Source organism: Ornithorhynchus anatinus, chromosome 5, assembly GCF_004115215.2.
Source record: "Ornithorhynchus anatinus isolate Pmale09 chromosome 5, mOrnAna1.pri.v4, whole genome shotgun sequence".
NCBI classification, from domain to species: domain Eukaryota; kingdom Metazoa; phylum Chordata; class Mammalia; order Monotremata; family Ornithorhynchidae; genus Ornithorhynchus; species Ornithorhynchus anatinus.
This window is the reverse complement of record NC_041732.1, coordinates 42,580,765-42,724,943: the sequence shown is the minus strand read 5'-3', so window position 1 is coordinate 42,724,943 and position 144,179 is coordinate 42,580,765. Positions and strand designations below refer to the sequence as shown.

At 42.3% G+C, this 144,179-nt stretch overlaps 1 protein-coding gene and 1 non-coding gene across 2 annotated transcripts; one reads left to right on the top strand and one right to left on the bottom strand.

Moving 5' to 3' along the window:
* Window positions 1-45,416: 45,416 nt before the first annotated feature.
* FUT10 (fucosyltransferase 10) lies at window positions 45,417-103,614 on the bottom strand. The gene is made up of 5 exons (XM_029066146.2): window positions 103,387-103,614; window positions 95,564-95,915; window positions 92,089-92,375; window positions 56,590-57,442; window positions 45,417-47,532 (listed from the first exon to the last, which is right to left on the bottom strand). Exons 2-5 carry the CDS (start codon window positions 95,642-95,644, stop codon window positions 47,308-47,310), a joined length of 1,446 nt encoding a protein of 481 aa, XP_028921979.1. The 5' UTR covers window positions 95,645-95,915; window positions 103,387-103,614; the 3' UTR covers window positions 45,417-47,307.
* LOC114812376 lies at window positions 82,671-82,808 on the top strand. Its single transcript, XR_003760031.1, has one exon. It is a non-coding gene; the product is annotated as a small nucleolar RNA SNORA7 (small nucleolar RNA).
* Window positions 103,615-144,179: the final 40,565 nt, after the last annotated feature.

Here is a 144,179-nt window from a genome sequence, read left to right as displayed (position 1 = left end):
GACTGTGAGCTCATTATCAACAGGAAACATGTCTCCCAAATCTGTGGTACTGTGTTCTCCCAAGCACATAGTAGAGTGTTCTGCACACAGTAAGTGCTCAATAAAGACTACTGATTGATCAGGAACTATGGATGAGCCTCAGTCCTGAAACTTCAGGATTCAGAACATGCGCAGAGGAATTGATTGTAGTGTTAGTAGTTGTACTTCATCACTCTCACTCTCTTGTTCCTGCTAGGGCAAAAGTGCAGCAAGCAAGAATAAGGGGCAGGGGGTTAAAAGGGCAGCGTACCACAAAGTCCATAAGCAATCTTTGGCTATGTTGTCCATCTGCAGGCAGAAGCAGAGTGGTCTGGTGGAAAGCACATGGGCCTGGGGGGAAGAAGGCTTGGATTCTAATTCTTGCTCTATTTATCACTTCCCTGCTGTGTGACCATGGACAAATTGCTCAGTTTCTTTATCTGTAAAATGGGTGTTGAATGCTTGTTTTCCCTCCCCTTTACACTCTGAGCCCCATTTTGGAGTGATGCCATTTTCTACCTGAGTATCTTGTGTCTATCCTAGCGCTGGCACAAAGTTAAGCACTTAAAATACCATTAATGTTATGAATAATAATAATAAAAATTTTAGACCATCTCCTGATTCCCAGAGCAGTGCTTTTCCCGTGGATCAAGAGCTAGGCTCAATAAATACTGCTGACTAAATAAATATATTCTGCCACTAAATATAGATCTTGCCCAAAGGAAAGTATAATGCTATCTTCACCTCAGAGTTCACAAATATTGTTGTTTTTGTTAGAAGGATCCCAGCAAAGATAGTTTGAAAAGTGGCTTTTTTAACAGGACTCCACTGTGGTGTCAGGTGGGAGAGATTCTTCTGTTAGTATTGGAAAAGAGAAAATGTATCAGGCTTCAGGCAACAGCCACACACTGACCTCTGTATACATCCTTATGCAGCATTTCCCAACTTGGACTGTTTCGTGGCCCAGATTTTAACACAATCCCAATGATTGCTTTAGAGTGCTGATTTATCTGTCTATTTCCCCCCACCTCTAATGTTAAAAAAAATCGATTGATGGCAGCTCCTGTTTCTGCCCTTCCTTTGTCTTGCCAGAGGAGAGCCCCTGCTGTTCTAATCAGGGCACGAGTGTCTTGTGTTTTCCTTTCTGTCAAAGGACTGAAACACTATTTTTGATTGCAGGGAAACTTATTTTGCTCCTACTGGAATTTTATTTAAAAAATAATGGCCATGGGTTGAAGTTTTATTTATTTATGGTATTTGTTAAGCACTATGTACCAGGCACTGGGGAAGATAGAAGATAAGTTGGACACGACGCTTGTCCCACATAGAGCTCACAGTCTTAATCCCCATTTTACAAATAATAATAATTATGGTATTTGTTAAATGTTTACTATGTGCCAGGCACCATATTAATTGCTGGGGTGGTTACAAGCAAATCAGGTTGGTTCAGTCCCTGTCCTGCATAGGGCTCACTGTCTTAATCCCATTTTACAGATGAGGCAATTAAGGTCTAGAAAAGTGAAGTGACTTGCCCAAAGCCACACAGAAGACATAACTGAGACACAGAGAAGTGAAGTGACTTGCCCACACAGGTCACATAGACAATCAATCAATCAATGATGTTTATTGAGTGCTCACTATATGCAGACACTATACTAAGTGTTTGAGAGAATACAGCACAACAGAATTAGCAGACACATTCCCTGCCTATAACGAGTTTATATTCTAGAGGGGGCAAGCATCAGAGCTGGGATTAGAACCCTGGTCCTTTGACTCTGAGGTCCATGCTTTTTCTACTAGACAACACTGCTTTTTTGTGCTTTCTCGCTCTCTCTCTCATTTGCTTTCTCTCTCTCTCTCTCTCTCTATATATATATATATATGTGTGTGTATATGTGTGTATATATATGTATATATATATATATATATATATAGGATATATAATAAAACATGCATACCCATCTATTGTCTTAGTTATATCACTGGAGTCCCAAAACCATGGAGTCAGTATTTAGTAGTAGTATTTGACTAGCTACTGACTGCAGTGCAATACAGAACAAGCAAGTGGAATTTCTTGCTCACTGGGAGCTTGAAGTCCAATGTGAGGAAAACAGACCTGAAGATGTAGAGAATCAGTATGGCCTAGTTAAAAGCATACTGGATTGGGAATCAGGAGAACCTGTGTTCTCATTCCTGCTCTACTACTTGTTTGCTGTTTAATCCTGGGCAAGTAACTTCACTTTAGTATGCCTCAGTTTCCTCTTCTGCAAAAAAGGGATTAAATACCTGTTCTCTCTCCCCCTTAGACTGTGAGCACCCTGTGCAACAGGGACTGTGTCTGACCTGATTATCTTTTATGATTACCAGTGGTTAGGATAATGTTTAACACCTAATAAGCACTTAACATATACCACAGTTTGTTAAATTTTTATGGCATTTGTTAAGTGGTTACTATATGCCAGGCACTATACTATTCATTCATTCATTCAATAGTATTTATTGAGCGCTTACTATGTGCAGAGCACTGTACTAAGCGCTTGGGATGAACAAGTCGGCAACAGATAGAGACAGTCCCTGCCGTTTGACGGGCTTACAGTCTAATCAGGGGAGACGGACAGACAAGAACAATGGCAATAAACAGCGTCAAGGGGAAGAACATCTCGTAAAAACAATGACAACTAAATAGAATCAAGGCGATGTACAATTCATTAACAAAATAAATAGGGTAACGAAAATATATACAGTTGAGCGGATGAGTACAGTGCTGTGGGGATGGGAAGGGAGAGGTGGAGGAGCAGAGGGAAAAGGGGAAAATGAGGCTTAAGCTGCGGAGAGGTAAAGGGGGGATGGCAGAGGGAGTAGAGGGGGAAGGGGAGCTCAGTCTGGGAACGCCTCTTGGAGGAGGTGATTTTTAAGTAAGGTTTTGAAGAGGGAAAGAGAATCAGTTTGGCGGAGGTGAGGAGGGAGGGCGTTCCAGGACCGCGGGAGGACGTGACCCAGGGGTCGACGGCGGGATAGGCGAGACCGAGGGACGGTGAGGAGGTGGGCGGCAGAGGAGCGGAGCGTGCGGGGTGGGCGGTAGAAAGAGAGAAGGGAGGAGAGGTAGGAAGGGGCAAGGTGATGGAGAGCCTTGAAGCCTAGAGTGAGGAGTTTTTGTTTGGAGCGGAGGTCGATAGGCAACCACTGGAGTTGTTTAAGAAGGGGAGTGACATGCCCAGATCGTTTCTGCAGGAAGATGAGCCGGGCAGCGGAGTGAAGAATAGACTGGAGCGGGGCGAGAGAGGAGGAAGGGAGGTCAGAGAGAAGGCTGACACAGTAGTCTAGCCAGGATATAACGAGAGCCCGTAATAGTAAGGTAGCCGTTTGGGTGGAGAGGAAAGGGCGGATCTTGGCGATATTGTAGAGTATTGGTGTATTGTAGATACTAAACACCGGGGTAGGTAGAAGTTAATCAGTTTTTATGCAGTCTCTGTCCCACATGGGGTTCACAGTCTTAATCCCCATTTTACAGATGAGGTAATGGAGGCACACAAGTGAAGTGACTGGACCAAGGTCACAAAGCAGACAAGTGGGGGGGCTCAGATTAGAACCCAGGTCCTTCTGACTCCCAGGCCCATGCTAAACCAGGCTGCTTCCCATTCTTCTTATCATTATTGTTATCATTTACAAGTGAAGGAAGCGACTGAATGTACGGTTGAAGAGAATATATACAAAAGTGATTAGGATGGGTATAAGTAAGAGCAAAAGTGCTACTAAATTTACTGGTCTAGTATAAACGAATATTGGGTCAGGAACCAAACCTAAGTTGAACAGTATTATTTCCAGATAGCATTTAAAAAAATGCAATGAACTTTTCAGATAATCAGTGCTATTTGAATACAGTATATTCTGATTTTAGGATTGTTCTCATAGTTTATATTATGCACTGGAACTAGTTCAAGCTATCACTAAGGGCATGCAAGGCAGAGTATCCAGTGACCTATGAGAAAGCAGCTCCTTAGAAGTATCTTAAGAAAGGAGTGTTTTTTTTGGGTTTTTGTTTTTTTTAGCTAACCTACCATTTAGGGCAAATAATGTAGTTAGTAGTATGGATCCTACAGTGGCCCTTTTCAGTCATGCATTCACTCAGAATTGAATTTTCCTGTTTCCTGTCAGTGGTGGCATCTTCAAAGGTGGACAAGTGAGTGTGTGTGTGTGTGTGTGAGAGAGAGAGAGAGAGAGTATTTCTTAGAGTCTCCTAGTACTACCACTCAAGGTGACACTACAGTTCTCAGAAATCTAGCCTCTAGAAGCTCTGTCCAAATTCCCAACATGCAAAAAAAATCCATGTCTGCTAAATGGAGGTAATCTAACCCTGTTTGGGAGTGAATAATGGAGGTGCTTTGGGCATGGTGCATTTATTATACCTCCCCATGAAGACTAGGGAGGCATGGCACAATAATAACAATATGGTATTTGTTCAGCACTTATGTGTCAAGTACTGTTCTTAACACTGGGGTGGATACGCATTAATCAAGTTGTACATAGTACCTCTCCCACATGGGGCTCACGGTCTTAATCCCCATTTTAGAGATAAGTTAACTGAAGCATGGAGAAGTGAAGTGACTTGTCCAAGGTCACACAGCAGACGGGGTGGAGATGAGATTAGAACCCAGGTCCTTCTCACTCCCTGGCCCATGATCTATCCACTTAGCCAAGCTGCTTCCCCTGCCTAGTGGAAGGATCACCGAACTGGGAGGCAGAGGATCTAGGTCTAATTCTAGCTCTGCCATATCCCTTCTGTGTGACCTTAGAAAAGACCCCTAACTTCTCTGTGCCTTAATTTCCTCATCTGTAAAATGGAGATTAAAGACTTGTTTTCCCTCCTATTTAGACTGTGAGCTCTTTGTGGGCAGGGGCTGTGACCAAACTGATTACCTTGTATCTACTCCAGAACTTAGTACAGTGCGAGGTGAAATTCAACTTTGTGTGCCTTCATTCAGTTGTATTTATTGCATGCTTACTATGTGCAGATCACTGTACTAAGCACTTGGGAGAGTACAATATGAAAATAAGCAGAAACATTAACTGCCCACAACAAACTTACAGTCTAGAGCTGGGGAAGTAAACATCAATACAAATAAATTACAGACATGTACAAAAGTGCTGTGGGGCTGGAAAGGAGGGGACAACAAAGAGAGGAATCAGGGTGACACAGAAGAGTGCGAGAAGAGGAAGGTGGGGCTTAGTCTGGGAAGACTTCTTGGAAGAGATGTGCCTTCAGTAGGCTTTGAAGGGGAGAGTGGTCTTCTGTGAGATTAGAGTGGGAAGGGCATTCCAGGCCAGAGGTAGGATGTGGGCGAGGGTCTGCAATAAGATAGGTGAGAATGAGTCACAGTGAGAAGGTTAGCACTAGAGGAGTGAAGAGTTGCAGGCTGGGTTGCAGAAGGCTAGTTAGGTGAGGTAAAAGGGGGCAAGGTGGGGGTGTCTTTTATGCAATCCAGGTGTTGTCTTTTCATTATTTTCATTCTATGTCATAGTTTAGTAATACTATTGTCAGGATGATCCAAATTGCCTAAAGGAACTATTTATCAATCAATTGTAATTATTGAGTGCTTACTGAGTGCAGAACACTGTACTAAGCACTTGGGAGAGTGCGGTATAACAGTTGGTAGTCATGTTTCCTAACTAGAACAAGCTTACAGTCAAGTGGGGGAGACAGATATTAAACTAAATTTAGGGACTGAGGATATAGAGAAGACCTTTTGGAGGTGATGTGCCTTCAGTAAGGCTTTGAAGGTGGGGAGAGTGATCACCTAACAGATATGAAGTGGGAGGATGTTCTGGGCAAGAGGCAGCATATGGGAGAGAGGTAAATTGTGAGACAGGTTAGATTGAGACACAGTCTCAATCTAGCCTGGAACTAGAGGAGCCAAGTGTGGGGGCTGGGCTGTAGTAGGAAAGCAGTGAGGTAAGATAGGAAGGGGGCGGGTAATTGAGTGCTACTTACTGAATTCTATTTATATTAGAATTAGAAAAAAACCCCTCCATGTTCCAGAAGAATTAATAACTTCAATGAACAAATTTGTGCACCTGTTAGCTTCCATTCTCAGACAATAATATCATCTATCACCTGGATACAGGTCATTTCCAGCTGAGGAATGGCTAGCTCCAGGTTGGGGCCCTCAGCCCTTTCCCAGCCAGTCATTTATCCTGTCGGGAACTTGCTAATTACTCCAATAAATGGTTTTCATGGGTCATTAAATGCCACAGAAAATCTGACACCTTTGATAACAGCAAAGCTGCTTCTTTCAACTCTACTCCAATAACTTTATTCATTATTCCTGGTGAGTCCTAAGTGAAAATTAAAAGATGGCATCATTACCTTAAACAAAACAAGGATGTTTTGTTTCAAGAAGCTTTGAAAATGCCATGCTTGCTTGCACCTTCCCATGTCATTTTGAGGGCAGGTAGAACTACAAGGTGATTGCTTGTTAGAAGAATAATGTATGTGGTAAGAGAGACAAAGGGTGATATGTGAAAGATTTCAGTTTGCTGTTAGGATGATGAGCTGAATCTAAATATTGTTACTTGGTTGAAAATCAAAGTCATGGAACTACATTAGATTTAAGAAAATCTCTACTTTAAGATGTCTTTCACCTGGGAATCTGAAAGTAACAGCAGTAACCAAAAAAAGGGGTATCTGCCTTTTTTTTTTGAGACGCAAGTTCAGACAAAAAATAAGAACCTCTAAAGAATAACCCTAAATGGGTTTCTCCCATCTTCAGTAAATGAATAGTAATAAATATAATTTTGTCCACTTAGTAGAGAGCATAATTTCAGGTCTATGAGACTGATTTGGGAAGGAATACATTTGCAGATCTTCACTGTGCAACCCCATTAACCTCAACCTTCACACCCTATAAATAAGGAAGAATGAGTTCAGTGGTTTTCCTCATTTAAGAGAGAAACGTAGTACAAGTGTTCATAAGACCCTTTATTGTGTTTTTAGATAAATAGTCCACAAATGGATCCTGGGTAGAGTGGGGACTTGAAAGAGGGAGCCCATGGAAAAGCCTATTTGAGAAAATGGCCACACCCCTGTGGGAAGCTGAATTGAAAAAAGGCACTTGATGATAGTGATAATAATAATAATTGTGGTATTTAAGTGCTTACTATGTTCCAAGCACTGTTCTAGGCACTGCAGTAGAGACAGGGTGATCAGGTTGTCTCACGTGGGGCTCCCAGTCTTAATCCCCATTTTCCAGATGAGGTAACTGAGACCCAGAGAAGTTTAAGTGACCTACCCAAAGTCACACAGCTGAGAAGTGGCAGAGGTGGGATCAGAACCTACAACTTCTGACTCCCAAGCCCACACTCTTGCCACTAAGCCATGCTGCACTTGTTGCCTAGAAACTTTTTCTCAAAAGAAGCATGATTCTCTACTGCAAAAAGCTCTATCTACATCCACATTCCTACCCAACCATAGAGGAGATTGGTCTAACTGTTGGGTTCAATGCTATTACAGGGCCTACAAATACAGTTGTCCCTCTGTGCTGGAACTCCTTCTTTTTCATATACAATGGACCACCACTCTTCTCACCTTCAGAATCTTACTAAAATCACATCTCCAAGAGCCCTTCACTGACTAATTCCTCATTTTCCCTACTTACTCTCTCTTCTGTGTCACCTATGTAGTTGGATTTGTTGGATTTTTAAACATTTGGTAGTCACTCCACCTTCTTATTCCCTCAGCTCTTATACATATTTGTAGTTTATATAAATGTCTGTTCCCACATCTAGGCTGTAAGCTCCTCTTTCTACCTGTTTCTCCTGTTGTATTCTCCCAAACACTTAGTAAATCCTTAAATACTATTGATGAATTGGTTTTTTTAATGGTATTTGTTAAGCTCATACTATGTAGCAGGCACTGTACTAAGCACTGAGTAGATACAAGCTAAACAGGTTGGATATAGTCCCTGTCCCACAAGAGGCTCCCAGTCTTAGTCCCCATTTAACAGATGAGGTAACTGAGGCACAAAGAAGTTAAGTGACTTGTTTGAGGTCACACAGCAGGCATGTGGCTAAGCCAGAATTAGATTCCAGGTCCTTCTTACTCCTAATACCTCTATCGACTAGGCCATGCTGCTTATCTTAAATTCTTGCATTTACCTTCTATCTTCTTAGTAATGGTTCAAAACTTCTTTCAGTTGACTTGCAGTTTTGAAATTGAAGAGATGAGGAAGAGAGAGAATTCTCATCAGGAAAACAGATAAGATGTAAGAGGAAAAAAAAAAACTGGGTACTCTCCCTGCCACCCCTTTCTGTACTCTGTCTTTTCTGTTTGTCTCTAAGGTGATACTGCCGTGCATATAGCTGCATCACCTCAAAGAGGCCTTCCTCGACCAAGCCCTCATTTTCCCTATTCCCTCTCTCTTTGTGTGACCCTTGCTCTTGGCTTTGAACCCTTTACTCATTCCACTCTCAGCCCCACAACAGTTATGTACATACCTGTAATGTATTTAATATCTGTCTCCCCCTCTAGACTGTAAGTTTCTTATGGGCAAGGAATGTGTCTACCCATTCTGTATTGTACTCCCCCAAGTATTTAATAATAATAATAATGATAATAATAATTTGGTATTTGTTAAGTGCTTACTATGTGCCAAGAACTGTTCTAAGCGCTGGGGTAGATACAAGGTAAACAGTTGTTCCATGTAGGGCTCACAGTCTTCATTTGCATTTTATAGATGAGGTAACTGAGGCACAGAGAAGTGAAGTGACTTGCCCAAGGTCACACAGCTGACAAGTGGTGGAGCAGAGATTAGAACCCAAGACCTCTGACTCTTAAAGAGCCTGGTCTCTTTCCACTGAGCCACGCTGCTTAGTGAAATAATAATAATAATAATAATAATGTTGGTATTTGTTAAGCGCTTACTATGTGCAGAGCACTGTTCTAAGTGCTGGGGTAGATACAGGGTAATCAGGTTGTCCCACGTGAGGCTCACAGTTAATCCCCATTTTACAGATGAGGTAACTGAGGCACAGAGAAGTTAAGTGACTTGCCCACAGTCACACAGCTGACAAGCGGCAGAGCCGGGAGTCGAACTCATGACCTCTGACTCCGAAGCCCAGGCTCTTTCCTCTGAGCCACGCTGCTTCCCTATGCCCTGCACTCTGTAAGCATTCAGTAAATTCAATTGATGGTTTCTGGAACAGGTATTTTATTAATGATATATTATCTTTAAATTTCAGTCTAAATTGCTCCAAATGTCTAATTTTGTGGGTGAGAGGTGTAGGTGAGATTTTACCAATATAACCAATATTTCTCTTAGATTGAAAATAAGACTAGAACTTTGATGGGCACTAAACCGTAGAGGGTTATCTTCTCAGATTCCATTTAGTTATCCTAAACTGCTGTGTTATTCACTTATGTTAGACACAATACATGAGTCACAGAATAGTTGGCATTACAAAATGTAGGAATTATGAATTGGCAGCCAGAGCTTCAATTTGCTAAAGGAGTGACTTGTAGCCTTGTCAAAGGATTAGCACTGTGCCGTTCCTGATACACGAAAAATAGATTTCATGCTCACTCCTACTTAGACTCCTTTACAATAGGCAGCCAGAGAGGTCTTGGCTCTGAATAAAACTACCCTCTTTCAAATCAGATTAAGGTCAGGTGAACACTGTTGTTCCTTGAAACAAGGGGTTCAAGTGTGAAATGCTGAAGCTTTTCTCCAATTCTCCCCAAATAGATTGAAACTTTTGCCAATGTGTGCTTATGTGTCAAAAGGGAGGAATTCTCAGACTTGGGAAATGCAAGGAGACCAGTCTGGAAGGAGGTACTGTCAGTTGGCAAGGGGAGAGGGAGTGGGTATAATTTTTGCTCCTGGCAAAAGAGAGATTGGTGAGGGAAAGTGCTGAACTAAAGAAACTGTGAAGATGCGTTCCCTCAGGCTTAGCCATAAAGGAGCTTTCTCTGAAAACTTCCTCCCCTGCTACATCTTAGTCATGAGTCAGCAAAAGATCCTTCCATAGACCTATTTCATGCATTAAAAAAGGCTTTACACCTGGATACAAGAATCAATCAGTATTTATTGAGTACTAGTTGTGTGCAGGGCACTCTAGAGACTATCTCCCAGGCAAACAGTCCCACATTGGCCATATCCCCTTATGAAATTAAGGGTCAGCACTCTCTAACTGAATGCAAAGCCACAGGGCCTTTGGGTAATGGGGAGAAGCACTCTCCCTTCATGCATTAATGTATATGTTTTTAGTCTCAAACATTCTAGGCACTGTACTGTCTGGGGAAGAATAAATAAAACAAATAAACATGCCTTTGCGCCTTATCAAAACACTTGCACGCTCCCTTCTTTGCTCTCTGACTGCCATTTCAACTGTTCACTCTTCAGGGGCTTTTTTTCCCCATTGCTTTCAAACATGCTTGTGTTTCTTCTATCTTAAAAAAAACCTCCCTTAGCCCCATGGTTCCCTCCAATTATCTCCCTATCTCCCTCCTACCATTCCTCTCCAAATTTATTGAGTGAGATGTCTACATCTGTGTCTCAAGTTTTCCTCTCCTCCAGTTTTCTCCTTGATCCCCTCCAATCTGGCTTCCATCCATTTGACTCCACAGAAACCACCCTCTCAAAGGTAATCAGTGACCTTCTTGTTAAATCCAATGATCTCTACTCCATTCTAACCTCTTCAAACTTTCAGCTGCCTATGACAGTAAACCATCCTCTTCTCTAGGAAACATTATCCAACCTTGGCTTCAGTGACACTATCATCTCCTGGTTCTCCTTCTATCTCTGGCTGCACATTCTCTGGCTCTTTCAAGGTTTCCTCCTCTGCCTCCCAGTCCCTAACTCTGGGTGTCCCCCAAGGTTCTGTTATGGGTCCCCTTCCATTCTTCATCTACACCCACTCCCTCGGAGAATTCATTTGCTCCCAAGGCTTCAACTATCACACCTGCATGGCTGATTCCCAAATGTACATCTCCAGCCTGATCTCTCTCTCCCTCCCCCCAGTCTCAAATTTCTTCCTTCCTTCAAGACATCTCTACTTAGATGTACTGCCACCATTTCAAATTCAACATGCCCAGAACAGAACTCCTTATCTTCCCACTCAAGCCCTGTCCTCCCCCGTGACTTTCCTGTACCTGTAGATAGCACTACCATCCTTCCTGTCTCACAAGAGCATAACTTCGGCATTATCCTTGACTCTTCTCTCTTATTCAACCCATATATTCGATCTATCACTAAATTCTGTTATTTCTAACTTTACAATATCACTAAAATCTTCCCTTTCCTCTCCATCCAAACTGCTACCATATTAATCCAAAAACTTATCCTGACTTGAGAAGCAGCGTGGCTCAGTGGAAAGAGCCCGGGCTTGGGAGTCAGAGGTCATGGGTTCGAATCCCAGCTCTGACACTTGGTAGCTGTGTTACTGTGGGCAAGTCACTTAACTTCTCTGTGCCTCAGTTACCTCATCTGTAAAATGGGGATGAAGACTGTGAGCCTCACGTGGGACAACCTGATTACCCTATAACTACTCCAGTGCTTAGAACAGTGCTCTGCACATAGTAAGCGCTTAACAAATACCAACATTATTATTATAATTATTGATTACTGTTTCAGCCTCCTTGCTGACCTGCCTCCTGTCTCTCCCAATTCCAGGCCATATATCACTCTGCTGCCCAGATCATTTTTCTGTAAAAACATTCAGTCTGGGTTTACCCCCTCCTCAAGAACCTCCAGTGGTTGCCCATCCAGTTCTGCATCATACAGAAACTCCTGACAATCGGCTTTGAAGCCCTCAATCAACCTTTCCCCCTCCTACCTTAGCTCCCTGATTTCCTACTATAACTCAGCCAGCACACTTAACTCCTCTAATGCCAATCTACTCATTCTACCTCAATCTCATCTTTCTTCCTACTGACTTCTCACCCATGTCCTAATTCTGGTCTGGAATGTCTGGAATGTCCTCAATCTTCATATCCAACATACTCTCTATATTTTCAAAGCCTTATTGAAGACATATCTCCTCCAAGAGCCCTTACCTAAGTCTCATTTCCTTTTCTCCCACTCTTTTCTGTATTGCCCTGATAAGCTTCCTTTATTTACTCTTCCTTCAGTCCCGCAGGACTTATTTACATATCCATAATTTCTATTAATGACTGCCTCTACCTCTGGACTGTAAACCTGTTGTGGGCAGGGAATAGGTCTACCAACTCTGTTATTTTTTTTTTTGTATTGTACTCTCCTAAGTGTTTTGTACAGTGCTCTGCATACAGTAAATGCTCAATATGATTGATTGAACAAATACCATTGAAAGAAAATGAGCAAAGGATACAATCCTCACCTTTAGAGTTTATAATCAAAGGGCAATAAATCAATGATATTTATTGAACATTTACTGTGTTGGAGTGTGCTGTACTAAGCATTTGGGAGAGTAAAATAAATTAGACAATTCCTGCCCTCAAGGAGTCTACAATCCAGTGGGGGTAGATGGGCATTAAAAGACATTAATTTACCTGTTATGCAGCTTGCTACAGATATTGATCAAGCTTTGGATGTAATTCATTTACATCTGGAGCAGACTGTGACACACCACAGAGAGGATTAGCAGTTGAAGTACAAGTAAGGCAAAATCCTTCCCCTTTCCCTCTCCATGGTGTTTAAAAAAATGACTGGGCTCTTTTAGCTGAGACAGAAATATTTTTATTAAGTATGTATGTGTGTATATATAACTTTAAAAAAAAAGCACAATTGGGAAGCTGAAACATTTTCGGACAAAAAAATCAAAGGGATGCTGGCAGCAGGCAACCTAATCCACTTAAAAGGGCAAGGAGCTTGAAGCTGCTCCGCAAATGCATCATTTGATAACAGTAATGAAAAAGACAGCAATCTATATCTGCAAATAGCATTACTGCAGAGTTGGTTTGGAGACCAAACAAAGTTGATGTGAAATTTATGAGACTGGCTGTCTCTCAGGTAGTCTGATTAGAATGGGTTTCTTTCTCCTCCCTTTGTTTGGCTTCTAGATTATTGGAGATGGGTCTTTTGTGTCCTGAGTAATTTAGATTTGCTGTGTTTTATTCTTATTTCTTTTGTACTCCTTAAATGGTATTAATGCTTGCCTTCAGTTTATCTTTTTTAGCAGTGCGGATGCAAATTGGGGGTCCATGCTGGAAGGTTTCTTTGGACACTTTCCTTTCCTCTCCAAACTTTGGCAGTCTCCTTCCAGCTACATAAAAGGACTGGAATTTACAGCCCAACTGATGTCAAAGCCCTCTGTCTGCCTACACCAGGTCACAGCTATGTGCAAAATGAACACCATTCCCTCTCTGAATGGAAATTAGTTCCTTGTTCTATCTACAAATGAGGTTAAAAAGATACTTCAGTCCCTAGCAAATCCCCCACATATAATGACCTATAATCACTGAACATGACACTGCAAAACCTACCTCTTATCTCTGTTTGAGTATTTCAGCCAATACAAGGTAAAGCACCCAAGAGGTAATGAAGTCTGTTCTCAACACAGTCATATTTCCGCAACTGTGTGCTGATTGACCTTCCCTTCTGCTGAGCCTGCAAAGAAAGGAACCCTATCTATTTGGCTCAGCCAAGCCTGTCCAAGTTAGGTAGCTCAAGGCTGGCTGTGTCAGGAAGTTTATTCTGGATTTGCTCTTGTACAGGGGAACTGGGGGCCTGCATACAGATCAGGTGCTGAAAGAGGGAAGGGGATGAAAAATTGCCTGACATTCACAGCTCTGTGGTATCGGTCATATGGAGAGGGTCTTATTAGCAGTAGCAAATAGGCCAGAATCCAAGTGAATCAATCAGTGGTATCCACTGAGGATTTTTAAGTGAGGGTTTGTAACTTTATAACCCTTCAGAAGCACTTGGTCTACCAACTCTATTTTACTTTCTCAAATGACTAGTACAGTGCTTTGCGCAGAGTAAGTGCTCAATGAATACCATTAGGGAAGCAGAGTGGTCAGAAGAATTTGGGTCCTGGCTCTGCCACTTTTCTGTTGTGTGACCTTGGACAAGTCATTTAACTTCTCTGAATCTCAGGTAACTGATCTGTAAAATGGGTATTAGGACTGTGAGCCCCCATGTGGGACATGGACTGTGTCCAACCTGATTACCTCATGTCTACCCCAGCATTTAGCACAGTACCTGGAACATAGTAAATGCTTAACAAGTGCTATGAAAAATGATTGCCATAGTACATGTAGTGTATTTTCAGTAGATGTTTTGGCTATCTTGATAGGAAGCATTTGATCCACAAAGCAAGCTTGCTGTCTACAGAAAAGGCTTGTGGGTAGCAGGTGCTGTGTCAGAACAAAAGCTGCAGGGAAAGTATTCCTTAAAGAGTGGTTCTGTGTGAACTCCACCTCCATGATGGAGGGCAATTGGGTGCACTTTGGGTTAAACATGGACTGGTCTCTATTTCTCCATTTTGGCTTTGTAGGTCCAGGCTAAACCAGTTTTTCTGGAGGAAATTTCTACCCACTACTGTCACTCTGTCAGTTATTTTGTGCAACTGATTTTTATAGTAAGCCCTCAAATATAACTTATTAAAGGAGAGGTGGGGACTCCTCTATGGAGAGAAAGAGGTGGCAGTTGCTTCCCTGGGACTGTACTACTAAATGGCTCTATCAACCAGTAGCATTTATTGAGGGCTTACTGCATGCAGAGCGCTGTACTAAGCACTTGGGAGAGTACAAAATGAAAAGGTTGGTAGACATAATTCCCTTCCTCAAGAAGTTTGCAGTCGATGTGGGCAGGGAATGTGTCTATTTATTGTTGTATTCTCCAAAGTGCTTAGTACAGTGCTCTGCGTGCAGTAAGCACTCAACAGATATGATTGAATAGAGGGGAAAATAGAAAATGAATAGATTTTTGGATAAGAGAAATGGAAAAGTAAAAGGATACATACATAAGTGCTGTGGGGGTGGAGTGAAAATCAAGTGCTTAAAGGGTACAGAGCCAAGTGGAGAGGCAACACAGAAGGGAGAGCGAATAGGGGAAATGAGGGCTTAGTCAGGGAAGGCCTCTCGGAGGAGATGGGATTTTAATATGGCTTTGAAGATGGGCAGAGTGGTGATCTGTTAACTATGAAGGGGGAGGAAATTTCAGGCCAGGAGGAAGGTATAGGCAAAGGGTTGGTGGTGAGATAAGATCAAGGTAGAGTGAGTAGGTTGGCATTAGAGAAAAGTGAGGTGTGAGGGCTGGGTTGTAAAAGGAGTTCCAAAGGGAAGGGGGTTTCCTGTTACTCTGCTCATGTCAGTCAATCGTATTTATGAGAGCTTACTGTGTGCAGAGCACTGTACTAAAGCTTTGGGAGAGTAGAATATAACAGACACTCCCTACCCACAATGAGCTATACAGTCTAGAGTCTACAATCCCCTGGCCTCTCATACCATGCCCCTCCTCCAGGGAAAAATCTCCTCTCCAATTAACATGATAGATGGAAATCCAAGCTTTACGAGGAATAGGATGCAAAGCCTTAATTCCCCTCATCTCCTGTAAAGAGTGTGGCACTGGCTCTGATTTGAATGTCCATTTTGACCATGGATTCAAGTAACATCAGGTTGGATGGTGGTCACCAGAGACAACTTCCAAAGTGAATGCTTCCAGTGGACACCACTCCAAAATGCCAGCTTGGGTGTCCTGCTCTCCACTTCTGGCCTTGAAGGGCTCTCAGCTGGGCTCTTAGAAGAGCTTAATCATTAGGGAAACATTGATAACAGCCAGCAGACACCAGTTGACCATCAATTCTAAGCCTGGAGTGTTCATGTTGGCATGAAAACTCCCAGGAGACTGAGACACTTTAGAAAATTGTGAATTAATTGATAGCTAAGGTCCAAGACAAGAAATTCCTTAGAGCTGAAGTCCCTTGAGAAAGTGGTTCATCTCAAATGAAAATTACTACAATTTTGCAGTGCACAAGAGAGCCAACAGTATTTGATGACTAGACTACTGAATGAAGTCTAGTGGGTAATAGAAAATGCTGCAAGAATTCCAATCACTCATTTTTGCCACAAGAGCACAATTTTCAATCCCAATTTTTTCCATTTTGCCAGGGTGTATTGTGACTACTTCATACTGGCAAGGTAATGACTTCCTGGCTCAAACTGGAAGGATGGATTTGTTGGTATAATTTGGTCTTACTTCATTTCAGTCCCATCATGTAAGTACTGAGCTCTGCCATGTTTTCATTGCCTGATTAACCTCATATTTCCTCACAGCATTATTAACTGGCATTCATCACAGCAATATTAACTGTCAACTAAAGGTGACATTCTAGAATGTAGCTACCTCTTTTCATTTGGACTCTTATTCTCTTCAGAAAAATGAGGGCTTTGTTCTCTTTCTATGTACAGAAAGAGGCCCATAACAATAAACCCAATGCAATCTAAGTTAAATATCTTAAATATAAGGCTGTAGGATGGGGTGAATATTATGTGCTTAAAGGGTACAGGTGCAAGTGCATAGGATGGGAGAGGCAGTAGGTGAAATAAGGGCTTAGTTGAGGAAATTCTCTTGGAGATGTAAATTTTAAAAAAAGCTTTGAAGGTGGGGAGAATGATCATCTGTTAGAGATGGAGGGAGGGAGTTCCAGGCCAGAGGGAGGACATGGGCAGGCTGGTATTGGATTAGTAAAGTGTTCCAGCTGGGACAGAGTTTGGGGAGAAAAATGAGAAGGTACTGTTTTGGATATGTTAATTGTGAGGGGCTGAGGAGACATCCAAGTAGAGATGTTCTGAAGGCAGGAGTAAATACATGATTACAAAGAAGGAAAGTGGTCAGGGCTGGAGAGGTAGATTTTGGAATCATCCTTTCTTAATTTTTTTTTAAGTTCTCACTATGTGGCAGACACAGTATTAACCACTGGGGTAGATACAAGTTAATCAGGTTGGACTCAGTCCATGTCCCAAATGAAACTCACAATCTTAATCCCCTTTTCACAGATAAGGTAATTTAGACAAAGAGTAGTTAAGTGACTTGCCCAAGGTCACACCGAAGACAAGAGACAAAGCTGGAATTAGAACTCAGGTCCTTCTGACTTCCCAGAGCTTACACTATCCACCAGGCCATGCCACGTAGAGATGGTAGTTGACCCTGGGAAGTGATGATTAGTATGTTCTATACACAGTAAGGGGTCAATAAATATCATTGGTTGATGTGCCCTCCATTTTCCTCTTTCTCAGTACCTTCCACATGGAATTGTGAGCCCATGAGTGAAGTCTCCAGGAAAACCCTGGATTTGAGAGGAATTTTAAGTGGAAAAAGTCCCAAGAAAAGCTTCTTCCCATGAAAGCTCCACTGCCCTGGAGGACCAGAGGACAACTGTCTGCTCCAAGAGACAGACCCAATTCTTCCTGCCTATCTGGGCCAAAACTGTAGAAGGCTTCTGAACCCCTTTGGGACAAAATTTAAAAAACAATCTCAAGTGTTTTTACTCTTTTGTATCTGACTACATAGGTACATAGGTCACCCTCTTTAAAAACAGTGTAGCAAAGGATATTTTTCATAAACACATTGAGAACAAGCTGTTCAGTAAAAGTATATAAAGGGAAAATATTTTTGATCCAAGTTTGCTTAAAATTTGAAGATACTAAAAGGTAAAAAGAAATGGGATACAGGATAAACATATCACTAGCAACCCAGTCAATCAAGGGTGGCCCTCAGTAAAGCCTAGTATGGCCTAACTAGACTGAAAGTTCCTTGAAAGCAGGAGTCATATCTATCATCTCTATGGGATTATACTCACTCTAATGCTTAGTGCAGTGCCCTACACTTGGATGTTAATACCACTGTTTGATTTATTTAGTAAACTTTGACCTACTATTTGTGTGTATAGATACAGAGTTCACTTTTTTCAAGTAGCAGGTTCTGTAAGCTCCTCTGCTAGACTGTAAGCTGCTTGTGGGTAGGGAATGTGCTTACCAACTCTGTTATATCATACTTTACCATTATTACAGTGCTCAGCACATAGTAAGTGCTCAATAAATATGATTGATTCTGTATATTCACTCCCTTGTCTGTTCCATCCAAATAAAATATACAAAATCCGGTTCCTAGGTATGATCATGTAGATTTATGGAAGGCAGGAAGATGAACAGCTACAAATAGAAGCACAGACAAGAAGTAGATGTAGGAATATATATATAAAAGAAACCAACTGAGCCAATAGAAACCTTTCTTCTAGAGAATTAAAGCACATAGATATATTCCCCTTATTTTTAAAGAACCATCTGAAGATATTTGCATCTCCAATACAGGAAGAACTGAAAGCAGCTTAGTGGAAGAGAGAAGAATTAGCAGTAATGATGTACAGAGCTGGTATAGAATTGTCCTAAGCAACATCTGATTCATTATAAGGTCTATTAAGATGAAAGGACTTGCCTTTTAGTAAGAGCTGAGAAGCTCCCAAGAATGTTTCCTTTTTAATGATTATGCTCATTCTACTTGGTTAATATTTCAGTCACACCCTCTTCTTCCCTGATAGTGCAAGTGAAAAACTAGGTTGATTATCCATATTAATCAAATGAAGTAAGTCATGGTCCCATGTGGCTAAACATGTCATGTGGATTGAGGAGTTGGCTGTACTCATTTTCATTTTACTTTCAAATGAACCTGGGCAGCCATGAATTGTGTCTATTAGGGTCTGAGGCAAAGTTGATTGAGTTAAAACCATTTCTGATCCTCCACAAGTGTTTCACAAACAGTACGTGGGAAGAACCTCCTCTGTTTCTGCTGCTTTCTGGTCTGAAGCAAGAGGGTAAAAGCTAAGGAACAAACATCTTTTACAGTTTTCCATGTCACTAATCATTATTGATGCTTTTATTAGAGCTAAGCTTGAGGGGTTTCTGATACTGACTCAAGTCTCTGTAGGAGGGTCCCAAGGGAAAAACACAAACAGCAGGCCTTACTCTTCTTTTTTTTTTTTTTCCCCTCATCCTGCCATGCTGGAGAAGGGGCTTGAATGGAGTGAACCTAGGTTGTCTTGCTGTCTTGCTCCTCTGCGCTTTGGAGTTAAATGAGCACCCTGGCCTCATGCTACTGCTTCATCCTCTCTCCTTTTTCAGGGCAAAAAATCAGGATCATGATATCTTAGTGCCAGGCAGTAAGGGTAATTTGTTGAACGCAGAATTGATATTTAGGGATAATGTAACTGGAATTACAGTGAAATCGTGAGATAGGGCACTTTCCTTTAATTGTTAAATCAATCTATTGGCCTGGTGAGGCCAAACATTAGAGCCTGCATCCAGAAAGTCTGAGGCTGTCAGCAATGACCATTTTTACATTTATTGCTAGCATGGTATTTAGGAATTTTTGCAAGATGGACAAAGAAATAAGTAAAATTTAGTGCATAAGCAATAGGGTTATGTAAGATAGATACCGAAGGGCTCTGCATCCAAAAATGGGAATTAAATACTTGTTCATCTCACACTTAGATGATGAGCCTATGTGGTCCAGGGACTGTGTCTGATAATAATAATAATGTTGGCATTTGTTAAGCGCTTACTATGTGCAGAGCACTGTTTTAAGTGCTGGGGTAATACAGGGTAATCAGGTTGTCCCACATGAGGCTCACAGTCTTAATCCCCATTTTACAGATAAGGTAACTGAGGGGCAGAGAAGTTAAGTGACTTTCCTACAGTCACACAGCTTGTCTACCCCAACTCTTAATACAATGTGTGGTGCATAGTAAGTGCTTAAAATTGTCATTATTTATTATGGGAAGTTGTAAGTACATAATTGCTCAAATCGTTCCAAAGTGGTAGCTGGATATTCATTCAATAGTATCTATTGAGTGCTTACTATATGCAGAGCACTGCACTATAATGTTGGTATTTGTTAAGCGCTTACTATGTGCCGAGCACTGTTCTAAGCGCTGGGGTAACATGGGGAATCAGGTTGTCCCACGTGGGGCTCACAGTCCTAATCCCCATTTTACAGATGAGGGAACTGAGGCACAGAGAAGTTAAGTGACTTGCCCACAGTCACACAGCCGACAAGTGGCAGAGCTGGGATTCAAACTCATGAGCCCTGACTCCAAAGCCCATGCTCTTTCCATTGAGCCATGCTGCTACTAAGCACTTGGAATGTACAATTCAGCAACAGAGACAATCCCTGCCCAATGATGGGTTTATAGTCTAAGCGATGGGGAAATTATTACCTGGAGAGATTATAAATTAATCCAGGAAGACTATCTGGAGGAGATGTGATTTCAGTGGGGTTTTGAAGTTATGACCTGTTGGATTTGTTGGGGAGAAAGTTCCAGGTAGGAAGAATAGAGTACAAAAAGAAGCCAGAGAGGGGAGATGTGAGATCAAGGCAGGTTGAGAGAGTGATCTTGGAAGAAATTTATGAACTAGGATTTAGTGAAAGAAGAGTATGAATATGTAGAAGTGAGAGAACTGATTGAGTGCCTTGGATCAATGGAAAGGAGTGTCTGTTTGATTTGAAGAGGAATGTGTAGCCATTAGAGGTTTCTGAGGAGTGGGGTGATGTGGGTAGAACAACTTCTAAGGGAAATGATCCAGCAAGCAGAATGAAGTATGCACTGGAAAGGGGAGAGGCTGGAGGCAGGGAGTCCAGTGAAGAAACTCCATGCAGTAGTAACAGAGTATATGATAAGTGCCTGGACTGATGTGGCTGTAATTTGGATGGAGAGGGAGGGCAGATCCATAAAATGTCAAGGAGGAAAAACCAACAGCCTTATACTAAACGTAAGGAATGAAAGAAAGGAAGGCGTTCAGCATAACTCCTTACCATCAACTTTAAAGTATTCAATTACCTTGCCCCCTCCTACCTTACCTCCCTGATTTCCTACTTCAACTCAGCCCATACACTTGGTACCTCTAATAATAATAACCGTATTTGTTAAGTGCTTACTATTTGCCAAGCACAGTTCTAGGCACTGGGGTAGAGGCAAGGTAATCAGGTTGTCTCACTTGGGGTTCACAGTCTTAATCCCCAGTTTACAGATGGAGTAACTGAGGAACAGAGAAGTTACTTGGCTTGCCTAAGGCCACACAGCAGACAAGTAGCAGAGCTGGGATTTGAACCCACAGCCTCTGACTCCCAAACCCGTGTTCTAGCCAGTAGGCCATGCTACTTCCCTCAGTGCCAACCTAGTCACTGTACCTCAATCTCTTGTACTCCTGCCACCTTCCTCCCTCTGATCTAGAACTCCGTCCACCTCCTTACCTGATAGACCACCATTCTCCCCACCAATAAAGTATTATTAAATCACATCTCATTCAGGAGGACTTCCCTAATCAATCCCTCATTTCCTCTTTACACACTCCCAATTGTCCAACTCAATTTGCTTGAATCTACCCCAGTACTGAATATAGTGCCTGACACATAGTGCTTAACAAATACCATAATTTTTTATTATTATTATTATTGTTAATGTCTGTTCTGCTCCTCTAGATTGTAAATTTGTTGTGGGCAATGTCTACCAACTGTGTCATATTGTACTCTCCCAAGTGCTTAGTACAATGCTCTACACACAGTAAGGCCTTAATAAATTATATTGATACTGCCAAAATTGTGGGCTTCAGATCTGGGGGGACAGTGGTGTTTCAACTGTGATGAGAAAGTTAAGGGAAGAAAAGAATTTGGGAGGGAAAATGAGAAATTCAATTTGAACATATTGAGTTTGAGGGGCAGGTAGGGTATCTACATTGAGATGTTCTAGAGGAAGGAATACAAGATTATGGAAGTTATAGGTGAGGATTAATAAGATTCATTCATTCAATCATTTACTGTGTGTAGAGCACTGTGTACTAAGTGCTTGGAGAGTACAATTTAGCAACAGATAGAGACAATCCCTACCCAACTACAGGTTCATGGTCTAGAAGTCTAGAACAAGATAAATTTGGAATCATCCACCTAGAGGTAGTTATTGAATCAATGGGAGTGGGTGAGTTCCCAAGGGAGAGAGTGTGAGAAGAGAAGGATCACTAGAGCTTTGATAAACACCCTAGTTAGGAAGTGAAAAGCAAAAGAGCCAGCTAAGGAAACTGAGAAGCCGCCAGACAGGTTAGAGGAGAACCAAGAGACAACTCCCCCAGTTAAACCAAGTTTAGATAGTGTTTCCAGAAGACAGGAGATGTCTACAGTATCGAGCTGCTGCGAGGTTGACCAGGATGAAAATAGACCAGAGTCCATTAAATTTTCCAGGCGAGGGGTTATTGATGACCTAAAAGCGAGAAGGCTCAGTGGAGTGAAAGGGTAGTAATCAGATTCTAATGGGTTAAAAAAGGAATTGGAGGGAAGGAAGTCGAGGAAGTGAGTGTATACCCCCATTCCCAGTACTGGGGCTGGAAAAGGGGCAGGGAAGTAGGGTGATAGCTGAAACATTCCATGGCATCTAGAGTATTTTCTTCATGCAGATTTATCCAGTATCCATCCCTAGCTTAGAATGATTTAGATCTCAAAGAAGGAGCCATTGTATTAAATCTCTTTCATTACACTTTTACTGACACAAAAACCTGTCTGAGATAGGTTTTCTCACGAGGAATCTTCTGCATTGTGCAGTTGTAATTGGCGTTAATTCAATAGTTCCAGAGGTAACGGCGGTGCACTGCGCCATTCCGACATCTGGTGGCCATTCCTCAGACTACAGCCTAAGGCAACTCCAAAGAGGCCGGTACTGTTTTCTTTACATCAAAATATAATAATTAATAATTATGGTATTTGTTAAGCGCGTACTATGTTCCAAGCATTGTTCTAATATTCGTAATCGAGATGGTGTTTTCTCTGATTCTCAAACCTGGGTCTGTTATTGTCTACATTCCAACCTCTAAAATGCTGGAATTCTGAGCATTAAGCTCCCATTCTATCTCCAGGGTTGTCAAGCACCGAACTGGCTATGTAATAGTGAATGTATAAACCCACTAGTACTTGTAAAATAATTCATTCTCTGTTACATTGCATCGTATTTATTGAGCATTTACTGTAAGCAGAGCACTGTACTAAGTACTTGGGAGAGCATTCATTCAATAGTATTTATTGAGCGCTTTACTATGTGCAGAGCACTGTACTAAGCACTTGGAATGTACAAATCGGTAACAGATAGACAGTCCCTGCCCTTTGACGGACTTACAGTCTAATCAGGGGAGACAGACAGACAATAACGGTAGCAATAAATAGAATCAAGGGGATGAACATTTCATTAAAACAATAGCAAATAAATAGAATCAAGGTGATGTACATCTCATTAACAAAATAAATAGGGTAATGAAGATATATACAGTTGAGCGGATGAGTACAGTGCTGAGGGGAGGGGAAGGGAGAGGGGGAGGAGCAGAGGGAAAGGGGGGAAAAGAGGCCTTAGATGAGGGGAGGCGAAAGGGCGGGTAGAGGGGGAGCAGAGGGAAAAGGGGGAGCTCAGTCTGGGAAGACCTCTTGGAGGAGGTGAGATCTAAATAGGGTTTTGAAGAGGGGAAGAGAATTAGTTTGGCGGAGGTTCGGAGGGAGGGCATTCCAGGATCGCGGGAGGACGTGGCCCAGGGTTCTATGGCGGGATAGGCGAGAACGGGGATGGTGAGGAGGTGGGCGGCAGAGGAGGAGAGCGTGCGGGGTGGGCTGTAGAAAGAGAGAAGGGAGGAGAGGTAGGAGGGGGCAAGGTGATGGAGAGCCTTGAAGCCTAGAGTACAATGCAACAGTAAACAGGTACATTCCCTGACCACAAGGAGCTTGCAATCTAGAGGGGAGGAAATAGACATTAATATAAGTCATTAAATTCCAGACTTGTACATAAGTGCTGTAAGGCTGGGAGCAGGGAAGAACAAAAAGAACAACTCAGCCCAACACAGAAGGTAGTGGAAGAAGAGGAAAGGGGAGGCTTAGTTAAGGAAGGTCTCTTGGAAGAGATGTGCCTTCAATAACGCTTTGAAAGCTGGTAGAGTAATTGTCTGTTGCATATGAGAAAGGAGGGCGTTGCAGTTCAGAGGCAGGATGTGTGCAAGGAATCAATGGTGAGATAGGCGAGACTGAGGCACAAGGAGATGGTTAGCTTTAGAGAAGCTAATTGTGCAGGCTGGGTTGTAGTAGGAGAGTAGCGAGATAAGATAGGAGAGGGTAAGCTGATTAAGTGCTTTAAAAACTAATGGTGAGGAGTCTTTGGCTGAGAATCATGAAGTCCTTTACATGCATATATCTGGATCTGGCTCTCTGGAGTCTCCATGACTCTTCTTCAATTTGCAGAGCAGAGGATTTTAAGTACAAGGACTACTAAGATTTGTTAAATCAGTAGCATTTGCAAAGCACTGTACTAAGTGCTAAGGAGAGTTCAGTGGAGTATAAGTCACAATGGTATGCTTGTGATGTCATACTGTGCTTCAGATGATAATTGTAGGATATTCATTTGTTGATTTCCCTTGTAAATGATATGATAGTGATGGAATTTAAGAGCATACTATGTGTAAAAGCACTATACTAAGTGTTGAGGTAGATACAAGATAATCAGGTTGGACACAGTCCCTATCCCAATGGCACTCACAGTCTAAGCAGTAGAACAGGTATTGAATCTCCATTTTACAGATGAGGAAGCTGAGACATAGAGACATAGAGAAGTTAAGTTAAGTGACTGCCCAAGGTCAGTCAGTCAGTCATATTTATTGAGCACTTAATTCACTGGCAAGTGGCAGGCAAGGATTAGAACCCAGGTCCTCTGATTTTCAGGCCTGTTCTATTTCCACTAGGCGATGCTGCTTCCCAGATTGTTTTTCTCTTCATATTTTGATACCTAAACATAGCAGTGATACATAGCAGTGAAACTAAGGGCTCCAGGACAAATGAACAAGAATCAGAACAGTTCACAGAGAACCTAATTAGGTCATCCATAAGTGTTCATGAACAAAAAGCAAGCACACTTGTTGGGAGGAAGACAACAAACCTTTCAGTTTAGCCTCTCTGTCACTGAAATCTCAATTTTTCTTTCTAATGGCATTTATTAAGCACTTACTATATGCCAGGCACTGTACTAAGCACTGGGGTAGATTTAAGCCAATCAGGTTGGACTCAGTCCCTGTCCCACGAGGGGCTCCATCCTAATCCCCATTTTACTGATGAGGTAACTGAGGCACAGATAAGTGAAGTGACTTGCCTAAAGTCGTACAGCAGGCAAGTGGCTGAGCCAGGATTATTACCCAGCTCCTTCTGACTCAGCCCCGTGCTCTATCCACTATACCATGCTGCTTCAAAAATGGGGATTAAGACTATGAACCCCATGTGGAACATAGACTCTGTCTAACCTGACTGGCTTATATCTATCCCAGTGCTAAGTACAGTGCCTGGCACATAGTAATAATAATAATAATGGTGGTATTTGTTAAGCGCTTACTATGTGGAAAGCACTCTTCTAAGTGCTGGGGGGGATACAAGGTGATCAGGTTGTCCCACGTGGGGCTCACAGTTTTAATTCCCATTTTACAGATAAGGGAACTGAGGCGCAGAGAAGTGAAGTGACTTGCCCAAAGTCACACAGCTGACAAGCGGCGGAGCCGGGATTGGAACCCATGACCTCTGACTCCCAAGCCCAGGCTCTTTCCATTGAGCCACACTACTTAAGCATTTTATCATTAGAAAAAAAAAAGAAATTAAGATCCCAGTGACAGAGAGGCTAAACTTGAAGTTTCATTCTCTTCCTTCCCAAAAGTGTACTCATTGTTTGTTCATGAACACTTATGGATGACATAATAAGGTCCTCGGTGGACTGTTTCAGTACTTTTTTCTTTGAGGGAAACCCACTAGGTTAAAGATTCTGTGCAGTCATTCTGGGAGGTTTCCTTGGGACTTCCTTCTTCCCCCTTCATCCAATCAACAGGCACTAAAAACTTCCGATTACATTGCTAAATGAGATTAAAAAAGAAATGCATCCTTCTAATGGAATTTGAGTATAATGATCTGATTGGTTTTCTCCACTCAGCCAAGCCAAATGTAAATACCTAGGAAGAAAAATAATTGCCAGGTTGAGTCGCGGACAGGAAGATTGAAAGATGTAACCAATCAATCAGTGGTATTTATTGAGCACTTACTGTGTAGAGGACTCTGTATTGAGCACTTGGGAGAATATAATATGGTTGGTAGAGATGAGTGTTTCTATAGTGGTAGGTGGGCTTCTATAGGACAGAGGTCAGTAAGAGGTGTTTTCCCTGAATTAGGCAACAAGGCAACCTACAGAATCTCTTGCTCAGTAAAATAGATCAACAGTTTCCATAACTGGGTGCTGCAAATTTTAGTGTATTAATCATTTATTCTGCACATAAAGTTAATGTCATCCCATAGATGTTTTGTGACATTTTAGCAACTGAGGTACCTTGCTCTGGAGTCCCAGGAATGAAGAAATACCTGCTAGTGTTGTAAATGAATGCAAGCTTCCAAACAAGTATTAGATGGCCACTTGTCTAGCACTATTGGAAACCTTTAGTTTTATTGTTTAACCAGGTTTGAACAAAGAGCTTTTGCAAGCTTCCTTGAATTTTTTTTTTAATGGTTAAAACCAAATTTTGTTCAGTCCATCTGTCCACCCCTTCCCCAGTCTGAGTCTGGACAGCATCAACAGGGTGTGAAACAAATGGGATCTGGGACACCTTAGGCTGAATTTTTTAATGATTTGCCTGCCAATAGGGCTGATATTTAAAAGAAGTGTGTCCCTATTGATTGTCCGTTTCTTGTAGGGGCAGTCCAGCATGGTCTTGGGGATGGCCAGATACATTTAAAGGCTCTGGGGGCCAAAGTCAGGGGGCCCCAGGCTAAAGATGGGCAGGTAGAGAGGCACTTAACTCAAAATGTTGCCCCTTGCTTTGTGAATTGCCACCACCATTCCAATACTCAACCCTGGCAAGAGTGTGGCCTAGTAGATAGAGCAGGGGACTGGGAAGCAGAAGGAACTGGGTTCTAATCCCAGTTCCACCATTTGTCTGCTATGTGACCTTGGGCAAGCCTTTTAACTTCTCTGTGCCTCAGTTACCTCATCTGTAAAAGGGGGCTGTAAGACTGTGAGCTCCTTGTGGTACAGGGACTGTGACCAACCTGATTAGCTTGTTTCTACCTCAGCACTTTAGTGCAGTGCCTGGCACATTGTAAGCATTTAACAAACATCATTTAGGAAAAAAAAAAAGGGCCTCTGGATGGAGCACCCATGCCCAGCCTCACCCTTTGCCATGACAGAACTGTCTTCCATCCCTGCAGCTCTAGCTTGTTGCTGGGGTCAGCAAGAGCCACACAAGAGCCACAGGCCCCAGCTCCATGGGAGGCTGAAAATCCAACAGCCTGGCTCAGAAGACCCCATCAAGAGGGAATGAAATGCCTGAAGAGACAGAAGAGCACCCCCTACCCTGTACTTTTCTTCCCTTCCCCTCATCCATCAATTTTTTTTCTTAGACGATGATGGTATTTAAGTGCATACTAAGGGTCAAGCACTGTTCGAAGTGCCATGGTAGATACAAGCTAATCAAGTTGGACACCTTCCCTGTCTTTTATGGGGCTCACAGTCTTAATTTCCATTTTACAGATGAGGTAACTGAGGCACAGAAAAATGTAATGAGTTGCCTAGGGTCACACAGCAGACAACTGGCAGAGCCAGGATTAGAACCCAGATCCTTCTGACTCCCAGGGCTGGGCTCTATCCACTAAGCCATGCTGCTGTCCTAAATGATATTTGCTAAGCACTTAAGCTCATTATGAGTAGGGAATATGTCTGATAATTCAACTGAATTATCAGTTAATAATGTGCTCTACTAAGCACTTAGTACAGTACTCTGTACATAGTAAATGCTCTATAATTGTGATCAGTTAATTGATACGTGCCAACTCTGTGGTAGGTACAAGGTAATCAGGTAGGGCACAGTCTCTATTCCTCACAGTCTAAATACTGAATCGCCATTTTGCAGCTGAGTAAATTGTGGCACAGGGAAGTTAAATGACTTTCCAAGGTCACACAGCAGACAAGTGACAGGATTGGGATTAAAACCCAGGACCTTAGGTCTGTGCTCTATCCACTAAGCGTGCTGCTTCTCTGGGATTTGAATGTTATCTATCTGACGTGGGTAGGGAGGCAGTTCCAAGCCAGAGGAATAGTGGGAGCATTGAGCAATTAAATGTAATAAACTCTTACTGTTTGAAGAGTACTGTACTAAATTTTTGGGAAAGTACAGTGCAATAGAGTTGGTAGACACTATCCTTGCCCAGGAGGAACTTAGAGGCTAGAGGGAGAGGCTGACATTAAAATAAATACAGATAGGAGAAATGGGAGAATATAATGTTATGTACATAAGTGCCAAGGCTGGGGATCTGGTGATTAGCAAGTGCTTAAGGGGTACAGAGCCCATTGCATAGGTTACTTAGAGAGGAGGGCAGGTAGGGGAAAGAGGGCTCAGTAGGAGAAGGCCTCTTGGAGGAGATGGCAATTAGGAGGGTTTTAAAGCCAGAAGCAGTAGAGTGGTCTTTTGAATATGAAGGGGGAGGGAGTTCTGGGCCAGAGGGAGAATGTGGGCAAGGGGTTGGCAGGGAAATAGATGAGATCAAGATACAGTGAGTATGGTGGTGGTAGAGACAGCAAAGTATAGGGATTGGGTGGTAGTCAGAAATCAGCAAAGTAAGGAGGGAGACCTGATTGAGTGCCTTGAAGCTCATGATAAAGGGCTTTTTTTTGATGTGCAGGTGGATGAGTGTGGCTCAATGGAAAGAGCCCGGGCTTGGGAGTCAGAGGTCATGTGTTCGAATCCCAGCTCTGCCGCTTGTCAGCTGTGTGTCTGTGGGCAAGTCACTTAACTTCTCTGTGCCTCAGTTACCTCATCTGTAAAATGGGGATGAAGACTGTGAGCCTCATGTGGGACAACCTGATTACCCTGTATCTACCGCAGCACTTAGAACAGTGCTCTGCACATAGTAAGCGCTTAACAAATACCAACATTATTATTATTATTATTATGAGCAACCACTGGAAGTTTTTGAGGAGGGAGGAGATGTGGACTGAACTTTTTTGTTTTTGTTTTTAGGAGTGAAGAGCAGAGTGAAGTATGGACTGGAAAGCATAGAGACATGAAGCAGGGAGATCAGCAAGGATGTGTTAAGTGCTTGGATTAGCATGGGAGCATCTTGGATGGAGAATAAAGGACAGATTCTAGAGATGTTGTGAAGATAGAACAAACCAGGTTTGTTGTCTGATAGAATATGTATGTTGCATGAGAGAGATGTCAGGGATAATGCCAAAGCTATGAGCTTGTGATACAGGAGGACGGTGGTGTCTATAGTGATGGAAAAGTCTCGGTGTGGAAAGGGTTTGGGTGGGAGGATAAGTTGTTTTTATTTTGGTTGTATTTATTTTGAGTTGTCTACAGGAGGAAATGAGAGACTGCAGAGAAAGAGAGCAGCCAGGACTGGAGAGATTTGGGAATCATCTATGTAGAGAAGGTAGCTGAAGTCATGGGAGCACATGAGTTCTCCAGGGGAATGGGTGTAAATGGAGAAAACGAAGGCATCAAAAACTGAGCCTTTAGAAACCCTCATAGAGGATGAGAGTTCAAGTAGTGAGCCCGTCATTGGGCAGGGATTGTCTCCATTGCCGAATTGTACATTCCAAGCACTTAGTACAGTGCTCTGCACATAGTAAGTGCTCAATAAATACTATTGAATGAAAGTAGGATTGATTAATTTATTATTTATCCTCATTTTCTCCTCTTCCCCTTGTTGTAGGACACAGGTAGCTAGGGGCAGAGAGAGATCTATGCACATACAAGCCTTGCTCTGTTCAGTTCCACATTAGGTAGTTCAGCCCCATTGATTGGAGTCCGGCAGGGCTCTTAGAGGCAAGCCCCGACTGGGCAAAGCTCTACAGTAAAACATACCTATCTCATATTGTCCATTTTCCTTCTGGCTTCTGCCGGCCCCACCAAGATTCATTTGGGTTAATCAGATTTGTATTACAAACACATATGCACATAATTCTTGAAGTGATCATCCCTACATCAATCCTTTTATCCAAAGAACTACAATTAAAAATAGGAACTCTTTCAACATTATATTAAATTACCCAGAAGAAGTGGATAATGTTACAATCAGATAATTGAGATACTAAAGAAACAAATGAACATGATAGTAAGACAAATTGGATTTACACCATTTAGAAAAGAGGGCCTGAGCGTTTTTCCTCTGGCAATTAATCACAGTGCCCAGTGTCTTTCAGTATGCTGAATCCTCTTTATAACACCATTCTCCGGAGATGGGAAGTGTGAAGACCCTAAAGAAATGCTGTCATAATGAGGGTAATTAGAGTAATGAGCTTTTCACAGAAGTCTTCTGTTTATTCGATTTTTAAATAACCAACACTCAAATGCAGATATCCAATTAGTTTGAGTCTACCTCCCCCTATGGGAGGGAACAGGCAGTGCATCATTCCTCATTTGTTTTCCTCTCAGCTCATCACCTTTTTCTTTGTTAATAATAATAATAATAATAATTGTTGTATTTGTTAAGCACTTACTCTGTGTCAAGCACTGTTCTCAGCTACTTAGAGCTTACTGTGGGCAGGGAATGTGTCTGTTTTCTCCCAAGTATTTAACAAATACCATAGTAAGTGTTTAACAAATACCACAATAATAATAATGATGATGGGAATGAGGAAAAATATTCGTGTATAAATATATATATATAAATATTTATAAAATGGTGGTATTAGCTTAGTGCTTACTGATGCCAAGCACTGGGTAGATGTGAGATAATAGGTTGGCTATAGTTCTTGTCCACCTGGGACTCAAAGTCTAAATAGGAGAAGAATAAGATTTAATCCCCATTTTACAGATGAGTAAACTGAGACCCAGAGATGTTAGGTGACTTGCCTATATATATACGCACATATATTTGGTAACAAAAGTAAGTAAAAACTGAATAAGTGGAACAACTAAATCATTATCAAAATAAGTGTGAAGGATGGCTAATGGAGGTGAACATGGAGGTGAAAATTAGTTGTGGAGTGCTTCCTAGAGGAAGTTTTTGTTTATAAAAAGGCTTTGAAGGTTGAAAGAGATGTGGTTTGGTAGGTTTCAAAGGGAAGGGAATTCCATGCAGGAAGAAGAAAATTAAAAGAAAAGTGCAGCTAGACAGCTAATTTTGTTGGACAGAAGAGTGTGAGCTTAAGTGTAGCAGGAGAAAGGAATATAAAGAGAAGACAACCAACAGTTGGTGGAGAGCCTTGAATCCAATGGTCATGATGCAGCCTTGATGCAGACACAAATGGGTACTCACTGGATCTTTTTTTTTCCCCAATGATGCACTGTGAACAGTGTGATTAAAATGATCCAGGCAGTAGAATTTAATATGGCCTGAAGCAGAGAGATCAGTAAGGAGGCTAATGGAATAGTCAAGCTTGGAGGTGAAGTAAAATTAGATTTGTTTTTTAAAGGATACTAGTTAAGTGCTTACCATGTGCCACAAACTGTTACTAAGCTCTAGGATAAATACAAGTTAATCAGGTAGGACACAGTGTCTGTCCTACATGGGGCTCAAAGTCTTAATCACTATTTCACAGATGAGAGAACTAAGATACAAAGTAGTGAAGTGACTTGCCCACTGTCACCCAGCAGACAAGTGGCAGAGCAGGGATAAGAACCTAGGTCCTTCTGACTTCCAGGCTCTTACCACTAGGTCAGGGTATTGACCACAGAGCACTGGAGTAGATATAAGATAATCAGGTCAGACACAGACCCTGTCCCACAATGTGCTCATAGTTTAATTAGAGGGAGAGCAGGTATTGAATGCTCATTTTACATATGAGGAAACTGAGGCACTGAGAATCAATCAGTTGATGGTATTAAGTACTATGTGCAGAGCACTGTATATTAAGCACTTGAGAGAGTACAATACAACAGAATAGCAGACAAGCAGAGTCAGGAGAGCAGTTCATTCAATAATATTTAAGTGCTTACTGTGTGCAGAGCACTGTACTAAGCTCTTGGGAAAGTACAATACAGCAATCAATAGAGACAATCTCTGCCCTTGACAAGCTTACAGGCTAGAGGAAGAGAGCAGTTGAGTGATTTGTCCAAGGGCACACAGCAGGAAAGAGACAGAACTGGGATTAAAACCCAGGCCCTCAACTCCCAGGCCTGTGATCTTTCCACTAAACAACACTGCTTCCTGAGTACAGGAGTGAAGGAAGAGGACTGTGGGGGTGATACAGGATTGGGAGTCAGTAGGTGAGATTGACAGAGTGAAGTTGTGGGGTGGGGAGGGGGGAGGGACAAGGGAGTTAGTTTTAGAAGATAGGGTAGTGTTTTGGGCAGGAACCTTCAATGACTAATAACTACCTCATAAAATTAAATTATCAGTCAACGGTACCCAAAGGAAAATGTGAAAGAAATAATACACAACCTGAGGCTTACTTTTGTTTAATTGGGTGAGGAGCAAGCGCATATGGAAGGAAGAAGTACATTAGGAGAGCACTGTGGTCAAGCAGATAGAGCATGGGCCTGGGAGTTAGAAGGACCTGGGTTTTAATCCCGATTCCGCCACTTGTCTGCTGTATGACCTCAGGCAAGTCACTTCATTTCTTTGGGTCTCAGTTACCTCATCTGTAAAATAAGGATTAAGCCTGTGTGACCCATGTGGAATAAGGACTGCACCCAACCTGATAACCCTGCATCTACCGCAGCACTTAGGACAATGCTTGGCACTTAGTAAGCCCTAAACAAATACTGTTATTATTATGATTATTATTATTACCATCATCATTATCATTACTGTTATTTGAGCCCTGAAGATCCCAGCCAGGGTCTGAGGTTCCACTGAAAGAAACTTGCCAATGCTTTCAAATTTAATCTGCTCATCTCTTCACTGATTGGGTCCAGGGAAGTGTTAAACTGGGCTGCTGATTAATTATGTATATGTGAAATACTTGATCAACTTTTTAAGTGGTTTCCCTTTGGCAACCCTAAGAGTTGAGGAGAAAGTAGGAGATGGGTCTATTGTCAACGAGGAACTGGGCTCAAGGCTGAGATTAGAATTCATCTCTCTGGGCTTCTGCATCCAATTTGAGTCCACTCTCCATTTCTTCTCCATATCTGAGCCCACCGCATAATCCCACTTTCCTAAGAATTGAGAAGGGGCTGAAGAGTTAGCCCACTTGGTATGCCTAAAAGACATGCTTTCCTAGATATGACTCTAAGGGATGGCAGGCACTGTACTGTTAGTGGAGGGTGAAAAAACAGCTTTACACTGATGCTAATGGATCCTTCAAATGCCAGAAAGTTACTGTGCTCATTTTAGATTTTTGAAATTAATCTCTCTCTAGTGTCCCCTGCAAAAACCTGAGATTTATAACACTGTTCCTGTCTAGGGAGCTTCAGTAATTGAAAAGGAGACTTTGGCCACATTATGGAAGCCCAGGGAGAGAACTCTGCTCTGTTTCTCTTGTTGGCTGCAGCAGCTTTTCTATAGACGTCTAGCTCACTGACTCACAGGCTCACAGGCTGGAAACTGTATACTGTATCCAAGGTGCAATTAAAAGAGGGAAGAAGGGGAAGATGAGCAGGTGGAACATGTCACAGCTGTGAACCCACTAGGGGTCATAACCCGAAAGAGTCTCATCTCCTGTTGCCTGAACAGGATTTATGTCAAAAAAAATTATAATTTCCCCTGACTAATTTCTAGTTCCCATGTGTCTCCCTGCCTCCTCTCCCATCCTGTGCCTCCCTCACTCTTTGGTATTTCACTGTTTCATTTCCCCAGGCAAGTTTCCAGGATAACACTCAGCACCCATCCTTGGTTGCCCAATGAAATATCACTGGATTAACATGCTTCCTGAGCAGGACAGGTGCCGGTACTCCCGTGCTGCCTGATAGGGAACACTGGAAAGCTTCCCCTTCTTCTCTAAGCAAATGAAAAGAAGAGAATGCTCACTAGCCATGTTCCAGCCTTTCTTCATTCATTCATACATTCTGTTGTATTTATTGAGCACTTACTCTGCGCAAAACATTGTACTGAGTGCTTGGAAGAGTACAGTGCAACAATGAACAGACTCATTCCTATTCTACAATAAGCTTACAGTCTAGAGACATGCTTGAGAACATGGTGGCACCCTTCCCATATGGATCGGGCCGCTGTGTTCTAAAAAAAAAAATGCCACAATTCCCAGCAAGTGGAAGGTATATGTGGACCTAGGAAGATGTGCCCTCATGGGAGAACTTTCCACAGGCACAAATATAGTTATTTCTCCCCTCTGCCTATACACCTTTATTTCCCAGGGTGACTGTATTCAACTAGTCATTTTGTAATTTAGAACTAGCCATGACAAGATGAGAGCAAGAGTGTCCCCCTTACAAAGGCTCTCACCTGTGGTATCCATTCAATGTCACATTTATTTATTTGTTTATTTTTATGGTTTTTTAAGTGTATAATATGTGTCAAGCACTGTTATAAGCACTGGGGTAGATACAAAATAATCAGGTTGGACACTATTCATGTCCCACATGGGGCTCACCATCTTAATCCCCATTTTACAGATGAGGTAACTGAGGCCCAGGAAAGTGAAGTGACTTGCTCAAGGTCAAACAGCAGACATGTGGAGGAGCTTGAATTAGAACCCAGGTCCTTCTAAATCCCAGGCCCATGCTCTATCCACAAGGCCAAACTGCCTCTTGGCATTTATTGAGCACTTACTATGTGCAAAGCACTGTACTAAACACTTGGGAGAGTACATTATAGCAGATCTGGAAGAGCTGTTCTTTGCCCACAGTGAGTTTACTGTCTAGAGGGAAAGATAAAACAGCAGGAGCACATCAATCAATGAATCAATGGTATTTATTGAGCTGTTATTATGTGTAGAACATTGTACTAAGTGCTTGGGAGAGTACAATACAACAGAATTAGCAGACATGTTCCCTGCCCATAACGAGTTTAAAGTGTAGATGGAAAAGATAAAGCAACAGGAGCATAACACATCCTTTTTTAGCTGCTGCTGAGGTAGGAAAAAAAAGATTTTTCAAATCCCAACTCAGTCAACTTGCTTAGGATTTAGAATTTAGGAGCCAATACAATAATACTAAACAAATACAGTGCTTTGCTGCTCTGCACATAGTAAGTGCTCAATACTATTGCTGGCATAGTGGACAGAACATGGGTCTGGGAATCAGCAGGTTCTAATCCCAGCTCTGCCACTTGTCTGCTGTGTAGCTTCGGGTGAGTCAATTCACTTCTCTGTGCCTCAGTTCCCTCATCTGGAAAATGGGGATTAAGACTATGTACCTCACATGTGACAGGGATTGTGACCAACCTGATTTGCTCTATCCAACCCAGCACTTTGTACAGAGCCTAGTGCATAGTAAATGCTTTACAACTACCATAGTTATCATTACTATTACTATAATTACCATTGATTGATTGAGATGAGCTTGGGAATAGTATTTAAGCATGATTTTAATTCCTTTGTACTTTTTAACAGCTCCAACTTGGGAATGCAGCCCATAGTGGTAGCTACACTTGCCACATGCTGAACATGGCTGATTGAAACCAGAGTCACTCCAGGATCCATGTGTGAGCCAAAAGAGCAGGAGACCTGGAGGTTAGTAGAGCCATCTTCCCTGAATTCCTCAGAAGAGAGGCAAGGAGGCCCAACTACATGTAGCTACATCCCTTTCTATTGAGCACACATCTTGGACAGGAAATCCAAAGCAGAACTTCAGATGGTGGGAGTGAGAGAGCATCTTACAGTCTTCTTGCCTGTAAGTTCACTTTGAGCAGGAAATGCATCTACCAACTCTGTTGCATTGTATTCTCTGAAGCACTTAATGCAATACTCTGCAAACAATAAGTGCTCAGTGGATACCATTGATTGGACAGGACCTCAGATCTGGTACTGTTTTTGAGACTGGGGACAATAGGCAACAGTCAATTATTCTCCTCCACCTTCAAAGCCTCCTCCAAGAGGCCTTCCCTGACTAAACTCTCATTTCCTTTTCATTCACTCCCTTCTGCATTTCCCTGATTTGTTCACTGTATTCAACCCCTTCTCACCCTGATAGTATTTTTGCACCTATCCTTAATTTATTTATATTGCCTGTCTCCCCCTCTAGCCTGTAAATTTCTTATGGGCAAGAAATGTGTCTGTTATATTGTTATAATGTACTCTCCCAAGCATTTAGTACAATACTGTACACCTAATAAGTGCTCAACAGATGAAATGTATTGATTGACTGAAATAGGGGACTGGGAAATGTAGTTTCTCTGGGGTGCAGAGTAGAGCTTCTGGGAAAGTTGTCTCCCAGTTTAAAGATGACACAGTTGACTGCTTGTAACCAGTCTGACAGCACTGTGTCCATAGGGATGAGTGGAAATGAGAGAGAATGTCTTACACACTTAAACACTGTTCCACTGGAGGTAAAGTAATGCATCCTTTCTGGCTCCTTGCTCTTAAGGGCAAGCATTGCTAGCCACCAGTGGTTCCACAACAGGATATGCACTAGTGCTATAAAAACATGGCTTTATATCCTGGGCATATGGAAAGGAATAGCAATGAATTTCTTCCATTCACAATAAGTGAAAAAATACAGTGAATAAAAAGAGAGTATCCATCACAGGCTTAGGCTATTTACTTTATCAGGTGAACTTGAATTACTTATAATGACTTCTTTTAGTACGTGAGTAAATGGATGGTAGTATTTTTGTTTATAGGTAATGGTTTCCTTAAGGAATTGAGTAACTCTGCAATTTATAGATCCTTAGGTTTCTATCATATAAAAATGAGAGTTTGGGCAGTACTCAAAGTATTTCTTTGCTGGGTATTTAGTTACAATGCCTAGTTTAGGGTGCAATTAGAGGTAAATACATTTTGATAGTGGCTATAAAAATTTAGTGTGCTGAGATTCCAATTCACTCTTGTCCAATCATTAATGAGCAGCACAAGATGGATTTTTGGAATGAGAATTACTGGCTCAAGCAAGAATTTGCCCACCTCTTTTTAATATCTTTTCAGACTATGAAAAATAGACAATGAACATGGGGAACACATTCTTCCTTCTTTTCAGCTAGGTGGTTGTTACTTTTCTTTACATATTGCCCTGCTTTTTTCTAGTTTCACTTGTCTGCTAAAATGGATTTATCTTCCTCTTAGTGATGGGGAGTGTATTTTCTTTCCTCTGATAAAGATATAAGGAAGCACAGTGGTATGTCATACTATGTTCACAGTGGCTCTGGCCAATCATTCTCCCAGCATGACCCGGCACATTTTAACTCAGACCCACTGAGAAGTAAGCAGCATCAGTCCATGTGCGGTAGTGCACGCTGACCAAAGGCTGAGACTCTCAAGATGGGTGGGGAGACCCTTCCTTTCTTAAGATTCTTCATAGAAAAGAGGAGCACCCCCATGATTCTCATTGGTATTTGCAGTGTGGACACCTGGTTACAAATGTACACAGACACAATATATTTTATTCACACAAACTTAAGCAGCTCTTGTTTAAAGAATTGGGATGGTTTGGCCAGGAGAAAGCTGAGGGGTGGTATAAGAGCAGTGTTCAGATTTTTAACCATTTCCAGCTATCCTCCAGTTTCAGTGAAATTTAAACATGAGGAAATTAGCTTAACCTGGAGTCTGGAAAGATTTATTCTAGATGTGAAGAGGTTTTTTTTAAGCACCAGAATGTTACCTAGGGAAGTGGGTTTTTTTAAAAATGGCAAAGTTTCTTGTATGACTGAGTTGGGTTCTGGTTTTTGTTTTGTTTTGCCTCTCTCTCTCTCTCCCTCCTCTACCCAGGCATCCATGCATGTGTGCGCACACACATATACACTCCAAAAGTGGGGTAAAGGAAACCGCTAGAGCCTTTAAAATGTACTACCTGCATCCCTTTTTATGACAAACTTCCGACTGGTTTAAATTTGAGCTGTTGGACTTGTCCCTAATCAACTCATTTTTCCAATGGCACTGCTTTCAAGGGCACTAGTCATCTAATTTACAGTATTATGAATTTAAACCAAAAGGATTCTTATATTTTACTTCTGGCTACAACTCTAAACTTGGCATTTCCTATATTAAAATAGTTGTTAGGAAAGTTTCTTAAGAAGAAGGATAAGAGACAAACTCCAAGGAAGGGAGACAAGCCAGATGCTTCTGATTATTTCCACTAATTTAATGAAGATCCCTTGACTTGGTTGGGTCTAGTTGTATTTGTTTAGCACTTACCATGTGCTAGACATTGTACTAATCACTGGGGTAGATATAATCCATCCATCCCTGTCCCACATGGGGTTTATAGTCTAAAGGGGAAGGGATAGCAGGCATTTCATTCCCATTTTACAGATAAGGAAAATGAGGCACCAAAGAATTGTGACCTGCCCAAGGTTATATAGCAAATAAATAGTGGACCCAGGATTAGAACCTAAATCTCCTGACCCCAGGCTCCATCCTCTTTCCATTAGGCCATGTTGCTTCTTTTTTTATTCTCTCTTGATTGTGGGACAGGGAATGTGTCCAACCCAATTATTTGTATCCACCCAGCACTTAGAACAGTGCTTGGCACATAGTAAGTGCTTCACAAACAACACACTTAATTGCATTTATTTTTGATTATTTCTATACCACCTAACAGACTTGCTTTGTAATTCTTTAGGATTGAAGGCAATGAGGCCTGAAAGAAATGAGCCTTTTTTGAGGAAGGGGATGGCTGGTGGGTTTACTTCAAAGAAGCTGTCAGATGGAGTAAAGCAGCTGAAAATTTCTCACAGCAGGCCTGTATCAAAACCCACTGGGCCTGTCAATGTTTTCTGGTGCAATCCGTGCTTTCAGGTAGCTTTTTGTTTGATTATATGAAACAAAATGTGATATTTTCCCAACTTCCCACTGGCTAGTTGCTTCTGCTCTCTTAGCTAATGGAGTAATGTTTTAACACCTACTGGGTTATATGGTACTGTGGTTAACTGCTTCTGGGATATTTATTCACTGAGGAAGGGCTGCTGAGTAGAGTCCAGTGATATCATTGCTCATTACAAGCCCTAAGCTCCAATAACTTGCACGTTCTTATTTTTCACAGGGAAGTTTTAGTCATCCACAAGTGTCACTCACAGCCAGAGATTTTTTTAGAAATTGGGTTGGGCTCATTTGGTTTATGTTATATTTGGCTTCAACTCTTCCCCCTGAGTTGAAACCGCAGCTTGTCCCATGCTGGTGCCTGGAAATTCATCTTATCTGATGGGAGCAAGTTAACTTAGTTGAGGTACAGTGCCTCAATCAATCAATCAGCCGTATTTACTGAGTGCTTACAGGGTGAAAAGTACTGTATCGGCCTTATATAAGTGGACTTATAAAATGTCTGGACATAGTTTGTGGCTAATTAGGAGGTATCACATTGACATGGCCCAAGAGTTTGAAATACTTGCATGGGTATAGACTCCAAAATTTGTTATGCTCAATGTGGGGAAGATTTTTTGCTTAAACCAGTTCAGTTGTGAATCACTCTCCCTGGGGGACTGCCACCAAACTGGCTTCAAGCCAGTTTGAAGTCTGTTGAAACTGAGGCCCAGCAGCAGAAGCTATATACTGGGAGAATTCCCTAGAAGGCAAGCTGATGGTCCTGCCCAAGTCTCCCCTAGGGCCCAGCCTCAAAGGGGACCCCTCTGAAGTATCCTGGACCTGCCCCCCAGCAAGAAACTGTGGGAACACCCAGGAATGCTATCCCTTAGGGGCAAATCTGAAACATTGTCTCTAGAGATGACCCCCTCCAGCACTAAAGGTTTGGAGCAGTGTCACCAGATGTCCCTAATACTAGCAGCATTGCTTAACCTAGAAACTTGTGGGCTGGGATTGAGGTAGAAATTCCATCTCACTAAACCATGTTCATTCATGTGTGACCATTTGCAATCTTTGCTTCATTGGTTTCTGACAGATTGATATCTCTGTTTTCACAGCTCTACTCTTTTCACCTAAGGGGGAGAGGTTGTAATCTGTGGCTGTCACTTCCTAGCAGGCTGGGGCCTGGCCTCTTCTGGGATTTTCCCTTCAAAATGTTGTGTCTTCTGACTTGTCAAATGGGAATGTCACACTAGCCTCCCACCCAGGAGCATTGAGAGGAGCAGATTTACAGTGCTTCAGAAACCCATAGTAAGACTTCAGTAATTACTTGTAAATCACTGGACTGAGAAGACAGACCCCTTCCCCTCCCCCTAAGAACCCAAGATCCCCTCCCATCATGCCACTCTGGGGATTAGCACCTGAACCCCTCACAAGCAGGGCTTTGAATAGCTTGTCTCGGCACACTTCAGAGCATTAGAAAGGCTTCAGTTGACTATTGGTCTCTGGAAAGAATGGAGAGGATAAAACAAGTAAATAGCTCCTTCAACCATAATGTTCTTGGTGCTCTTAATTATGTTTACTGTTGCCTTTGTCAACATGTATTGTTTTGCTTTTGTGTTAAATCCTTCCTCCTACACCGGCTGCCACCCTCCTGAACTTCAACTTTCAGGGCCACGGATCAACTCTGGTTTCACGCTTGGGTAAAGACAGCTTCAAGTGTGTCAGAATCACTAGTTCTGACTCTTGTGTCCAGCCTACGCTCAGCCAGACCATTCATGTACTGGCCTCCACATGCACCTCAAAACACACCCAACAGGACAAGAACTAGGTTCATGTGACATTTCTCATCGGAGCCTATAAAGTGAGTAAATTGGAAGTGATGTTATATTTGCATTTTGGTTGTGAGGTCTTAGATATGTCACAGTGCTCGGCACATAGTAAGCTCTTAACAAATACCAACATTATTATTTAGGCCCCAGCCACCTCTTTCAGATGTAGAAATCAGTCAATCAATCGTATCCGAGAGCTTACTGTGTGCAGACACTGTACTAAATGTTTGGGAGAGTACAGTAAACAATATCATAGACATTCCCTCCCCACAGCGAGTTTATAGTCTAGAGGGGGAGACAGACATTAATATAAATAAATAATCGAGGCACTGGACAGAGTTTTTATATTTACCAGTTGCCCAGAAAGCCTGTGGCATTTGCAATTAGAACTTTCTTCTTGCATTTATGTAAAAGGATAGTCCAGTGTTCCTCTTAGGAATAAGAGAAGTTCTAGAAATAGAATGTCTTAAGCACTTACCATGTGCAGAGCATCAAGCACTTAGGGTGCTCTCCACACAGTGAGAGCCCAATAAATATGATTGAATGGATACACAAACGAGAATTAGACACAGTCTCTGTCCCTCAGGAGACTAACAATATAAAAATTCACTGTGTCATCACTATAAGTGTTTATTGAGCTCAAAGAGTGGGCCAGGCATGAAACAACTAGCACAACAGCTAAGATGCCTCCAGTCCTGCTGTCCATGTCTTTGATTTTTAGGTTAAAAAACAGCTGGTTGTACATTTATTGCTTTCCCTAGGCATATTTTGCCTATGTTAATTTAGGTGAAGGGAACAAGCGAAGAGTACTGAGCTGCTTCATAGGGGTGAAGCTAATTCTCCACTACCCCCTAAAATCTGGTTTCTTTAGTGAGGTGGGTTTGACCAGAAGGGAGGTAAGCCCTGGGGCTGGTGTGGACTGAAGATCATTTCCATCCCACAGAAATATAGGTGGCAATGTGGTGTTGGAAGTGAGCTATGTCTACTCAGGGGCTGACAGAAGGTTAATGGGATCAGAAGGCCTCACCTCCGGGTATTAAGCTGATTTCAGCTTCCTTTTGACTGGTAGAACATTGAGGATGTTCTCTCTTTTGTGCCCCAGCAGTCGCTTTTCCAGATGCTGTTGTGAAGAGAGCTGTCACATAAAAATTGGCCCCAGAGTATGCACTGCAGGTTAATCACAAGGCAGAGGAATGTACATGGAATTCCCCTCTCTGGAGGCACTCACCAGCCTACATGGTCAATCAATTAATCAACCAATGGTATTTTTTCAGTACTTACTATTTGCAGAGCATTGCGCTTGGGAGGGTGCAGTACAGCAGAGGTGGTAGACATCTTTGATGCCCGCAGTAAGTTTACAGTCTACAGTCTTCACAGAGCCGTTGCCAGAAAGTGTCCTGAAATGACCCTCCTCAAAATATTTGTAAGGCTTTATTCATACCATCTTACCTTCATAACACATCCAACGGTCTGGGGAACAGAGCAAACAGAAGAATTACTCACAGCATTTACATAGCACTTTGTACTGTTCAATCTTTATAGTTAATAATTCCTCGCACTAACCCTATGGAGGCAGTTAGGTTGATCACATCCATTTCACAGATTAGGGAAACAGAGGAATAGAGTACATAAGTAATTTGGCTCAAAGTCACAGATGCAGGCCAGGGTTAATAGTGTGGGCACATCTGCTTCCCTGAGCATGCTCATACTACCACTTGGTAATGATGGAGTAAAGAGGCAGTGCTGTCCAGTGCTCTGGCAATGGATCAGAGAGAGGAAGAGCATATTTGGCTCAAGTCCAAGTAAATTCAAAGAAATAACTAAATGTTGCCCTCAGGTAATTTTCTTTCCCCAACAATGAAGGTAAGACCCCCATTTACCTTAAACAGCTGACTGACCGTAGTCACAAAGTTTCTTCTCATTTTATGCATAAACAATCCCACTCCAGAAAGCTGCTCCTGCTCCTTCTGGGGACTCAAAGTCGAGTGTTACAATAGCTCTAGATCTATGTCTTGAAAATCACTTGAACTGAAGGTTTATCACTTTTTATGAATGATCCAAGCCTCTTTCTTCCCTCCCTCCATCATTAAGCCAAGCAGTGGCCCCAGGGTTCTCCCCAGCCCTTCCACCCCCACTCCAGGGCTCTGGAGATTATCCACAACAATCCCCAGAGATAATCTCCAGAAATTTTCTGGAGACTATTCTAGGGAATCGGGACCAAGCCTGTGTTATCCCTAGCCTGGAGCATGCTTAAGTGGTCAAGCCAATTCCAAGAGTGACCCAGAAATTTAGTCCACTCAAAGACAGAAGGGATCCTTTTGAGCTGTTCTAAACTGGACCCATTATGTGGTCTGGGATGCAGGGTTGGGGACATTTTTCTATCCCAGCATTTGCTTCACTGGTTGTCACTAGGCTTTCTCACTTCACTTTTTGTAGTTGCAGTATTTGCTAGCACCTCCAACTGAGAATGGAATGGGGGAAGGGTTATGTTTCAAATGAGTACATTGTTTCTTGTTCATAAATCCTGTAAAAAGGTTTCAGTACTGTTTGTGGCTCTCAGCTATCCGTGCTGTCCTTCACTCCCACAGTCACTGGACACTGAGAGTTGGCTATTGTGATTTCCTGTCTCTACAAGTTCAGGCCTGAAAGCTTGGGTTACAGACTCTAGATGGTAAACTTGTGGGCAGGAAACATGTCTACCAACTCTGTTATACTGTACTTTCTTAGAATTCCTTAACTCCCATTCTCTCCTAGACCCCCTCCAATCTGGCTTCCGTCCCCTCCACTCTACCGAGACTGCTCTCTCTAAGGTCACCCATGACCACCTCCTTGCCAAATCCAATGGCTCCTACTCCATTCTAATCCTCCTTGACCTCTCTGCTGCCTTTGACACTGTCGACCATCCCCTCCTCCTCCATACCTTATCTCACCTTGGCTTCACAGACTCTGTCCTCTCCTGGTTCTCCTCTTACCTCTCTGGCCGGTCATTCTCGGTCTCCTTCGCTGGAGCCTCCTCCCCCTCCCATCCTTTAACTGTTGGAGTTCCTCAAGGGTCAGTTCTTGGCCCTCTTCTGTTCTCCATTTACACTCACTCCCTCGGTGAACTCATTCGCTCTCACGGCTTTGACTACCATCTCTACGCAGATGACACGCAGATCTACATCTCCGCCCCTGTCCTCTCCCCCTCCCTTCAGGCTCGCATCTCCTCCTGCCTCCAGGACGTCTCCACCTGGATGTCGGCCCGCCACCTAAAACTCAACATGAGCAAGACTGAGCTCCTCATCTTCCCTCCCAAACCGGGTCCTCTCCCAGACTTCTCTATCACCGTTGATGGCACGACCATCCTTCCCATCTCTCAGGCCCGCAATCTCGGTGTCATCCTTGACTCGTCTCTCTCGTTCACCCCACACATCCTATCCGTTACCAAGACCTGCCGGTTTCACCTCTACAATATCGCCAAGATCCGCCCTTTCCTCTCCACCCAAATGGCTACCTTACTGTTACGGGCTCTCGTTATATCCCGGCTAGACTACTGTGTCAGCCTTCTCTCTGACCTCCCTTCCTCCTCTCTCGCCCCGCTCCAGTCTATTCTTCACTCTGCTGCCCGGCTCATCTTCCTGCAGAAACGATCTGGGCATGTCACTCCCCTTCTTAAACAACTCCAGTGGTTGCCTATCAACCTCCGCTCCAAACAAAAACTCCTCACTCTAGGCTTCAAGGCTTTCCATCACCTTGCCCCTTCCTACCTCTCCTCCCTTCTCTCTTTCTACCACCCACCCCGCACGCTCCGCTCCTCTGCCGCCCACCTCCTCACCGTCCCTCGGTCTCGCCTATCCCACCGTCGACCCCTGGGTCAAGTCCTCCCGCGGTCCTGGAACGCCCTCCCTCCTCACCTCCGCCAAACTGATTCTCTTTCCCTCTTCAAAACCCTACTTAAAACTCACCTCCTCCAAGAGGCGTTCCCAGACTGAGCTCCTCTTCTCCCTCTACTCCCTCTGCCATCCCCCCTTTTACCTCTCCGCAGCTTAACCCTCTTTTTCCCCTTTTCCCTCTGCTCCTCCACCTCTCCCTTCCCATCCCCACAGCACTGTACTCGTCCGCTCAACTGTATATATTTTCGTTACCCTATTTATTTTGTTAATGAATTGTACATCGCCTTGATTCTATTTAGTTGCCATTGTTTTTACGAGATGTTCTTCCCCTTGACTCTATTTATTGCCATTGTTCTTGTCTGTCCGTCTCCCCTGATTAGACTGTAAGCCCGTCAAACGGCAGGGACTGTCTCTATCTGTTGCCGACTTGTTCATCCCAAGCGCTTAGTACAGTGCTCTGCACATAGTAAGCGCTTAATAAATACTATTGAATGAATGAATGAATACTTTCTCATATATTGTACTCTCTCAAGCACTTAGTACCCTGCTCTACACACAGTAAGTGCTCCATAAATACCATTGATTAATTGGTGCCATTCCTCAGCATCCACACAAAAAGGAGGGCTTCCTTTGAGTTCCAAGGATTTGAACTCCAGCCTCCTGCCTGAGCAGCTGGAGGCTGTAGAGAAGCTTCCTACCTCAGACTGAGTCCTCTGAAGTAAGGCTCTATGTAGCCATAAAGGGCCACTGACTCCTCTTGTTGAGATTCCACTTGTGGATCAACCAATCAATGGTATTTATGGAGTGCTTACTATGTGCAGAGCACTGTACTAAGTGCTTGGGAGAGTATAATACAATAGAAGTAGCAGACACCACCACATTCGCTTCTCACAATGAGCTTACCACTCTGCTCTCAGAACAAATGGAAGCCTGCTGCTGGAGGGAGAAAGTTTTAGAGTTACTCAAGTGCTTGCCTTGTTCTATTATAGCATATTGTTCTGCAAACAGTGGGTGTTAAGAAAGCATAGATAAGGTTTGATATTGTCAAGTAGTCCTTTTATATATCTTTTCTTTTTGCTTTGGCTCTTCTGCTTGGCTCTTGATGCTAAAGTAGTCTTTTCTCTACTGGTGAAACTTCTGTCCTTTCTCCTTACCAGGTAGCTTTGTAACATCCTCAGGAGCCCAAAGTTTCTGTGGCTTTTTAGCTTATTTCTGAATAAGACGAAATGGTCAGATTAGCCCATCTGCTGAATGAAAGGAGAAAAGGGGACATGCTACATAGCTTTTACAAGGAGGTCCCTTTCTGTAGTCTCCAGGAAACCTCTCTACAGCAGGGGAATTCCTTCTGGCTTTATTTCAATCTTTCTCCTTTTTACTCCCATACTGACTGGGCTACCCTTCACACTTTGTAATAGATGGGTTCCAAATTTAATTTTCACTCAGACAATGCTTGGGATATAGTTGTAAAATTGTATCTGATTTTATAAACAGTTCAGAATACTGGGGAATAGAGGTCATATTTTTTCACTGAACTTAGTGGGACCAGTTTTAAAATGTCAGAATACTTTCATAGTATAATAATAGCACCATTCTGGGATGGCCAAAGTGTTAAAGAGGAGGAAGAGAAAATGCACTGGCCCACAAATTCAGAACATATTAACCCAACAACAAATGAGTATAACAGACATAAATATATAGTCAAGAATCTCTAGGTAGTTCATTTCCAGTGGAGTATGGGTAAATAGTCGATCTTTCAAATGGAAACAAACTGATGAACTCTTCCCTGTGATTAAATAAAACAATGACTTGTAGTCTATGGATCCAAATGATTCTTCCATTTAAGGCTAGTTTAGGGTCATAAGCAGCACAGAGATGTTGGTTTAAAGAGACACTGTTTGGGAAGAAAGGCCCCTGGGTTCTTTTGTTTTAAAGATAGAAACTAAACCTTGCACTGCATGTTTGCAGCAGATCTGTCCCTGGACGTTAACAGATGGGATTACCCAGTGCCAAGCCTAATGAATTTCACATTTGGGCTCAGCACCAGGAAATTCAGCTTGCCAAGTTACAATGAACTGCTGTTGCTGAGGGAGTTGAGGATGACTATTCAGCTGGAACAGCAACTTGGGTGACTTCACTTACCTTCCGTGACCATTAAAATGGAGGTAAAGTGCTTCCGGTGAATCTCAACACAAGGCATGTAACTGAATTTAAAATGTAAAATGAAAATCTTAATGTCTTCAAGAAATACTTCTTTTGTATAAAAATATAAATGTGACCCCCTAAGGGTTATTAACATTTCTAGTTTGTTAGAGCTCAACATGAGTGCTACATGGATTAAAACCTATCCTGAGGATAGTCAAGAAGTCTGCTTACCACAGTTACTGATTTTAAAATATTAAGGCAATTTAGAAAAGAGTAGCATACAGGCTTCTGCTCAGTGTACTAGACTCTATTCTCCCCAACACCAACACACTGCCCAGGAAGTAACTGGACCCTGTGGAGACAGAGTGATGCTTTTTTTAGGTGACTAGCGGTCCATTCAGTGCATTGCTCCTTCCCTAGACAAGATCTACATGACAGTTAATTTTTGCTCCATATGACCACAAAAAGCACATCTGTAAATGTGTGCATTCACACAAACACACACACACACATCAACACTGTTTTAGTCCTCTTGCAGTGGCTTGGAAGTGTACACATCCGTTCCCAACATCTCAGTTATATCACCAGAGGAGACTGTGACATTCCCCTTTATGATCCATCCCCAGATAGTTTACTTTCCAAATTCAGTCTTTGAAAACCAGGGTCCAGAACTCCTGTGTGGTGAAGTTTCTATTCCTTTCAACCAGCCATCTAAGTGCTTGGGCTTCTTTCTTGGACTGTTCAAAGCTTGGAATCCACATCTCACGCAAAGAGGTCCAGTGTAGAGACAGAGAGGAAAATGCAAAAGTCTCAGGCTTGGGACAGCTCAAATGATTAACATCCGCATTCCACTTCCTGGGTAGTAGTCCCTGCCAAAAGGAGGAGAAATAAGCTTGATGAAAGCTGCATTCCCTGAGGTATCAATCCATAGCATCCCTCCATCAGTATCTAGCATCTTTTCTCATTAATCCATCAATCAATGCATAAGGAGCACCGTACTAAGCATTTGGGGGAGTACAAGAGAGCTGGTAGAAATGTTCCCCTGTCCACAAGAAGCTTACCAGTGTACAGATATTCAAATTTCTGTCTCCCACTCAAGACTGTAAACATCTTGTGGGAAGGAAACATGTCTACTAACTCCATTGTACTGTATTCTCCAAACTGCTTAGGACAGTGATTATGCAACAATAGTTTGCTACTTTTGAGGGAGGAAAGAGAAAGTCTACAATAGGAACAATAGTAATGTTATTGAGTACAGTGCTCACCCCTCTTCTCCCTTATGGCCTAGTGGAAAGGGAAAGTGGTGTGGGAGTCAAGAGGACCTAAATTCAAATCCTCACTCCACCACTTGTTGACTATGTAATCTTGGACAGGTCAGTCAATCAGTGGAATCTACTAAATATTTAGTATGTGCAGAGCACTGTAATAAGATTTTGGGAGAGTACAATTACAACAGAATCAGTAAACAGGTTTCCTGACAACAAGGAGCTCACAGTCTAGAGATAGATCAAAAATTAAAATAAATTTTGGATATGTACATAGATGTTGTGGGGCTCAGGATGGGATGACTATCAATTGCTTAAAGGGCACAGATCCAAGTGCACCAGTGATGCAGAGGGGAGAGGGAGAAAGGGAAAATATGGTTTAATCAAGGAGTGTCTCTTGGAGGAAATGTGTCTGTGAAGGTGGGAAGAGTCATGGTCTACTGTCTATGAAGGGGGAGATAACTTCTCTGTGCTTCAGCTACATCTGTAAATGAGAATTGAATATTTGTTCTTCCTCCCCCTTAGTCTGTGAGCCATGAATGAGACAGGGTCTGTGTCTGATCTTATTTTGTATCTACCCCAGCACTTAGCACAGTGTTTGTCACAAAGTGCCATAATTACTATCCTTATTATTAATATTATTATTATTATTATTAAGGTTGGTAACAGGCTGATGGAGTCTATCAGGGAGCACCTCAAGCAAATTGGGTTGTTCCACCCCACCTCCTGATCAGAGATGCTATGCTATACCCAGACACACAGGGGCAAGGCCCTTCCTGTTAGCGATCCTGCCTGCCAGTAAGAACAATGACCATTCCCCACCAAAACCCTTCAAAGTGGTTAGAAGAGGAAGCAGATTGGGAGTTGGGGCAAAGGACTGTCATCCAGGTAGTGACTCTCCATCTGAACTAGGCTCAAGCTTGCTCTTCCCTTCCTAGCTCTTAAGGGTGTGCAGTGCTCTCTTGCAAAATCCCCACTTGGTTTCCTCTTAATAACTGCTTTAAAAAGTTTTGGAGGGCAACTGCCCCTGCTCTTAACTGAGCCCCATTCTACCAGAACCTAAATCTATTCCATGGAGATAAAGCAGGCATGGAGAGGAGTATTAACACAGAAATTGGGGAAGGGGGGCTGTTAATTGCACCCACTTTCAAAGCCTTATTCCCACATTCAAAGCCTTATTATTAAAATCACAACTCCCCCAAGAGGCCTGCCTGACCAAACCCTCATTTCCCTTATTCCTTCTCCCTTCAGCATCAGCTTTGCACGTGGTTTTGTAGCCTTTATTCACCCCATTCTCAATCCCACAGTATTTATAGACATATCCATAATTTATTTGTCAGTCTCCCCCTCTAGACTGTAAGCTCCTTGTAGGCAGGGAACATGTCTACCAACTCCATTATATTGTGCTCTCCCAGGCACTTAGTTCTCTGAATACAGTAAGTGATCAATGAATATGATTGATTGCATTGGGAGAGAATATGCATAATTTATGCAGCAATGTTATGTAAGTGGTCTTCTAGTAATAATAATAATTGTGGTATATTTAAGGGCTTACTGTGTGCCAAGCATTATACTAAGTGCTGGAATAGATACTATATAATCAGGTCTCACAAAGGGATCACAGTTTAAGAAAGAGGGAGAAAATGTAATGCATTCCCCATTTTGAAGATGACGGAACCGGGTACTGAAAGATAAATGACTTGCCCAAGGTCACGTAGCAGACAAGTGACAGAATTGGGATTAGAACCCAGGTCGTCTAACTCCAAAGCCCATGCTCTTCCCACTAGGCCACACTGCTTCCCTTCAATGTTTCTAGTGGTCTGAAAGGGTTAATGCTCATCTCAGAGGGCCTCCTTCACTTTGGGTCTTAGTACAGCGAGTAGTACAACTTAGGTTTTAGTACAGCGAATAGTAAATAGTAAGTGCTTAACAAAGACCATTTAAAAAAAACACAAAATCTTTGGGCTCTGGAAAAATCAGGTTCATCCTTCTTTGATAATTAATGCTATTAATTGAACAACTGTAGCTATTGTTTTTGCTCTCTTAATGTAGAACATTTTCATTTTCTGTGAAGATCAAAGACTTTTTAAAACTATCCATCTAAAATTCCAAAGACTGTTTGTTCAAAGGATATGTGGTCAACTATTAGTTTCAATAAGAACAGACAGGTCTGTTGTTTCCAAATTAACTAACTGAAAGTGCATTTAATCTACACTTTAAATGTTTGGGGGGGAAAAGAAATGCTTTAATAAGGCTTAGATTAATAGGCTTTCTGGCATTCAGGAAAGGATTTCTTAGAGCTGTTTACTCTCTTGAAGACATCACAGGACTTATGGAAAAGTAGAAGCAACATTCACAAAGTCCACTGATGTGAACAAGGTGCCTCAGGTCGAATATTCATTTTGTATGAAGAGAAGAAAAACAATAGAAGTCAATTTATAGACAGCCCGGGAAATTTTAAAACAAGGTATGTGGTCTAGATGGATGATATTAGATTATTATTTCCAAGAAAAAGTTTAAAAACCATAAATTAGGGATGAAGGAAGCATCTAATTCCCAAGACCATGAGATGGCATTATCTACTATCCACCAGCATTGGTTTTGTGTGTGTGTGCGCAATGGTATTTATTAGGCACCTACTATAAGCACTGGGGTAGATACAAGCTAGTCAGGCTGGACAGTTCATGTCCAACATGAAGGTCATAATCTTAATCCCATTTTACAGATGAGGGAATTGAAGCATAGAAAACCCTAAGGCAGACAAGTGGCAGAATCAGGACTAGAACCCAGGTCCTAGGCCCATACTTTATCCACCCACAGCCAGAACTGTGACTAAATGAACAGAGAAATTAACTAGATTACAGGATTTGAAAAGTGGGAAGATTGTCAGGGAGGATGGTTGCCTCATATAATATAGTGGCACCCTTTTTGTGCAGAAGAGCCAAACAAAATGAAACTTTTGAGTAATTACGTGTGGAAAGAGCCAACCATCCAGTTTAAACACCTATTAACAAATCTTACTTCATTGAGAAAGTTTTAAATATTTCATCCCTGATCCCAACACCTGCATAACACCCTCATGACTATAGCTGTGCTAGATTACCCGCCCCTCTGGGGACCCAGTGCTACTACTGGGTTCTGTGAGGCCCACAAGTGACATCATGTTCCACAGAATGCAGCACAATGTGATGACATCATTGCCCCATGGGGCTGCTTCCTAGCCACAGCTGTGGCTTCTAGCAGTTGAAGGAAGTGGGGAAGAGAAGTGGATTGCTTGGTGCTAACTCCCAGCAGCATGGTGTAGTGGGTAAAGCACAGGTCTTGGAGTCAGAAGGTCATTTGTTCTAATCCTGGATCCACTGCTTGTCTGCTGTGTGAACTTGGGCAAATCACTTCACTTCTCTGTGTCTCATTAACTCATCTGTAAAATGGGGATTTAGAGTGTGAGTCCCACATGGAGCAGGGACTATGTCCAACCCAATTTGCTTGTATCCACCCCAGTGCCTGACACGTTGTAAGCACTTAACAAATACCACAATTATTATTATTTTTAGGTGGGCCTGATGGAGCTCAGAGCCACCTGCTGTGCCTTTCAGACAAGTGGGGATGATGGTACTGTGCGTGGTAGGAACACAGGATATTGTGGGGGTATTGCGAGGCAATTTTAAATGGCTCACCCCTGCCCACCACCATTCCTTGTCTCAAGAATCATATCTTATTCCAAGAGGAGCCAGGCATACCTCCAAGCCAAAGGATGCAAGCATATTTTATGCTCTCATATTTTGGTCCAACCATGTTCTCTGTGACTAGGATTAAATCCTCCCATAAAAATGAATGTCTCAGACAATTTGGCAAGAAAAAAAAAAGGCAAAAGATGCCTAACTTGATAGCGCAAAGTCTGGGAATCAGATCCAGATTCTAGTCCCAATTCTTACCAATATTACTCCATGAGTCACATATCATTTATCCTGTGACTCAATTTCCACACCAGCCAATTACTATTATTATTAATAATTATGGTATTCATTATACATTTGCTATGTGCCAAGCACTATATGAAAAACCAGAACAAGATAACCAGGCAGGACCCAGTTCCTGTCCCATCTGGGACTTAGTCTAAGTAGGAGGGAGAGCAGGTACTGAATCTCCATTTTACAAATGAGGAAAATGAAGAGAAATTAAGTGACTTGGCCAAAGTTACACAGCAGACAAGTAACAGCTTGGATTAAAACCCAGGTCCTCCAGCTCCTAGTCCTGTGCTCTTTTCAATAAGTCATAAATACCTTCCTAATATTTTTTTTAACAAGGCTGCTAACAGACTAAATGAGATAGAGTATAGGAAGTCTGAAAGCCAACTTTACCTCAGCAGAGATCCTTAGTATCTTGAAAGTGCTGGCAACAAGATGGATTTTAATGGTAATTAAGTGTTTACTATGTGCAAGACACTTTACTAAGCACTAGAAGAGATATAAGGTAATTGAGTTGAACACAGTCCATGTCCTACATGGGGCACACAGCAGACAAGTGGCAGAGCCAGGATTTGAGCCCTGGTCCTCTGACTCCCAGGCCTGTACTCCTTCCACTAAGCCATACTGCTTCTAAGCTTCAAATGAAAGTTTGTCTGAGTTGGGTCTGACTGTTTTTGGGTGAGGGGAAAGGTGATGAAGAGGAAGAAATAAAGCCTCTATCAGAACTGCTTTCATTCTCTTGCCCCTCTGTTTGACTTGTGTACCAAATCTGTGCACATGCATTCTCCTGGGTTTTATTCTCTGCTCTGGAACCTTCGGCAAATCATCTAACTTCTCAGTGCCTGTTTCCTCATCTGTAAATAGGGAATTCATTATCTGTTCTCCTTCCCACCTGAGAGCCCCATGTAGGAATATGTCTGATCGGCATATACTGCATCAACCCCAGTGCTTACAGTGCTTGGCACATAGTAGGCATTCAATAATAATAATTGAGGTATTTGATGTTGTTATTAGTCTTCCCAAATGTGTTTTAAGATTTTACTTAATTTCTTAAATTAACTTCAAAAGCTTTCCCTTGGGTTAGGAGTGAATTCTAAAGAAACCTGCCAAAGGAAATTTCACAGACAATAGTGCCTGTTGCAAAAGAGCTTGCAGGAAAAGACTTAAACCTGGAGGGAACATTCCATATGGAAAACATTGTGGTAACTGGACTGGGATAAACACAGGGGCAGGTAAATCGGGGCCTTTGGTCTCATGGTAAACAGATAAGTTACAGAGACCCTTGAAAAAGGAGCATGGTGAAGCAGAGCACAAACTGGGCTGAAATAGGGAGAAACAAAGTGTTGAATAACTATGGGAATTCTAAAACCACTGAAATTCTAGTTTATGATTTCTAGAGAGGGAAAGATTCCATGTTGTATATGAAATCTGCATCATGCTTTTTGGTGCATAAATTGGTATTTAATAGAATGGAAGGAATGCTGTAGTTCTTCAAAGCCAGTCTTTGTTGCTTACTAACTCCCTAAGGAAGCATTGGGAACCCTTTAACCTTATGGTTAATGCACAGACAGGGGAAAGGGCTTATGGAAATTGTGGAGTGAACACCTCTTCTGGCTAGATGGCTTCATACATTTTCTACAATCAGCAATCATGATTCTAGGCATGTTATGGTCAACAAAAACTGTTCCAGAGAACTTGCATTTTTTAGGGCTTTTCTGAATCTGAACAAAACAAGACCTGTGACCTGCTTCAAAGGAAATTACTTTCCTAAATTCTGTTCCTGTGCCAAAATATCAATCCTAATGCAAATGAAAACAACTTTTTAAAAATATTCCTTTCATTTTTTTTTTCCCAAAGTAAGCCTGTTTCTCTGCTTTTTGGTAAAGAGCCATTAGCATATCTAGTGGTTTAAAAGTGCCATAGTTTATTAAAATGCAAACATGGCCCTGATATCCACTAGTCATTTCTCTGGAGGAGAGAAAATGGACCTGAAATTCTTTTCCTAAAAGGCTCTAAATAAGACACTGTTATTTCCTAGTCTCAATCAAGCAATGGTTGCTTTCTGTGTGCAGAGTCAATCTATCATATTTGAGTGCTATGTGCAGAGCACTGTACTAAGTGCTTGGGAGAGTACAATATAACAAACACATTCCTCAACACAACAAGCACTGAACTTTGTGCTTGGGAGAGTACAGTGTTTATTGTTGTACTCTCCCAAGCACTTATTACAATGCTCTGCACACAGAAAGCACTCAATAAATACGATTGAATGAATTCAAATAGATTTGGTAGACATATTCCCTGTCAATAAGGTCTTTACAGTCTAGAGGGGAAATAGACATTGAAATAAAATTGAAATAAATTTCAGATAGGAGTAATGGCAGAGTACTTCATCTCAGATGTTTCATATTGGGTTGCTCTGAAGGAAATACTTCAGCTGCCTGAATTCTTTTCCAAGATGCCTATCAGCTTCTGAGACTTCTGTGACACCAGCAGGGTACCACTGAAACCCTCCTACTATAAATGAATATTATAGTTGTTCCAAAATTAGGAAAACTGGGCAAACTCGGTTTTATTGTATCAAACCAGAACAATAGGCTCAATTTGTGTTTAACTGTGTATTCTTTCCCCTTCTCAGCATCTCACCTGGAGAGTTTCCAGTACTATACCAGTCTCAGCTTTGGAAAAGAGTCAAGCAGAAGCATACCCATTCCATTCCTAGCTTGGACAGTGGCTAGTCAGTGGAAGGCAATCTGCTACAAGTCAAAACTCACCTGTGCTGGGCAGCAGCGCATGGGAGAGAGTCAAGGGCGGAGACTCAAGTTTACTGAGCGGAAGAAGGCAATGGTAAACCACTGCTGTATTTTTACCAAGAAAACTCTTGGATAAACTACCAGACTAATTGCAGGTGGAGAGTGCAGCATTCTGGGAGAGATGTGTGGTTGGAGTCACTATGGGTCGGAGACAACTCGACAGATTAAAACAAGTGTATTCTTTCCCAATGATCTAAATTGGCCCAGGTTTGGATAAATGGTCATTTTGGGTAATCCACATTCAACTTAAAAGAACTGATCATTCATTATGGCAGTTACTAAATGTTTACTATGTGTCAAATTCTGAGGTAAATGTAAGGTTTTCAGATTCAATCCCATGGGGCACACAATCTATTTTATCCTCATTTTACAGATGAGAAAACAGAGGCCCAGAGAGGTGAAGTGTCGGTCACACAGCAGGCCACTGGTAGAGCTGATACTAGAACCTAGGTCTTCTGACTTCCGATCCCATGTTCTTTCAAGTGGGTGTCTTATCAATAAATGGAGTCCTAGGAAGAACAGGGATTCTAAAGGTCAGCTAGGTTAGGGTTAACCTCTTTCCTCCCTTCAGGCAGGGCTACATTTTCCTCCATGATGGCTTTTATATAAACACCTGGCATGAATAATGGGCCAACGCTTGACATGTCCACCAAGTGGAATGAAAAACTGGTGAGGAGAAGGAAATCCAGTAAAGATAATGGGGAAAATGTAAGATTCCTAAGGGTTTTTCTCACTTCCCTTACCGACTAACAGAACTAGATAGTCTAGCATGTGGAACTAATGAAGAGCCCAGAGACAGAGATAAAATAGAAAATAACATTGAACATTATATACTCAATTTAAATTATCTTCTTAGAGAAAATAAACTAAAGGGAACAATCTTTTCATGTTAATAGCAAAATTCTGTGTCTGCAGCCAGTTGCTGTGGCCACTATGAAATAATGGAAGGGCTTCACTTTTCCCCAAGAAACATTAAAGTTAACAAGAGATTAGCAGGTAACCTTCTGGAATGCATTATAGAAGGTGACTCACTAAGTCACCTGGGTTGACAGCCAGCTTCTGGCTGTAGTGGAGACTCTGATATTGGTATCGATGCAGGCAACACTTCTGTGGCTCTTTAGAGGCTACCATTCCTAGGATCTGGTCAACACTCCCAAGATCGGCCACAACATAGCATAGTTTAGTGGATAGAGCATGGGCCTGGGAGTCAGAAGGACCTGGGTTTTAATCCCAGCTCTGCCATGTGTTTGCTGTGTGACCTTGTGCAAATTCATTCATTCATTCAATAGTATTTATTGAGCACTTACTATGTGCAGAGCACTGTACTAAGCGCTTGGAATGTACAAATCAGTAACAGATAGAGACAGTCCCTGCCCTTTGACAGGCTTACAGTTCACTTAACTTCTCTGGGCCACAGTTACCTCATTTGTAAAATGGGGAATAATAGTGTGAGCTTCATATGGGAAAGGGACTGTGTCCAACCTGATTAATTTGTATCTACCCCAGTGCTTAGAACACTGCTGGGCACATAGTAAGTACTTCACAAGTACCACTGTTATTATTATTATTTCCTGGCCAATCTTTCTACCTTTGTTCGGTAGTGACGGGTGGGGTCTGGGACAACTACACGAGTCTTCAAAACAATGGCCTGGACTCCGAACTAGCAGCAGCAGTAGTGCTGCTGAACAGCAGCTTCTAGATACCCAGAATGCCCCCTACAACTTTTCCCTAGGCTGCCTGACTACCATTTTTGGTAGCCAAGATCTGCTTGAAACCATCCTTGAGTCTCCTAAAGTCCTCCTATCTTATCACCTTGGATCAGTAACAATCAGGCCATTGACACAGGACCTGGGATAAACTGCCGGGAGAATTTTGCTTACCTTTCCTTGTCGCCGGATGTTTTCCCACACCCTGTTACACACCATGCACTCAAACGCATCAATGTAGTTGTCCTGAGTGAAATCCTGCACCCCCCACTTGCGTTCCTTGATCGCCGTGAGAAGTCGGCGATTGTTGACTTCTCCCTTCAGTTTCCAAGTGATGTAGGCCTCGTACTCTTTATCGTTGGCATCCAGTTTTTTAATATAACTGGCCAACTTCTGGGGATGAGAAAATGAGCGGACCAGAATGGCACTTTTGTTGCTAGGAAGCCAATCTGCGATGCTTGGAGAGCCATAGTACACGGGGACCACCCCCAGCTTCAGTGGTCTCCAGAACTTCTCGGTGATGTAGTCGTCACAGACGGCATTCTCAAAAGCAAGGATAAACTTGTACTGTGAGAGGATCCTGTAGAAGCCAGCATCGTCCATGGAGGCTGGGTTTTTCAGCTGCTGAGGGAGGTCTCTGTTCCGAAGACACTCCCCATAGGAATCTACCTCAATGTAGTTCATCAACTCCCGCACATAGCTGTCCCGGTCTGAGGGAGGGTCACAATCAGACTGGACATAGACAAGGGGAGCAAGTCTTCGCCTGAGGCTGTTTTTTGTTTGCAAAGGAACCATATATCTGAGAGACTTCAGGACCTCGATCCCCTCCAGGTACTGAGTAGTTAAAGGCAGGTGTGAGTGGCGACTGAAGGTAGCAGTGTAGTTGAATAAGGTAATAGTTGGCTTGTGGAAGAGCTTATAGTTATTTTTCGGAGACTCCTCGTGGAAGAGGGCCCAGTCATGATGGGCTTGGCGAGGCAGAGGTAGGCTGTCTATGTTAAAATCAGTGCCTAGGAAATACAAACCACTGTTAAAATTTCTGGATTTTTAAGAGGTCAATGTAAAGCTATTTACTGGATTCTCCTCCAGAGTCCTAGAACAGAGAACTGAAAGCAATAGGGAAGGAATACATAAATAGAAGCACCCTAGGTCATAACTGCAAAGTTTCTGCAACAGTAATTCTCGAGCTATTCTTCAAAGAACTGTCCTAAGGGTTTGAGCTGAAAAAATTTTACACACATAGCATCCACTCCAGATCGACACCAAAAATTGAGCAACTATTCCATAGGGCAGAAGCAGTTTACATGTTATGGCAATGACTAGCACAACTGTAGGGGCCTGTAACTTCCTTGCCAAAATAGCCATGTGCTGTTGTACGTAGACCTGGCCACATGAGGTGAGGAGGGAGCCTGCCTTGGCAGAAGCTAGAGTGAATTGCAGAGCAGGGCCACTCTCCCCAGTTTCCTCCCAGCCTGCAGGAAGAAGGGAATATTGGAAAATGGGATGAAGCAAAAGTAAGCTTGGTAAAAAAAACAAAAGGGAGCAGGGCATAAAAAAGAAAACAGGCCTTCAGACCGACTAAGTGGAATAAAGGAGAAGCATAATTAAGGATGCCACGGGAAATATACGGGATAGACAAATGATCCAAAATGATCAATTCTTCCAAAGTGCAGTTAATCGTAGTCAAGCTAGATATGCGACTTTTAGAGACTTAAAAAATTTAATGACATGTTGTTACAGAATGCTACCTGACAGACACAAATTAACTGGTGTATGATGAGATAAAGGACACGTAGCAAGATTATAATTATGAGCAATTCTGCCTTCTGCAGAATAAATTAGAAAGCCTTAGATAGTGGTAAATTGAAGATAGGAACTGTAAATGTGGTAAACAATCATTTTCTATGTGGGTGAGATCCAAGTAGGAAGAGACAATTTCTACTACTGAGTCAGAGGAATTAACACAGCAGCCAATCACAGGAAATATTGAAAAGTGATTACAGTATAATTACCATTGTCTAATTGTGGTTACTTAACTGATTTCCTTTTTTTAATACAAGGTAATTTCATGCAACTCCATTTCAAACATTCTCCACAATAAAAACAAACCTGGGTCAACATCAAAAAGAATAACTTCACCTAAAGAAAAATGCCCTCAGTAATTTCATGGAAATTAATTACACAGATAAATGTAAACTATGTCAAAGAAATGCAGTGCAGACAGCTCAATAATGAAAAACTGATTAATCATCAAAGGCTTTAAAAAAATTAAAAACTACATAATGCTGTCAGGCAAATAATGGACCCTAAAACTGCAGAAGAAAGTGCTGCCTGATGCCTCTGAGGAAGAATTTTAAAACTGTGCAGGCAGAAATAGAAAGACTGCAGATGAGGGCTAGTATATGAAAACTAGGAATAAAGTCTGACTATTGAATTACTTATCTTTGCAGGGTTTGACCTTCACTATAAAAGAAGTTGCAATTTTGAAAGGATCTGATGTAGATCATCAACTTGCCAGGAAATAAAAAAAATAAACTTCAACCCTGGAATCCTATAGAACCATCCCTCAAAAGCCCTCTCCTATTTGTCATTTTTAAGGCTCTCTCGGGGTGCTATGTTCTCAACCAGAACTGGAACTCCCTAAAAAACCCTGGGACTGTTGTTACCAACTTCGGCATTGTCCACTTGAGGCAGAGGGAGCTTTTGTTTGAAATGAAGGCAGGATGCTGGTGAAAGATTGAAAGTACATCTTAAATCAGTTTAAGAAAGTCTGTAAGTATAGTCTGCTATGTAAAATTGCTTTTTCATTCTGAATCAAGGTGGAAGGTGGAGGTTGCTTTAATCCATGTTGACTGGTTTTGAAGCTATATTGGTATTATTCACGTATCCAGGTAACTCCCTAGGTGCATAGCTTGCCCTAATCTGGGCACACTGCTAAGTGCACGTGCTACAGGCCCAAGGCATTCCCAAATCATCTACCCCAGAGCTAGGTACAGTACTTGGAACATAGTAAGCATTTAAATATTACCACTTATTTTATTATAACCTTAAGGTTAGAATTGATTTTGCCACATCTTTTCCCCATCTTCTCCCAAATGTTTTCCCCTACCCCATCCCCTCACATTAACCAATAGAAAACTGGATTTGAGATCTTGCAAGTTCCACTCAAGTGGAGTGTCAGAGCAACGGGCAGGGAATGTGACTGCTTATTGTTATATTTTACTCTCCCAAGTGCTTAGGACACAGTTCTCCACAAAGTAAATTCTCACCATTCATTCATTCAGTCAAATTTATTAAGCACTTATTGTGTGCAGATCACTGTACTAAGTGTTTGGAAAGTACAGTTGAGCAACAGATAGAGATAATCCCTACCCACCAATGGGCTCACAGTGTAGAAGGGGGAGACAAACAACAAAACAAAACAAGTAAACAGGCATCAATACCCAAAATAAACAGAATCATAGATATGTACAAATCATTAATAAAATAAATAGAGCTGAATGAATGATTGAATGAATGGGGGTTAGAGTACAAGTTGGATTTTACTTGGGAAGCCCTGGATTAAAATTAAAATTAATTTTAATTCAATTTGAAATTAAAATTGAAACTCCTCACTATTAGCTTTAAAGCACTCCACCACCTTGCCAGTTTCTACCTCACCTCGTCACTCTCCTTCTACAACCCAGCCCACACACTTTACTATTCTAATGCTAACCTTCTCACTGTGATTCTATCTTGCCTATCTCACCACCGACCCCTAGCCCACATCCTGCCACTGCCCCGGAATACCCTCCCTCCTCAAATCCAACAGACAGATACTCTCTGTCCCCCCATCCAACCTTAAAGCCTTTTTGAGGGTGCATCTCCTCCAAGAGGCCTTCCCAGACTAAGCCCCTCCTTCCCTTTTCTCCCACTCCCTTCTGCATTGCCCTGACTTTTTCCCTTTGTGTTTCCCCCCTCCTGGACCCACAGCACTTATGTACATATCTGTAATTTATTTATTTGTATTGATGTCTGTCTCCCCACTTCTAGCCTGTAAGCTCACTGTGGGCAGAGAATGTGTCTGTTTATTGTTGTATTGTACTCCCCCAAGTACTTAGTATAATGCTCTGCACACAGTAAGTGCTCAATAAATAGGATTGAATGAATGAATGAAAATCCAGGCTGGAGGACTAAAATATATACTAAGCAAAGGCCAGTTTTCAGACTGGGCACTGTCAGCAGGTCAGGTGTGTATGGGCTGGTAAATTCCCAGTCCAGTGAAAAACAGCAATCTTTGCTAAAAGGCATCTCAATTTGCTAGCTATCAAGTTACACAAGTAAACAATATCTAACTAAGAAATATGAAAAGGTGAGTCACTTATATGGAAATCGCTTACTGACTATTAAAAACTCATCTACATAGGTCAGGGCCTTTCATCTTAAGGAATAAGAGCTATGCACCCATAATTACTTTCCTCTGGCTTATTTCATGTTTACTGAGTACTTATTTGAGCTTATTTTTCCTTTAAATAACAGTTGACAAATACATCTAAAGTACAAAGCATATTATAAAGGGAACTATAATTTGAAAAACAAATGGAATGAAATTAACTTTAGCAAAAGGTGCCAGCTTGGTGGCCATGGAGACTGATTATGAATCAGGAGATATGTGAGAAAATTACAGTACTTTGTATTATTTATCTGGCCCTTTCCTTCCAGACAGCACTACACAGACATCTCATAAATTCCTACAATAGCTTGGGAAGGCAGAAGGCAACATGAGTAATTGTCTCATTTTACCAATAGGGAATGGGACCACAGAAAAAATCCATTACTTGGCCAAGGGCACATCTCAAATTTCTCATCAACCATAATACCCAAGGTGACTAGTGGAAAAGTACCAAAGTAGGTTCCCTCACAGGTGTCTTACTCTGGTTTGCTGTCATCATGACCAGTTTGAATCTGTCCTAACCAATTTGGGGCTTGTGAATCAAAGAGCTCAGCTTCAACCACTTTGCCAGGTCAATATGGCAGCAACTAGAGTCTCATAGCCAGATTTACAATATAATGGAGGGGAAAACTCTGGTTCTTGGTGAGACTTTAACTTAAATTTTGGCCCTGTGAAGACCACACTTTGGGCATTTGTGACAAATATGAGTTTTAAAGCACTCAATCAGCTCTCTCCCTCCTACCTTATTTATCTGAACTACTATAACCAAGCCTACATAGTCTCCTCTAAAACCAACCTACACCCTGTACTTCAATCTCATATATCCCAATGCTAACCCCTTACCCATGACCTGCCTCAGGCTTGGAACTCCCTCCCTCTCTATATTCAATAGTTCACCACTCTCCCCAACTTCATAATCCTCCTAAAATTACATCATAATTATTACTTATGGCTCGGCGTGGCTCAGTGGAAAGAGCAAGGGCTTTGGAGCCAGAGGTCATGGGTTCGAATCCCAGCTCTGCCACTTGTCAGTGTGTGACTGTGGACAAGTCACTTAACTTCTCTGTGCCTCAGTTACCTCATCTGTAAAATGGGGATTAAGACTGTGAGCCCCAAGTGGGACAACCTGATTCCCCTGTGTCTCCCTGGCGCTTAGAACAGTGCTCTGCACAAAGTAAGAGCTTAACAAATACCAGCATTATAGAAGCAGCATGGCTCAGTGGAAAGAGCACGGGCTTTGGAGTCAGAGGTCATGGGTTCGAATCCCGGCTCTGCCACTTGTCACAAGGCACTCTCAGTGGAAGAGTACAATGCAGATGCTTGACCCAATCCTGGACCCCAAGGCATGTTGGAGACAAGACTGCAGTTTACCAAGTTCCCAAGGAATAGCACATACCAGAATGGAGAGGAAGGATGGACTGGAAAAATGCCATGAGTTCTTCAGAGGAAAGCACTCTCTAAAACAAATGGATGAATAAATTGACCCAGACTGGGAGCAATATGACTGGGGTTTCTAAGAAAGCTTCTCATCCTGACTTACTGTGTGACCTTGGGCAAGGCATTCAACATCTGTGTGTTTCGGTCACAACTGTAAAATGCAGCTCATCATGCAAAAGAACAACACAGATTTTTAGGAAAACATCAATGTGCAATAACCATATAGAGAAAGCATAAGTAGGATAATGACAAACAGCTGCCTATCTCCCAGTTCTTTCACAACACTACTGAGAAAATGCAACTTTAAGAAGTGTAACTTTCTGAATAGGGTTTTATTTTTAGACCTAAACAGAGGTTTCATGGTGAAGAGAAGCAACGTAGCCTAGTGAACAGAGCCCGGGCTTGGGAGACAGGAAAACTAAGGTTCTAATTCCGGCTCTACAATTTGCCCAGTGTGTGACCTTGGGCAAGTCACTTAACTTCTCTGGGCCTCAATTACCTCATCTGTAACATGAGGATTAAGACTGTAAGACCCACATGGGACAAGGACTGTGTCCAACCTAATTAGCTTTTATCTACCCCAGTGCTTAGAACATTCATTCATTCAATTGTATTTATTGGGCGCTTACGATGTGCAAAGCACTGCACCAAGCATTTGAGCACTGTACTAAGTACAGTACTAGTACAGTGCCTGGCACATAGTCATTGATTCATTTGGATTTATAGAGCACTTGTGTGCAGAGCACTGTGCTAAGCGCTTTGGAGAGCACAATTTAACAATAAACAGACACATTTCCTGCCCACAACGACCTCCATTCTAGGGGGGGAGACACACATTAGTAATTGCTTAACAAATACCATGGAAAAAAAACTCAGTCCCCAGGCACAGTATGCCTCGGAATTAAGCCTCATAGTAAATCATTCAATGAATCAGTTAATCATATTTATTGACTGCTTACTACTTGCAGAGCACTGTATTAAGCTCTTGAGAGACTACAAAAGCAGACCTACTGGGCACTATGAGGTGAATATCTGCTATTGACATTACTGCTAAAAATCTTTTCAGATGTAAATGAGAGATCAGTGTAACTGCAGGGTTTCCATTTTTGGACAATGCAGCTTTAATACTTGGAAGAATAGCTTATTTTTTTAAGTTTGATTGTTTCTTTTTATTTAATTAAGATATGAAAAGCCAAGTTGGAAACATATCAAAGTCAATTCTGCTTGGTGAAGCACAAACTACATCACCTTAATTTTAAAAATGCATTGCCAATATGAAAGGTTAAATCTTTTGAAGTGATTCTCTGGAAGAAGAGATACGTTTAAGATGAATAACATAAGAGGTAAGTAGTCATGGTAATAGTATTTATTGAGCACCTGTTGAATGAAATACATTGTACTATTAATAAAAATGTGTAACATTTGTTAAGCATTTGCAAGGTAACAGGCACTGTACTAAGTGCTCAAGTAGATACAGATTAATCAGGTCAGACCCAATCTCTATCCCAAATTGGGCTCACAGTCTGAGTAAGTGGGAGAACAGGCACTAAATCTCCATTTTACAGATGAGGAAGCTGAGGCACAGAGAAGTGACTTACCCAAGGTCACAAGAACACCAGCGTTGGATCAGAATTAGAACCCAGGTCCTCTGAATCCTAGGCTTGTGTTCTATTATGCCACTCTCCTTCTCTATGCACCACTAAATGCTTAGGAAGGTAAGGTAAAAAGACATACAAGACCTATTTCCTGCCACCAACTCCAATTCCCCAATTGTCCCCCTAAATCTCTCAACTATAAATAGCCTGATAAAAAGAGGAGAGGAATGGGATTCTGGAGATCCAGGTTTTAACCCCACCTCTATGCCTGTCCTACCATATGGCAATCAGAAAGTCATTTAATCTGTGGCTTAGTTTCATGAGAAAATGTAAAGTAACAAAGAGACAACTTGTCTCTGGAGCTCCTTAGACCATGAACCCCGTGTGAGCAGGGACTGCAAGTGATCGGATTGTCTTGTATGTCTCATGGTGCTTGGCATGTAGTAAGTGCTTAATAAATACCCTAAATAGAACGATAACTTATAAGGACTTTCCACCTAGATTGCTGCATCTTCCTCTTTACGAACCTCTCAGTCACTTGTCTCTCACTGCTTGAGTCCATACTTCACTCTCTTGCCTGAGTCATTTTTCTAAAAAAATGTTCAGTCCATGACTCCCCACACCTCAAAACTCTCCAGTGGTTGCCCATTTACCTCCATATGAAAGAGGAAACTCTTTACCATGTGCTTTAAACCACTCACTCACCTTGCCCCCTCTTACCTCACCTCCCTGATTTTGTACTATAATCCAACCCTCACACCTTGCTCCTCTACCACCAGCTTACTTACTGTACCCCAAGCTCAACTACCTCACCGATGACGCCTTTTCCCACATCCTACCACTACTCTGTAACTCTCTCCCTATCCATGTACACAAGACTACCACTACCCCCACCTTCAAAGCATTATTAAGGTCACATCTCCTCCAAGAGGCCATCCCAGTTAAATTCTCTTTTCATTCATTCAATAGTATTTATTGAGCGCTTACTATGTGCAGAGCACTGTACTAAGCGCTTGGAATGAACAAGTTGGCAACAGATAGAGACAGTCCCTGCCATTTGACGGGCTTACAGTCTAATAGGGGGAGACGGACAGACAAGAACAATGGCAATAAATAGAGTCAAGGGGAAGAACATCTTGTAAAAACAATGGCAACTAAACAGAATCACGGCAATGTACATTTCATTAACAAAATAAATAGGGTAATGAAAATATATACAGTTGAGCAGACGAGTACAGTGCTGAGGGGATGGGAAGGGAGAGGGGGAGGAGCAGAGGGAAATGGGGAGAAAAGAGGGTTAAGCTGCGGAGAGGTGAAGGGGGGCGGTAGAGGGAGTAGAGGGAGAAGGGGAGCTCAGTCTGGGAAGGCCTCTTGGAGGAGGTGAGTTTTAAGTAGGGTTTTGAAGAGGGGAAGAGAATTAGTTTGGTGGAGGTGAGGAGGGAGGGCGTTCCAGGACCGGGGAGGACGTGGCCCAGGGGTCGACGGCGGGATAGGTGAGACCGAGGGACGGTGAGGAGGTGGGCAGCAGAGGAGCGGAGCGTGCGGGGTGGGCAGTAGAAAGAGAGAAGGGAGGAGAGGTAGGAAGGGGCAAGGTGATGTAGAGCCTTGAAGCCTAGAGGAGTTTTTGTTTGGAGCGGAGGTTGATAGGCCCAGAGTGACATGCCCAGATCATTTCTGCAGGAAGATGAGCTGGGCAGCGGAGTGAAGAATAGACTGGAGCGGGGCGAGAGAGGAGGAAGGGAGATCAGAGAGAAGGCTGACCAGTTCCCTCTCCCTTCTCTGTCATCTATGCACTTGGATCTTTGACCTTTGGGCATTTGATACTCATCCCACTCTCAACACCGCAGCACTTATGCACATATCTTTAAATTATATATCAAATAATTTATTTATATTAATGCCTGTCTCCCCATCTAGAAAGTAAGTTCACTGTGGGCAGGGAACATATCTGCCAACACTGTTGTCTTGTATTCTCCCAAGCATTTAATATAGTGTTCTGCATATAGTAAGTGCTCAATATATACCATTGATGTTGATGATTGATGACTTCCTATGAGATTGGGTGTCTAGTTGTCCTTGGGTACATTCTGCTCCATGGTTATCCATTTGGCTACTTTTAACTTATTTACTCCTACCACTAGATTTCCTCTCAGGAACTCACTCTACATGGAATTTTCGAACACATGATATTTTTCAGGAGGGCAGACGAAGCTGAAGTAGGTGAAGAATCAGAAGCTGAAGCAGTATGGTCTAATGGAAACAGCAGGGCCTGGGCGGGGGGGGTGTCAGAAAACCTGGGTTCTAATTCCAGCTGTGTGACCTTGGGAAAGTCACAACTTCTCTGTGCCTCAGTTAACTCATCTTTAAAATGGGGATTAAGATTGTGGTTACCTATGTGGGACAGAGACTGTGTCCAACCCGATTACCTCATCTCTAACCCAGCACTTAGTACAGTCCCTGGCACATAATAAGAGCTTAACAAATATCATTATAAAAAGAAAACAATAGGAAAGTACAGTATTTATTTGTTGGCAGGGCTGTCTAGAATCAGCCCTGGTACCTCCAAAATTGACGATTCAAAGCCCTTGCACCTCTACACTTGACATTTCAGTTATGAGAAACTAAAGTAATTCTGTACTTTAGACATATGAGTATCCTACACTCATTCAAAACTAGACCAGTCAGTCAATCATATTTACTGAGTGCTTACTCTAGGCGGAGCACTACACTAAACACTTGGGAGAGTACAATATAACAATATAAGAGACCCAATCCCTGACCACGATGAGCTTAGTCTGGAGGGGGAGACAAACATTATTATAAATTACAGATATGTACATTAGTGCTGTGGGATCAGAGCCGGGGTGGTGAATACATGGAGCAAGTCAGGGAGAAGGGAGTGGGAGAAGAGGAAAGGAGGGCTTAGTTAGGGAAGGCATCTTGGAGGAGATGTGCTTGCAATAAGTCTTTGAAGGCTGGGGGAGAGTAACTCTCTGTTGGTTATGAGGAGGGAGGGGGTTCCAGACCAGAGGCAGGACATGGGCAAGAGGTCAGCAGCCAGATAAATGAGATTGAGGTACAGTGATAGGGATACCATTAGAAGAGTGAAGTGTGCAGACTGGGTTATAGTAGAATAGTGAGGTGAGGTAGGAGGGTGCAAGGTAATTGAGTGCTTTAAAGCCAATGGTGAGGAGTTTCTGTTTGATGTGCAGGTGAATGGTCAACCACTGGAAGTTCTTGAGGAGAGGAAAAACATGGACTGAATGATTCTGTAGAAAAATGATCTGGGCAGCAGAGAGGGAAGAGGCAGAAGGCAGGGAGGTCAGTAAGGAGGCTGGAGTAACAAGGAGTAATCAAAGCAGGATAGGGTAAGTGATTGGATTAACATGGTAGCAGACCAAAATTAGTGACTTTCTCAAACAGTGGAGTTTCTTGTCAAAAACCCTAGATGAACTTCAGTCCAGTCATGAAGACTTGGAGACTGAGATCCTGCCTGAAAGAACCAGTTATAGTGTTAGCAGTTTGCACTGTGCCACTCTCATTCTCTTGCCCCTTCCAGCCAGGCACCCGCTGAGGCACGGATTGCCACAAGTGACCAGGTGGGAGGGACACAGCTCACTGTGAAGTGCTTGCAAGCATTTTATGTACCACCCCTCCTCATTTTTGCTCTTTCAAATAAATCTGTAATCACTGTAATATGCCAATGTACTTAGTGACAATAATGCAATTGTGGATTCAAAAGTCAATGCTAATTCAAAACATCAAATTAAGTCATCCCTTAGAGGCTGGCATGCTTCCTTTGCAATTATAGCAGGGAGCTCATATGGATTTATTCTGCTCTTATTATTACAGTATTTGTTAAGTGCTTACTAAGTATCAAGCACCATTGTAAATGTTGGGTAGCTCAAGGTCATTAAGTTGGACATGGTCCCTTCCCTGTGTGGGGCTCATAGTCTCAACTGGAAGGAGAATAGGTATTGAATTCCCATTTTACAGATGAGGAAACTGAGGCATAGAGAAGTTAAGCAACTTGCCCAATGTCATGCAGAGGCAAGTGGCAGAACTGGGATTAGAACCCAGGTCCCAGACCCATGGTCCTTCCATTAGGCTACATTGCTCCCCGCTGCTCTTCTGATAGTAATCAATATGTGGGAAGGCAACAGAATCTATGCCTCTCACCCCAAGGCCTATAAAGTGCTCCCAGTTCCTCCCCAAATCCCAATCAGTTCAGAGAACTCACTTCTCCTTCCATTCTACTTTCAGGGATGGCCCCAATCCCTAGAAAGATGGATCTGACATTAGATCAGTTCCACTGGACCAGGCTGATTTTAAAAGCTTTAGCACATCATGAATCTCAATCCACTGCTCCTGCCTGCCTCTTCCCTCCTTAAATGACCTGTGCAATCATTTCAGGCAGTGCTCTGTGCACAATAAAGCCTCAATAAATACCACTGATCCACTCAATCGTATTTATTGAGTGCTTACTGTATGCAGAGCACTGTACTAAGTGTTTGGAATGTACAATTCTGCAACAGATGATTGGCAGATTGACAGTCTGGTTTTCTGATGTTCTCCTGCATGAATGTGGTGGCTCCGATATCTCATACCAACCCAGACCAGGTTGGTTCTGCCTGGACAGAATTACCCCGGGGAGTGCAGGGGGCGGGGTTGTGCCTTGTTACTGGACAACAAGGGTTATAGCAAAGCATCTACAAGAGAAGTTGTGATGGGTGGAGTGAGAGAACAAAGCCACCCAGAAAAGAGGGGCCCCCTTGTAAAAAGCTCAGGGGGAGACCTAAATGAACATGCATTGCAAACCATTCAAGTGAAAAGCCGGAAAAGTATCCCATTTGATGCATACTTGGCAGAGGGCAGTTCTCGTGAGCTTTCCGGGTGTGGATGTGTGTGTTTGTATATGCATGCCAAATGTTTGCGAGTTCTGTTAGCCAGCAAAGGAATTGTTATTGTAGCACCCATATTGCTAAGCATGCTCTCCCAATTACTTCCCGGTTGGGAAATGGAAAGAGATCACGTCGAATCTCCAGCCTGTAGGTATGCAATAAAGTCTGGGACATAGCTGAACTTTTGGTACAGTTTATGTTGGGAAATCTCTGACACGAGGGAGCTGAGCTCCATCAAGTGCAATCCGAGAAGGGCTGGCACTCGTTAACATACTTTGCACGCTACCATCTGCTTGGGCCAGAGGCTTGAGGCCAGTCTTCCTTGACGGATGGCCACTCTGGAGATCAATTTCACTGAGGTTTCCTGAGATCGAGTCAGTCCCCTTTGTGCAATAATGATCAGGGCAATGGCCTCTGGGCATTACAGTCTGGGCCTTTTAGATGCCAAGGTTGGAAAATGAATCCTCCCCTAGTCATTTTCAGCTTTCACACAAGAAAACCAATGGTACCACAGAGAGATCTTTAGACGTGTACAAAAGGAATTAAAGGATTAACGCCGGTGAATGACGTTATGTGAATTTCAACAGGATCAGCGATACAATTCACACAAGTGAACTAAGATGTGGTACCATAAAATCAGAAGAAAAGGAAGAGGAAGGAAGAGATCAGCAAAATTAAAGCAGTCACACTCCCCGGCTCTGCTGAAAGTTGCCCATGAATAAATCTGTAACTAATACTTTTATTCTTCACTAAATCTGTTTCCCGCCACATACACAGAATGGGATGCTTTTGTTTTAACCTTCATTTAATGGCTTCATGTTACATTAATTTGCCTTTGCAAATCGTCTAGTTCCTATAGACTCTGAGAACAATAGATCACAAATTCCTAGGTGAAAAACCCACACATTCAATTTACAACCAAAAAAAAATAGGCAAAAAGAAGCTCCATCTGGAAATATTGTCTCATGGGCAGCATTAAATTATGCACAAGTGGATTTCATTTTGCTGAGCAAGAGACCTTTGAAATATAGCATCTTTATTACATTTGCCAAGATACCTACTGGTAGCACTAATGCATCAGTGGCTCTATTCTGCATGGACGATTCCTGAATTTTGATTTTAACCTTTGACATCGGGACTTCTATTTCCTCACATTTCATACATGCTCCCGCCCCACACCCCCCCACACACAAACACTCATATTGCCAAATACACTTAGAAATCTACACCTCTAACATGAATGTATTTCAACATCTATTTTTAATACTAACATTTAATGAAATCTACCCATTCCTAATGTGCATATTACTGGCCTTACTCATTCTAGATGGAAACCATCCTCCTAAACAGCATCTCCCCCTAAACAATGAAGTTTATAGCCTATGAGGTCAATGATACTTCTCTCACAGGGCCACTTCTGCACAGAATAAAAGAAATGCTAATTTTCCCAGAAGCCACTTTTCGGGTTAGGGCAGGGACCCCCTCCTCATTTTCCCCAAACAGAGTGTTGCCTTAATGGCACAAAAATTTCAACTCTATTTTCAATCAAGTTTTCATGAATGATTTTGGGTGTTTTTTAATGATATTTGTTAAGCGCATATGATGTGTTAAGCACTGTTATAAGCACCAGGGTAGGTACAAATTAATTAGGTTGAACATAGTACCCATCCCTCATGGGGCCCACAATCTAACTAGCAGGGAGAACAGCATGAAGTAGTGGATCGAGCACGGGCCTGGGAGTCAGAAGGTCATAGGTTCTAATCCTGGCTCTACCACCTGTCTGCTGTGTAGTCTTGGGCAAGTCACTTAACTTCTCTGTGCCTCTGTTACCTCATCTGTAAAATGAGGATTAAGTCCGTGAGCCCCAGGTGGGGCAGGGTCTGTGTCCAAACTGATTTTCTTGTAACCACCTGGTGCTTAGTACAGTGCCTAGCACCCCCCTTGTCAAAAAATCTCCAGTGGTTGCCTATCAACCTCTGTATCAAGCAAAACCGCCTCACTATTGGCTTCAAAGCTTCTCCATCATCTTGCCTCCTCCTACCTGACCTTCCTTCTCTCCTTCTACATCCCAGCCCACACACTCTGCTCCTCTGGTGTTAACCTTCTCACTGTGCCTTGTTCTCGCCTGTCCCGCTGTCGATCTGTGGCCCATGTCCTACCTCTGGCCTGGAATGCCCTCCCTCCTCAAATCCGCCAAAGAATCACACTTCCCCTTTCAAAACCCTACTGAAGGCGTACCTTCTCCAAGAGGCCTTTCCAGACTAAGACCCCCTTTTCCTCAGCTCCCCCTTCCCACTGGCCCAACTCACTCTCTTTGTTCTCCCCCCTGCATCACAGCACTTGTGTATATATGTACATATCTATAATTCTATTTATTTACATTAATGCTTGTTTGCTTGTTTTGTTGTATATATATCTATTATTCTATTTATTTATATTGATGCTATTGATACCTGTTTACTTGTTTTGATGTCTGTCTCCCCCTTTTAGACTGTAAGCCCGCTATAGGCAGAGATTGTCTCTATTGCTGAACTGTACTTTCCAAGTGTTTAGTACAGTGCTCTGCACAAAGTACTCAATAAATATGTTTGAATGAATGAATAGCACATAGTAAGTGCTTAATAATTACCATAATCAATTTTTATTTATTTTTTTATTCACCATTTTATAGTTGAGGAAACTGAGGCACAGAGAAGTTAAGTGACTTGCCCAAGGTCACAGAGCAAGCAAATGGTGGAGCAAGGATTAGAATCCAAGTCCTCTGATTCCCAGACCCGTGCTCTTTCCACTAGGCTGTGTTGCTTCTCTGGGCTATATCTACTTCTGTATTCCTTGGAGCTCTGCCCTCACCATCCATTCTTCAAACAATGAAACCACTTCTAATCCACTTCAGTGTTGTAACTCAAACCTGAGCCAAGGAGAAGTGATCAAATGAAGTGCAAAGGAGTCTCCAGTCAGTGCTGAGCATGTGCATTCAGTTGGGATCCATCAGTCCTATTTTGATGAATTCAGTCTCTTCGGTCTTTTCTCTGGGCCCTCGTCATGAGCTCAGAGCAGCCCCAAGTTCCCCTTGCAGGCAAACACTAACTACTGGGGGATGTTTACTCTACTGAAGTGACTCATATATGGAGAAGAAAATGCCAGGAGTTGGAATTTTAGAATTTTGAGGGGTGGGTTGGGGAAGTACTTATTACAACCAGAGTAATTGTCACTGACCCTCCTTTGTCCCTGGCTACAAAGACGGGCAGTTTTCACCACTTGATAGAAAGCTGGACTCCTGCATCCAGTGATAGATAGCTGACCTTCTCTGATTTTAAGGTGGTTAGCCTCAATCTCGAGATTGTACCTAATGCACACCCTTCCAAAATGCACAACATGCTACACTTCGCCAGGGTTCTCATTGAACTGTGGAGGGAAGAAAACCCTTCTTTTCGCCTGCATTCCTTTTTAAAAGGTTTGGCCTTGTTCTGAGGAGAATCACGCCTTGGGAGCCAATTGCCCCAATAACTGCTGTGACCCAGCTCCCTGTCACAGCACAAAATGATGCCTAACAATAATAATAATAACAATAATGTTGGTATTTGTTAAGCGCTTACTATGTGCAGAGCACTGTTCTAAGCACTGGGTAGATACAAGGTAATCAGGTTGTCCCACGTGAGGCTCACAGTTAATCCCCATTTTTACAGATGAGGTAACTGAGGCCCAGAGAAGTGAAGTGACTTGCCCACAGTCACACAGCTGACAAGTGCAGAGCCGGGATTCAACCCATGACCTCTGACTCTCAAGCCCGGGCTCTTTCCACTGAGCCATGCTGCTTCTCAATAATAATTCTCAATAAACAGTCATTACCACAGCACAGTGATCCCCACCTTGTACAGTCACTGAGAGCACAGCTTGCCACCCCTTCCCTTGCCCTTTGCCTGCTCCCAATGCAACCTGGGTTTCTGCTATGGTTCAGTGCTACTAAAGGGTCCTAAACATAATAAACTCAATAAACCTACAACACTTTCTCAAGGAGAATTATGCTCATTTTAATTAACATTACTAACAAGGGCTAAAGTTAACTTTATGGGAAGCAGCATGGCTTAGTAGATAGAGCACGGGCCTGAGAGTTAGAAGGTCATGGGATCTAATCCTAACTCTGCTGCTTGTCTCCTGTGTGGCCTTGGGCAAGTCACTTCACTAGGCCTCAGTTACCTCAGATGTAAAATGGGGAATAAAACTGTGAGCCCACATGGACAGGGATTGTAACCAATTCCAATTTGCTTGTATGCATCCTTAGTGCTTAGTGAGAAGCAGCATGGCCCAGTGGAAAGAGCACGGGCTGGGAGTCAGAGGTCATGGGTTCGAATCCCAGCTCTGCCACCTGTCAGCTGTGTGACTGTGGGCAAGTCGCTTAACTTCTCTGGGCCTCAGTTACCTCATTCTGTAAAATGGGATTAAGACTGTGGCCTCACATGGGTCAACCTGATTACCCTGTATCTACCCCAGTGCTTAGAACAGTGCTCTGCACATAGTAAGCATTTAACAAATACCACAATATTATTATTATTGTTTAATTTGAAACCAACATCCATCTCCATGCTTGCTCCCTACACACTATCCTGCCTTTTCCTGTCCTCTGTACTATATATTATAAACCCCACTATGTCTCGATAAACAACAAATTCTTAAGGATTCTCTGCACCCAGTAAGAGCTCAATAAATACCAACGACGACAATGTGATAATAATGTTGGTATTTGTTAAGCGCTTACTATGTGCAGAGCACTGTTCTAAGCGCTGGGGTAAATACAGGGTAATCAGGTTGTCCCACTTGGGGCTCACAGTCTTAATCCCCATTTTACATATGAGGTAACTGAGGCACAGAGAAGTTAAGTGACTTGCCCACAGTCACACAAGCTGACAAGTGGCAGAGCCAGGATTCGAACCCATGACCTCTGTCTCCCAAGCCCAGGCTGATAATTCTGGTGGCAAAATCAAAACTTCCAAATGTATTTCATCATTTTTATATAATAAAACAAGAATCGTCATCATAGGACTAAGCAGCATAGTTCGGACACTAATGGTGTGGTTCTAATAGAAAGGATGGTTTCACACTGAGTTTTCAGAAGGCCCTTTCTGTGAACTCCGGCGAGAAAATCTTGTTGTAAACATCGCCCTCTAGTGCTTCTGGAGGAAAAGCACTATAAATTGGGGATGGAATATTCTCTCCTCTATGATGCCAAATTACTCCTTCTGGACAAACAAATTTCCTCTTTTACTAGAGGTTTTCCCGGGCAAGGATCCACAGGGAGAAGAGGCTGCACTCCCTCCTCCACCCACCCTCTTATTTCCAGCACACGTCACATAAGTGGTGATAAAACTCTTAAAGAACGAGCCTTGTGTGGACCTGGGTCCAAATTGATAGTCACGTATTAATCAATCTATTTATTAATAATAATAATAATAATGTTGGTATTTGTTAAGCTCTTACTATGTTGCCGAGCACTGTTCTAAGCACTGGGTAGACATAGGGGAAATCAGGTTGTCCCACATGGGGCTCACAGTCTAATCCCCATTTTACAGATGAGGGAACTGAGGCACAGAGAAGTTAAGTGACTTGCCCACAGTCACACAGCCGACAAGTGGCAGAGCTGGGATTCGAACTCACGAGCTCTGACTCCAAAGCCCGTGCTCTTTCCACTGAGCCACGCTGCTTCTCCATTAGCACTTACTGTCTTGCAGAGCATTGTAATAAACACTTGGGGGAGTTTGTAGATCTGGTCTCTGCCCACAGTGAGCTGCCCTAGTGCTCAGCACAGTGTTTTTAGTTGATAATTTCTTAACTAAAATTTATACATCAAAAATATATCAATGACTACATCAATCAGCCAGCTTGCTTTTCTGGCTTAAGATTGGTAAGGAACTAAATGTTCCAGGCTCAGGGTCAGAATATGGGTACCAGACACTAGGCAAAGATGTTCAGCTACCAAATTAGGAGCCAACAGATGGCCAACACCTTTAACTGTACATACTCTTTGACTAAATTTCATGGACATTCATTAATTCATTTACTCTACCTCAGTTGTCCTCATCTCTTGCCTAAGGATTATACTCCTTCCCAGGATCTTAAGATTCCAGTATATTCTCCCTTAAAACCACAAATATTGTTATCTTTCCTCTAACACCTTAACTTTATTTCTCAGTTTTCCTTCCTATGCTTATGTTATTCACCTTCATCCTTCATTAATTAATTGATCAATGATATTTATTGAGCACTCTGTGCAGAACACTGTACTAAGTGGTTAGGAAAGTACAATACAACAAAATTGATAGATATGCTCCCTGTCTACCAAGAATCTTACAGTCTAAAAGAGGAGTCAGACATTAAAATAAAATTACATGTAAGGGAAGCAACCTAATATACAGATATGTCCAAAAGTGCTTTGGAGGGTGTGACAGTGAAGGGGAGTATCTAAGTGCTTTCTGGTAGGAGTGTAAGCTGTCTCTAGATTGTAAATTTGTTGTGGGCAGGGAAAGAATCTATCAACTCTGTTATAGTGTACTTTTCCAAGTGCTTAATACAGCACACTGCACATAGTAAGCACTCAGTAAATACTATTGATTGAATGATTGATACTAAATGGATGGGAGAAGCAGTAGTTAGGGAAAATAGGGTGTGGGGATGATAGCTTAGTCCAGAAAGGCTTCTGGGAAGATGATTTCAGTAGAGCTTTGAATATGGGGAGAGTGTTAATCTGTCAGATGGGCAGAGGGAGGGAGTTCCAGGCAGGAGGGAGGGAGGAACGGGTTAACTACAGGTGAGGCATGAGCAAAAGACGGTAAGTAGGGTGGTGATTAGAAGAGCAAAGTATGTGGGCTGAGTTATAGAGGATGAGAAACCAGGAAAATTAATTAATTAATGCCAAGGTCGCTGATTGAGGGCCTTGAATTTGCTGGTGATGAGTTTCTGCTTAATGCAGAGATGGATGAGCAACCCTGATGGCACTTGAGTGGGGTGACGTACACAGAATTATTTTTTAGAAAAATGATGAAGGATGGACTGGAAACGGGAGAGGCTGGAGGCTAGGGAGGTCAGTGAGGAGGCTAATGCTGTAGTAGAAATAGAATATGACAAGTGCTTGAACCAATGTGGTAGCAGTTTGGATGTAGAGGAAGGATTGAATTCTGGAGATGTGGTGGAAGCAGAATTGCCAATATTTGGTGATTGACTAAGTGGGTTGAAGAAGAGAGACGAGTCAAGGATAATGCCAAGGTCATGATCTTGTGGGACAAATGATGGGAAAGTGTGAGGCAGTAGCCTGGAGAGGAGAGAATTTGTGAGGAAAGTTGACATCTCCAAGTAGAGATGTCCTGAAGCCAGGAGGAAATGTGAGACTGCAAAGAGGAGAATAGGTTGGCACTGGAGATGTAGATTTGGAAATCATAAGCATAAAGATGGTAGTTGAACCTATGGGAGCATTCCCCAAAGGAGTGAGTATAGATAGAGAATTGAAGAGGACACAGAACTAAGCCTTGATGGGCTTTCACAGTTATAATAATGATAATCTTGGTATTTGTTAAACACTTACTATGTGCCAAGCACTGGGGGAGATACAAGGTCAACAAGGTTGTCCCACGTTGGGCTCACAGTCTTAATCTTAATCTTAATTTTAACATGAGGTAACTGAGGCCCAGAGAAGTTAAGTGACTTGCCCAAAGTCACACAGCTGACAAGTGGCGGAGCCGGGATTAGAACTCACGACCTCGACTCCCAAGCCCACGCTCTTTCCAATAAGCCACACTGCTTCTCTGTGCTTCTCAGTTAGGGTTTAAGAAGCAGAGGAGGAGACTGTGAAGGAGACAGAGAAGGAGTGACCAGAGAAGTAGGAGAAGAACCTCTTCCCATCCTTTGCCCAGTATCCTTGGGAGAGCTTTACTCTTAAAGATTACCCAGGGGTCCTGGAAATAAGAACAGATCATCCTAGAGAACAAAGAGGTGTGTACCAATCAGCTCCTCTCTGAAATGAAAAGGTTTCTTTGGGTTTAACTTCTTAAAAAATATTACGCATTTTAAAAGACCATTCTTACCAATTAATCCTAAATGATATTTTGTCTGGGCCCAATAGATTAAGCATCTTACTTGCTAGTACCTTCAATTGTAATAAGTGTAAGATCATTTTAGGCTCAAAAACATTTCACTGATCCAGGTAAAGGAGACTAATACAACCAAATAAACTGCTGAATGAGAATAGGAAGTGGTGGGGACCAAGAGCTGAGGATCATTTTGATACCCCCTGCCCTAAATTATACCTTTCTCTTGCAGATCTTAATTGGCAGCTATTTCCCATTTAGGGTGCTGAGAAGGTTACGTCTGCATCTTAAGCTACTTTCTGGCATGTAAATGTTTAACACTCAGAAAAATTCTTTCTGCAGTAACAAAGACCACATGTGTCAGGGAATGTTTCCAGTATTTTTCCCTGTGGTATTAGATAATAGAGGGAATGAGCCTTGGAGTTTCCCCTCACTATTAAGTAGTTTCCTAGTCCAGAGTTGTCACTCTTCCATGTTAAAGCCTGGGGTTGAAATTAGGGGGTATTGACTCAGTCCCAGGCTTTGTACCTTGGGATAATGGATTCTGAGATGGTTCATAAAGAGTAGAGAGGTCTGGCCAGCATATAGTGAACCTTTGATTTTACAAATTCAACATTTCAATATATATACTACATGTTACAGAGTATTCAATAAATCAATCAGTGGTATTTATTGAGCACTTACTTTGTGCTCTATTAGGCACTTGGGAGAGAACACCTGAGAAGCAGCATTGCCTAGTGGAAAGAGCATGAGACAACCTCAGCTCTGCCCCTTGTCTGCTATGTGCCTTTAGGCAAGTCACTTACCTTCTGTGTCTCAGTTACCTCAGCTGTAAAATAGGGATTAAATCCTCCTCCCTTCGACAGACTCAACCCAATATGGGACAGGGACTGTGTCCAACCTAATTATCTTGTATCTAAACCAGTGCTTAGTACAGTTCTTGGAACATAGTAAGCACTTCACAAGCATTCATTCATTCAAGTTGATATCTTGTATCAACTTCAGCACTTAGAACAGTACCTGGCACATAGTAAGCACTTAACAAATACTATAATTATCATTCATTCAATCATATTACTTGGGCATTTAATGTGTGCAAAAAACTATACTAAGTGCTTGTGAGAGTACGATATAAGAATAAATGAACACATTTCCTGCTCATGACAAGCTCAAGTTCCAATAAGAAAAAAATCAATACAGAAGAGTTGGTAGATATGCTCCCTCCCCACAGAGAGTTCAGAGTCTATTCTCTGAGAGAATTTGTTAGAGGATTATTTCACTGTTCATGGAATAATTGAAATTTATGCAGTTAAAAGAAGGGCTAAGCAGTTCTACCCTCTTTCCTAATTTAGTGGATATCATTTTTGCCTTGGGAAAATTACATTCCCAATGCTAACATTCATAAATTTTACTCAATCAATGGTATTTACTGAGCACTTACTATGTGTAAACCACTGTAATAGGTGTTTAAGAGGATACAATACAATATAGCTAGTAGACACAATCCCTGCACTCAAGGATCTAATAGTCTAGATGGGGAGGCAGATATTTAAAATAAATCACAGACAGAATAAACTTTGAGAAGGGCATATGCTCTCCCTGAGCCTCAGTAGTCTCATTTGAAATGTCAGGAGATAATCTGTGGTACCTTTGCCTAGGCTAATTATACTATTCTTATTGAAAACTAGAACATTGGAACACTCAGATTATAACCCTTCTCTTTACCTCTTGACAACTGCAAGGAAAGGAGGAGAGATGAGTGGGGTAAAGATTCCCCAGTATTTTAGTCACACTATGGAATAGTAGCAGAGCAATAACAACTGTATTGATTGCAAGGAAAGCTGACCAGTTTAGCCAGGCCATGCCGGTTCCAAACATTTGTGTATTTTCCCAGCATTGTCTAGGACTATAAAAATTAAAATCTTGCTAAACCAGTATGCACTGTTAGTCTAGGTACCCATGTTCCACACTCTACTAATACGAGGAAAATGTTACAATTCAAGGCTACAGTTTGTCATGTCCAATTAGAAATTTCCACCTGGCTAGTAGGAGTGCCTCTCCTCTGCATTAATACTATGTCTCGTCTCCAAAATCTCACAAACCTGTAGAGATATTAACTAAATGCTCAAGTGATCAAGTATTTTCTCACAGCTAGTCAACAGGGTTATAATGTGGATTCCATTGTGTGTTTGTATTTCGGGGAGTGTGTTCCTGCAGCATTCTGCCTTCCTTTAAAATGTATTCTTTAATAATTGTAGTATCTGTTTAGTGCTTAGTATGTGCGAAGCACTGTACTAAGAGCTGGGATAAACACAAAATAATCAGGTCCCTCACAATCTAAGTAGGAGGGAGAACAGCTATTGATCCCCATTTCTCAGGTGAGGCAACTGAGGCACAGAGAAGTTAAGTGACTTGTCCAAGGTCATGCAGCAGGTAAATGGCAGAGCTGGGATTAGGACCCAGGGCTCTGAATCCCAGGTCCATGCTCTTTCCACTAGGTCAAACTGCATGCTCTTAATCTTTCCCAAAGCACCACCATTACTGTCACCATATTTGCTTGGCCTCAACTTCTGATCAAGGAACTCCGTTAAGTGAATGTGATAAAAGCTGTGGAAGAGTTCTTGGGTTAGGGTTTCTGCCAAGGCCACTAGGTTCACTCACTTGTTTATCCTGATCGGGAACACAGAGAGCTGAGTTGAGTAAATATGGAGGCAGTGGTGGTGCAGAAGAGGCAAATTAAAGGAAAGAAAAGAGGACTCCACGTGCCCAGTCCCGTCTAGAAAGAGTGTAGTGATTGTCAGAAACCTAATTTTGGCATTGTTAACTACCTCTTTTAGACAGTGTTCAATTCCTGGCTGGGAGATTTAAACAGCTATTGTCTAGACAGGCCTGCACGATCTTGGAAAGAGTAATGAAGACTGAATAGAAGGGAGTAGCAGGGATCAACAGTCAAGGTTCTGTATTTAAAATCATTCCAATCCCATTATCCTATTTCTATAACTTTGTCCAAAGTAACTCCTTTTGGCACAAACATTCTACCGTTTCATCTGGGGCCAGATGGCTACAAAGGAAACTGACCAGGCTTCCTGTGTTAAGATGGAATACTCTTCTGCCTGTCAAAGAACACAACCTGCATGTCTCTAAGGTAGAACATAACTACAGAGAGATCTGGCACTACAATAGGCTACAAATTTAGGGAATTTGGGTGCTTTGAGGCAAAGGGAGTCTGTCGAGTCCCTTTTCTGAGGTGCACCAACATAACATGGAGGCGGTCTTTTGGCATACAACTTGGAGTTAAATTAAGTCTATGGGAGTAGGAGCAAGGTGTAGCCCCACATATTATTTCTCTTGTCTCCCTTTCAGTGAAAAAAATCCTGTGAGTTTGTGTGTGAATATTGAAATGGCAAAATCCGGCAATGAGGGAGGGATCCTGAAAGGTGGCCAAGGCACACAGGAAAAGGGACATAGTATGAATGATCTCCGGGTGCCACTGAGCCTATGATTCCGTGATAATTGCTTACAGATACAGAATAAGTTGTCAAGATCTCAAAAAGGAGATAATGGCCATTTATGTTCTATAACTAATGAAGGAAGAAACCAAAGGATGGAAGCTGGAGATCAATAAGAGAGTACTAAGTTAAAAAGGAGGGTAAAAAAATATTCTTATGCTGGTTTAATTGGGCCAGAACTGTAGTAACTGCTGTAAAAATGGTGGTTGGGTCAGAGATGCACATTTTATGATGCTGCTAGCTGAGCAGGAGCATGCAAGGGCAGGATCTGACTCAAAGCTTGGGGCAGGTATCTAGGATTACACTGGACCACAGGCTTATTCCACTTCTCCCCTAAACCTCAACTCTCTATCACCTTCACTCTGCTCCATCTGGGGAGACCACACTGCTTTTGCAAGGGGACTGCCTGTGTCTGGCCCAAATTTATCTGGGTTATGCTTGATGCTGGCCTGACCTCACAAGATGAGGTCTTTCAGGATTTTGGGGTAGAAAAGCAGAATAGTATAGTGGATAGAGCATGGGCATGAGAGTCAGAAGGTCATGGATTTTAATCCCAACTCTGCCACTTGTTTTCTGTGTGACCTTGGGCAAGTCACTTCACTTCTTTGGGTCTCAGTTACCTCATCTGTAAAATGGGGATCGAGACTGTGAGCCCCACATGGGACAGGGACTGTGACCAACCTAATTTGCTTGTATTCACCCCAGTGCTTAGTACAGTGCCTGGCACATAGTAAGTGCTAAAAAAAAATACCACAATTATTATTATTAGATTTTTATCCCCCCATCTTTGATCCCCTTGACTCTCTTGACCCACTCTTCCCAGTTCAGCAGTCTTTGACAGCTTTACTCTTGCTGGTTGCTCCTATCTAAGCCATGGCTCTCCCACAAGAACTCAAAATTTAGAGCTGGCAATAGTCCTTGGGGTGGGAGGGGGAGGGGCTGAGACTATAACAGACCCTTCATATCTCCTGCCACAGTGGACCCACAGGTGGAAGGGTCTAGCAGGCATCAAAAGGAGCTACGATCCCTTTAGCTGCCCTGAAAAAAGTTGGACAGTTCAGGTTTACAGCCCTGAAATCTAAGTTTTGCCAAGCCCATTGAGCTTGGGCTAATCTAGGCCCTGACTGAAGGAGAGCTCTACAGTGTAGAAATCTATGGTCTACACTGGAGAAATCAATGATCTGCCCTGGAGAAATAGATTACATTCTTGGGCCTTGACAGAAGGAAATGAGCCACTCAGAATACTTCGATGTCCATCAAGGAGTGACAAGACATTTGTGAGATGGCAGCCCGATTCTAACTTGGTCTACAAACTTGAAACTTTCCATGTTTGAAAGAAAGTTGAAGCTGGCATAACATTTATAAAGTGGAAGATATTTAGGAAGTTTCTGACTAGGAGCCTCCATCTGGAAAAGTGCTAGTAAAGGATGAATTCAGTGTTACATAATTAGAAATTGCAATTTCCATGAATGACTGATTTGACTGCCAAATGTGCACTAAAATTTGGATTTCCATTGCTTCTAGAAAGGAAATATTTAGTTAGCGGTGACCTGCATGGTGAACGTGGTTGGCAGAAAGGTTAAATACATAGTCATCAATAATTTAGGGGATTAGATGTTTAATATGCCCAGACCTGTGGAGGTAAAATATTTAGCAATCAGGGACTTACTGACAGAATTTTCATATAACAGATGGGAAGTGAATATCCATTGTTAAGTTTTTATGCAACAATGTTTGTGTAAAACTGTCAACATAAAACTGAAGGAATAGGCCTGAGACCCTTGAACAATGAACTGAATAGGCAGTAAAATTTGTATTAGGGCACGTATGTGTCCAAAGAGAAATCCCACTGAGTTGCATTAGGAATCTGACAAGGTACACACATTGGAAGCAAATGTCCTCCAAGAGGCCTTCCCCAACTAAGCTCTTATTTTATCTTTTCCCATTCCATTCCGTCATCCTTGCACTTGGATTTGTACCTTTATTCAACCCACCCTCAGCCCCACAGTTATTTATATTTCTCTAATTTCCTTATTTATATTAATGCTTGTCTCCCCCTCTGGACTGTCGCTGGGAACATATCTACCAACTTTGTTATATTGTACCCCCCGAAGTGCTTAGTACAATGTTCTGTACATAGTAAGCATTCAATAAATACAACTGACTGATTGAAATGGAAGTTCATTGTAGTCAAATCCAGGTAGCATTTAGCAACATCTTCATTTTGCACTTTGTTGCTTGAGGCACTGAAATGCTTGTCCTTCAAGAGACGAAGGGTAAATAAGAACAATGGTGTTTAGTAAGGAACCTTCTCAGGGTCACACCTGGAGAGTTTCTAGTACTCTACCAGTCTCGACTATGGGAGGGAGAGTCAAGCAGAGGCATATCCATTCCATTCCTAGCTTAGCCAGTCGCTAGTGAGTGGAAGGCAATCTGTTACAAGTCAAAAATCCCTTGTACTGGGTAGCGGCATCAAGGGACAGAGTCAAGGAGACTCAAGTTTACTGCGTGGAAGGAGTAAAAAAACTCTATGGATACACTACCAGAACAATTGCAGTTGGAGATGGGGCATTCTGGGAGAGATGTGTCCACGGTGTCGCTATGGGTTGGAGACAACTCGATAGCATAAGACTAGATTTATTAAGCACTTGCTATGAGCTAAGCACTCGGATAGATCCAAGATAATCAGGTTTGATATAGTCCCTTGTTCCACATGGGGCTCTCAGTCTGAGTGGGAGGGAGAGTGGGTATTGAACCCCCACTTTAAATATGAGGAAACGGAGGGCCTGAGAAGTGAAATGAACTGTGCAAGGTCACATAGGCAAGTGATAGAGATGGGAATAAAACCCAAGTGCTCTGACTCCCAGGCCCGTACTCTATTAGGCCACGCTGCATTACTTAAATGCTTAGAGGTGTGATTAGGAGCAGAAAAGAAATTTAGGAATATTAAACTACACAGCACCATTTTATCCAGCAAAGCGGTCAGAGAATCTGCGCACATTTGACTGTAGACCAGCAATTCCATTTTTAAAACCCAAAGAAGAGCAGTTAAGGGCAGCTGTACAGCTTTTGCCCATTTGTCACTTGACTGAATAATGAAGACTGGGATTAATGCACATCAGTTATTCTCTGCCTTTTTTTCCTGCTTGGTCACCATAATGGATTCATTCATTCAGTCACATTTATTGAGCGCTTACTGTATGCAGAGCACTGTAATAAGTTCTTCGGAGAGCACAATACAACAACAGACACATTCCCTGCCCATAACAAACTTACAGAGTAGAGTCAGGGAGAAAGACAAATACAAATAAATACATTACAGATAATAGGTGCAGTGGGGCTGGGAGGGAAGAAGAACAAAGGGAGCAAGTCAGGGAGACACAGAAGGGAGTGGGAGAAGAGGAAACAAAGGGCTTAGTCTGGGAAGGCCTCTTGGAGGAAGTGCTCCCTCTTTCCACTGTAAAGCCCACACAACATGAGGCCTGGGGAGAGGACAGGAGAGCTGGATCCCCATCTCTGACTCTCTTAAGCCAAGCTCCCCAGTCCAGCATTCTCTGATGACTTTGCTTGAGCTGGCTGCTCCTTTTAAGGCATGGCTCCCTCCACAACAACTCTTCCACTATTCAATAATTCATTTATTCATTCCATCATATTTATTGAGTGGTTACTGTGTGCAGAGCACCATCTAAGCACTTGGGAGAGTACGAAATAAAAATAGACACATTCTCTGCCCACAATGTCAATCCATTATATCTGTTGAGCACTTAATGTGTGCACAGCACTGTAATAAGTGCTTGGGAGAATACAATATAACAGACCTGGTAGTTACATTCCCTGTCCAAAAGGAACTTACAATCTAGAAGTCTACAGTCTGCAGTCTGCCACTCCCTCCCACCACCATGGCAGCCCATTTCTGTCCCAAATTTGGGGTTCCCATACAAGTAAGGAAGAGGAAGCAAACATTTTTACTTAATTTTTCCCAGAATGGCCAAAAGTAAACTGCAGTATTATTTTTCCTGGAACATGTCTAAGGATTAGGCTTGTATGCTTCAATTCATTTGAAATTAATTGTCTTGACATTAATTCTTGGCTGTCAGTTTTATCTGATTTAGAGTTGAGATCATATCCAACTGCTAGAATGATGGTTGCAACACAACTGCCATGACAAATATTGGCAGTGAATGCTCTCTATGTAATCATTGCCATGTCTCCGTCCCGCCTACCTCAAAATGGAGGCAGTTTGGCAGGAAGCTTATCTGGAAGACATTGTGAAGTAACTTTCTTCCTCCATTTTAAAGCTAAAGAGAGTTGCCTCTTGGCTACATTTTCTTAAGCTAGATATTTTCAGAATAAACTGCCCAACACAGGCATATTTTTTGAAAAAAATTCTTTCAGCAGAAACATTTTGATTTTGCCCCAAATCAGCAAGGACACATGAGAGGTGGCGGGGTTGGGGGAGAAACACAATGGGAGAGGAGCTTGAGCGAGGATACCAAATTTCAGACATTTCCTTCCCTGCCCAGTTTCCAAAATCCAAACTGGGGCAGAGGTAACCAGGACCATGGACAACAGATTGGACAAATATCTTGGCCAATTAAGAGAGTCATAGGAACACCCAATCTGATAGCAAAGTGCCCTGAGAGAAAACTCTCCCCTGTCTGCATTGTGCTACAGACAAAAGCAACATGGCCTAGTAGTCTAGTAAATTATAATCTAGGCTTCGCCACTTGTTTGCTCTATGACCTTGGAAAAGTCACTTAATTTCTCTGTGTCTTAGTTTTCTCAACTGTAAAATGGGGATTCAATACCTCTTCTCCCTCCTACCTAGACTATGAGTCCCATGCAGACAGACAGGGACTGTAATAATAATAATGACGGCATTTGTTAAGCACATGTGCCAGTCACTATACTAAGTGCTGGGGTGGATACAAGCTCACAGTCTCAATCCCCATTTTACAGCTGAGGGAACTGAGGCCCAGAGAAGTGAAGTGACTTGCCCATGGTCACAAAGCAGACAAGTGGTGGAGCCAGGTTTAGAACCCATGACCTCTCTCCTCCCAGTCGTGCTTTATGCACTTTGCCATCCTGCTTTCTCTAATCTAATTAGCTTGTATCTGCCCAGAGGTTAGAACAGTACTTGACACAGAGAGTGTGCTTAAGAAATATTATTATTATTATGCTGCTGTGGGCAGGGATATATGTCTGTTTATTGTCATAATTGTTCTCTCCCAAGCACTTGCACACAGTAAGTGCTCAATAAATATGATTAAATGAATGAATTGAATATGATTATTATCAGTGTAGGATGGTTTTCCCTCCCCTCCCCACTGCTCTATTTCTCCACTGCCACTGTCATTCTACGTTTTGGAGGACTACACAATACTCAGTCTTAAAGAGCTTATTCTTCCTTTCTTGAATGGGTGGGCCCCCATTTCAATTCACAACATAAGGCTTATATGTTCAACAAATATCACTGATTTATTGATTGACCAATAAGGACTTTGTAAAAAGTGGATTTGGAGGACAAGGGAATTCCAGGCAGGAGGAAGGGCACAACTCTACAGCTTGCTTGTTTGTTTAAAAAGACTCAGACCCTCAAAACTTGAAAAAAAATGGATTCATATTCATATAGTAGTTTCCAAGTGTTCTTAACATTCAGGAGAACTGAAAGATAGCCAACAAGTAAAATGATGAAAATGAAAGCTAAACATATACAGGAAAAAATGTTGTAACAAGCCCACTCAAGTCCAAGTCCCATCAGTTGTTAATTCTTATAATCATGTTTAAACATTTTTTAGAATTAAACAAAATTCATCATTTTCTAGCTCTGGATCTCCTTTTGCTCCCCTGTATCTCCTCCCCACCCCAGAATGACACATATTAGACATTTCTTAGTAGTGGAGTCCAAGAATTTCTGGTGGTTCTGGGAAATCCCTGATAATAATAGTATTAATATTTTTAAGCACTTAATGAGTGCGGAGCACTGTATTAAGCACTCTATTAAAATATAGAGGTGGAAATTAGAAACTGGTCCCTCTCCCTCAGGGGGCTCACAATCTAAGACAGAAATCAAGACAGAAGAATGAAAATCACCTGGATTTCGAGCCCATCATTTGAGGTTGACCATCAAGATGCCTCGGCTTCCCTTTGCGAGAGCCCAGCTTTCAAGCACTTAGCACAGTGCTCTGCACACAGGAAACACTCGATATTTTTTATAGCATTTGTTAAGCACTTACTATGTGCCAAGCACTGTACAAAGCTCTGGGATAGATATGAGATAATCAAGTCAAACACAGTCCCTGCCCTACATAGGGCTGAAAGTCTTAATCTCCATTTTACAGATGAGGTAACCAAGGCCCAGAGAAGTTAGTGACTTGCCCCAGGTCACACAAGTGATGGAGCCAGTATTAAAACCCAGGTCCTCTGACTTCCAGGCCCATGCTCTTTCCAATAGGCCATGCTGGGTGATTGCACATCACTTCTTCATACATTCCTATACATCCCCAAGGCTGCTGCTAACTACACACACTCCATTATATTCCAGTGGCTGTTAATTCTTGTTTCACAAACTCAGGCAATACCTATACCCAAGTAACTTCTTAACTTTTCATTTTCTCCCAACAGAGCACATGGAAAATTCCCATATCTTTAGGTGACTGCTTCCATCCTCAACAAGAATGTTGAATTCCTCTGACCAGAGGGAAAAACCTTTCAGTGATACCCTTAGAAAAGAGTAGAGCTGGACTTTAAAGTTATTGGTGTAAACTTTGCCAAGTCTGCCTAATCCCATGTCAGCCTTGGATATACTAGTGTGTGTGAAAATTAGCTTCCTCTGCCATTAAGTACTATAGGAAGACACAAAAAGGTTTCATTTAGGGTATTCAATTTGTGAGCAATATATTTTTACTGGCACTTTAAAGCTGGCTGTTTGGCATTTCAGAATGCTTACTTTTCTCAAATGCCTCGAACTTGGGTTAGACTTTTATTAAAAGCCCTTAGGAGAGTCATTTGTCTAATACCTTTAGGTCTGCATTTTTATTTAGTAGGGAGCAGTTAGAAAGGAAAGGCTACAAACAGAAAATATGAGCATCTGAGACATGAAATCCTGTTACTTTTTTCCTTAAGTTGGCTTTTGTTTGCACTACCATAATTTTCTGCATCCATCATTCCTTTTCCACCTGTTTCTTTCCTGGTTACCCATGTGGCAAGCCCACTCTGGAGTTCAATGATCTTCAAAGCAGACTAGTGAAAAGTGCATGGGCCTTGGAGTCAGAAGGTCATAGGTTCTAATCCTGCCTCTGCCACTTGTCTGCTGTGTGACCTTGGGCAAGTCACTTCACCTCTCTAACCTCAGTTATCTCATCTGCAAAATGGGGATTGAGACTGTGAGCCCCACGTGGGACAGGGTCTGTGTCCAAGCACAATTTGCTTATATTCAGTCCAGCAACCTTAGTACCATGTGCCTGGCACCATAGTAAGCGCTTAACCATTACCATCATTATCATTATTATTATTACTTAATCAGAATCTGGACCCTTAAGCCCTAAAGAGTGTGAAATTGTTGATTGTATCCAGTTCTACACTACTCACCAACTGAAGAAGGGAAACTGGCATTTTTGAATCACAACTCCTCAAAGATTGGCCCTCAAGCAATTAAATCAAGGTCGTAATATGGAAACTCTAATACAAAGGACAATGGTTTGTCTGTGTCTTTCTGGAAATCAAGGCTGCAGGACAGCACAATCTCTTGGACAGGGACACCCAGCCAAGTGTTTTGAAAAAGAGCTCCCGCACAGAGGTCCATGGTGCAGAGAAAATGAAGCCAATCATCTGAAACAGGAGGTAGGAAAACATTTTGGAACACAAAATCCTGCTTCTGCCTAACCTCAACCCTCTGAGAACCAGCTAGGGAATGTCTGCAGCTCAACACCCCACTTCTCAAGAAAACAGGAGTGAAGAATCCCCATTCACTGCAAGCTTGAAAGAGAAGTACATGGTTGACTCCTGGGGGATAATAAGACAAGAATCTTTGATTTGTGGCTATAATGTGAATTTTTATGGTATTTGTTAAGCAACTTACTTTGAGCCAGGGCACTGTTCTAAGCACTGGGGGGTAGATCACGGTAAACAGGTTAGATACATTCCATGTTCTAAATGGGCTCACAGTCTTAATCCCCATTTTACAGATGAGGCCATTAAAAGGCCCAGAAAAGTGAAATGACTTGCCCAAAGTCACACAGCAGACAAGTAGAGGAACTGGATTAGAACCCAGGTCCTTCTGAGTTCCAGGACAGAGTTCTATTCACTGTGCCATGCTGCTTCTCTAAAATATCCGATTGAAACTGATTTTTGGATCAACCCTTTCTTGTCTAAATTTTTGCCCAACAGCCTGGAACTAATTGCAGTAGGGACTGTCAGAGTTAGTGCAGGCTGATGCACCTATCCTAAACACATCACATTCCTTGAATGTGGACTTCCTGAAAGACCATTCTAGCAGAATAAAATACACCGTTCAGTCTTGTATTTTATTGTTGCATTTTTATCACAGATGAATTTGATGTTTAAAAATTATAATGGTTCTGGTCTGCCTGTCTCCTGCTTCTCCCTCCCCTGCTCTAAAAATTATGTGTGATATTTGTTAAGCACTGACTATGTGCCAAGCCCTGTACTAAGTACCAGCGTAGATATAAGACAATCAGTCGGAAGCGGTCACTGATCCTCACGAGGCTCAGAGTCTACAGGATTTAGAATTATACTTCAATCTGCTGGTCAGATCACCTAAAATGTCATTCTGCCTTTGTCTCTCCATTCCTCAAAAACTTTCCAATCATTCATTCATCTTTGCATCAGACAGAAATTTGTGACCACTGCCTTTAAGGCACTCCATCAGATCGCTCCCATTTACTTTCCCTTTCCACCCTTCTCCTACTATACCCTCTAACATCTCCTTCTCACGGTGCCTTGTTCTCAACTCTCCCACCTCCAACCGCTGGCTGATGCCCTTCCTCCTGCCTGGACTCCACGCCCTTTCAAATTGCAAAAATCTCAGCCCTTTTCCTCACAAAGCCCTTCTAAAGCTTCACCCCCACCAGGAGGCTTCCCAGATTATTTTTCTTCCTCCCAGGGAAAAGAAAATCCCTGTCATCTCAGCATTTTAACCACCACCTTAGCAGTGTATACATTCAACTCTAATCACACTTTTGTACATACCAATTTTCCTATTCTATTTGAGCACTTGTTTTATTTGTAAATTATTTCATTACCTTTCTCCTTGTTGGAGTATAAGCTCCTTTCGAGCAGGACTATGTCTCCAAATTATTACACTTACTATGTGTCAAGTACTGTACTAAGTACTGGGAGAGATCAAAGATAATCCAATAAAAACAATCTCTGGAATAGAGATTGTAAGTATTTTTATCCCCCCTTTACAGAATGGATAACCCAAGACCTTTACAGAATTGGATGACCCAAGGTCATCCAATAGGTCAGATCAGCTGCACAGCTGTAATTATAACCCAGGTCTCACAAACCCCAGTCCCAAGTTCTTTTCACTATGCTACACTGCCTTCTACTGTGCTCATCCAAGCACTTAGTACAGAGCCCTTAAACATAGTTTGTACTCAATAAATGCCAATAATACATAATAAGAAGGATAATACATTTGGTATTTTTTCAGCATTTGCTATGTGTCGAGCATTGGGGTAGATACAAGATAATCAGGTCCTATATAAGGTACACAATCTAAGTAGGAGGGAGGACAAGCATTGAATCCCCATTGTGCAGATGAGGGACCTAAGGCACAGAGAAGTGAAATGACTGGCCCAAGGTCACACAACAGGTAAGTGTGGAGCTGGAATTAGAATCCAGGTCTGTGCTCTTTCCACTAAGCCATTTCTGCTTCTCATATTAATAAGCATTAGTCAAGTAAATGAAAATCATCTATTGTTGAGTTTTAGCTAGCTAAAGCAGATATCTAATTGTTGGACAGGTAGAAGAACTGGCCTTCTGAACTGAGGCCAAGGTAAAATAAATCCCCAGAAGCCTTTAAAGGATATTCAGGTTGGTGTTTGCAGAACTACTCACATGCAAAAATGGTATTAAGGTTACTGATCCACAGCACTTCAGTCTCCTTATTTATTTACATCTCCTTGCCAGATCCACATAGTTATCTTCTATGTTTAGGGAAATGTCTCCTTAAGAGAACAGCAATAACTATAACCTCCACTGTGTTACTAAGTTTAGAAAGCAGCAGAATGTTTTAACTGTTGACTGCAATTTGCCAGTCTTAGCTAGACTTCATATATGATACATTGTGGTGGTCTCTATACCTGGACAATACCAAGAATAGGGAGGGTATCATTGTATTGAGTTGAGAAGAGTTAAGAAGCAGTGCAGCTTAGTAGAAAAAAGCACAGACCAGGGAACCAGTGGTCTTGGGTTCTAATCCCAGCTCCACCACTCGTCTGCTTGTACTACCTTGGACAAGTCAGTAAACTCCTCTCTTGCCTCAGTTTCCTCATGTGTAAAATGGGGATTAAGACTGGGACCCCATGTGGACAGGGACCTTGGTCCCACCCAATTAAGTTGTATCTACCCAGTGCTTAGTATAATGTCTGGCACATGAGTGTCTTAAAATATCAAAATTACTATTATCATTATCATTAGTTAAAAGGAGCAGACTGCCCATGGGCCCAGGATACGGGGGGTGTTCTGTCCTGGCATGGGGCATCCCCTCAGCAGGGAGGTGGGAGATATTTCTGGGGATTGAGGTAGGGCAGCTGCCATCCACTAACAGAGCATCACTGAAGTTCATAGTGGCTGCTGCTGTTTCTGCTCCACTGCAACATTCTCCTCAGTGAGGCTTAAAGAGCTAAGATGGGAAGGAGAAAAAACAGGCAGCAGTGCAAGTAGCTGCCACTAGGGCAATGACTATTTTCAGCAGGCCTATACTGCTCCTCTCCATCAGCTTTAAGTCACTCAACCAGCTCACCCTTTCCTACCTAATCTTTCTCATCTCCCACTACTATGCAGCCTGCATGCTTTGGTCCTCTAACACCAACCTAGTTCCTACTCCTTACTCTCATCTCTCTTGCCACCGACCTCTTCGTTCCATCGTCCCTCTGGCCTGGAACTTTGTCCCGCTTCACATCCAACAGACCAGCACTCTGCCCAGCTTCAAAGTCCTACTTCAATCACCTTTTTTCCAGGAAAGCTTCCCTGACAAACCTCTCATATCCTCACCCTATCTTCCCTCCCTTCTATGATGGTTATGCGCTTGGGTCCATATCCCTTGAGCACTTTGACATTCACCTCATAACAAAGCACTTATACTCTGCTGCCTCTCCTATATTAATTAATTTTAAGGTCGAGTCTCTCCCACTAGATTATTAGCTCCTTAAGGATGCTTATAGTGCCTACCATCTCTTTTGAATGCTCCATATGCTTAGTAGAGTTCTCTGCACACAGTAAATGCTCAATATATACCCTAGATTAATCCCACTCCAAACAGAACACAAGGGAGATTTGGACGGAGGTTGCTTTCCCCTCTGTATCATTCAACTGTATGTCATGGAATCTTTGAGAGCCACAGACAGGGAAGTCCAGTTAATCAAAATGAGTTTGAAACTCATTTTTTAAAATACAGAAAATGCTACAGTGTGCCAGGCACTCCAGTGAACATGTAAAAAGGGCAAGAAATCTGTCAAAACCATCCTTACCATAAACAGGAAAGCTCTGGTCATGTGATGGTGCTGGTATGTCCGGTTGGTAGTGAAGAAACAAGTATCTGCTCCACATTTTCCCAACCTTCCAGTCTCTCCGGTCAGTGGGGACCACCAAAGCATGATGGGGGAGATCTCTGTTTCAGGCACTTTCTGCCTGCTCTCATAAAGTGTCTCTTCCTTAAGAAAGGGGTAGAGTCGTTTTTGCTGCTCTTCCAGCTTCGGTCGCTCCCCATGCAAACTGTAACTTTCAATATTTCTTCTTTCAAATTTTCCCAGCTCAACAACCACCTTGAGAAGGAGAAGAATGTGCATTAGCAGAGGTATACTGTTTGATTTAGCATATTCTGACATGTCATTTGTCTTAGCTCCCTCTGCCTCAAATTGTCTTCCAGAAAGATGCAACACTCTGCGAGCATGATGCAGTTACTGTACACTGGATTTATATACACAATTATATCCATAAATTTTCTATCCTATTTTTGCGGGAGCCTGAAACAGCTGGAAAGGGCTCAGTCTAATGAATTCCATAAAAATAGAATGATTATTGGTAATGATTCTTTGGGGGATTGAGTTACACTAGTAACTTTATATTAATGTCTGTCTCCCCCTTCTAGACCCTGAGCTCATTGTGAGCAGGGAATGTGTCTGTTATATTGCTATACGGTACCCTCCCAAGTACTTAGTACAGTTCTCTGCATAGAGTAAGCACTCAGTAAATATTGCTGACTATTACCAAGAGGATTTGGAGCAGCGTCCATTGTGATGACCCCCCTTTTCAATGACTCTGTTTGCAACATGACTTCCACTCTAGAAGATCAGGGAGAATCCTGCTGTCCACTTTAGCATCACGGTAGATCGGTCAGGGTCAACCTGCCTCTCCCCATCATTATAACCCACAGTCCCAGCTGCCCCACTGCTTCACAAAGAAAAACCAGCCAATCTATAGAAGGTGTTGATTTCCTTTATGGGTTTTCAAAACAGGAACATCAAATCCATAGGAATCATTTCCCAAACACCCAACACAGCTGAATGATGCATGAACAGTACAGGGAAGAGACTTAGACAATCCCAATAACTGCCCTTTAGAATGAAAGATTTGATCTGAATTTTAAATAATGGCTAGAAAAAATAATCCACATGCCTTAGTCATGAATAGAGAAGCAGGGTGGCCTAATGGATAGACCACAGGCCTGGGATTCAGAAGGTCATGGTTCTAAATCCCAGCTCTACCACTTGTTTGCTGTGTGACCTTGGGCAAGCCACTTTCACTTCTTTGTGCCTCAGTTACCTCATCTGTAAAACAGGGATAGAGACTGTGAGCCCCATGTGGGAAAGGGACTATGTCCAACCTGACTACCTATCTACCCAGTGCTTAGAAAAGTGCTTAGCACAAAATAAGCGCTTAACAAATACCACTATAACTATTATTATTATTGTTATTATTATTAGTCCCCTTGAAAGAAGAAGAACAACAATAAAAGAAGACTTTCCTCCTGAAGTACATTTTGAAAAAGCTAGGGACATGTTTCTGTGCCAGATATTTTTTCTCCATTTCCAGAAGACAGAATCTACTGACCACAGGATGAACACCTCAAACCCCGCTGTAGTATTGGCTCTACTGACCTCAGAATCAAAATCCATATATGGCCCCCAGCTTCCTCCATTCATTTTTTGAGCCGTATGCATTCCACTAAACGCATACACCTAGCACGTCTGCATAGCTTCATGCTATTTGTGCCAGGATGGGGGTTAACTCTCCTGCCTAGTTAAGTAGGGAAATATATCTAGAATAAACAATTTCCTTCCCTACAACCACATTCTTCAGTTTGACTGTGAAGAGAAATTACAGTCTCATTTTTTGTCAACATTATTTATTAAGCAATTTATGGTACTTTAAAATCATTTTTATTCATTGTTCCTTCAGCATTCCTCTGAGACTGACTGTTGAGCTCATGCTCTAGGATTGCTAGCCCTGGAGTGTAGGAAGGTGCCTTTTAAGTTCACTGTAGCACCTAACATATTAATAAATGTCATAAAATAACAATAGCATTGAGTATTGTTATCCACACAGGGCACTGGGGAAAAGGGAGGGTTGAAACTCATATCATGCTGGATTCACAATTTGAGGTCTCCCTCATTGACTCATGTCCCTTGCTGTCTGGTGTCTCGGAAATTACAGTAATGATCAAAATTTGGCATTGACTTGAACAGTCTGAGGGACATCTGGGACCAAGAGAGGGAAGAACATGCAGTTTGGACTCAAACATTTTTCACATCTGCAAAAGGTATCAGTGCAAGCATCCAACCAAGCTGAAGTCTTCCCTGCTGGAATGACTCTCATGTTTTTTATAATAATAATTGTGGTATTTGTTAAGCACTTATTATGTGTCAAGCATTGTATAAGCGCTAGAGTAGATAAAAGAATAATCAGGCCCCACAGGACAATCACAGTCTAAGTATGAGAGAAAGCAGGTATTAAATTCCTGATAAGGAATGAGGCCCCTATGAATTAAGTGACTTGTCCAAAGCCACACGCAGACAAGTGAAGCAGAGATTAGAAACCAAGTCTCCAACTCTCAAGCCCATGCTTAGTACAGTGCTTGGACACAGTAAGCACTTAATACATATGAATGAATGAATTTCCTTCCACTAGGCTACAATGATCTTCACGATAATGGATTCAAAGCAATGAATTTGACATCCCCTTTGAAATGACCGGGGCGGGGGGGGGGGGGTGTACAGAGAGGTGTAGGCAACATATTCTCCTGGATATGGAGGAAAAAAGACTCCAGTATCACTAACCCTCTGCATGTCCAATTCTGGCCAGCCTTACAGTCGTATATTCCCCAGAAGCTAGTTAGTCAGTCATATTAACTGAGTGCTTACTGTTTGCAGAGCACTGATTAAGTACTTGGGAGAGTGTAATGTAAGCAGCGTGGCTCAGTGGAAAGAGCACGGGCTTGGGAGTCAGAGGTCAGGAGTTCGAATCCCGGCTCTCCCACTTGTCAGCTGTGTGACTGTGGGCGAGTCACTTCACTTCTCTGGGCCTCAGTTACCTCATCTGTAAAATGGGCATTGAGATTGTGACCCTCACGTGGGACAACCTGATTACCTTGTATCTCCCCCAGCGCTTAGAACAGTGCTTGGCACATAGTAAGCGCTTAACAAATAACCACATTATTATTATTATTACAATAAATGGACACATTCCCTGACCACAATGAGGCAGGGAGACAGAGATGGAGAGACAGATATTAATGTATACAAATAAATAAATTTCAAATATGTACATAAGTTCTTCATCTGAAAAATATGGATAAAAGTGTCTGCCCTCTCCCTGACTCATGGGAACATCCAGCTTGTGAAGACTGAATAAGGCCCAACATCTGCAAATCTCTTGGTGATCAAGGAAGAACGGCACAATGGAAGTCTGAAGGATCAACCTTGTTATGAACCCATGCGAACATCAGCAGTACCTGGAGCGTCACGAGAAGAAAGAAGAAGGCCGTGGAACATAGGCAAGACGCCCAAAGCTTCTTCCTCCGTATCTTAATCATGCTGCACTGCCTTGGATGACGGACAGAGGGCAAAGCTGTTTACCAGGTGCTTGTGCTCCATCCCACGTCTCAAAGCAATCGCTGGCTGAGGGGCCATCTGCCTGCCCATCTTCTCTCCTGCCAGTCCTGCTGAGTACAGGTCTCCATGAAGGACTAAGTTCTGAGGTGGTGGGCGTGATTAGCTCAGCATCTAGTGGGAAAGGGGTGCTATGTCCTTTGGGTAGCATCAGAGTGACTCAACCTTTTCCAAAATCAGAGGCATCAGCAGTCCCTGTGGCAGAGAACCAAAGGTACTATTTAACTCAGGCTAAAGAAAACTGAAAGAGAGTTTTGTGATCATCATTATTATGCTAACACTGGTTTTTCCTACAAAGGCTACCCATTATCTGCATTAAAACAATCCTAAACTACTAATCTCTCAAAATGCACTCAGCTACATGCCTGGCAGACTGTTTGATAGATCACATATCTAGCGTTTTAGAGGGTAGGTCATTGGTGACCTCAGTGACCAGGTGCTAAACCCTCTCTCGACTCCACTTCCCCTTCCAGTTATCGCCCTATCTCCCTACTACCCTTCCTTTCCAAACTCCTAGAACGTGTCATCTACACTCGTTGCCTTGAACTCCTCAACTCCAACTCTCTCCGCGACCCCCTCCAATCTGGCTTCCATCCCCTCCACTCTACTGAGACCGCTCTCTCAAAGGTCACCATGACCTCCTTCTTGCCAAATCCAATGACTCCTACTCTATCCTAATCCTCCTCGACCTCTCAGCTGCCTTTGACACTGTCGACCATCCCCTTCTCCTCCACACCTTATCTCACCTGGGCTTCACAGATTCCATCCTCTCCTGGTTCTCCTCTTATCTTTCTGGCTGTTCATTCTCGGTCTCCTTAGTGGGCTCCGCCTCCCCCTCCCATCCATTCACTGTAGGGGTTCCTCAAGGGTCAGTTCTTGGCCCTCTTCTGTTCTCCATCTGCACTCACTCCCTTGGTGAACTCATTTGCTCCCACGGCTTCAACTATCATCTCAATGCAAACGACACACAAATCTGCATCTCCTCCCCTGTTCTCTCCCCCTGCCTTCAGGCTCGTATCTCCTCCTGCCTCCAGGACATCTCTACCTGGATGTCTGCCCGCCATCTTAAACTTAACATGGCCAAAACTGAGCTCCTTATCTTCCCTCCCAAACCCTGTCCTCTTCCTGACTTCCCTGTCACTGTGGATGGTACGACCATCCTTCCCGTCTCTCAAGCCCGCAACCTTGGTGTCATCCTTGACTCAGCTCCCTCATTCACCCCATACATCCAATCTGTCACCAACACCTGCCAGTTTCACCTTTACATTATCGCCAAGATCCGCCCTTTCCTCTCCATTCAAATGGCTATTGTACTGGTACAAGCTCTCATAATATCCCGGCTGGATTACTGTGTCAGCCTTCTCTCTGATCTCCCTTCCTCCCGTCTCTCCCCACTCCAGTCTATTCTTCATTCCGCTGCCTGGATCATCTTCCTGCAGAAACACTCTGGGCATATCACTCCCCTCCTTAAAAACCTCCAGTGGTTGCCTATCAACCTCTGCATGAAACAAAAACTCCTCACTCTGGGCTTCAAGGCTGTCCATCACCTTGCCCCCTCCTACCTCTCCTCTCTTCTCTCTTTCTACTGCCCACCCCGCATACTCCGCTCCTCTGCTGCTCATCGCCTCACCGTCTCCCATTCACACCTATCCTGCTGTCGACCTCTGGCCCACATCCTACCACTGTCCTGGAATGCCCTCCCTCCTCACCTCCGCCAAACTAACTCTCTTCTCCTCTTCAAAGCCCTATTGAGAGTTCACCTCCTCCAAGAGGCCTTCCCAGACTGAGCTTCCCCTTTTCCCTCTGCTCCCTCTCTGCTCCCCCCGGCCCTCTGCTCCCTCCCCCTTCCCCCCTTCACCTCCCCTCTCCTCAGCTAAGCCCCCTTTCCCTCTGCTCCTCCCCCACTCCCTTCCCCCTCCCCTCAACACTGTGCTCATTTGTACAGATTTTTACTTTGTTAATGAGGTGTACATCCTCATTAGAATGTAGAAAGTCAGTTAACCAAGCACACCTTCAATTAGATTTCCCTTTCAACTCAATCCCAGGGGGCATTTACCCAGTGCAATCAATCTATAGTATATGGGTGCTTACTCTGTACAAGGTGCAATACTAGAGAGGTAGCATGGCCTGGGTTCTAATCCTGGCTCTGCCACTTACCTGTTGTGTGTCCTGGGGCAAGTCATTTAACTACTCTGTGGCTTAGTCTCCTCATCTGTAAAATGGGGATTCAATACTGATTTCTCTCCTATTTAGACTGTGATCCCTGGGTGGGATAGAGACTGTGCATTGTACAATACAACAAACCTGATGAACTTTTATCAATACCAGTATAAGGCTTGGCACATAGTAAGCACTTAATAAATACTACAGTTATTACTATTACTACAATCTTGGGAGAATACAATAGCATAAGTAGATTCAATCGATGACTTCGAAGAGTTTACCGTCTAGCAGAATGTAGTCCCATTTTGAATGGTGTTAAGGGATAGATATAGAACATGAAGATCATTTCTGCATCCTGGGAGCTTTTCAGGTATTCTGGACTCAGTAAAAAATGAAAAAATAAAAAGAAATGACAACCAGAAATCTAAAAGTAACCATAAAAGTGACTAGTGGTAGTATGGTATTCATAGGTTAAGATCCATCGTATTTACATGATACATGCCACAAGCTGCCATAGAACTTAAGCTAATAATAATAATAATAATGTTGATATTTGTTAAGCGCTTACTATGTGCAGAGCACTGTTCTAAGCGCTGGGGTAGACACAAGGGAATCAGATTGTCCCACGTGGGGCTCACAGTCTTAATCCCCATTTTACAGATGAGGTAACTGAGGCACAGAGAAGTTAAGTGAAAGCTCCCAACCTCCCACCTAAAGCAGCTCAATAAATGTCAGCTGTCAGGAACCAGCCACTGTTGAGGCCTTCTGCCTAGCCCAGGGGTATGGGGCTTGAACTAGCCCTGTCAATCAGTTGATCAATCAACCATATTTATTGAATACTTACTGGGTGCAGAGCACTGTATTAAGTGCTTGGTAGGGTAGAATACAACAGAATTAGCAGACATATTCCTTGCCCATAACAAGCTTACAGTCTACAGGGGGAGACAGACATTAATATGAATAATTTGTAATATATAATTTAAAAATATGTATATCCCCTTTTAGACTGTGAGCCCGTTGTTGGATAGGGATTTTCGCTGTTGCTGAACTGTACCTTCCAAGTGCTTACTACAGTGCTCTGCCCACTGTAAGCATTCAATAAATACGATTTAATACATGAATAAGTGTTTTAGGGTTGGGAAGGGGGGAAATACCAAATGTCCAAAGGCCACAGATTGAAGTGCATAGATAATAATAATAATAACCTTATTTACTGAGTACTCAATATGTGCAAAACACTAAGTGCTAAGTGTTTGGGAGGGTAAAATATAATATCAGACATATTCCCTGCCACAACAAGCTTGCAGAGACACAGAAGGGAGAGGGAGCTGGGGAAAAGAGGACTTAATCCAAGGACTCTTGGAGGAAATGGGACCTTAGTAATAGCTTGGAGGGTGGAGACTGTAAAAATCCTGATTGGTAGAGACTGCGTCTACAAATTCTGTTGTACTCTACTTTCCCAAGCACTGAGTACGCTGCTCTACATATAGTGAGCACATAGTAGCACCATTGTTGGACTGATTCCCTCAGTCGACTAATTCAGGCTGGGTGAGCTACTTGCTGGGTTATTCTTTTGAGATGTTAGGATTTCAGCAGTTAGCTGCACACTGTGCATCTGTGGCTACCCACCTGCCACTGGTACACTTTGGTTTCTCCCCAGCTGAAATGGTCGGGAGCAGGGGAAAGGATGGAGCAGGGTATAATTGTGGTATTTATTAAATACTTACTTTGTGCCAGGCACTGAACTAAGCACTGGACCAGATCCTGTCTTGACCACGGAAACAGGGGAGTCAAAGGCAAGCATCACCCCTACAACAGAAACTAAACTCTTCTTCTGGGTTAGGCTAATTGGGTTATATTTGGTGAAGACTGATTCTATATTTTCCCTATCAATCTTCCCCTCATGAAAGTTCAGTCAAGTCCCCCCTCGTCTTTCATTTTTACAGATTGAAGTGTTCCTCATCATTTCATTGTATCTTCCTATGGAATTTCCATCCTCACTACTTTACTGCTCTTCTCTGAACCTCCTTTAGCTTATATCTTTCTTATAGGTTGGCCACTAGAACTGAATGGGTGGTGGATCATGGTTTTACTTAAAGGTAATCCTCTGTCTTCCCCAACCGGTGTTGAGTACAGTGCCTGACACATAGAAAGCTCTTAACTAATAGCATGATTATTATTTTGTATTGCTTTCTCTGTCGTTCCTAAGGGAACAATTCTCTACCCCCTCAGTATGGGAGGTGTGTGGCCAGAGATTGGAAAGCACAAAGCCATAAGCAGATGGGCCTCTTAACACAACCCCAACTTGACACTGGAGATGTGGGTGTTCAGGAGCAAGTTAGGAATGAAATAATCACTGAGGAATCAAGACCAGGGTGGTTATTATTTTGATTGATGGACTGCACCAAGAACCCAGACATCTGGGCGGATTGACAATAGTAACAGTTGCTCAAATTCAAGAAAATAAATTAGCCAGGGCTCTGTCACCAAATCAGCAATAGTTTGGCCCAGCAGATGGGAGCCCTGGAGGCCTCGATTCAGTGGGGTGTGAAGAGAAAAGTTTCCTTCTGTTTCAGCCTTCTCCTCGGTAATATCACCAAACTCCTGTGGACCTGGGGGAGAATGCTTCTCTCCAGGGCCTGAAATTAGGCATTGGTTTAGGTTAATGAGTAGGCAAGTACTTTGGCTAACAAAAATATTCATTTCACCCAGTTCTCTTCTTCCTAGGGAGTTGCATTCTCACAGCACCCCACATGAAGGAAAGCTTCATTTACAGTAATTGCCGTGTCCAACTCCATCCACATCCACAAGGGTTTCTTTCAGTTCCTCATCGCACCATATTCAAAACAGACACGCGTTTTTTGGAGAACAATTCTTAATTTCACTGGCACAGGCAAAATGTAATGAGAATACACATTCTGGAAGAGCAAAATATACAAGTACACAGGATTTGAAATAAAATATTGCAAAATCAGTGTCTTGAGCTGGGTACCTGGCCTTTCAGAAAGCTACAGCTTAGACTGGCACTTAGTATTTTCCTTGCCATACACAACTGAAGGCCAAGTCTCATATGTTCTCCCAGAATGATCATTCATTCTTTCATTCATTCAGTCGTACTTAGTGAGCTGTTACTGTGTGCAGAGCACTGGACTAAAGCACTTGGGAGAGAATAATACAACAATAAACAGACCCATTCCCTGCCATAGAGGGGGAGACAGACATAGATATATACATAAGTGCTGCGGAGCTGAGGGGGGCTGCCTTAGAAAGTGCTTCTAAAATAATGATGCTGATAATAATAATAATAACTGTTATTATTATCATTATTTGTTAAGCACTTACTAGGTGCCAAGCACTAGACTAAGTGCTTAGTAGATAGAGCTTGGGCCTGGGAGTCAGAAAGACCTGGGTTCTAATCCTGACCCTGCTGTTTGTCTTCTGTGGGACCTTGGGCAAGTCACTTCACTTCTCCAGGCCTTAGTTGCCTCATCTGCAAGATGGGGATTAAGACTGTGAGCCCCATGTGGAAGATGAACTCTGTCCATTCTGATTAGCCTGTATCTACAACAGCACTTAGTACAGTACCTGGCATATAGTAAGTATTTAACAAATACCACCAAAAAAAGTGCTGGGGTAACTACAAGATAATCAGGTAAGACACAGGATCTGACCCAGATGAGGTTCACAGTCTAGGAGTGAGGGAGAAGTACTGAAACCCCATTTTATAGATCAGGAAACTGAACCCCTGAGACATTAAAATGATTTGCCCAAGGTCACGTAGCAGGTAAGTGGCAGAGCTGGGATTAGAACCCAGGTCCTCTGATTCCCAGGCCTATGCTCTTCCCACTAGTCCACCCTGCGACTACTCCACACTCCTACAAGTGCTTCTAGATTTTTACAACTGTCATTGCCAAATTCTTAAAGGGTCAAGTTAAATTTTAAAAATGAAATTATAAAATATTTTGTGTATCATTTCTCATTTTATTTTGAAAATTGACTTACAATTATATTGCAACCTCTGTGGAGCCTTCCAAGATAGCTCTGAGGGAACCACTACAGTCAGATCCTTAACTCCTTGAGGGCAGGGATTCATTCATTCAAATGTATTTATTGAGTGCTTACTGTGTGCAGAGCACTGTATCATGTCTAATTCTAGTGCACTCTCCAGGCACTCAGTACACTGCCCTCTGTATACAGGAAGTGTTCATAAATACCACTGTTTTGTTAACTTCATATCATTTCAGCCTCTCTCAGAAGGCAAGGGAGTGTGAATGAAAGTACTCCAGCTAACTCTTCAGGCCAGGTATATGGAACCTAACTGAATAAGGCAAAAACATCCAAATAAATTGTGAGCCCCATATTGGACAGGGACTGTGTCCAACCCATTTTACTTGTATCCACTCCGACGCTTAGTACAGTGCCTGGTATATACTAAGCACTTAACAAATACAATAATAATAATAAAAAATAAAAAAACAAACAAAAATACTTCTGACATATCCAGATAATTCCATTCAAAAACATTCAGATTTTTACAGTATTATTCTTAAAATGGTATTTCAGATCTGGCATCAAAGTCACCAGATTTTTAAAAAATAAATAATAAAACAAAATCTCTCCATGTTGGGCTCTAACCCGAAGCTAATTGTGCAGAGAGTTTGAAGAATAATTCAAACATCAACAATAGGAACTCATTCCAGTCCTGGAATAGCACGCTTTTCCTTTAAAACAGTGATAGCTAAAGTTAGAAATGGTAATTCACCGAGCAAGCCTTGTTGCTATTCAGTTTCCATTCAATCAGTGGTATTGCGTTAGCACTTACAATGTGCAGAGCACTATACTAAGCACTTGAGAGATTACAATACAGCAGAATTAGCTGACACATTTTCACTCTTTTGTGTATATCCTATAGCATAAAATAATCACGCCTATTCCTAACACTTGCTCTGAATAATCATGTGCAAAGTTATTCCGAATTGGCAGGATTTGTGAGCTGTCCTGCAGGCCCACTGAGGGCCAGATTTTTGCATGAATTTGGAAGAGGGAGGGGAGGGGAAGAGAGAAGAGAAACAGCAGATTGTCTCTTTCTATTAGACATCATTAACTGGACTCTGGCAAGCCAAAGCAGCAGCAGCAGCACCCTGCAAACTCTCGCTTTAAATCTTGCCCATCTGGGATCCATTTGATGGTAATGCTAACGTGTGTGACAGTGCAGGAATGTGCCGCTTCTTGGCCAGACGTTTAAAAATCTCAGTAATGACTTTGGAAACCTTGCTTGGCAAAACCTTCCAAGGTTCGTTTATCCCAAACAGGCTTCGGTTGATTTTCCTTGCTCGGCTATATCCATTTCCTTTATTTAGGCAATCTTGTTTCAATGGAGCAGTGAAAAGCTTTTGCGTAGGAGGAGAGCACGACCAAGCACCTAAATACGATCCCTAGCATCACCTCCCCCACCCCAGGGTGACTACAAAAGTCAGAAAACACCTCTGGTATGTGCACTCACCTCATTCACCATAACTGCAGCTCTCTCTGACGATTGTTGTGCTCCAGTTTGTACTTTCAGTTCGTGCTTTTGCTCAAGAGCTATGCAAAACTGGGAAAAGAGGATGTGTGGAATGGCTAGCAGCTCCATCAACTGCGGCTTTGAAATGGATCAAGGCGAGGCGATCCTGCCTCCATGCTTTCACTGCTTCCCTGTTTAAGCGGTAGGCAGACCCAACCTTCAGATGTTTCCAATGTGCTGGGAAAGAAAACTCTTGCGACTTCTTCCCTGGAATGATGCAATCGTTTTGCTACAGACTGCCCTTCTCTGAAGTTGCCATAGGTGACACCCAAATCTCTAAGGCTCCCTCTGTTGGCTTTTTCTTTTTTTTTGAAAAAAATTCCTTTTTGTCTTTATTAGTATTGAGGATGGCCTGTTAGCATTGGGGATTACTACCCTGAGCTGCTAGGAATTTCTACAGTTAGAAAAGTTGGGAGGAGTTTGAGGGGTTTGTGAATTTGAATTCAGGTCAACTTTAAAAATATATATATATATTTAAGGGCTTAATATGGATGAGGCATTGTACTAAAAATTGGGTTATATAGAAGCTAATCAGGTTGGACACAGTCCATGTCCCACATGGTGCTTACAAGTCTTAATCCCCATTTCACAGATGAGGCAACTGAGGCACAGATAAAGTAAGTGATTTGCCCAAGGTCACAGAGCAGACTAGTGGAAGAGCCAGGATTAGGACCCAGGTCCTGAGTCCCAGGCCTAGGCTCCATTCACTAGGTAACACTACTTCTCGATCTTGACTATGGATCAAATTAGGATGGGTTAGTGAAGTTACTTAACTAACTGGGAAGCAGTGTAGCCTTGTGGAAAGAGCGTAGATTTAGGAGTTAGAGGACTTGGGTTCTAATCCCAGCTCCACTGCTTTTCTGTTGTGTCACCATGGGCAAGTCACTAAACTCCTCTGTGCCTCAGTTGCCTCAACTGTAAAATGCACACAAGACTATGGGCCCCATGTGCGACAGGAACTGTGTCTGACAAGACTGATTTGTATCTACCCCTGCACTTAGAACTGTGCTTGATATGTAGTAAGCATTTAACAAAAATCATTTTAAAAAGCCTGGGAAAACAATTTGTGCTCCACAGATTTAGGCCTAGATCCATCTGGGAATGACAGTCCCATTCAATTTTGAACAATTTTTCACAAAAAAGAAATCTATACATACCCAGTTTTTGACTGGAATTTTTTGGCTTTGAACACCAAATATATATTGGGGAGAATCACCATATGAATACCCTTCTATGTCAAAAGAATGAAAGCACTGGGGAAAAAGGCAAGGCACCAAGGCATTATACTGTCTGCATCTGGTACTCTGGCTGTATTAGAGAGGGCTTATTACGTTAGGGACTGGAAAAGTGTCATAGGAATCACACCTGGGTATGTGTGCCAGGAGGTAAACCTGATTAGTATCTACCCCAGTGCTTAATACAGTGTCTGGCCCATAGTAAATGCTTAATACCAGGGGGAGAATAAAGAGATAAACACACCACATACTGTGTAATGTTTGAATTGGGTTATGTATTTTCACTTTGCAGCCTAATAATCAATCAGTGGTATTTACTGAGTGCTTCCTGTGTGCAGGTCACTGTATTAAGTTAGTCATATTTAATGAGCATTTACTGTATGCAGAGCACTGTCTTAGGTGCTTGGGAGAGTACAATGTAACAATAAATGGACACATTCCCTGCCCACAATGAGCTTATTAAGTGCTTGGGAGAGTACAGTATAACAGAGTTGATAGACACATTCTTTACCCACAACAATTTTACAGATTAAAGATGAGCCACAGTTCATGATGCTCTACTGAAGAAGCAGGAGGCCTAGGTGATATAGCAAGGGCCTGGGAGTCAAAGGGCCTTGGTTCTAATCCCAGTTCTACCACTTGCCTGCTCTGTGACCTTGGGCAAATCACTTAATTTTCCTGTGCTTCAGTGTCCTTATCTGCTAAATGAGGGTAAAATACCTGTTCTTGCTCCTACTTAGACTGTTAGCCCAAAGATGGGCAGGGACTATGGGTAGGGAACTATGTCTTTTATATATCCCAGTGCTTAGAACAGTGCTTGGCAAATAAGTACTTTACAAGTAATACTGTTAACCACAATTAACAAGGTTAGGTAAGAGGGAGCTGTGCTATTTGTAAAGCAAATTTGTAAAGAAAATTTTCATAGTGCCTGTAACATCAGAAAAAAAAAGGCTCTCCCACCTCCCCCATTTAGGTCATAAATTCCTCAAAGGATAGAAAAATACCTCTTACCTGCTTCGTAATTTTCCCCAGCACCTAGTATAGTTTTACCCAGCAGGCACGCAATAATGTGTGTTCATAATGCCAGTAGGGGATAAAATACAATTTAGGAGCACTAGAATGGAAACAGAAAAGAAAGAAAAGAGGAAAGAGAAACATTTTGGGAAGAAAATGATCATAAAGAATGGATGGGATTCTTTTCCTGCTGTGAATTAAATTGCTACATACAAGAAATCATCAATAAACTGACTTCTGGAGGCAATGACAATAATTTATACCTTTGAGGACAACACAAATGTGAGAATTAAAATGCAAAGAGAAATGAAAGGAGTCCTCATTTCCCCATCCACCCTCCCCTCTGCACTGACTTTACACTATGTACCCCTTAACCACTTTGATACTCACTCCTGGGCCACAGCACTTATGTATATATCTTTACCATTCAATCAATTATATTTTTTAAGCAATTACTGTTAGCAGAGCACTAGAATAAGTGGTTGGGAAAGTACCAAATACTATTACCCCGATTTCCAATCTGTTTTCATGTCTATCTTCCCCTGCAGTCTGTAAGCTATTGATGGGCAGGGAGCACACCTAACAACTCTGTTGTACTGTACTTTCCCAAATGCTTAGTACTGTGCTTTGCATAAAGTAAGGGCTCATTAATACCATTGATTGATAATTTATTAAAAGACACAAAGGTTGAGCCTAGGACTACAATTTTGGTAGGTTTGTCCAAGTTTAAAAGAGAGTCATGTTTCTCTACACCCTACCCTGAAGTTTCTCCTTTTAACTTTTCCAGCCCTCCTCTTTTTCTCATTTCTTTCTCACTCTCTTTATATCGTATTTTCTGTGCCCTTCTATTTTTTTTTCAACTCATCCCTTTCCTGACTGCTTACAATACTGAGAAGAAAACAATGTTTTGCCTATCCAAAATAACCATGAAACAAGACATTAGGAAAATTGTTTTGACCAGTTAAAAAGTTTCAAACCTTAATTCATTCATTCAATTATATTAAGTCCTTACTGTTCTAAGTGCTTGGGAAAGTACAGTACAACAATAGTGACAATCCCTGCCCATAATGAGCTCATAGTATAGAGGGATTATATCTTGACCCCGATGTGACATGAACACACCACCCTTTTTCTAGGCCCAGGAGAGATGAACACCTAACATCTGCTGAATATTTTTCTTTTGTTTTGGGGTTTATGGTATTTATTAAATGCTTAGAATGTGCCAGGCACTGTATTAAATGCCAGGGTAGATACAAGCTAATCAAGTTGGATATAGTCCATGTCCCATATGGGGCTTGTAGTCTCAAATTCCCATTTTATAGATGAGGTACTGAGGCCCAGAGAGGTTAATTGATTTGCCCAAGGTCACACAGCTGACAAGTGGTGGAGCCAGGATTAGATTCCAGGTCCTTCTGACTTTCAGGTCTGTGCTCTAGCCAGCAGACCACCCTGTTTCTATCCAGGCAAAGTCAATTACCAATGCAGTAGATGCTGTCAACAAGAATAACCTCTATAAATGGTACTTACTTCAAATGCTCCAGAGCCTGTCATGTGACTTGATCCGTCACCACAGTGCTTTTCAGTTGACTTATGAACTTTTTTTGATGATTCTCACATTCTAAATGATAGAGAACATTAATAGAATTCTTCCTTTAAGCCTCCTTTATGGCTCAACTATGTCCTCTTCCTCAACTTGGCCTCTGTTACCTTCCTTCTCCCTCTGCAGCATGACCTTAGGCAAGTCGCTTCATTTTCCTGTGCCTCAGTTACCCCATCTGTAAAATGGGGATTGTGACTGTGAACCCCATATGACACAGGGACTCTGTTCAACCCAATTTGCTTGAATCCACCCCAGAGCTTAGAACAGTGCTTGGTATATCGTAAGCACTTAATAAATGCCACAGTTATTATCTGCTCCCTAGTATTTTTCCACCTCTTCTCTTCTTCCTCCACCCCTCCTCATGAACTTAGCGAACATGAACTTGAAAGAACTTCTATTAAAACACCTTCTGCCCTGACATCCTGTCAGGGGAGCTGGCTAGGCTGCTGGCATAAGTTCTATCAGCATGGACTAGTAGATAGAGCAAGGGCCTGGGAGTCAGAAGGACCTGGGATCTAATTCGGTTCTGCCACTTGTCTGCTATGTGAACTTAGGTGAGTTACTTATCTTCTCTTTGCCTCAGTGATCTCATCAGTAATATGAGAATGAAGACTGTGAGCCCCATGTAGGACATGGATTGTATCCAACCTGATCACCTTGCACCTCCCCCAAAGCTTAAAATAATGTCTGGCACATTGCAAGAGCTTAACAAATATTTTACAAAAAGGTCTGAGTACTGTTACTGTTGATCATTGAGAATGTTGGATGCTTACTTAGCACTCACTGCTTTAGAAGCCAGAATTCTTGCACCACAAATTCTAACATTTTGTGCACTTGCATTCTAAAGCAGTGAGGCACATATATCACACACCCTACTGTCCACACATGAATGGTGACAGTTCATCAGCCCTGAGTTACCTCAGGCAGGGAGTAGAAGAAGGATGGAGTAAAGGGATGAAGAGGAATGTTTGTGGATTGATGTCATTCTTGGCGGGACTAGGGGGTCTGCTACTTCCTGAGAGTAGGTACAACTGAGGTTTTGCCCCCTTCTAAGTAGCACTGACAGAGATCCTTACATGAGGTAGCTTTCACACTTCTGGACACCCAGAGTGAGCAGAAGAGGAAGGGAAATCAACATTGGTGAAAAACTTCATTCCAGGCCTTGCTAGTGTTAGTGTGCTTAGGGGCCAGGTTACTGTGCAAAGAAGGGGTAAATAAGTAAAAGTGACTAATCCCAGGCTTCTGCCAGGAGTCCAATGACCTTGGTGAGATCTCCACTTCCTTCTCCTTTCCCTAGTCCATAAAGAAAGAACTCAATTTGACTAGAGAGAGAAACCAGGTATGGAGTATGATAAATTTTTACATTTTATTAAAAATAAACCCATGAGCTAAGGCTGAGCCACTGATAAAATCCTCCAAATAAGTGTATAAATCCTTCAGCTATGAGGGCAAAATTGAGAGACAATTCAGAAGATGGAAGAGACTCATACTTTATTATCTCTTTCCACATCAGTATCAATCATATTTCTTGAATTCCTACTGTGTGCAGAGTACTATGCTAAGTGTTTGGGAGAGTACAATATAACAGTGTGGTTCCTCTTCCAGCTCCCAAGACCAAGAATCCCAAGCTTACTGATATTTCTTCAGAAAATCATCTCTTCCCTGTAAAGCTGTTCTTGCAATACTTGTAACTTGTGATGCAGAATTCAGTCAGGGGTATGTTTTAAGAACTAAAAATGGAGCAGTTGAAAGAGTACAACAGAACTCATATTTCTTGCTCTCAAAGACCATTTTAAAAAAACAAAACAAAACGGTATTTGTTAAGCCCTTATTATGTTCCAGGCACTGTACTAAATATTGGGATAGATATAAGGTAATCAGATTGGACACAGCCTTCGCCTCATAAAGAAGCCACAATCTTAATCCCCATTTTATAGATGAATAAACTGAGGCCCGGAGAAGTCAAGTGACTTGCCAAGGTCACACAGTAGACAAGTGGGGTAGACAGGATTAGAATCTAGCTCTTTCCATGAGGCATGCTGGTTAAGAGAGAAGCAGCGTGGCTTAGTGGAAAGAGCAGGGCTTGGGGGTCAGAGGTCATGGGTTCAAATTCTAGCTCTGCCACTTGTCAGCTGTGTGACTTTGGGCAACTGACAACTTCTCAGAGCCTCAGTTACCTCATCTGTAAAATGGAGACTAAGAGTGTGGGCCGCATGTGGGGCAACCTTATAACCTTGTATGAGGAGCGATTTTTGCATTTTATTAAAAATAAACCCATGAGCTAAGGCTAAGCCACTGATACAATCCTCCAAATAAGTATATAAATCCCAGTGCTTAGAACAGTGCTTAGCATATAGTAAGCACTTAAATACCATCATTATTATTATTATTAATACAATATAATGGGGAAGACACATAAAAAATATTTACAGATAGAGCAGGAGAAAGAACAAGAATACAGCTGGAAGCAGGATTTAAAAATGGGCTGAATTTGGCCCAAATTAATCCTGCACCCTTTGTCAGGGTGATGGGGCTTCAGTCACGTTTCAGCACAGGTGGATAGTTTCAATGGACAAGTGACGCAAATTTAGCACGGCTGCTAAAAGAAATTCAGAGCCAGATGAACACTGACTGCCACAAGGTGTCACCCTCTCATCACAGGCCTAGAATTTCAAACCCTTTGGTGTAAGAGTCGCAAAATCAAAGTGAGTGCATTTCTTACAACAGTAAATGTGCTAATCCTCAAATTACAATTGGTTTTAATCTCTTTTAGGCTAGTTTAAATTATCCCAGCCAGAAAAATGAGCCCTGACCTTTGGGTCTCATTCTGAAAAGTAATCAATCAGTGGGACTGAAAAAAGTTAATATAAATTCTTCTTTCTGTTTCACTTATAAGCAGTAAATAGTCAGGGCATAAAAGTACTACAGAGCATAGCCAGACAGCCATGGTTTCGGCTTCATCATCAACGGCATTCAATGAGTACCTTCTGTGTGCTGAGCACTGTAATAGGTGCTTGGGAATTTACAACAGAAGTATGGCGTAGCGGATAGAACACAGCCCTGGGAGTCAGGAGGTCATGGGTTCTAATCCCTGCTCTGCCACTTGTCTGCTGTATGACCTTGGGAATGTCACTTAACTTCTCCAAGGCATTGAAACTGGGATTGTGTCCAACCCTATTTGCTTGTATCCACTCCAGCGCTTAGTACGGTGTCTGGCACATAATAAGCACTAACAAATAACCATTATTATTATCATTATTGAGTAAAAGACCCAGTTTCTGCCCTCAAGGAATTGAATGGGGGTCAAATGAACACAAATCACCAAATTCTTCCCACTAAAACTGCGGCAGACCAGAGGCACGTGATGACCTTGGTTCAATTCTGCAGCAGTATGAGAAGGAAGGAAGCCTACTTAACCTCTGGCCTTTCAAGGCATGTATCAATCCTCCCTTCCAATTTAGGTTGCTATATCCTGGAAACTCCAAGCATCGGTTATTGCATGATTCAGTTGAAAAACCAGAACATGCCAATGCCATTTTAGCATGATTTTCAAGAGAACTGATTTGAGGGTGATATTGTAATCTCTGTGAGGATAGGGGTTGATCTTGATTGTAACATTTTACACTCAATCTGGATTGTAACTTGGTAATTTGGGGAGAAGTAAATTATTACTAGGAGGGGAAGGGGCCCAAATTGTTAAACGTAAGCAGAGATCTCATTTGCTTTTCTCTTGAAGGTGATGATCTCTGAAATAAAAATAGTCATAGTCTAAAAGCACTAACAAGGGATTTAGGAGTCCTAGTCTATGCTGAGACCCAAACTGTAACCTCAGGCAGGGCATGTCTTCTTTCCGTCTCTTTGTCTTCCATTCTTTATCTGAGGAAAAAAAAGAGAACATTTTACTTTGCTCCCAGAGAATGAATGTCTGTCTGGAGACAGATACTTGAGACTTGTAACTAGAAGATGCCATGTGAATACAAATTGCCCTATTTAATGTAAGTTACATTAGTTCTGTTAGAGAAAATGAAGAAGCATATGGTCTCATAGTTCAGGGGAATCCAGTGGGAGGCAATGATAATAATAATAATTATGATATTTGTTAAGCACTTACTGTGTGTCCAGCACTGTTCTAAGTGTAGGGGTAGATACAAGCCAGTCAGGATGGACACAGTCCCTGCCCCACATGGGGCTCACAGTCTTAATACTGTTTTGCAGAAGAGGTAACTGAGGCACAGAGAAGTGAAGTGATATGTTCAAGGTCACACAGCAGAAAAGTGGTGGAGCTGGAATTTGAACCCAGGTCCTTCTGACTCCTAGGTCCATGCACTATGCCAAGTTGCTTCCCATCTGGGGTAATTTTGAAAGCTGATTGCATCCCAGCAAAACAAAGAGGCCTCCTTTGCAATTCAATTATGATTTTGTAATTCTATATCATGCCGGGCCAGGCCCTTACCTTCAGGTGCAAGTGGGTGAATAAGTAAACACCTTCCAAGTTACAAAGGAAAGAGACTCCATGCCCCACAATTCCTCCATATCCTTACCCAACCCATACACATCTTGACTAGAGGAAGGAGCCTTGCCAAAGCAGCCTATTTCAGCAAAGGTTGCTGCAATAGAAGCAGGCAGCACTCTCCCCTGAATGGAAGAAGAGCAGAAGATGTGAGGATTATGCTTTAGAAAACAAGTGCAAGGGAGGAGGGAAAGGATCAGAAGAAGTGAAGGGGCAAGAGCAAAAATCAAACGAAAGGAAGGCTAGTAGTGGAAGACAACTGGACTAGTCAGACAGCTTTAGCCAAAAAGTTAAACTTCAACCCCAGAGAGATCATGATTGTGTTCCAAGACAGACTGTTCCACCAATACCTAAGACAGAGAACTTGAACGGAAAGGAAGATCAATTTTCACTCAAGAAAGCTCTCCGGCAAAGCTGCAACCTTGAGGCAACTGATCTTTTGGTTAAATAGACTAAGGAAACCCAGGAGAATTAGTAGGAAATACTAATGCTGTTGACATTCTCTCATTTGACCCTCCTGTCTTTTAATGAAAATATTAACGAAGAACTACAAAATGTTATGAAAAAAGTGATATTTGTAAGACATGAACAAAATATTATCAAAAAATAATTTTCTACAGCTGATCACAAAGAAATACAGCCTGTATAAAACTTATCTAACCTTTTAGATTTTCATAGTAGACAGATAAGATTGAAGACATACATCCTGAAGCAACACACCCATATCTTCAACAGAATACTGGACTGGAGGGATCACTGATCTAATTCAGCATGACATTTTTACATTCTTATGAATATGTTGAACAAGACTGAACTTAATACATAATCCTACCTTTGTCCGTTGTGATGAGAAAAGAGTCAGATAGGGTCTCTTCAATTTGGATGAGGCTGACCACTCATTAAACATTAAAACATTGATAAAATTTTCAGTCATCAAACTAATCATAAATAATAATAATGGTATTTAATCACTATTTGTCAATCACTGTCTAATCATTAAGGTAGATACAATCAGATTAGACATAAATACATGGGGCTCAGTCTAAGGGGGAGGGAGAACAGATGAGAAAACTGAGGCACAGAAAAGTGAAATGGCTTTCAATCAATGGTATTTACTGAGAATTTATGCGTGCAGAACAGTGTACCAAGTGTTTGAGAAAGTACAATACAATGGAGTTGGAAGACACAATCCCTGACCCCAAGAAGCTTACCGTCTACAGGGGGAGACTTGCCCAAGGTCACACAGCCAACAAGTAGTGGAATCATGATTAGAATTATTCATGATTAGAATAGTTATTTGCTATTGTTTTAATGAGATGTTCATCCCCTTGATTCTATTTATTGCTATTGTTCTTGTCTGTCCAGCTCCCCCGATTAGACTGTAGGCCCGTCTAAGGGCAGGGACTGTATCTGTTACCGATCAGTACATTCCAAGCGCTTAGTACAGTGCTCTGCACATCCGCCACTTGTCAGCTGTGTGACTGTGGGCAAGTCACTTCATTTCTCTGTGCCTCGGTTACCTCATCTGTAAAATAGGGATTAAGACTGTGAGCCTCACGTGGGACAATCTGATTCCCCTGTGTCTACCCCAGTGCTTAGAACAGTGTTTGGCACATAGTAAGCGCTTAGCAAATACCAACATTATTATAGTAAGCTCTCAATAAATACTATTGAATGAATGAATGAATGAATGAATGAATGAACCCAGGACCAACTCCCATTCTCAGGCTCATTTTCTTCCCACTAGATTGCAAGAGGAATAACCATATGTGGGAGTGGTTAATCAGAAATTGTGTCCCCAAAGAGGTAGACTTTGTCTAGACATGATCTAAAAGGGGAGAATACAACCCAATCTGCATGCTTTGTTCCCCTAACACCAATTTACTCTCTGTACCTCAATCTCATCTACCCTGCATTCATCCCCTTGCCCAGAATTCCTTCATTCATTAATTCATTCAATCATATTTATGAGCACTAACTGTGTGCAGAGCACTAACTGTGTGCAGAGCACTATACTGAGCTCATGGAAGAGTACATTCAATTTAACAATAAACAGACACAATCCCTTCCAATAATGAACTTCATAGCTGACAGTCCACCACTCTCCCCACATTGAAAATAACTCTAAAAATCACATCACCAAAGTAGACAACAATAAAAGCACAGTGAGTAAGTTGGCTGCGTGTTTTTGAATCCCTAGTTCATCTTCCAGGTTGGTTACGATCATCATCCAGGAGATATCCAAAGCTCTAGAGAAGCAGCGTGGCTTAGTGGAAAGAGCACGAGCTTGGGAGTCAGAAGGCGTGGGTTCTCACCCCCACTCCGCCATTTGTCAGCTGTGTGTCTTTGGGCAAATCATTTAACTTCTCTGTGCTTCAGTTATCTTACCTGTAAAATGGGGATTAGACTGTGAGCCCCACGTGGGACAACCTGATTACCTTGCACCTACCCCAGCGCTTAGAACAGTGCCTGACATATAGTAAGCACTTAACAAACATCATCATTATTATTATTGAGAAGCAGTGTGGCTTGGGAGTCAGAGGATGTGGGTTCTAATCCCAGCTCCGCCACCTGTCTGCTGCATGACCTTGGTCAAATTACTTAACTTCTCTGTGCCTCAGTTACCTCATCTGTAAAATGGGGATTAAAAGTGTGAGCCGCACATGGGACAACCTGATTACCCTGAATCTACCCCAATGCTTAGAACAGTGCTTGGCACATGGTAAGTGCTTAGCAAATACCATCATTATCATTATTACTGACCTGAGTTGGTATCATTGTGTGTAATGCATTATACTCAGCTCTTGGGAAGAACAAAACAAGTAACATAGTCTCTGCCCACAAGAAGCTTACTTACAAATGTCACTTACATCAACTCTTTTCTGCTGCTACTAGGGGCAAAGAAACAAAACCATAAATGTTTACAAAGCAAAGGTTAGTCCAAAAAGCTGCAGTGCGAACTGAGTCACAGAGAGATATCCTTTGGCAGAATTCTGTGTAAGTGCATGAAATTTGAATTTATTCACTGGCTTGATGTTGTGGGAGAGCTAGAGTGGTGAACGGCACTAGTGTCCAAAACAAGGTTAGTGTCAAAGTCAAAATCAATAGAGAAAATTCAAAGTAGGATATTCATATGTGTCCCAAATGCAGTTGATCACAACTCAACTACTGTGAAGTTAGGGATTGCCTGTTGCCGAATTGTACTTTCCAAGCGCTTAGTACAGTGTTCTGCACACAGGAAGCGCTCAATCAATACGATTGAATGAATGAATTTGTTAGGCCTTCACAGAGAAGCTGGACAAAGCCTTGGAAGTATTGAGATACTATCCAGAAAGCTAAATCAACTGTTGTTGTTGCTTTATTTGGATCATGGTGGTGCAGTTTGGCTTAAATTATCTTGAGAGTCGTCTCAATTCTCCAGTCACTTTAACTCATATGGATTTGGTTTAGTGTCTCACAGCAATCTAGGATGAATCAAGAATTACCCTGTGGTCTCCTGAGTCCCCAGACTATTTTTTTGCTTACAGAGTCAATGTCTCAAAATCAAACTGTAGGCTTCTGCAGATACAGATTTCTATCTGCTACTTGATTTATTGCTGAAGTCTATGTTTCTTGCAATTCTACTGTGTGAATTCCTTGTTTCCAATCAATATTTGCAGCTAGTGATGTGAAGAAAAAATAATAAATGGCAGATAAATTTAATGCAATCCTTATTTTTCTACAACATAAAGTTTTCATCTCCTAGCTGGACTTTGTAATGTAATTGTAAAGTCAGTTGATCCAAAGTAAATTCAGACTTCCTACTGCTATTTCAAGAACTATGTCATCTGCATAGGGCAAGTCTGTTGTTAGCTATCATTTATCTAAGCTGATGTTTGTCCCCCAGTATCAATGCTGCTTTTCTAGAGCAGTTAGTTCCATGAAATCAAATGCAATTTTGACCAGATTAAATTCCAACCCTTGACCTTTATTCATTCTGAACCACAGTCTGCTGGAGTACGAGGCTAAAATATGCTGTTGGAGATTGAAGTTACCAGACAAAAATGCTGTTAGAGAGAACCACAGTCTGTTTGCTTAAAAAGCAAGGGGCCTCTCTGAATGCAAATTAAAACAGTAGTCTTTTGCGAGACCGCAGAGGTTCTTAGACAAGAAAGATAAATTGTCTGAAGAGGCATCTTGCTTTGAAAAATCTAATAAGTGTGATTCCTAGCTAACCTCTGCGGAATTGCAAAACTAAAATGGAGAAAAAAAGAATTTCCATTGAAGGGCTTTAAGGGGAAGAGTTGATAGAGAGAGACATCTACCTGGGGTGCTCTGTGTACCCAAAAAAAGTATTTCTGAGAGTCAACAAACAGACTAGCTATTTACCTATGTGAATTTTATCAATCACTCGACATTCCCTAGAGTAACAGGTCATTCTCTGTCACCGCTTTCTTTACCACTGCTGCACTTTAAACGTTGAATAAAATGAAGATTTAGGATAGCGGATGTGTCATGTCCTCGTGGCCTTTTGAGTGATACAAAGATATTTTTCTTTCTCAAATATTTTAGATTAAGTTCCATTCAATGATAAATAGTGGAGCCAATACACCAACCTATAGAAATAAGAATAGTCCATTAAAGCATGATGTCTCTAGTGATTGGGGGAGGCAGCTTGACGTACTAATAGTAGTGATAATAATAATTATTATTATAAAGTTTGCTGTGGGAACGTGTCTACCAACTCAGGGATGTGAGCCATGGTGACCCGGGCGGGCAGATGCAGCGGCGGCGGGGTGCAGAGGCAGTGGCCAGAGGGAGTGCCCAGAAGGGTGACGACGCTGCCCCCAGGTCTGCAGGACCTCGTTGGTTGGCATGGGCTGGGCGTGGCCCAGGATGATGATCGCATGTGGGTGGGACGGGGCTGCTGGGTTGACAAAGGGCTCGAGGCACCCCTGCCCGGACTCACCCGGGGAACAAGTAGGGGCCCTTCTTGGAGGTTTTGCAATGACCCCAGCCATCCCCTGCACCCTGAGCCCTTCTGTGCGCCCCCAGCCCGTGCACCTCCTCCAGGAGGCCTTCCCAGACTCAGCCCCCTTTTCCTCAGCTCCCCCTCCCTTCCACGTCACTCCGACCCACTTCCTTTGCTGTCCCCGCCCCACGGCACTTATGTATATCTATAATTCTATTTATTTATATTGATGCCCATTTACTTGTTTTGATGTCTGTCTCCCACCCCCATCCCCCTCCAAATCGTGAGCCAGATGTGGGCAGGGATTGTCTCTATTGCTCTACTGTACTTTTCAAGCGCTTAGTGCAGTGCTCTGCACACAGTAAGCGCTCAATAAATGCAACAATGAATAAACTCTGTATATTGTACTCTCCCAAGCAGTACAGTGCTTTGCACATGGTAAGAGCTCAATAGTTATGATTGATTGATTGAAGAGCTTACAATGTGCCAAGTACTATATTTAGTGATGGGGAAAATTCAAGATCACTGAGTTGGACACAGTCCTGGTCTCACATGGGGGTCACAGCCTAAAAAGGAGGGAAAGAGTTATTCAAGGCCCATTTTGCAAATTAGGAACCTGAGGTCCAAAGAAATGACTTGCCCAAGGTCATACAGCAAGAAGGTGGTAGAGCCAGGATTATAACCCAAGTCCTCTGATTCACTTACTCGTGCTTTCTCCACTAGGTCATGCTGCCAGTCATATGCTGTGGAAAAATTACAGAGGTGAAAATTAGACACAGTCCCTGATCCTCAAGAGGCAAAGGACGAGGAATCAGGAAACTTGGTTCAATTCTCACTTCCACCACTGGTAAACTGTGTGATCTTTGGAAAGTCACATCCTCTCAGGTCCTCTGTTTCCTCAGCTATAAAGTTGGGGTGAGATATACTGTGAATCTATATCCCATCTGATAACCTTGTATCTACTCTAGTGCCCAAAGAAGCACTTAAATGCCTACCAACTTTTGACTTGTAGGTGTTTCCCAAATCACAACTTTATTGAATTTAGAGCATACACCTAACAATGATTCAGGTGACAATGAATGTGTATATTGGTTTGTTTTATGGCAAGTAGAAAGCATCATCAGTGGTATTTATTAAGCACTTACTGTAGGCAGAGCACTAAAATAAGCACTTGAACATGTAATATTTTTCCCACTTTACAAGCAAACTCTTCTGCCTTTCCCCCTATCACTACCAAAGGTTTAGAGTGATGCCAAAGTCATTGCAGACCAGCAATATGGCTTAGGGTCCTTTTTGTTTTCAAGTTCCAGGGGAGGGTGCCATCAAGTTATTCCACGAGTGGGAATTCCTCAGAGTATAACATGTGCAGTGCTTTTCTGCAGATGAATGATAAGACAACTATATCTAGGCAAATGGCAAAAGCTAGTTCCCTCCCAAGAGTGTGAGTCATGGCAGGTTTGGAATTGAACAATCTCTGCAAGGAGAGCCTCCTTTTCAGTCTATTTTTTGTCTCCTCATACCCTATTCCATCAGTTTCCAGTCCAGTGCCCAGACTCATTCATTCATTCATTCAATTATATTGATCGAGCTCTTACTGTGTAGACCACTGAACTACACCCTCGAGAGAGTGCAATATAACAATATGCAGACACATTCACTGCCCACAATGAGCTTTTCGAATAGCTATCTACCCCATTCAAGTGTAAGTTCCTTGCGGACAGCGAATGTGTCTTATGCTTCTGTGATACTCTCTGAAGCACTTAATAGGGTGAATTGCATTCTGTAGATGCTCAGCACCAGGCATTGCTACTACTGCTAACTCTTGCTGAAACTTTTAGCAATGCCTGAGTGAAGTAAGAGCTCTAATTTGCTTTTTGTCCAAAAGGGCAGTCTGGAGAGGATTAACAGCAGGGTTCCAAGCTTCCCACTCCAACGTTTCTCTCATTCATCTAATCACTTTTGAGTAGTTAATAATAATTGTGGTATTTGTTAAATACTTTCTCTGTGCCAAGCACTGGGGTCAATACAAGTTAATTGGGTTAGACGCAGCCCCTGACCCACATGTGACTCACAGTCTTAATCCCCATTTTACAGATGAGGTAACTGAGGCACAGGGAAATGAAGTGACTTGCCCAAGATCACACAGCAGACAAGTGGTAAAGCCGGGATTAAATCCCAGGTCCTTCTGACTCCCAGACCCATGTTCTATGGGTTTCAGAAAAAGCTAGTAGGGGAATTTGAATCTGTCAAACTGATGCTCTTCCCGCTTACATTTAACATTATGAAGCTCTCTCTGGCATGCTGGTGTTTCTGTGGCAGGCAGCTCTCAATCGTTAGGAAGTTTCCCCTTGTTTGTCTGACAAATATGCCTAGTACTTCAAAGTCATTTGGCTATTTTGGCTCCAGCATGCCTCCTGCATGTGATTTCATAGACCATGTCAGCCTTGTCATTCCTAAAGATTCAATCCTCAGAGAAAGTATGAGCTTTCAAATAAAGTCTAGCAAAAGTCATTTGTTCACTTTCCAGGAAACACTGCTTTTCAATTAAAGGAGAAAAGGAATAAGAACACATTCACAAAGGATCATCCATATTGAGATTAGCCCAGCCTGACCAAGGGATATCCACCACCAACCGACTCTGTGCCCAAGTCCTCTTTCAGGTCTAGAACTCCTTTCCCCTGTAGATTGTAACTCCCACTGTAGAATCTAAACTCCTTATGGGCAGGGATTGTATCTACCAACTCTGTTGTAATGTACCCTCCCAAGTGCTTAGTACAATAAACACTATTGATTGACTGATTCAACAGACCACTACTCTCTCCACCTTCTATATACCAGCCTGCACGCTATGCTCCTCTGGTAATAACATTCTCACTGTGCCTCGTTCTCACCTGTCCTGCCATCGACTCCTGGCCCATGTCCTACCTCTGGCCTGGAATGCCCTCTCTCCTCAAATCTGTCAAAGTAACACACTTACCCCCTTCAACCTTCTACTGAAAGCTCACCTCCTCCAGAAGGCCTTTCCAGACTAAGACCTCCGTTTCCTCTGTTCCTTCCTCCCTTCTTATTTATTGCCCCAGCCCATTCCCTTTGCTCTACCCCCCACCCCACCCCACTTGCATATATTTATATTTATTATAATAATTCTATTTTTATTAATATGTATACATATACATACACACATGTATATATCTATAATTCTATTTGTTTATAATGATGCTACTGGTGCCTGTTTACTTGTTTTGATGTCTGTCTCCCCCTTTCTAGACTGTGAGCCCATTATGGGCAAGGATTGTCTCTATTTGTTGCTGAATTGTACTTCTCAAGTGCTTAGTACCATGCTCTGCACACAGTAAGCGCTCAATATATATGACTGAATGAATGAAAACGCTCCTAAAATCACTTGTCCTCCATGAGGCCTTCACTAAGCCCCTATTTCCCCACATCAACTAAGCCCTTGGCTGTATACTTCTTAACCACTTTGATACTCACCCCAGCTCCACAGGACTTATGAACATAACCTTATACTCTACTATTTCCCCCATCTAATCTATTTTAATGTCTGTCTCCCCTGCAGACTAAATCTCCTTGTAGATAGGGATTGCATTTACCAACTCTTTTGAATCGTACTTTCTCAAGCACTTATTACAGTGCTCAGTACATGGTAAGAACTCAATAAATACCACTGATTAATTAACTGAATATGGCAGAAATACCTGATCTCCCTTGCTCCTAGACTGTTAGCCCAATATGGGACAGGGGCTATGTCCAGTCTACATCAATATAGTGTTTGGCACCATAGTAGATCCTTAAATAACATGGTTATTACTGACAGATGACCTGCATATAGGAAACTAGGAAAGAAATATGTCCCTTGCAGAAAGGGCCTCAGAATCCAAGAACAGTAGCCATGGAGAGAAGGATTAAGGCCCACTAAATTCCTCTGCACTAAGGAAACAAGAAAGGATAAAAGCATGACTAAAGAATTTCAAAAATGTTCCTTCATTGCATCAAAGTCTGCAGACACTGAGCTACAGTCATTCCTGCTGCAAATCCCACCAGAAATTACATTTACTGAGAACTTACTATTTGCCAGGCACTGGGACGAATAAAAGATAATTATATTGATATAGTCCACTGGACTCACAGTCTATCCCTATGATACAGGTGGGAAAAATGAGGTCCAGAGCAGTTAAGTGACTTTCCCAAGGTCCCATCCAAGAACAGTGACAAAGCTGGTACTAGAACCAGGGTCTCCTGACTTCTCATTCCAAGCTCATAATAATCATAACAATAATATTTGGAGCTCAAAGTCTAAGAAGGAGGAAGAACAGGTATTTAATCCCCATTTATAGTTGAGAAAACTGAGGTACAGATAATTTAAATGACTTGAACAAGGTCAAATAGCAGACAAGGTCCTCTGAATTCTAGGCACATGCTCTTTCCAGTAGGCTATCCTGCCCTCCTAGAACTTATAGCTGGAACTTCAAAAAGTTTCTTTAAAGTGAAATAGGATGCTTTGGTGGTTACACATTCTTCCAAGGCCAAAAAATGTTGTTTCAAACAAAATTTAACACGGCCTTTTGATAACATGCCTGCATTTTCCTAGCAAGCATTTCCTTCAGCCAGGACCAAGGTTTTACAAGAAGTGCTGCTCTAGAGCACTGTGTACACAGCTCAAGGTGTATCTGCATCCTAAGGAGACTTTCAAACTTAGTTTTTTTTTTTCTTTCTCACTCCTACCGGCTTCTTCCAAGCAGCATGACCTAGTGGATAGAACACGGGCCTAGGAGTCAGCAGAACCTGGGTTCTATACCAGGCTCTATTACTTATTTGCTCTGTGACCTTGGCCAAGTCTCTTCATTTCTCTGAGCCTCAGTTACCGCATCTGCAAAATGGGTATTAAGACTATGAGCCCTATGCAGGACACGGACTATGTCCAACCTGATTAGCATGTCCCTCTAGACTGTTAGCTCATTGTGGGAAGTGAATGTTTCTACCAGCTCTGTTATACTCTCTCTCCCAAGTACTTATTACAGTTCTCTGTACACAGTAAATGCTTAATAAATACAATTGACTGTTTGATTGTTATACGTTGCTCTGGAGTATTGTTGCAATTCTCCCTTTCCCACTCAGGTGGATCCTGTTGTGTTCTCAGGTTGATCAAGGTTCCTATGATTGAACAAAGCACATAATCCTCCCACCCTGACACCGAGGAGAACTGTCTCCTAAGCACCACTCAGACAGAAAATGCTGAATAGTAGAGAATTAAAATAGATATTTTTGATGTCAAATCACTTCAGAACCTGAAGTGATTAATGAAAATGCCATTTGTCCTTCTGAAAGACCAAGAACCTTAATCATTTCCATATTTCACTCATTATTTTCTCATTTGGGTGAGGCAGTGACTTAGAGAAGGAGGCTATAGTGGGAAGTTGGGAAAAATGTGGTATTCAAATACAGTTCAATAATTAAGGTTTCTCATAACCTAGCTATTATACTGTAGGATCATATGGGTGTGGCATTCTTGTACTGCAATTAGTGCTGTGGGATAATAAACAGGGAACTTGAATTTATTCTGAAACGTGCCATTTTGACATTAATCTCACCCAAGACTTTCCTAGCACAAACTCCAGTAAGTATACTTGTCAAAACACAATGATGAGATCTTATCAATTTTTGTTTTAGCATTATTACATTTTTAAGCATGTACTCTATGAGAAACACTACTGTGGGAAGACAAGAGGATCATTATTCATATATGACCTCTGATCCAAAGTTCATCCTCTGAAAAGAAGAGGAAAACAAGAAGAGAAATAGTATTGGACATATGAAGAAAATGAGCGTGAAGAATGAAGCATAAGCAAAAAATGAACATAAAAAGGGCAACCGCATGAGTGATGTGTTAGAGTATATTACTGCTAAATGAATGGTTTCAGACTCCTCACAGTGCCAACAAAAAACATTTAAACATCTAAACATCTCTAGACTGTAAGCTTGCTGTGGGCTGGAAACATGTCCACAACTCTGTTGTGTTGTACTCTCCCAAGCACTGATTACAGGGCTCTGCACGTGGTTCTCAATAAATACAAATGGTTGACCGATCATTCTAAAAGACAGTTGTTCATGTGAAGGTTCCGTGTGTGTATATGTGCATCTACCCCTTCTAACCAGTAATGTACTGCTATTTTAACTGTGGTAATTGTAATTTGCTGTTTGACCTGTTGTTTTTTTCCTCTCTCCAAGATCCTCAAGGACAATGAGAAAGAAAAAAGATAGGAGGGTGGAGGAGAAAGGAGGAAGAGGTTGCTGAGAAACCTAGCCAGGATTTGAGTACCCAAGTGGCATGTAAACTATTTTGTATGAGATCAGATCAGATTGAGTGTGATATTAGATTAGAGAAGCAGAACAAAATGTCTGACATGATCATCTTTTATCTATCACAAAGCTTAGTAGAGTTCCTGGCAAATAGTAAGCACTTTACGAATCAGTCGCATTTATTTCAGTGTTTACAATATGCAGAGCACTCTACTAAGCACTTGGAAGAATACAATAATCCAGAGTCCTAGACAGATTCCCTGCATACAATGAATACCACAATTGTAATTGTAATTTAATATCCTAATTGTGGTATTTCTTCAGCACTTACTATGTGTCAAGCACTAGTAAAGCATTGGGGGTGATATAAGATAATCAGGTCAATCAGTTCCTGACCACATGAGGTTCACAGTCTAAGGCGGAGAGAAAACAGATATTAAATTCCCACTTTACAGATGAGGGAAATGAGGCACTGAGAATGAGGCACTGGCCTATGGTTACATGGCAGCCAGGTGGGGGAGCCAGGATTAGAACCCAGGCTCTCCCACTCCCAAGCCTGTGTTCTTTCCACTAGGTTACACTGTTTCTCAGATGACAGATAACATTCTGCATCCTGAACTGAAGTTCACTGATTTGGTTACTATCAGTTAGTGTTTAGAGTAACAATTTTAATGGAAAGGGGATTGAATGTATTTTTTCAAATAAAAGTCTAAGAAGCAATGTGGTCTAGTGGAAAGAAGACAGACCTAGGAGTCAGAGGACCTGGGTTTTAATCTGGATCTGCACGTTGTCATCTGTGTGACCTTTAGCTTCTCCATGTCAGTTATCTCATTTGTAAAATAAGGATTAAACCCTACTCCTACCTTCTTAGATTGTGAGCCCCATGTGGGACAAGTACTGTGCCCAACCAGATGATCTTGTATCTACACCAGCATGTAGTACAATGTTTGGCATAAAATTAGTGCTTAAGTACATTTAAAAAAAACAAACTTCCAAACTCTGCTGGAGTGAAGATCATCTCTGAGTAATCAAGACTCAGAGCTGTGGCCAGGCAAACTTGTAGTCCACAGCTTAGAATTTCTTTGTATGCAAACATCAGGAATGCATGTTTTCCTGCTCAAGGCTAAGGAGCAAGCTGTCAGCACAAGCAATATATAGTCAAAGCCTGTTTTTTGACCTGTCCTTCCTAAAGAACTGTAATAAAACTCCTTAAGTTGTAAACTAGAGATGAACCAGGATGTGGTATTCAAACCAAATGATTGCTTTTATTCTTTAGCCTTTTCATCCTTTGTCATAATGATAGTGAACTCTCAGGTGATTGGCGAGACTGAGATCAGCCCCATGGCCTAGTGGAAAGAGTAGGATCCTGGGAGTCAAAAGATTTAGATTCTAATCCCATCTCTGCACACATGCTTGCTGTGTAGTACTAGGCAAGTCATTTAACTTCCATGTGCCTCAGTTTCCTGAACTGTAAAATGAGGATTCAACACCAGCTCTCTCTCCTTCTTAGACTGTGAGTCCCATGTGGGATAAGGACTGTGTCCAACCCGATTAACTTTATTGACCCCTTAGCACAGTGCTTGACACATAATAAGCACTTAAATACCATAAGTACGCAGGAAGTAGTAATGGAGAGGCAGGGGGGCCCTGGTCAGAAATGTTGTAGAATTTGAACTTGAAGGAAGGCTCTGTAGTGATAGTACTTGGAAGGAGATTTTTGTCAATGACAAGATTGGGGTGGAGGGTGAGAAATTCAAGGTGAGGTTGGAATTACCAATTGTAATTTGCTTCATTCTTTTCACTCCCTTACAAATGTCCTAGGAGAAGAAATCAATCAATGGTATTTTTTGAATATTTACTTGTGCTGAACCTTATACTAAGCACTTGGGAAAGAACAAGTAAGCTGGTAATCAAGAGTATTTATTCATCAGTGGTATTTATTGGGTGCTTGCTGTGTGCAGAGTACTGTACTAGGTTCTTGGGAGAGTGTAGGTAGACATGAACCCTGCCCATAGTACATAAATATTATAAGGAACTGGGAGTTCAAAAGTGCTCAAGAGGACCAGAAATGCTGAGGTGGCAGCTGGGGAGAGTAGAAATTAATCAGGGAAGAACTACTGAAGGAGGTGTGATTTCAGAAGAGCTTCAAAGATGGGGAAGAAACAAGATACCTGCTCACAAGGAGCTTAGAGTCTACTCGGGGAAACAGACATCAATAAATAATTACAGATGGGGAAATGATAGAGTATAAGGATATGTTTGATTAGGAGGAGTAACCTTTGGACCAACTTGGACCAAGTTCAGCCTGTTTTTTCATAGTGCTTCCAGCTCTACATTTGTTGTTTCTCTTGTGCTCACAACCTGTAAATACTTTCTGTTTGTTTCCCCCACTCTATTGTGTTATTATGTAGCATGGCCAAATGGAAAGAGCATGGGCCTGAGAGGCAGAGGAGCTGGATTCTAACCCCGGCTCCTCCACTTGTCTGCTGAATGACCTTAGGGAAATCACTTAACTTCTCTGTGCCTCAGTTACCTCATCTGTAAAATGGGATTAAGTAACCCTTAAATTCTTAAGGGTTACACAGCCAAGTGCATAGTTGATGCAGAGGGGAGGGTTAGTAGGAAACAACAGGGCTTAGAGAAGGTGTCTCTTGGAGTAGATGTGATTTTAGGAGAGTTTTGAAGGTCGGGAGAATGGTGAATGGTCAGATGTGAAGGGGAAGAAAGTTCCAAGCTAGAGGGAGGATGCAGACAAGGTGTTGTCAGCAGGTATAAAAGATAGAGATACAGAGAGTAGGATCATTGTCAAGACAGGGTATGTGATCGTTAGAGATGCTACAATGATGGCAAAGTCAATCATGTTTATTGTATTTTTGGAGCACTTACTGTGTGTACAGCACTGTACTAAGCACTTGGAAGAGTACAATACAACAATATAACAGATACATTCCCTGCCCATAACAAGCTTACAGTCTAGAAGGAAAACAGGACTTGGTCAGTGAAGGGCTCTTGGAGGGGATGTGCCTTCAATAAGGCCTTGAAGAGGGGGAGGGTAATTGTCTGTCAAGATGTGAGGAGAAAGGGCTTCCAGGCCCCAGAGGCAGGATGTGGGTGGGGAGGAATCTGGCTCTGAATTTCACATACTAGACAATGCTAAGATTGTCTCACTATTGTCTACTGGGGATCCACCTGAAATGAAATGTGACTAAAGCCTTATTACCCTGATGAAGTGTACCTGAGGGCCAGGTTCTGTTCAAATAGAATTAACTTGGACCAAGTTCAGCCTGTTTTTTCATAGTGCTTCCAGCTCTACATTTGTTCTTTCTCTTGCGCTCACAATTTGTAAATACTTTCTGTTTCCCCCACTATATTGTGTTATTATGTAGCATGGTCAAGTGGAAAGAGCATGGGCCTGAGAGGCAGAGGAGCTGGATTCTAACCCCGGCTCCTCCACTTGTCTGCTCTATGACCTTAAGGAAATCACTTAACTTCTCTGTGCCTCAGTTACCTCAATTGTAAAATGGGAATTAAGACTGTGAGCCCCATTTAGGATATTAACCAATATTAAAGTATTAATATTAATATTATGTGTTGATAATTTACTATTGTCATTATTTATATTAATGTCTGTCTCTCCACTAGACTCTAAGCTCACTGTGGGCAGGGAATGTGTCCATTTATTGTTTTACTGTACTCTCCCAAGCGCTTAGTACAATGCTCTGCATGCAGTAAGCACTCAATAAATATGATTGGCACATAGTAAGTAACAAATACCATTATTAGTGAATTACCATTTCTAGTGGAAAGAGCATGGGCCTGGAAGTCAGAGGATGTGGGTTCTCGGCTCAGCCACATGTCTGCTGAATGACCTTGGAAAAGTCATTTCACTTCCTCTGTGCCTCAGTTACCTCATCTGTAAAATGTGATTAAAACTGTGAGCGCTTTGAGGTTCAGGGACTGTGTCCAACCTGATTACCTTGTATCTACCGCAGTGCTTAGAACAGTGCTTGACACACAGTAAGGGCTTAACAAATACTATTATTATTATTATGGGGGAGGGTTTTGGGAAGGAGAGGGAGAGATGAGGGAAGAGGGGAAAGAGGAAAGAGGAAAGATGAGTGGGAATGGGAGCAAGGACTTCCACAAACCAAGTGAAGCCCTTTGTTAATGGCTCTTCCATTCTTATACTTCAGAGGGTGGTTACCAAATAGATTCTCATGAATGGAATTCCCTATCCAAATGCAGTCAAAGAGAACTGCTTCTCATGAGCTTTTAGGGTGAGATAGAAAGCCCTCACATCTCAACTGTCAAAATGAAAATAATTTACAAAAACAAATTAACAAAACGTAAGGGATGGATTGAAAGCATGGGAGATTGTAAACTCTTTGAGGGCAGGGATTGTGCTTTCAACCTATATTGTACTTTCCCAAACACTTAGTATACTGTTTTTCTCAAAGTAAGTATTTCATAATTACTGTTGGTCCATGAGAGGTGTGTATTTATGCCGATAGTTTTCATAGATTTATCTTTGCTTTTTCACATTTTAATGAATAATTTTACAGTGCTCATCCTCTGACAATTAAAGCCAAATGTAAAATACAGTAAATCTTCCTAGGGTAATCCAGTATTTGCGTAAAGAAGAGTTCTGGAGTGTCTTGGAAATGGTCTACTCTAGGACTGACAATTGGCAAGACTGAGCACTTGCAATAACAATCAATCAAAGGTATTTTTTGAGTGCTAAGTGCAGAGCACTGTACTAAGTGCTTGGGAAAGTGCAATACAACAAAATTAGTAGAAAGGTTCCCTGCCCATAGTGAGCATGTAGTCTAGAGACTAGCTTATAAAATTTGAATGCTGGAAAAGTCAAGGGATACTAGATTCTCTATGTATTAAAGTTTGGGAGTGACATGGAGTGACACAGCCCAATTACAGTGTACAGCAGTGGCCTTTTATGAGCAATTAAAAAGACACCACATCCAAATCGCTTTGTCTTTAATACTTCTGATATTTAAGTGATTATTATGTCCCAAATGGTGATATCTGTAATTTATTTATATTAATGTCTGTCTCCATGCTAGAATGTAAGCTCTCTGTGGGCAGGGAAAGTGTCTGTTTATTGTTATAGTGTACTTTCCCAAGAGCTTAGTACAGTACTTTGCACACACTAACCACTCAATAAATATGACAATTGAACTGAATTGAAAAGCATCAGACAAGATACAGGATACATTTTCTGCCCACATGGGGCTTAACAATAGTCTATAATTTGCTTTCATATATCTAGGTAGGGATTACTTCCAAGTGCTTGATACAGTACTTTTCGCATGGTGATCAGTGAATACAATTGTTTGATTGGAGTATGGAAGCTGCATCTACAAAAGAGCAGGAATAAATTCCTAAACAGTGTTGGTCCTACAGACTACATCTGGACAACTGCACAACTACTGTTTGGTGTGATGGGGCAAAGTGATTATTTAAGAAATTTCTGCTTTCTTTTCCTTTTCAGACATAAGCATTTGCTGTCTGTAAAGTCTGTTGAGGTTAGATGTAGAACCTGTCTCCCCATCTCCCCCAACTCTTGCCTCTAATAAACTGGCCACACATTTTATTAAGGAAATTGAAAGCATCAGGTGTGATTTCCCTAAAATCACCCCTGCTCCTCCACAGTCCTTCCCTCCTCCTGCTCCTTCTTCAACTCTCCCAATCTTCCCAACAGTGTCTCAAGAAGACATCTGACCTCTCAAAAATCCATCCCCTGCATCTGCACATCCAACCCAATGCTTTGCACCTTACCAAAGCACTTGCCCCCCTCCCTTCTTTCCCTCCTGACAGCCATCTTCAACTATTCCCTCTCTAATGGCTTTAAACTGCCTTCTCAAAGGTCACAAATGATCTCCTTCTTGTCAAATCCAGTGACCTCTACTCTGTCTTAATCCTCAACTTCTCAGCTGCCTCCAACAATGTCAACCATCCCCTTCTACTGGAAATATTTTCAAAACTTGGCTTTACTGGCACTGTTCTCTCCTGATTCTCCTCCTATCTCTCTAGCCATTCTTTCTCAGTCTCTTCCATGAGCTCCTCCTCTGCCTCGCACCCCCTAACTGTGGGTGTCCCTCAAGGCTAGTTCTGGGTCCCCTTCTATTCTCCATCTACACCCACTTAATCTGAGAACTCATTCCCTCCCTTGACTTCAACTATATCTCTTTGCAGATGATTCCCAAATCTACATCTCCAGTGCTGATCTGTCTCTTTCTCTGCAATCTTGAACATTCTTCTACCTTTGGGACATCTCTAATTGCATGTCCTCCTGTAACCTCAAGTTTAGCATGTCCAAAACAGAACTCCTTATCTTTCCACCCAAACCCTGTTCCCTCACTAATTCTCCCATCACTGTAGACAGCACCACCATCTTTCCTGTCTCACAAGCCCATATCCTTGACATCATCCTTGGCCTCTCTCTCTCATTCAACCTACATATTGGTTCAACCTTCACAACATTGCTAAAAAAAATCCTTTCCTCTCCATCTAAACTGCTTTCTCATTAAATCAAGCATTTACCCTATCCCACTTCGGTTACTGTATCAGCCTCCATGCTGAACTCCCAGCTTCCTGACTCCTCCAACTCGAGTCCACACTTCACACTCTGCTGCCCAAATAATTTTTCTACAAAAATGTTCAGTCCATGTTTCTCCAATCCTCAAGAACCTCCAGTGGTTGCCCATCTACCCCCACAACAAAGAGAAGCTCCTTTCTATAGGTTTCAAGTACTCAATCACCTTGTTGCTCCCTACCTTACCTTGCTGCTGTCCTATTACAACTCAGCCCTCACACTTCACTCCTCTAATGCCAACCTACTTGCTATACCCTCAATCTCACCTATTTCATCCTTGACCTCTCTCCCCATCCTGCCTCTAGCCTGGAATGTTCTCTCTCTTCATATCCAACAGATGATCATATTCAACAGATGTTCCCTCTTTAGACTGTAAGCTGGTTATGGGCAGGGACTGTGTCTGTTTATTGTTATATTGCAGTCTCCTAAGCATTCAGTACAGTGTTCTGTGCAAAATAAGTGCTCAATAAATATGAGTGACTGACTGATCACTCCCCCACCTTCAAAACCTTATTGAAGGCACATTGCCTCATTTCCTCTTCTCCCAGTCCCTTCTGTTCACCCTTGCACTTGGATTCACAAGCTTTTACTCACCCCTCCCTCAGCCCCACAGCACTTATATACATAGCCATAATTTATGTATTTTTATGTCTGTCTCCCTCTCTAGACTGTAAGCTCATTATGGGTAGGGAGTGTATATACCAACTCTGTTATACTGTACTGTCCCAAGTGCTTAGAACAGTGCTCTGTACACAGTAAGCACTTATTAAATATGATTGATTGATTTTTATAATACGGCATTTGTTTAGTGCTTACTATGTGCCAGGCATTGTTCCTGCACTCCTATAAAAAACAGTCCCCTTTGCAGTCATGTTTTATTTTTACTAACCTACCTTTCTAAATTCTTTTTGGGATGCAAAGTGCTTAATAATTCAAAGACTCTTTCATCTGAAATATCTAGTTGTGCTGTTAATGCAGCCTAAGCCTAAATGCCCACTTCTGTTCCACCTCCAAATGCTTTTGATGTCTTATAGAACTAGTCTAAGAGTTATGCTTTCAAAAGGAAACGTGGATAGTTTTCTTCAATGCATATACAGTTAACTCTGAATTCATAATTACTTCTATCAATTGTTCTAGTCCTGCAGTGAACTGGGAATTAAAATCTTTCATGATATTTAGAAAAAGTAAAGCTATGATGTTCATAAGTTGTGATTATCCCTGAGGAGCAAGTAATTAGTGACAACAAACAAAAAGACTAGCAAGAGCTGGTAGGATCAGACTGACCTCCCTCATTATAATTTATTTAATACACTGCTCTGGAGGGAGATTGTACTCCTTTTTTAATTGCTTGTTGTTGTTGTTCCTACATAGGATTGGGAAACTGTAGCCAAATTCGAAGTGCCCAACGTCATGTCATACACATTCTGATGCTCAATAAATTGTCAATTAAAATATCCAACAAGGGAATAATAGGAGGGTGAACAGCTTGGATAGCACTTGAACGATTACCCTTCTTCTCAGGTACCTCCTCAAGGACAAAGAATGATGCTCATCTGATCTGATTATCTGAGGTGCCAAGAGTCACAGCTAGTCCCTTGTATATGCTTCCTGTTACGGTATTGCATTTGGTAACATTTTGGTACCAATGGGTAATGAGTGCCTTGATCCCAAAGGGAGACTGCAAGCAAGAAAGAGTCAAGCCCTGGCTTCCAGACCATCATTTAATTTTAACTTTAATATCATGCAACCTCAGACCCATCTCCCACATGCAGCTCACCAGCTCACCCTGTTACTCCCAAAAATTGTCCCCATCCTCTGAGCTGCTCTCCGTTAGATGCTGGCAAAAGGAAGAGGGGTGCAAAAGCACAGGGCCCGATAGACTGTCCCTTTCCCCCTTTTGCCCTAGCTTGCAGCCTCTTCTACTTATTAGTTACTTAGTTACTTGTTTGCCACTGCAAACAAAGGGAGGGTGCAGCAGAGACTTTTGGAGCAACAGAGCAGGGAGGGGGGATGGTGCTCTTCATGGGTTATTAACAGCTATAGAGGATTCTCTACTGGAGTTTCCCAAACACCTAAAATGGTGGGAGATTACTGTTTACTTCCAGAATTCATGTTTCTTCTGCGAGCTTTGGAAAGAATACACCGACAAAATGAGGGAACATTCTTCCAACAGTGCACACGTCTGGATTCAGTGCAGCAGTGTTGGAAGGAATGGTTGTGTGTATACAGGCAGTAGCAATTCTGCAGTCTTCTTTCCATATTAAATGACAGCTTGCCTTGTCCTGTGATCAAATTAGTCACTAATATCCATTCAGAACAATTAGCTGAGATCAAAGAGATGAAAGGGTGTTGCTTTGAAAAAAGAAAATTTGGTTACTATGCTTTAGATCTAATTAAATGGTGATTGAATTAAACAAGCATGACTGGTGGATTTCAATTTCCTTCCCTTTTCAGATGACAGTTTTTAATAAAGACAAAATCCTCTTCCAGACACTCCAATGCCAAAAATAAGGGAAGTATCCGATGACCGACCTTCTACCTACCCGTGGCCCACATCATGCACCTTTGTCTTCCCCTCTAGACTGTAAGCTCATTGTGGGCAGGGAATAAGTCTGTTCATTGTTACATTGTTATATTGTATATTGTAAGAAGGAGCATGGTGTAGTGAATAGAGCATGTGCCTGGGAGTCAGAATGTCATGGGTTCTAATCCCAGCTCCACTGCATGTCCGCCGTGTGACTTGGGCAAGTCATTTCACTTTGTGCCTCAGTTACCTCATCTGTAAAATGGGGATTGAGACTGTGAGCCCCATGTAGGACAGGGACTATATCTGCCCTGATCAACTTAAATCTGCCTCATTGCGTATAACAGTACTTGTCATAACACATGCTAAGCACTTAACAAATACAGTTAAATTTTTTAAAAAAGATATTAGGCTAATTGCGTAGATTTCCAGTTTCTTCACCAGAGGGAGCTCTAATCAAACTATTTCAAGCATCTGCACTAACTATAATAATGTTGGTATTTGTTAAGCGCTTACTATGTGCCGAGCACTGTTCTAAGCGCTGGGGGAGATACAGGGTAATCAGGTCGTCCCACATGAGGCTCACAGTTAATCCCCATTTTACAGATGAGGGAACTGAGGCACAGAGAAGTTAAGTGACTTGCCCACAGTCACACAGCTGACAAGTGGCAGAGCCGGGAGTCAAACCCGTGACCCCTGACTCCGAAGCCCAGGCTCTTTCCACTGAGCCACGCTGCTTCTCTAGTGTTTGCAGTGACCTCTGGAAAATTCAGCTTTTCTAGAAATAGTTCTAGTCAGCCTTTCTGAAAAATAACCTGGCTAGACTATTTATTAGAGCCTTCATTTGCTGGTTAGAATATCTATCTTTATATGGCAGGTCCAGACAGGCAGCATGTGTCTCATTTGTACATTCGAGGAGCTATCATGCTCCTTAGAATTAATTTCCCACCCTCCGTGTCCACTGTTGGTAGGGCACAACAATAGGTCTGGCTCAGATCCTTTCCTCCTTTTTTCCTTGGTCCCTGGAAGTATCTTTCCTGATCTTTTATCTTTTTTTAAAATCACCTGATTATTCTTCCATGCCTCTCCAAATTTTCTCCCCTAACCTTCCCAGAATAAATTTGTTTCAGTAGATAGGTCTGTATTTCGTCTGCCTGTCCCCAGAACCAGGAATGAGCAAGAGAACAACATCTGGAGGAGCAATTTTCTCTGGTCAGTTGGGCCCGGGCAGATATGTTGAACTCCAGAGAAAGGGAAACCTGGGAAGTCCCACACCCTGATAATATTGCCCCTTTTCCCCAGCCCCACAGATTAAATATCTTTTACTCAGGTTCAAAGAATACAATGGGACTGAAGCCTTCTCCGACAAAGCTCTCATTCTGGCCCTCCCACCCTCAGTTCAAGGAATACAATGAGGTTTGAAGCCTTCCCTGACAAAGATCTCATCCAGCCCTTCCTGCCCTATTTTCCCTCCCTAATAGTCTGGGGAAATGGGTGGGAGGGTGAGGTCTCCACCCTGCCTTCTGTCTCCCACGAGTACAGAACCCTGTGTGGACTGGAGGGTCCAGGGAAATGACAAGTATCCTGGTTTAGATATCCCAAGGAGGGAAGCTCCAGGTCAGCAACACCCAGGGTATTTGACCATCCTCTAGATTCATCATTGGCAGGGAATGTGTCTGTTATATTGTACTCTCCCAAGCTCTTAGTATAGTGCTTTATCCACAGTATGTGCCATGTAGTTAGTCCCACCTGCTAAAATCTTAGATATTCATTGCTCCCCCACAAAGCCTATGTATATAGCCTTGTAATCTTGCTCCCTTCTACCACACCAGGCCTCTCTCCTAAAACCCAGCCCACACACTTTCCTCCTCTACTGCTAACCTTCTCGCTGTGCCTTGATCTCATTTATCTCACCAGGAACCCCCTAATCCACTTCCTGCCTCAGGCCTGGAGCAACACTCTCCCTCCTCAAATCCCACAGACAATTACTCTTCCCACTTTCAAAGCTTTATTGAAGGCACATCTCCTCCAAGAAGTCCTCCCAAACACTTCCTGCCTCTGGCCCGGAACAACGCCCTCCCTCCTCAAATCCCACAGACAATTACTCTTCCCACTTTCAAAGCTTTACTGAAGGCACATCTCCTCCAAGAAGTCTTCCCAAACGAAGCCACTCCTTTCCTCATCACCTGGACTGGCTCCCTATACTCTTCCCTATTCCCAGCACCACAGCACTTATGTACATATCTGTCATTTATTTATTTGTATTGATGTCTGCCCTCCCCCACCCCCCCACATCCCCACTCCCAGACTGTAAACTCAGTGTGGGCATGGACTATGTCTGTTTATTGTACTTCCCCAAGCACTTAGTACTGGGCTCTGCACACAGTAAGCACTCAATATATAAGAGTAAATGAATCTTGAATGCTGTTTTCTTTCATTGCAATTTGTTTTAACAACTGTCTCCTCACGTAAGCTCTTTGAGAGCAGGGATCAAGTCTACCAATTGTAATATACTCTTCCCCAAGCATTTAGTACAGTGGTCTGCACACAATAAGCCATTAATATTACTGATCTTTTTAATAAATTAAGTGCTTACTATGGGTCAAACTGTTCAAATTGCTGGGATAAGTAAAAGTTAATTAGGTTGGACATCATCCCTGTCCTGCATGGGGTTCACAGTAGAAGGGAGAACAGATACTTAATCCCCATTTTACAGTTGAGGAAACTGAGGCACAGAGAAGTGACTTGCCCATGGTCCCAAAGCAAGCAGTTGACCAAGCCAAGATTAGCAACCAGGTCCTCTGGCTCCCAAGCCTGTGCTCTTCCTACTAGGCTACGCTGCTTCTCTGATTGATTGACTGTAGCCACAAGGGAAGCAAAGACACTTAAGTATTTCATTAAAAGCAGTTGTGGTCTCTTTACCCACCAACTGAATGTGAAACTCCTGCTTAACTAAGACTTAAGTCTGGTTTAGGGGAAGATTTACTGGAAAAAAAGACTCCCCTTTTTCTGAAGAATAGCACTCAGTTCACTTTTCCTGAAGTTAAAATGGATTGCACTGACCCATTCACTATCTTTCTCCCACTGCCCACCTTGACAGGCATTTATCAGAACTAGTCGGTGCATGCAACCTGCAGCTGTGACACAGAAATATCACGAACTTCATAAGCCATAGTTAAGTGTACCCCTCACAACAGCTGAATCGAGGAACAAAACCAGTGAAACTTAACACTTCAGGGAGAGTATGGCAGTGCCTGGAAACTGACATGTAGACCAGACATTATCTGGAGAGTTTGGGAAATGAGAGAATTGAAAAAAGGAGGGTAAAAAAGAGGATTTAAAAAAAAAATGTTATGGTATTTGTTAATTGCTTACTATGTCCCAGGCACTCTTCTAAGAACTGGGCTACATGCAAGCTAATCAGGTTGGGCGCAGTCTATGTCCTACATGGGGCTCACAGTTTTAATCCCCATTTTACAGATGAGGTAACTGAGGCACAGGAAAGTGAAGTGATTTGCCCAAGGTTACACAGCAGACAAGTGGAAGAGCCAAGATTAAAACCCAGATCCTTCTGATGCCTACGCCTTTGCTCTATCCACTAGGTCATGCTGCTTTGTAACACATATGTGTTATGTGTGCAGTAGAACTGCAATACACATTAGTGGTATAGAGGTGAGCATAGCTACCTTCCAAGGAGTTGACTGGGGTTTGATTCCCAGCCAACACAAAATGTCCTGTGAAGCAATATAGATTAATGGATAGAGCACAGGCCTGGGCGTCGGAAGGACCTGGGTTCTACTCCCAGATCTACCACATGTCTGTTATGTGACTTTGGGGAAGTCACTTAACTTCTCTGGGCCTCAGTTACCTCATCTATAAAATGGAGATTATGAGTGTGAAGGCCATGTGGGACAGGGACTGTGTCCAACCTGATTAACTTGTATCTACCCCAGTGCTTAGAACAACACATAGTAAACCCTTAAGTACCATAATAACAATTATTATTACTATTAGCCTAGAATTTAGGCCATCTTGTCCAAAGATGGGTCAAAGAGAGGAAGAAAAGATAAGGGTTCAGTTGGACACTGGAGGCACCTCATTTCTCTCGCAGCAAGGGAAGCAGAGGATGGGGCCACCACCTCTGAAGGAACCAACCATAAAAGGAGACTTTGGGATGTTACTAGGTGGAATTACAGCATCCAAAAGAAACATTTCTTATCATTGATAGATAGTACTGATGATGTTGCAATAACAGCTTGTATTTGCCTAGGAACTTTGCCCATGATGTTATACAGAAAGAAGAATGGACACAAGTTTACCCATAGGACCTACGATATTGACAATAAGGATCTAGTTGTTTAGGTGTCCTTAGGTTGCTCAAAGTACTTTGGAGTCATAAGCTAATTAGCTTTCACAATGTTCTTGTGTACCCAGAAGGGGGAACAAATTTTACTTTTTCCTCATGAGGCAATATAGGGCCTAGTAGTTTGAATGACTTGATGAAATAACATGATGAAACACAGCTCTTTCTTGACTTCTTGAGCCAGAAGCCAGAAGTCTGGTGAGTTCCTTAGCAGTTAGTAACCTTTCCTCTCTTACTACCAGTGACTCAGGTCTCCTCACCCTTCAAGGAAAATATCCCATCATTATATCTCTAAGAAAAGAAAAATCTTCTAGACTTTCTCTGATTTCTTCCTGCCTCACTCAGGGTATCAGGTGCTAAGAGAAAAAAATGCCATTCAGATGTGGTGATTTAGTGGATACAGCACAGACCTGGGAATCAGAAGGGCCTGGTTTCTAATCTTGGTTCTGCCACATGTCTGCTGTGTGACCTTGGGCAAGTCACTTCACTTCTCTGTGCTTCAGTTACCTAATCTGTAAAATCGGGATAAAAGTGTGAGCCCCAAGTGGGACGGGGACTGTGTCCAACCTAATTAATTTGTACCTACCCCAGGGCCTAGTTAGTGCTTGTCACCTAGTAAGCGCTTGCTTAACAAGTACCATAATTCTTATTATTATTATGTGGGTTAGCCTATTAGCCTCAGGAAATGAGAAGAGCCCTATAAATGAACGTGGCCCCTCAGGACAAGTTAACAAGACCCAGATCTTCACTGTAATTACACCCAGTACAGTGTTCTCTTCTATTCTCTCCTACTGCTCCTCTACCCAGCTCAAGATAAGATGCCTAGGTCCTTCCTCTAACAGAATTTGGAGATATATCTCAAAGACTGGAGAAACATTGATCTCCTGAATAGAGCTGTCTTGACAATCTATCAATCAATGGTATTTATTGAGTCCCTATTGTGTGCAGAGCTCGGTATTAAAGTCTTGGGAGAGTACAATACAGAGTTGATAGACAAAGTCCCTGCCTACGACAAGCTTACAGTCTATCAACATCAATCAATCATATTTATTGAGCATTTACTGTGTGCAGGTCACTATACAACATGGCATACTGGATAGAGCATGGGCCTGGAAGTCAGAAATTTGTGGGTTCTAATCCCGGCTCTGCCACTTGAATGCTGCGTGACCTTGGGCAAGTCACTTCACTTCTCTGGGCCTCGGTTTAGTCATCTGTAAAATGGGGATTAAGATTGAGAGTCCCATGTGGGACAGGGACTGTGTCTAACCCGATTTGTTTGTATCCACCCCAGCGCTTAGTACAATGCCTGGCACATAGTAAGTGCTTAACAAATACAATTATTATTATTATACAAAGCAACAATGTAAGAGACATAGTCCCTCCAGATCTTAATAGATCCAGTTCTTCCTGTATTATGGGGAAGTTGGATAGCAAGCATGCTGAAGTACCTTTTCTCAGGAGAGGGTACAGAGAGAACAGTCCCCATCTACTCTCTGGTGCAATACTGCTAGTCAAGCCACCTTGGCCAGGGTATAATAATGTAATAATGTTGGTATTTGTTAAGCGCTTACTATGTGCCGAGCACTGTACTAAGCGCTGGGGTAGACAAAGGGGAATCAGGTTGTCCCACGTGGGACTCACAGTCTTAATCCCCATTTTACAGATGAGGGAACTGAGGCACAGAGAAGTTAAGTGACTTGCCCACAGTCACACAGCCGACAAGTGGCAGAGCTGGGATTCGAACTCAGGAGCCCTGACTCCAAAGCCCATGCTCTTTCCACTGAGCCACGCTGCTTCTCCGAAGCAGAAACCAGGGTATGATTTTGCTTAGGAGTATAGACATTGAAAAGCAGAGTAGTGGGGGGATAAATGCCTGGGAACTGTAGCTCTCCCAGCCACAAAGTCAAAGAAGTCAAAGCTACTAGGCTACTCTAGTCCTGGGGAAGCAGTATTGTTGGGCTGGTGGACACAGAGGCCACCCACTTTTGGACAGCAGGGTGAGGAGAGGCCCTCTCTCTATACCTGGGTGGCAATAACATTTTACCTCTTGCAGATGAAACACAGTCTCTTCCTGTGGGCAGGGAACATGCCTACCAACTGTGTTACATTGTAATCTCCCAAATACTTAGTTCAGTGCTCTACACAATGTAAGTACTCAATAAATATGATTGATAGATTGTAGGTTGAGGGAAAAATTGGGCTGGATAAGTGTCTTAATATTCATGTGTTCTGAAACAACTCAAGGACTTACTAACCTCCCTGCCTCCAATCCAAACTTCACTCTGCTCCATGGATCATTTTCCTAAAATATCATTCTCCACATATCTCTGATATGTTCAAAAACCTCCATAGGCTGTCCATTCCTCTCCATAACACACAGCACCAGCCTCATAGCAAGACAACCTTCTGCCCCAGAGCCCCCTACAGAGTCGGGGTCACCTGCCCCTTGGAGGCCCCACCCCTCCCTTAGGCCTCCTACTGAGTCCCTTGATTGGCCTATGGGAAACCAGGTGGGCTAGTAGGAAGAGCATCGGCCAGGTAGTCCGAGGATCTGTGTTTTAATCTCAGCTACATCCTTATATGCAGCATGACTTTAAATTCACTTAATTTTTCTGGGCCTCAGTTTCTTCATCAGTAAAATGGGGATTAAATATCTCTTCTCCCTTCTACTCAGATTGTGTACTCTCCAAGGGACAGGGAACATATCTAATTCCCGCCTGTGTTTTCTTTCCCAGAACAAAGCCATAGAGGATTCCCTAGTCCCTAGAGTGGCCTGTGGGAAGGAGTATGGCCTAATAGAGCACAGGCCTGGGAGTCAGAAGACCCTGGGTTCTAATCCCAGTTCCACCACTTGCTGCTATGTGACCTTAGGCAAGTCACAACTTCTCTGGGCCTCAGTTACCTCATCTGAAAATGGGGAATAAGAATGGGGCTCATGTTCCCACCTGATCAGCATGTGTTTACCTCAGTACTTAGTAGAGTACCTGGCAAATAGTAAGTACTTAAATACCATTAAATAAAAATAAACACACACAACAAGTTGAAATGCCTCATCATCAGCTTTAAGTTATCAATCTAATTTTTCACACTTTTTAATTAACTCTCTTCCCTCACTACACCCCAGTTTGTAGCCCTGGTTATTCTCAAGACCACTAGGTATTTTATCCCTATTTTACAGATGAGGAAACAGATCCAGAAAAGTTACATGACTTACCTCAGGGCACACAGGAGGCAACTGGTAGAGCTTGGACTAGAACATAGGTCTTCCGAATACCAATCTACTTTTCACTAGGCTTCACTGCCCCTCATATCTGACAGATCACACTGCTTGCACCATTTTTAAAGCCTTCTGTAATCATATCCTATCTTTGTGGCTTTCCTGGAGCCATCGCTTAACTTCACACTTTGTAGTCCACCGACTGCCAGTCTAAGCACTTAAATGTTCACAGGCACCTGAAACACTTACATTCATGTCTTTATTCTATTATGCCTTATCTTTAATTTTTCATTATCTGCCTCCCCTGCTAGATTTTAAACTCCCTTAGGGGAGGGGTCATGCCTACTAATTCTACTGTACTCTCCAAACACTCAATCCAGTGCTCTGCACCCAGAGAGTGCTCAATAAATACTATAGATTAATTGAAGGGTTGATTTAAATGTTGGTGACATTTCCCTACTTTCACAGCCACCTTTTATTTTCATTTGCTGTCTTTCAACATTCTGGAGGAAGAAAATGCAAGGCCAGTGTGGTCATCCTGCTCCTTATTGAGATCCAAAAGCTAAACATTGAGTAAAAAAGGGTGTTTTTTATGGCATTTGTTAAGTGCTTACTATGCGCCAGGCACTGTTCTAAGTGCTGGGATAGATACAATTAAACAGGTTGGACACCATCCCTGTCATTCATGAGGGTCACAGACTTAATTCTCATTTTACAGATGAGGTAACTAAAGCACAGAGAAATGAAGTGACTTGCTCAAGGTCACAAAGCAGAGAAGTGGCAGGGGCGGAGCTAGAACCCAGGTCCTTCTAATTCCCAGGCCCGTACTCTATCAACTAGGCTTGGTGTTCAGTTTATCAGCCTAAGTCACATCTTTCTAATAGGGTAAACTTCGGTTGTGTTTATTACTTTTAAAAAAGCAATTAAAAGCAAAAATTGAGGACTTTTCAGGTATATCTATTGTGAGACTGAGAAAATAGTCCAGTTACATTTTTTCTTCTGTTTCTCTGGCATCCCTGGCCTGAAAACCTGGTGAGACTGGACTGAAATAATGCTGAAACATCTGGAATCAGTTTGGGATGTCTGCTCAGCCAGGTGACTCAATTTTCTTTCTTATCACTTCTTGGTTGATATTTACTAAACCCCTGTATTGTACAAAATACTATACATGAGTGATGGATATATCATCTTTCTGGGGGTTCTCTCAATACTCCCCACCAAACTTCAGTCAGTTAAGGACACCCAGGATGCCTCAGGCCCATGCACATTGGAAGAGAATTATGTAACATTCTTTTTTATTTCATTTAATGCCCAAACAGGATATCTGTGCAGTTCTCTGAAAACCCTTTCACAATTCACATTGTTGACTAGTTGGACCAAATGCTAGTAGATTATCTAATCCTTTCTCCCCTGAGAGTCCTATTCAAGCCATTTCATTATTTCTGGCCAAGAAACCTGGAGAAGTATCTTTAAAGGGAAAAGAGGACATGATTAAATTTAAATGGCTTTTCTAGCAAAATGCCATTTGCTGAACAAATTCAACATAAATGTATAAACCAACAAAAAGCCAACTTCCACTAATTTTCTTAGGAGAGACAGCCAGTCCCAGTAAAAAGAACTAACTTGATCCACTTGTTCAATTAAGAGAAAGGCAAGCCAGCCTTACCAAATGGGGAAGAGGAAGGGAAAGAGGAGTGGTATGGGGAGTGGAGGGACCTCAGTAGTGGAACTAGACTAATGGCAGAATTGATGGGCTAGCCAGTTGAAGGGAGGTGGAGGATGAAGAAAGAAGACTCATAAGAAGCCTGGTGCCAAAGAGGCTATGTACTCTAGTTGCCCTATAGGTCCCCCATGTTACCCCTGGCCACTCTTTAAGCAGAGTTGCCTAATGAATAGAGCATAGGCCTAGGAAAAAGAAGGTCCTGGCTTCTAATCCCAGTTCCACCACTTGTCTGCTGTGTCACCTTGAGCAAGTTACAATTTCTCTTCTCCTCAGTTATCTGTAAAATGGGGATTAAGACTGTGAGCCCTGCAAGGGTCATGGACTGTGTCCAACTTGATTACCTTGAATTTACCCCAGCACTTACAACTGTGCCTAGAACATAGTAAATACTTAACATATATCATAAAAAAACCAAGCAAACCCAGAGACATTCCTTCCTAAAGCTCAACCCTGACCAGTTCTCTCCCTAACACAGGATGGATGCTTTTTATTGGAATTACTTAGACTGTGAATCCCATGTGGAACAGGGACTATGTCCAACCTGATTAATGTGTATCTACTCCAGTGCTTAGTGCTTGGCACATAGTAAGTGCTTAAATACCATAAGAATATTAGCAATTACCCTGCTCCAGAAAGTTCTAACACTCAAGGATTTAGCAGGTAAACCAGAACAGTATTGTATCTAATCAATTTAGTGAGTGGACACATTAACTTCCTGTTTTAATGATGTGACAGTGTTCCATCCTACAAGGGATGCATTTCATTTTGAATGTGAAAGTAAAATTGGGATGGGGCTCCTCTAGAAGGGGCAGAGCCTCCAGAAGGTGGGGCTGGAATAATAACAATAGCACTACTTGCTAAACACTTACTACATGGCAAGCACTATGTATTAAACACTGGAGTAGATAGAATATAAGCAGATAGGATACAACCCCTGTTCCCACTCAGAGCTCAAAATCTATGGGTAGAGAGAACATATCCAACAGATGATTACTCTCCCCTTTTCAGAGCCTTATTGAAGGCACATTTCCTCCAAGAGGCCTTCCCTAAGGCCCACTTTAATCTTCTCTAACTCCCTTCATTCATCCCCCTTCCAAGCATCATAGCATTGATGTACAAAACTGTAATTTATGTATTTATGTCTGTCTCCCCTCTAGATTGTAAGCTCATTGTAGGCAGGGAATGTGTTGGCTTATTGTTGTATTACTTTCCCTAGTGCCTAGGACAGTGCTCTGCACATAGTAAGCACTCAATAAATGACTGAATAAATGAGAGCCACAAACGCATACAGGACTGGGGAGGTGCTTACACAGGCACTCACAGAGCTAGAGAGATGGAGAGACAGACACCCAGAGGGGGAAAAGCAGACAAATGCACACATCAAAGTTTTACTGTGCAAAGTCTTGAAATCAATAGTGTTACTGAGTGTCATGCTGAGTGGCCTAGAGTTAAAGCAGGCAAGGATGAACTTGAAGTGGATGAAGTCAGCCGTTATCTGGATTTCTGCGTGCAGTACTCTGTGTCTTTTGCACAGGAGCAAAGGAAACAGACTGTGGAGGTGATCCATGCCTGTGGGTTAATGGTACAAGATTGATGAAGGGTTAGGGGAGCAAGTGAGTTAAGTTCAGAAAGAATAATAATTATTATTACAGTATTTGTTAAGCATTATGTTCCAGGTACTGTACTCAGTGTTGGGGTGGATACAAGCAAATTGGGTTGGACATGGTCCCTGTCCCTCACAGGGTTCACAGCCCATTTTACAGATGAGGGAACTGAGGCACAGAGAAGCAAAGTGACTTGCCCAAGGTCACACAGCAAACAAGGGGTGGAGCAGGGATTAGAATCCATGGCCTTCTGACTCCCTATGGCCTATGCTCTATCTACTATGCCATGTTGCTTCTCATTAGAGAGGATAGGGTTGAGGGTGTTAATTTGGTTATCAAGGAAAGGTAGAATGGAGACTACATGGGGCACCATGATGTGAGATAAATGGATGGGATCAAGAAATTGGAGGTCTCTCTGGGGGAACAGGACAGATTTGCCAGGAGGGAGTGTGTGAGGGAGAGAAGGCAGGTGAGGAGGTTTTGGTTGGATAGAGGGATCACAGAGTTGGTGAGGGTAGAGAATGTATAGTGACTAGAGACGATGAGATCGAGTGTATGGCCAAGTTGGTGAATGGGTGAGGTGGGGTGGAGCAGGAAATCAGTGGAGTTTAGGAGTGATAGAAAATGGGCAGTAGACAGGTCATTAGGAACATCCATATGGATTTTAAAGTCCCCAGAGATCACTGTAGGGATGGAGAAGGAGAGAATGAATATGAAAAGGGGATCAAAATGGTTATAGAGTTGGAGGTGGGGCATGGGGGTGGTAGATGACCGTGACTAATAAAAGGAGTGGGTGGTAGAAGCAGATGATATGTGCTTCAAAGGAAGGGAAAGAGATGGTTGGGAGAGGTGGAATGGTGCAAAAGTGATATTGGGGAGGGAGAAAGAAGCTCACTCCTCCCCTTTTCTCAATGAGTCTGGGAGAGTGGGACAAGATGAGGCCACCTCTAGAGAGAGTGGCAGGGGAAACAGTGTCATCTGGGAAGAGTCAAGTTTCAGGAATGGTGAGGAGGAGCAGTGACTGATTCCGGAACAGGTCAAGGATGAAGGGAAGCTTTCCCATA

Coding starts and splice junctions, on each gene's coding strand:
- FUT10 (XM_029066146.2), bottom strand. CDS start 95,644: ATGATTAAGATACGGAGGAAGAAGCTTTGGGCGTCTTGCCTATGTTCC. Junction 92,376..95,563: donor TTCTTCTCGTGACGCTCCAG/GTACTGCTGATG, acceptor CTCCTTCTCAAG/GTGGTTGTTGAGCTGGGAAA. Junction 47,533..56,589: donor ACATCCGGCGACAAGGAAAG/GTAAGCAAAATT, acceptor TCCTTTTGGCAG/GGACTACTACCCAGGAAGTG.